The sequence below is a fragment of the Indicator indicator genome, chromosome 13 (assembly GCF_027791375.1).
Source record: "Indicator indicator isolate 239-I01 chromosome 13, UM_Iind_1.1, whole genome shotgun sequence".
Classification (NCBI taxonomy): domain Eukaryota; kingdom Metazoa; phylum Chordata; class Aves; order Piciformes; family Indicatoridae; genus Indicator; species Indicator indicator.
This window is the reverse complement of record NC_072022.1, coordinates 15730550-15874728: the sequence shown is the minus strand read 5'-3', so window position 1 is coordinate 15874728 and position 144179 is coordinate 15730550. Positions and strand designations below refer to the sequence as shown.

The following is a 144179-nucleotide window of genomic DNA, read 5'->3' as shown; positions in this document are numbered from 1 at the left end:
GGAAGAAAAACATAAGGGGCCTGGAAAACATAAGTGAAACAAGCACAAAACCTCTGTATTTTTGATCCAGATTTTGGTTCCAAGCCCTAGAATGGCAACAGTCTTTCCCCCAAAATCCATAAAAGTCCTAAAAAGTTCGCTGGAGTATGCCTTGCTTTGTTCAGGTTCACTCCCAGCTGCAAGCTGGTCTCATGTAGATAACAGTGGCAAGGAGGGGTATTTGCACCAGCATATTTTGTGTAATGACAAGAGCACTGGGTAAAACATGTCTATCATCTTCTCTGACCCCCTCTCCAAAGCTCCTTCTTTGCTCTAGCCACCACAGCTTTGCAGACAGAATTTCCTTTTGCGGGTTCCTCATGCTGAGCATAGCTTGTGGCTCTCTCTCTCATGCATGGTATATGCTGCATCTGACTTACATTGCCGTAATGTACTACATGTTGTTGGCATTTCTCAGGCAGGGTTGTGGTCTGAAAGAGAAAGCTACATGCTTTCAGCAAGACATCATCACAGTTGGCAGCTTTGGGCTTTTTTTGGAATATAATTATATGAAATTGGGGTCATAAGATTGTTCTTGTTGGAACACATCTTGGGAGCAGGTTATTGCTATATCTGAGGAAAACAAAACAAAACCAAACCCAAAGCACTAGGCTTATTTACCACCATGAGTGGTACTGCAGTTACCAGTATTGCACCTGTCAATGGCAAAAAATCAGGGGAGAGAGGATAGGAACCCTGTGTGCCTCAAGTTATTGTCCAGCTGAAGATTATCAGGATACAGTTAATACAAGCTGTCCTGTCTGCGTGACAGTGATAAAAGACTGCAAAGCCAGTAAGGAGAACTGCAACACAAAGCATTCTTTCAGCTAACATCCTACAAGAGGCAGCTGCCAGCACTGTGTTAGCCATGAGAAACAACACCATGCAAGTTAGATAGGGATGTGCTGAGGCAATGAGCAGGCCTTTGCATAGCACAGTGCATTTGGGGTGTGTGTGCTGTAACTGGCATTTGCCATGGGTGCTGCAAACTCAGGAAATGCAATTTGCACCTCCTTGTACCAGAAATGGAATTACTCAGATCCATAAGCTTCAATTTTAGCTTTGCTTCTACCTCCTTATTGTTCTGACTAATAGGATGTTATCATACCTAGCAACGTGTGGTAAAAACCAGCTGCATAGCCTCTGGGTTGGAGCACAGGAAGGCTCACACTGGTGTAAAAGCTAAAACCCACCCAAATCCTTCAGTGGAGCAACTGGAGGCCGCTCCAGCTAACTGTAAGCAAAGAAATTATTAACTGCAGTAGGAAACACAGAAATCAAGATACATTTAATGGCACAACCCATTCTACTACTGTCAAGCACCAGATAACAATCACATCCTGGGCTGCATCAAAAGAAGCATGGCCAGCAGGTCAAAAGAGGTGATTTCACCTGGAATACTGTGTCATTATGTTGGGGCCCCCAACAAAAGATGGACACGGATCTGCTGGAGCGGGTCCAGGGGAGGGCCACAAAGATGATCAGAGGGCTGGAGCACCTTTCCTGCAAGGACAGGCTGAGAGAGTTGGGGCTGTTCAGCCTGGAAAGAGAAGGCTCTTGGAGAGACCTTATAGCAGCATTTCAATAGCTGAAGGGGACCTACAGGAAGGCTTGGGAGGGACTGTTTACAAGGCCATGTAGCAACAGGACAAGGAGCAATGGATTTAAACTGGAGCAGGGTAGATTTAGGTTGGACATTAGGAAGAAGTTCTTCACAATGAGAGTGGTGGAACACTAGAACAAGTTGCCCAGAGATGTGGTTGAGGCCCCATCCCTGGAGATATCTGAGGTCAAACTTGATGGAGCCCTGAGCAACTTGATCTAATTGGAGATGTCCCTGCTCACTGCAGGGGGGTTGGACAAGATGCTCTTTGAGGGTCCCTTCCAACCTGATGTACTCTGTTATTCTGTGAAGTCATTAGCATCTCAATTTTAAACTAAGCAGGCTTCTAAATATTAAAATAAATATATTTCTTAATTGTTATTTATGTAGTAAAGTTATTATAATATTTTAGAAACCTACTAACTGCACAAACCAAGAGACTCAAAATAGGCAGCAATTTGAAATGTAAATCCAGATCTCTAAACATAAGGGAAAAAGAAACCAGAAAAACATTATTTATTGTTTAGTCCCCAGATGTGCCTACTGCAGGGTTAGTGTCAAACATCTTAATTTGCAATGCACTTGGTCCTTGTGTAATAGGCAGTAATGAAAACTAAGCCTTTCATGAGACTCTCTATATATTGCCAGACTTGCTGGCAATTTTCACAGCCAGTGTACACATTTACAGATCCAAGCTCCTTTTCAAATTTACTTACCATAAACAAAGTATTTCAAGAAACACTTCTAAAATAAAGTATTTCAGAAAACATTTTTTATCAGTGGCTAGGAATGTTTTTCTTCTGCTTAGAAATGAACTTTTGATATGTGATGAATGAAACTGAGGGTGAAATTAGTTCAAATAGTGTAACATTTGAACACTTTTCTTTCCCTGTGCTCTCCCACTGAAGCCATGACCTGACAATCAGATGATGACTGCTCTCTCTCTGATCTTGTGTAAGTTAAAACCTTGGTCTGACAAATGATACTTGAGAACAATTATCCCAAGCTGCCTGGAGCTCTCTAGCAGAACCAAGCCAAGGCGCTTGATGCTAACTCCACAGAAGGAAATAAAGGTTTGCAGTTGGCTGTTGACAGAATAAGACTAGATTTGGTTCTGTAAAGCTGCTGTAACTACAGGAAATGAAGACCTCATCATTTAGTAGTCTTACTAGATAGTCTACACTTTTTTTTCCCCTCAAAAACTGAATATAAGGGCACTGGTGAGACCCAGAGGCTTCCTCACCTCCCCAGAAGAACTGTAAGGATAGAGATCTGTGATGGTTTGAAACTGTCTTTTTAATTTTTCCTTGCAAAGTTCAGAACAGAGAAAGTGAAAGAATGTAAATAAGTCACTATTGGGTGTAAGAAAGCAAAATAACGATTGTTCTAAACACTTCCATGGGATAGATAGAAATGTTTAAGAACTATTACCCAAAACAAAGTAGGCACTCTGCACATTCTGCGTTCGGCAGTGGGGGCAGTTGCTGGGCTGTCTGGCTGCTGTTTCTTCTTCTCTTCTGGCTGAAGATAACACAGTGACCTTGGCAGCTAAGTTAACAACTTTCTGATTAACTAACTCTGCTTCTCTGTCCAGGGGGGTCTGGGGGGAAGCTCCTGGGAGAGAGAGAGGCCCCTTTGGGAGGGTCCCCTTGGGGGGAAGCAAAGGGAGATCAGTTGATTGTATATATTTGTAAGTGTTGTGAATTTTGTATATTTGTACATATTCATTGCATTTCATTGTAGATTTTAGACTTTGCTTGTAAATACAGCCTTCATTTGCTTCCAGACTGAGCTAGCCTGGTTATTGTCGGTGGGGGGGGGAATTTCAGCTCACACCGACACAAGATCAGAGTAACTGAACTTTGAGACAAAGGTCAGACATATACCTTCTGTACTATATTCCATACTCTGGGAATACTGCATCTGACAGCAAGGAGCCCTCCTTTTCTAGCAGATGTCAGGGGTATTTCAATAGGTATTGAAACTCTTGGTAGTTTTTGAGCCTGCTATGAACACTAGAAATTCCAAGGGTTACTTCATGGAATTTGCAGCCTTCTTGGAGGCCCAGGATTATCAGCCTTACCCACCTATCAAGCACTACCTGCCTTTGGGGTCAAAGAGCCATCAAACAGGGCAGAGGATGAGCTCATTATCTTGTGTCTTCTTAGCAATCTGCTCCAAGTGTGGCTCTTGGCTTCTCTGTGACACAAGTGGCATTGTTTGTGAAAGAATATAATGTTTACAATGACATGCAGAATGTTTGTGCATTCTGTATGCTAAAGATACTCAACAAGCATTAAAAGCTGTGTTTACAATGACATGCAGAATGTTTGTGCATTCTGTATGCTAAAGATACTCAACAAGCATTAAAAGCTGTGTTTACAATGACATGCAGAATGTTTGTGCATTCTGTATGCTAAAGATACTCAACAAGCATTAAAAGCTGTTATTTAGTGCAACAAACTTTTATAAAATACCAGAGATATTGACCAATTGTTTTTTGAACGACAAACCTCCTTTTTTTTTGTAATGGCCTTACTCATCTATCAAAACATCAGTAAGTTGGCAACAATGTAAAATAAATTAATATAGGAATAAAAATATATTTTAAAACTAATTTGATACATCTGAAGTACATTTTCAGATGGATTTTGATTAAAATAAATATTTTAAAATAGTGTATCCTTACCAAATAACTCAGTGTTTTCAGAAAGCATCATGTGTCTGCTTCCAGTGTGGCTTGCTGTCACTTCACTGATTTAATTGTCATTATTCCTATTCACACCTCACCCACACGGTCTGATGTTCACATCTGCTCAAGCATCAAAACAGGCTGCCCAGTGAGGTGGTAGAGTCACCGTCCCTGGAGGTGTTCAAAAAATGTGTAGACATGGCACTTTGGGACATGGTTTAGTGGGCATGGTGAGTGGGACTCAGTGATCTTAGAGGTCTTTTCCCACCCTCATGATTCTACGATTCTGTCTGCATGAAATGTACCTTACTTTGCTGCTGCTTCTGCCCATGACAAAATAAGGTTAAAGGCATAGGAAATTCTAGCTTCTACAAAAAAAAGCAAGCACCTGTGAAGGTAAAATCCTCAAATTAAAAGACTGCAGAATGAGCTAAATGTGGTTCAGGCTTTGGGTTGGTGTCTGCTTGGTGCAGCAGGGCCTTTTGAGTTTGCCACAGAGGCTTGCAAGGCTGGACTGGCTAGGGACATGTTCTCCTCTGTGAGGTGTTGGGTTTGGAGGGCTCCTCAATGGCTGGAAGCAGCAGAGAAGCCATCTCTCAGTGCAGCTACAGTGAGGGGAAGCTTCTGTCTCCAGCCTTCCAGGGAGCAGTATCTCCACATGGATACTGGGGGGGAAGGAGTGACCAGGGGCACAGAAGCATTATTTTTAGGAATGGTAAAATTATGTGGTAACTGTTCATTCCAGGAAGCCTCATTAATAATAACTGTGCCTTCTCATTACAGCCTCATTACATTTCTGTTAAAAAATAAATTAAAAACTACCAACTCAGGGAACTGTCAGCTCAATAATGACATGAATAAAACACGTGCCTTTCTAAAGAAAATCTTGAGAAATGAATCTGCACTCCTTAATCTTGCAAAGCTAGTGCACCTGAAAATACTAGGAGGCTGAAATATTCATCTTCTCAAAGTTAGGAATATACTAATTGGTTGAGAAACCGAAAATGCTTAAAAAAGTGAAGCTTATAAAGGTTAACAATAATTTCCTAATACACACACAAAAAGGTATTAAAGTAATATTTTCATTCCCTATTAAAGCAACTTCACAGAAGATCAACTGATTTAAATTAGAAAGCATTTAATATTTTTTCTTTCTCTTTTTCTTGTTACTTTTCTGTATTTGGTGCTACTTCAGCTGTAGCCATCACAACAGTGGAAAGGGCATCTCCAATCATCTGTGATGTCCTTTGCAACTACTGACCATGAGAACTCGAGACTCCATTTTGAAACCAGGGAGAAGTTAACAACTAAGTCCAAATGCCTCAGGAGCCAATACTGTCTTTCAAATAATAATTTTTATTACAATCTTATTACACTAAAGGGAAATGAGCACAGCATTTGGGAAAATCCAGGCATTACTGCCTTATCCTGGTCAGCAATGATAGAACCATAGAATTGTTTTGATTGCAAAAGACCTCTAAGATCATCGAGTCCAGCCATCAACCTAACACCACCACAGCCATCAAACAATGTCCACACATTTCTTGAACACCTCCAGGGACAGTGACTCCACCAGGTGAACATCTCCAGGGACAGTGACTCCATCACCTCCCTGGGCATTCTGTTCCAATGCCTGACCACTCTTTCAGGAAAGAGATTTTACCTGATATCCAACCTAAACCTCTGCTGGCACAATTCCAGGCCATTTCCTCTACTTCTATCACCTAACACTAGGGAGAAGAGACTGGTCCCCACCTCACTCCAACCTCCTTTCAAGGGAGTTGTAGAGAGCAGTAAGGTCTCCCCTTAGTCTCCTCCAGACTAAATAATCCCAGTTGACTCAGCCACTCCTCACAAGAGTTGTTCTCCAGACCCTTCACTTTCTTCCTTCCATTTGATAAAACAAACAGTGAGTGGACAAATGTTTCTTTCACACTTAGCTTCTCTGCTTTTTGTTCCCTGTCAGCCACACTAGAACACTGCACAAACTGAGTCATCAATAGTCTGTCAAACTCCGGAGTGTGGAATGCATTTACGCCAGCCTCTTCTGGGAGCACACAGCTTATTACCTTATATTACCTCTTTTCATGCTGGAGGAGATTTTTCAAATAGAGATAGTCCAGAGGCCACACTGCCATTTCTGGAGGGCCTTCCACCACCTCTTCTGTATCACCCCCTAGTGCACTGTTTCTGCCCACTCTTTACATTTCTGTTTTACTCATAGAAGTTACAACTTGAGTGACTCATTGCACCACAGTCCTTCGAGTCACTCCCTATACAAGAAAATAAAAGCTTTTCCTCCTTGCTAAGAGATCCCCTTTCTGCTGGTATTTGAGTGAGACAGTGGCAATACAGAACTGTCACCCAGCACTTCATGTGTTACCATTTAGTAAGGACTAAGAACAACAAACACATGAACTCAAATTAATTTGAACTAAAATGCTCACAGTGACACGCTCAGTGCAAGGCAGGTGGAGAAAATCCCTCTCCCTAAAAGAGGAATACTGTGAGAATAACTGCATGTGCAATCATCTTCCAAATTCCCTTCAGCCAATGGCTTCTCCACTTACCTGTGTGAAATTTTGTACGACAACAAGGAAGGAAAAGAAAAATACCAATAAAGTGAGATAATAAAAACACCAAATAGAAAAATATGCAGCAGCAGAATAAGAAAAACTTTCCACTGAAAAAAACCCAGGAATCTAGCCAAGAAAAAAATGGCCTTATTAGAGTTTAGAAATTAGAAGCAAAGTAATTATAGACATAACTTTTTTTTAATTAGTAATACACAAGAAGTATTTTTTACTCCCTCAATTGTGGACTTATCTCTGACATAAGCAATTTGCACTTCTAATGAGCAGTAAGTGTGTGGAAGGTGTTTATCCTGCTCTTTAAAAATGAGGGGACTGAAACAAAACAGTAGATTTTATCAGATAGTTTTGAAGAAGGGATAGATATACATTGCACCCAGGCACTGTGGCAGTCTCCTCCTCTTAATGTGAGCTCTACAAATGCTGAAAAGACATCACAGATTGTAGAATGGTTTGTGTTGGAAAGGACCTTAAAGATCATGTAGATCCAATGCCCACATCATGGGCAGGGACACCTTTCACTAGACCAGGTTGCTCAAGGGCCTATCCAACCTGACCTTGAATACCTCCAAGGAGGGGGCATCCAAAACTTTCCTGGGCAACCTGTTCCAGTGTCTCACCACCCTCACTGTAAAGAATTTCTTCCTAATATCTAGTCTAAACCTACTCTCTTCCAGCTCAAGGCCATTTCCCTTGTCCTATCACTACAAGCCCTTGTGAACAGTCAGTCTGGATTGAAATAAAAAGGTTTGGATCTGGATTTTCAATTTGGATTGAAATAAAAAGTTTTTTCCTGTAGGCACATGCTTTTCAAACTGAGGTTCAATCTGGCAAATGCCAACATGCAAGCTGCTCCTGTGTTCAGTATTAAGCATGCTGTATTTTACTTTGGAGATTAGGAATTGTTTTTAATCTTAGCTGATGGACTTTTAGCCTTACTTTAAAATTTGTCTAGATATATGTAAATATTTACAGGTAAATATTTTACAATTCATATAATTAAGAATCACTTAAAAAGCAGTGTACTTGCAGGAAAAAAATTATTGATATGAAAATATATCTTCTTAAACCACTACTCAAAATATTTATGTTACATGTTACACACATGATTATATATTCTTGTTCAAAAAAGCTTTCAACCTCTGATAGTATTTGAGGGTTTACATATGCAGAAACTGAAAAAAAAACCTATTTTTCATTCTCCACCAGAGGGAGAGAGAGCATCTTTGGTTCCAAGGCAGATTTTGAAACAATTTAATTCCACGTCATTTAAAGCAGTAACAGCAAAATTGGCAGTGGGGAGAGAGGGGGGAGACAACAAAGAGATCAATTCTGTCCATTATGCTACCAACAATGAAGCATGCTGTCATCACTTAGAGCTCACTGGAGAAATGTACTGCAAGGAGGAAAAGAAGACATGATGTGGGAGAAGTTCATATGTAGACTGCTTAGTGATAAGAATGTAACACTGAAAGTTTAGGTGACCATGGAAAGTTGCAGTGAGGATGATCAGAGGGCTGGAGCACCTCCCCTGTGAGGAGAGACTGTGAGAGTTGGAGATCTGGAGAAGGCGCCATGGAGACCTTATAGCAGCCTTCCAGTACCTGAAGGGGACCTACAAGAAAGCTGGGGAGGGACTTTTTACAAGGACTTGTAATGATAGGATGAAGGGCAATGGTTTCGACCTGGAGGAGGGCAGATTTAGAGCTGGGTATTAGGAAGAGAGACACTAGAACAGGTTGCCCAGGGAAGTTGTGGATACCCTCTCCCTGAAAGTGTTCAAAGCCAGGCTGGATGAAGCCTTGAGCAACCTGGTCTAGTGAAAGGTGTCCCTGCCCATTGCAGAGAGGTTGGAATCAGATGACCTTTAAGGTCTCTTTGAACCCAAACCATTCTATGATTCTGTGATTTCTTTATATACTGAGATACAGACAAACATAAGCAGAAGGCAACAATTGTTTGGTTTGTGCTCTTACTTATTTCAAAGGAAGCCCTCTGTTTACTGCTCAAGAGCAAAAACTTAGCAAGGAATCGTAACCCAGGCCTTAGTATAGATGTCTGAATTTAATTTCAAAGTTTACAAAATGCTCATAAATAAAAGAAACATAAAATATATTTATTTTCTGTACTCCTGTCTATATTTATTTAAATTTTCTAAAGAACTTGAGTTCTCTGTTTAGGCAAAACTGTGGCCATTGAAAATCTGAGTGCTACATAGACACTGAATAAAACCCAACCAACAAAACAAGCAACACAGGAACGATTACTAGGAAGGAATTACTCTATCTTGGACATGTAATGTCAGCTTTTGTACAAATAGTTGTGGCTGAACTCTCCCAGCAATCTCTGTTGGAGGATCTCTGCAGATTCTAATGCAAATCAGTCACATTCTGGCCCTCTAAAATGGCCTGTAAAGCTTTGGAGAGTGAGACAGCAGCAAAGTTCCAGGAACTGTGAGAACACCCTGGCAGCTTCCCGCAACCTGAAAATGTCTGGTTGAAGTACTGATGGAGAAGATCTTATGAGATTTGAACCACACAATACAGTTCAACTATGAACTGAATAAGTTGCCTACTGTAACCTGGCTAAAATATTTACATCTTTCATTACAGTGGACAACAGCAGATTTCTCTCCTCCTCTGTCTAATCATTGTTTACTTGCTCTTTTCTCATGAATCAAAATATTGTTGCAGTTCTTTTCTGAAAAGATATTTCTTTGGGATTTTGTACACATCAAATTATTAAAATGTTGATGTTAATATTTCATAAAACCCACAATATTTTTTGAATCACTCATGTAAAGAATGCAATACTTGGCAGTAGTGCTACAGAGAATAAAAAGAGAAACAGAAAAAGAAAATCATACAGTTGAAATCCATCTTAGATGAACTCAGAGGTTACAAGCACAAATATGTGATCAAATATTTTCAAAATGATTATTGATCAGGAGATTCTTTTCATCTAAGTGACTGTCAAGACAAGCAGAAAGCAAATTACAGAACAAAGCTAGCAAGAGATTTAAACCACTATGCTCAGTCTGCAGTAACCCCCTATTTATTGGTTTGGACCAGACATATGTAAAACATTGATTCCATGATACTATGATTCTATGATTCTGTTCTATGCTTTACTTTATACTTGCTGGAGTGAAATATTTCAAGAGTGAAAATTTAGAAAGCTACAGCACACCGATTAATGCTGTGATTTGAATGCCACAGGCTGAAGGACTAAACACTAAATCAATGTTTTAATTTATATTAACTAGTTCAGTGCTAATTTCACTGGAATTTGCTGTTAATTTCTTCTATTTGCAATAGGTGCAACTCACGACCAAGTCATCTATCTCTAACTGAATGCTCTAAGATTACAGGTTTGAGCAAGAGGAGGAAGTGTCTGCAGTACAGCTCTGAGTCCTACTGGAAGGCCCCTGATTTCTCTCTCCTAGCATTGTGCTTCTGATGTTTAACCAGCTGCAACCCCACCCATACGTTCACATGTTTTAAACCAGAAAAACCAGATATTGCCATCTGCAAAGCATGGAAGTGTTACAATAGCACTTACAAATAATAGTGGTTTTCTGATAAGATGGTTTGTTTTACCTTCTCAGTATCAACTGGGATTGCTAGTGTACAAGGCTGAGATTAAATATCACTGTGGGGGAAAAAAAAGTGTTTTTTTAATCACATCTTCCTTTGTTTTGTGAGCAAGTGCTATTTTTCCTGTGCTGAGACTTTCTGAAGCTGGGAAATAACAGCAAAGAATCAACAGGACATCCATTTTTCTGTTGGCTTCTTCATCTGCAACCTGGAAACCCATGTCTGCTGCTGCCCCTGAATGACTTTATAAGTGGAAACAGTTCAGTTCAGAAGCAGAAGCACATGCTGAAATACATGCTTCTACCCATCCAATGATCCCTATCAGCTCTCTAGGCTTCTCCAGCTCAGTGTCCTTTTCCCACTCACTTTCCTTCTTTATTCGTACTGCAATTCTTGTGGAAGGACCTGGCCCAAACTCCTCATGTGTGGAATGGTAGTATTGCATTTTGCTGAGGGAGGCTAATGTGAATCTTGGCAAGGCACTGATGAAATAGCCATGCCACCCTTGAGGCAGGATTATTAACATCTTCAGCATCCCTATCTGCTGAGGATGATACTTTCATCCTTTTAATACACCCCAGGAAACTTTCATTTCTCTCACAGGATACACGTAGTAGTTTTTTGGACATGGTGGCCCCAGATCTAAGAAAATTGGACAGTATTTCCTGATGCCTCACATATCCGGAGCTGCTATAATAGATCAGCTCTTGGAGAGGAGAGAAAGAGAAAAGACAAATAGTTATTGTCAAGATGGAAATCTCTGTGCCAGCAATGATAAAAATGTTGCTTTTTCATCCACTTTGGAATTCCATTCTCGTGGTCTATCCTCAGTCTTCAGTGAATATGAAGATAGTAAGCTAGTTCATTCTTTCCCATTTGCAAAAGACTCTGCAGCTATCATGGGAGGAAGTGAGGCTGTTGCTGAGAATGTTAATACTTGCTTGGGGTATTCTCTGATGATACTGTTTTGTGGTATTCCATCAAAGACACCAAGGATTTTCTTCAGAAAGGCAGTGGGAAAACCAACAAAATACTAATTATTTCCGTTTGGTAGTCTGGAATTGCCAAAATGAAGAGAAACCACAGAAAGCTGTGAAATAGGGTGCCAACTTAAAGAGAGCTTTAAGGAGGACAATAATCAGCACTGCAGGCTAAACATTCCCAGTTTCCTCATCCCACTTCTCATAAGAAGTGCTCTCAAAACCCCCCACTAGCTTTGTTGCCATTCTCTGGATACTCTCCAACACCTCAATGTCTTTGTTATACTGCAGTCCCCAGAACTGAACCTGGTATTTGAGTACAGTGCCAAGTACAGAGGCATGATCACTTCCCTACTCCTGCTGGTCACATTATTCCTGATCCAGGCCAGGATGCTCTTGGCCTTCCTGGCCACCTGGGCACATACTGGTTCAGCTGGCTGTCAACCTACACCTTTTTCTGCCAGGCAGCTTTCCAACCACTCTGCCCCAAGCAAGGAGCCTTTATGGAGGAGTTGTGACAAAAGTGCAGGACCCAGCACTTGGACTTATTGCAACTGATCCCAGCCCATTGATCTAACCTATCTAGATCCCTCTGTAGGGCCTTCCTACCCTCATGCAGATCAACATGTCTGCTTAATTTCATGTCATCTGCAAACTTACTGAGGGGACACTCAATCACCTTGTCTAAATCATTGATAAAGATGTTTAACAGGACTGGCCTGAGCACATAGCCATCCTCAGCAGAGTGCTGTGGGAGACGGTGTCAAATGCTTTGCTAAAGTTCAGGTATCCACAGCCTTTCTCTACTAGGCAGGTCACCTGGAGCTCAGGTTGGTCAAACAGGACCTGCCCTTCATGAACCCATGCTGACTGTGCCTGATTCCCTGGTTGTCCTGTTCTTGCTGTGTTTAGCACACCCAAGATGAACCACTCCATAATCTTCCCTGAGGTAATAGGGGGGAAGTGCTGAGAAACTAAATCAGCACTTTATGTTTTCATCAATATAAATTTTCAGAGGGCTGACCAGTCAGTAAGCTCTTCAGTGCAGCTGCCATTTTGAGCAACAGGGATTGGGCAAGTCATGAAAGTACAAGGTGAGGAAAACGTTAAGGACTGTGTTCTGGATGAATGAGCTGCTAGATGGGTTGAATCTGGATGGACTGCTGGGCTTGAAATGTAGTAATCAATGAGTTCATGTTTAGTTGGTGGTGGCAAGTAGCAAGCAGAACACTCTAGGTTCAGTACTGAAGCCAGTATTATTCATTGTCTTCACAGTAACTTGGCTGATGACACAGGTTGCACCTGTGGCAGATTTTCAGACAATACTAATGTAGGAGGGGTTGTTCTCAAACCAAACAGTGGGGCTTCAGTTGAGAGTACTTTGAGAAACTTAAAAATGGGTCAACAGAAACCTCATGAAGTTTATCAAGGAATGCAAATTTGTGCATATGGGGTTGAATAGTGCCAGGCACCAGTGCAGGCTGCCTGAGCAGCAGCCCAGCTGAAAACCATGTGGCTGTCACAGTGGACTATTAGTTGAATATGAGCCAACAGGATGCTTTCATTGTGAATAAAGTGAACCATAGACTGAGTTACATGGACTGAGAGCATGGACAGCAGATGAATAGAAATTATTCGCCCTGCTTGTTCAGTCTAGTGAATCCACACCTGGGATAATGTGTCCTGTTGTCAAGAAACAAGATGTCAAGAAACAAGAGAAAGGCGTGCAGAGTGCTGATGAGATGGTAAGTGGCCTACACCATATGACTTGTGAAGAGATGTTGAAGAAGCTGAGCTTGGTTAGCCTGGCAAAGAAGAAAATAAAGGGAGATCTGAGAAGAGTCTAAAACTACCTGAAGGAGAGTGGCAAAGATCACTGAACTGAAGTCTTAGTAGTAGCAAATGGCGAAACAAGGAGCAAAGGCCACAAACTGAGTCACTGGAGCTGTGATTGTGCAAGGGTGGTGCTACACAGGAACATACTGCCTGGAAAGTCTCTCAAGTCTCTATTATGGAAGGCTCTCAAGAGCAGATTAGGCAAAGCCATGGCTAACCTGAAATACCACAGGTCACAGTCCTGTTTCCAGTGGAAGGCTGAACTGGGTGGGTCCCCAGAGATCTCTGCCAACCGCCACTTCTATGAATGTAAAGGTCTAAGTCACTGTAGTGTCCCCCAGATAGTAAACAAAATTAAGTTACCAATTCCTCTACTCCTGCCTTCCTTCCTCCTGGTCTTCCTCTGCTCCTGCCTTCCTTTATGTTACATTATGGCATATAATTACCATGTTTAAGGGACTAGTAAAAAGTCCTTCCTTTTCAGCTGGGGTTGCTCTGCTTGCCATCTAACCATTTTATACAGTTATGATTTCTAAGGCATCAGGGTCTGACAGACTTTGTTGACACCTAATTTTACTGGATCAGGCACATTACACATCTTTGTTAAAACTGCAACCTTTTTCTAATACTATAGAATTGTCCTTCCCATTCTTACAGAACAGACTATTTTCCCTACTGAACATCCTTTGTACACTTTCTGCTAGACCTGTGCAATTTAATAGTTAAAATTCAAGTAAATCCTTAGATACTGATCTTCCCAAGAGACAACATAAATCCAGAACCACAATGACATATGAACCAAAACTGCTGAGGCACTGACACAGCTAAATGAATTCTGTACCAGATCAAGCTGTAAAAAGAGAATCTCTGCTAGCACAAGGATTTAAGCATCTCAGGTACTAGAAGGAACATGGGTTAATAGCCAATCAAACAAATATTTTTGTGACTAGCTGGCCTTCTGGTCTGCAAGCACACATTGCCAGCTCATGTTGAGTTTTTCACCAACTGACACTCTCAAGTCCTTCTCCTCAATACTGCTCTTGAGCCACTCTTTACCCAGCATATATTTGTGGTCCAAGCTATTCTCTCTCAAGCTGCTTCTTACACCTTCTTGAACAGTACTTATTTATGCTACTCAGTGCAGTGCTGCAGGACACCAGGATCCCCTGATGATGAAAGTGTTTTACAGTGGCATACAATCATGATAGCCTGGGTAAATACACTGCAAATAGACAAAGCAATGCATTGCAGAATGTATACTTCACTAATGTCAGGTGATTCAGGAAGGTACAACTGAGGTCCAGATACTGCTTTGAAAAAGTAGGAATATGTTTCTGCTGCTTGTTTCTTCTTCAAAGGAAGGAATATTATTGAAGTTTACTTATTGCACAAATAAGGTATTACACTATGGTGATCTTAGGCTGATGGTTGGACTTGATGATTTTGGAGGTCTTTTCCAACTCAAACAATTCTATGATTCTATGTTGTCCAAAAAATGTGTTCTTTCCCCTGATGTGCAATGAGCCAATCTCACACACTGAGAGTAGCTATGGATTTACTACAAAACTGCACAAGTTTGAGTGCTGGACAGGTATTCCCACAAAACCAGCAACCCAGTTTATTTGGGGAAGGGGCTTTCTAGCTAGGAGGTGTGATTTTTAACATTATAATGAGGGTAGACAGTTTGTTTTACTTTGATGGGAGCTCCCATCAATCTTTTGGCCTTCCTGCAGGGATTAGTCCCTAGTAAGGCATGCATTGGTTAGACAAAGTGACCACTTTTACACCATCAAGCCCTGATCAGTGGTCCTCCTTAGAAGACCAAGTGCAATGTATTCAACTCTCAGACAGCATACCCAGTTTCAGTTGGATAACACAAAGAAGCTTTCAAGCTTCATTCTCAGGGTGGTTTGGCTGCATAGATTCAACCAGACACTCTTAAGTAAACACAGTCCAACGGCCACGGAAATCTTGCTACCAGATGTTTTTATAGGATGATCTCCTTTAACTCTCAGCTTTGCATGTGGGCGATAACCTGTGCGGCACGGAACTCACTTCAGCCAGCAGAGTGTGCCTGTGAGAGAGCTGCAAAGCTCTGCCAAACCAGAATCAGCCGGTATCGGAGGAATGAGGGAGCGTGGAGAACCGAAATCGCGGAGAATGGAGAAAAGGCGGTGCCGAAGACGAGCTGTCTCGCTTGGGAGAGGCTCAAGACCGGTGCCAGACTGCAAAAGAAAATAAGTTCCGCGGCGGCGAGCAGGGCCGGGGCTGAGTGGGGCGAGGGAGAGGGGCGCAGGTGGACAGCGGAGCCCGCAGTTGCACCTGGTGCGCGTAGCGGCTCCGCCGCTTCGGCTGGCAGCAGGGACGCGGCGCCTGGCGGGGTCCGGCGCGGTGAGTACCTCGGAAGAAGCCTCACGGCACTTGCAGCGGCAGCAGCGGCATCGGCATGGGCGTGCTGAGGGCAAAGCGACAGCTGCATCGCCTGCGGCAGAAGCGGGCTGGGCTGGCCCGGCGCGATGCCGGTACGCGTTTGGCTGCCTGGGGGGCGGCGGCTGGAGGCGGCGGTCCCGCCGTGCCACGTTGGGTGACCAGGGCCATCCTTTGTGCTCGGACGGGCGGCGCCCGCAGCTGCGCGCAGCTTCTACCCGCCGCCCTCGCGGCCCTTGCAGGCTGCACCGGCCCCGGCCAGCGCGCCGGTACGGCGGGCTCGGTCACAAGCGCTGGCCCCGGGGCAACCCTGCCCATGGAATCCCAGAAAGCCAGTATGGTGGGGGTTGAAAGGGACCTCCAGAGGTCATCTAGTCCAACCATCCTGCTAAAGCAGGTATTCCTAGAGCAAGTTGCCCAGGATCACAATATCGAGGCGGGTTTTGAAAGTCGCCCGAGGAGACCACAACCTCTCTCGGCAGCTGGCTCCAGGGCTCCAGCACTCTCAGAGTAAAGAAATGTTTCCTTCCTTATATTTATGTGGAACCTGACCTGCTTTAGTTTGTACCCACTGCCCCTTGTCCTGTCACTGGGCACCACTGAAGAACGCCCGGCCGCATCCTCTTGACTCCCACCCTGTAGAAAACTGATCAGCATTGTGAAAATCCCCCCTCAATCCACTCTTTTTCCAGACTGAAGAGCCCCACATCTCTCAGCCTGTCCTTTTCAGGGAGGTGCTTCAGTCCTTTAAGCATCTGCTTGGCCCTCTGTTAGACTCTCTCCAGTAGTTCCCTGTTTCAAACTGGGGAGCCCAGAACTGGGCACAGTACTTAAGATGCAGCCTCAGCAGTGCAGAGTGGAATGGGAGGAGCATCCCTCTGAACCTGCTGGCCACACTCTTCTTGATGCACCCCAGGATACCATCTGAGCAGTGCTTTACATAGGTGAGCTTAGCTTGAATGCTGGGGAAAGCATGATATGCCAAGCTCCAGAAGTTATTATCTTGAGGGTGCACCACCCTTGTGCATTCGGGTGGTCCTGTAACAGCCTGTAACTATTTACAAAAATAAAGGTACAGCACCTGATACAAGATGTGCTTGGCACCAGGGTGATGAGAATGGTTGCTATCTGATCATCTTTCTGCTGTCCATGGGGACATGAGACCACTCACGCTGAGGCATAACAGCACCAAGGGGTCTCCTGGAAAGGTTTTATAAGCAAAATTTGGGAAACAACACTCAGGAGCAGAAAACAGCAGCCCAGGTCTGGAAATTGAACTGCTCCTGACTTCATGCAAACTGGTGACTCTGGCAATTAGCACAGTCCTTTAAGCATGTAATTGCCTTGGTTTGGTTTTCCTTGCTGGGTGTGCAGTTTTGCACCATGGTGCTGGTCTGCAGAAATGGCTGGTGTCCACATCTCCAGTGAAGTCATCAACAACTGGAGTGCTAAATGTATCAGGAAGCTGAGGTTAGACTACCAAAACTTCTGGTGCCCCAAATAATGTTTTTAACAATGTTTTTTTCTGTGTGTCTGCAAAAGACAAATAATAACACATGCAGCATGCCTACTGTGAATACTGTGAAGCAGAAATAATTTTTTATGAGTTATCCATTGGAAGTGCTATACTTTTTAATGCTGAGACAAATCAGATACTGGACAAGGATACTCAAATATTCATAAATTATTCATCATATGGACTTTTTATAGCAAGATCAGAATTTTTTTTGATGATCCAGCTGAATGACAATCTAGAAAACTGTAGCTCCACTGATGGTGCAGTGAACTTGGGTGTTTTGCTGCTAACTTTGGTTTTATTACGGCACCTGCATTCGTCTCTAAAATAGCTCATGAGTCAGATTTTCAAAAAAGCTCAGCATGTTTCTGGGCACTACTGTTTGGGCCAGTTTTTTTTTAAAAGCCCTGCATAACATATAAACATATAATTTTAAAAAAACTTTTTTTTGATTAAAAAAATCTAGGTCTTCCCCAGATAACCAAACAAGAGTCCAGATTCTCTTCCTTAAATGCAATCCCTGTGGGGGGCCGTATTCAACTACGGGTGCTGTGAGTGGGTCTTCACTACCTCATTCATTGGGAAGGTATGGCTTCCTTCACAAACCAGCTGCTGTCCTTTTCCTTGTAGTTTCTCTGCAAGGATTGCTCAATGGCAAAGAGCCTCTTGGGCTTCTCTGACTTCTGTAATGCTGTGTTCTTAGCAATTCCCCTTGGTGAGGGAAGAAGGCTGAGAGCAGATAAGTGCATTTCTTCTGGTGTGATAGAGGTGATGAGTCAGTAGTGGAGAGAGGATCCAGACATCCAGTGCTTCATTTATCCAGAGCCTGAGAGTTTGTGCAACTATTGGAGAGGACCTGCTCTGTTTTCAACTATACTCACTCTGAACTTGTGGCCATAGTGGGAAGTTAATAGTCTAAAAATTATAATAAGTAAGAATCCGGTCCAAAGAGAAAAATATATGCATTTTCTGAAGATTTGCAGAGATTGATGCATGCATGACATTAATTTGCATCTACTCAATCTAAACCCATTTTGTCAGTCCAACTGCAAAGATCAGTGTCGTCTCTTTGCATCTCAATGATTTTTGCTTTAAATAGCAGAATAAGAGATAGATCTATTCCCTGTCCAAAGAAGAAATTTTTTGTATCTACTACCAGCACTCAGGTGCATACAAAACCAGTCAAAACCATGAAACAGAAAGGTGAGGCTCCACATTTAATCCTAGCTCTGAATCTTCAGTTATGTAACTTTATATTCCATTATCTAAGATACACTGCAATATCCAGTAGTTTTCATTAATTTTGAACTGGGTGCATTTAACAGCTTGCAATTGTGCTTCCTCTGCTACTTCTTCCTCATTTTGCTGCTTGTTGTTATTTCCTGTTAGCATGATTATTCACAATCTTTATTACCTTTATGCAGTTAGTATTTCTCTTGTATGTGGGCTGAATCCTCCATAGGTAGTTACATAAACTACATTGGCAGGAGACCTAGCTTCAAGTATGTTAATAGGAAAAATCTGAGATGTCATCTTTAAGATCTAGCCTTGGTAGAGAAAGGATGAAGTGTAATTTTAGCTAAGACTATCCCAGGCTGTCTTCTTATGTTAGGAAGAAGAAAAAGACTGTGCCACTGCATAGCTCTGACTTCCTGCTCTGGTACCCTTCCTGCCTCAAACACTCTGCAGGACCTCTAGAAAGACCTGTTCATTATCTCTGCCTCTTGATTTAGAAAAAAAAAATATCCAGAAAGTCTTTTCAGTAAATGTTTCCACTGTCACCCGGGTGTGGACTTGTCAGTTGGCCCCAGCTTCTAAGCTCCTCTGGCAAGTGTTAAATGTGCCCAACTCTTGTTCTTCTTTACTGTGTCGCAAATACCTTCCACGGCCAAGTTAGGAGTAATGGCAACTTAGTCCATAAAGAAGTATCCATCTATGAAAAGTTTGATACCAGGAATTTTAGCTCTGATTGACTGTATGAGACAAATCAGCGTGCTCTTGGAGGAACCTGCTGTTAAAGCTGCTCTTAGTTACACATAATTCCCAGCACTGCAAAGGTAAATGACTGACCAGGCAGTCAGGCAGATTTTCACTGGTGTCTGTGCAAGAAGCAGTAAGTAGCTTTAACTGGTCAGCTCTCATTACATATTGGTGTGAAATATCTCAAGGCCTCTGTATGTTTATCTAGCTATAAGAAAAAAAGTAAAATAGTTTGGAAAGGTAGTAATTTGATAAGCAAAAATATATTCATGTGTAAAGACAAGTTTAAAGACAGGAGCTCAAATTTTCAGTTAGTACAGAATCTGAGTTACTCACTGGCAGTTTTCAGTAGTGAGAGGCTAACAGGCACATCTTCTGAAAGCTCGTAGAGTACATAAGGAAGTTTTTAAAACAATTGTTGATCATTTTCTTCTCTCTTTTGACTGTTGTGTAGCTGATGGCTCTTTCTGTTTCTCAAAAGAAAAAAAAAGAAAAAAAATACTCTTTCTGGGAATTTGTGTCATCAAATTTCTAGTCTCCATGGAAACCTAGGTAGTGCTTCACAGTTGGCTAATGTTTCAATATACTGCAGCAAAAATCAGAGGGAGATTGTGCACCTTGCATGTTAATCAGTTAAAAAGGATGTTGAAATTATTTTCACATTCACTTAGAGTAACATTCACCTAGGTTTTAGCACTATTATATGGATTAATACTATGGAAACCAAAAGCATAATCGCAAACTGTCAATTTGGCTAATAAAAATCTTGCCAGAGAGGTAGAGACAATCTCCTTATTGTAATTTACATAAGCAAAGTAAGAACCTTAAATCTTTTTCTCTGTCTTTCCTCTTGTTATTTTGCTACTAAGATTTATAGAATCATAGAATCATAGAATGTGGGGGGTTGAACAGACCTCTAGATACCATCAGGTCCAACGCCCCTGCCAATGCAGGATCACCTAGGACAGGACACACAGGAACACATCCAGATGGGTTTTGAAAGTCTCCAGAGAAGGAGAGTCCACAAGATCTCTGGGCAGCATGTTCCTCACCATAAAAAAGTTTCTCCTCATATTGAGATGGAACCTTCTGTGTTCCAGCTTGTATCCATTGTTCCTTGTCCAGTTACCAGACACCACCTTCATCTTGACACCCACCCCTCAGATATTTATGGATATTAATTAGATCCTCTCTCAGCCTTCTCTTCTCCAGACTAAACAGGTGTCTCAGTCTTTCCTCATAGGAGAGATGTTCAAGTCCTTCAATCATCCTCATAGCTTTCCATTGGACTCTCTTCAGTAGATCCCTTTCTTTCTTGAACTGGGGAGCCAAAAACTGAACACAGTATTCCAGTTGTGGTCTCACCATGGCAGAGTGGAGGGGTAAGAAAACCTTTCTAGACATGTTGGGCACACTGGATGCACCCCAGGAAACCATTTGCCCTCTTAGCCACAAGGGTACATTGCTGTCCCATGGATAACTTACTTTTCTCAAAACTGGTTTCCTCTGAAAAAATGTAGTAACTTCATCTATATACCTCTTACAGGTTTCCTTTCTTTATTCCAAGTTTTATCAGCTTGGACACAAAAGCACATGATCTTACTGGGACACTAGAAAGTGATACAGAGAAAGAATACATAGAGTGCGACCTGTCTATTTTTGTGACCTCAGTCAGCACATGAAGAGTGAGTGCTTGAAGCCACCTACAAGTAAGTAAAGTATAGAGTGGAAATAATGCAGCCTACTGTGTTAACTTGTAAATATTCCTGCATAGAAAACCATGAAAATAAGCTACATTAAAAGTTTATTAGAGAATTTTCTAAGCATTTTATGGCTTAGCAATAAAACCCCAGTGTTCACTTTACAGTGGCACTAAAGCACAGTGGTGAAATACGGTAGTGATGTATGATGTATGCTACTTACTGCATACTGCATACTGCAGTAAGTACACAAGTACACACTGCACAACCTGATCTTTTTGTACGTATTTTGAAGGTATGTACTGGTATTTACTTTATTTCAGAATACTGTGGAGAAGATGTATGCTAGTCGAGAGGATGTTGGATATGATTTTGGAGATGACTCAAAAGTTGGACGTAAACCAGTTAAGCCTAATCCAAACATTGATGGAGGATGGGCTTGGATGATTGTATTTTCCTCTTTCCTTGTGCACATACTTATCATGGGGTCCCAAATGGCCCTTGGAATACTCAACATAGAGTGGCTTGAAGAGTTTAATCAAGGTCGTGGCTTAACAGCATGGGTTAGCTCCCTCAGCATGGGCATTACACTTATTGTAGGTATGTTCCTGCATAATTTATTTGAAAACTATGTAGATTATCAGAGTATGTTTGCTACTCATCCCTCAAGTATTTTTTTAGTTTTTCCACTTTCTTGATAGAGCTGCCCAAGTTCTCCTGAGCTGCCTTTTTAAAGTCACCGGGATAAATTTTCAAGTTAGAGGGAGAAAGGAAACCACAGCAAAGATGACAGAGAAAACAGTGACTCCAGGAGACAGCATCAGTAGGAAGGGACTTCAAGGTCTCACTAAAATTAAGAAAACATATGATATGTTAAGTTTGTGGTCCTCCCTATATTCTATCTGGGAGAAGAGAATGTTGAATTTCAGGAGTTTATATCTCAGTTTGGCAGCTGAACTAAAATTTACTTTTTAAGTTGTGGTTGGTTCAATCCAAAAATATACCTGGAGGGATACATTTGTGTACATATGTATGTAAACACTTCTATATCCCTAACTGAAGATGGAAAAACTTGTGTTTGTCTAAAATATTCCATTGGAAATTAAATAAAATCTTTAATTTCTAGCTACCTCTTGAAAAAGGTACCACTTCTGGTGTCCCCATCATAAAAAGGACATAGAACTGTTGGAGTGAATCCAGAGGAGGGCCACAAAGGTGATCCAAGGGCTGGAGCACCTCTCCTATGAAAATAGGCTGAGGGAGCTGACGTTGTTCAGCCTGGAGAAGAAAAGTCCCCAGGGACAGACCTTATAGCTACCTTCCAATACTTGAAAGACACCTACAGGAAGGTTGGAGAGGGACTTTTCATGAGGGTGTCTAGCAACAGGTCTAGGGGGGCTTGTTTTAAGCTGAGGGAGCATAGGCTTAGACTGGATCTTAGGGAGAAGTTCTTCAATATGAGGGTGGTGAAACTCTGGGATAGGTTGCCCAGAGGGGTTGTGGATGCCCCCTCCCTGGAGGTGTTCAAGGCCAGGCTGGACGAGTCCTTGAGCAACCAGTCTAGTTGAGAGGCTTCACTGCCCATGGCAGGGAGATTGGAGTAGATGGTCTCTAGTGTCCCTAAGCTATTCTATTTTTCTATGAGCTATGATTCTTCCTCAGTTTGAACTGTCCTTTCTTTATGGGGGATCGTTGAGTTTAGGTCCTATGGGTATTTGCTAAGTATTTGTTCAGTTGGTTTAATTTTTCTTTCCGAATTGCATGAATAGTTTGATGTTAAGCAATTTCTTTAAAATATTAATAATCTTCATGTGAAAAATTGCTAAAAAGTGCAGAGAATTTAATAAATAAAGTAACATTTTTTTAATTTCTTTTTTTTTTTAAACAGGTCCTTTCATTGGTTTGTTCATTGGCATGTGTGGGTGCCGCAAGACAGCGATAATGGGAGGGATGTTGAATGCCCTAGGGTGGATACTGAGTGCCTATGCCTCAGGTGTGCACTACCTCTTCCTTACATTTGGAGTAACAGCCGGTAAGAGCTGTACTGACACTTGGAAATTCTTCCTATTGTTTTTGATTCCTTTGAAGGTGATCTGGATGAGGAAAGAGACTGTAAAGTTATTCCATCTTTTCTCTCACACTTTACAATCTGTTATGTTTACAGAAAACTTAATTATTTACTCAGTGGACTGGGCCCAGTGGCTTCTGTTGACATTTAAATCGGCCATGTGAAGATGGTTTCTCCCAACTGAATTTATTAGAGGATATTTTAAACTAGAATAATTATGTAACCCACACTCTAACAAGTGGAATATGATGATGTTGTGCCACTGTTAAATTACATATCTAACTAACTCCTCTCTTTGTCACAGGAAGAAACAGCAAATGTTTTCTACAGGAGTTGCTCCATGTTAATAAAATACCATGTTATGACAATTAAGTAATGCTTCAAAATCCATTTTAAAGGGTGTGGTGTGTTACTGCTGGTAGGCAGCTAAGCTTCACACAACTGCTCACTCACTCTTTTGGAGAGGGATGGGGAAAGAATCAGAAAGGTAGAAGTGAAATAAAAACAGTTTAATAGGTAAAACAAAAACTGCATGCAGAAGCACAGCAAAATAAGGAATTCTTTCACTACTTCTCATGGACAGGCAGATGTTCAGCTATTTCCAATAAAGAGGGGCTTCATCACATGTAACTATTACTTGGGAAGGCAAATACCACAACTCCCAATGTCCTCCCTTCCTCCTTCTTTCCCCCAGTTCTACTGATGAGCATGACATCATATGGTATGGTATGTCCCTTCGGTCAGTTGGGGTCACCTGTGTTCCCTCCCAGCTTCTTGTGCACACTCAGCACATTCACTGGCATAAGAAACAGAAAAAGGCTTGATACTAAAACATGCCTGTGCTATCAACAGTGCTTGGGTCACAAATCTACAACATGGCACTACATGAAATACTATAAATAAAATGAACTCTGTCCCAGCCTCAGGTAGAACAATGCATGGGGCCGTATTTCATACACAGTTTCTTATAAAAGACATTCAGATTACATCAACAGCCACTAATTAATAGCAACTAATTTTGCTGCCTTTTTGGCAATCAGAATCATTGAAAGAAGTAATATTTTGTTATTTTTATAGGAATTAGGTCTCCAGAATACCTTTTGACATATAAGAGCTCAATCAAAATATTAAAAGCATGCGTGTTTAGGCACCTTTCTTGAAATCAACAGATCCATAGTGCTTAAACGCTCAGTTTCTAGCAAAATATGGGCCCTTGTGAAAAAAAATTAGTTACTTTAAGAAAATTAGGTAGAAGACAGGTGAGAGTCCAATGGAGACCCACGCAGATGGTTAGGTGACTGGAGCAGATCTATGATGAGGAGAGGTTGAGAAGTCTGGGGCTCTTTAGCCTGGAAAGGAAAACTCTGAGGGAGGATCTTCTTAGTCCATGTAAATATCCAAAGGTGAGAGGTCATAAGGATGAGGCTGGGCTCTTTGCAGTGGTGCCCAATGAAATGAAAAGGGGCAATGGCTACAAACGAGACCACAGGAGATTCCACATAACCATAAGGGTAAGCTTCTTTACTTTGAGGGTGCCAGAGCTCTGGAGCAGGCTGCCCAGAGAGATTGTGGAGTCTTCTCTGGAGACTTTAAAAACCCATCTGGCCACATTCTTAGGCAACCTGATCTAGGTGATCCTGCTCTAGCAGGGTGATTGGGCTAATCAATCTCTGGAGGCCCTTTCCAACCCCTGCTGTGGGATTCTGTGGTTCTGTGAATCCAGTATTATCTACTTAAAGCACTACTCCATTTTATTCACTGTTCATTTCTGGAAAGAGATACTGTTAATAAATATGAAACAAAAATGTGAAAGTGATCCAAGTAAGAAATTAAAAATTTGGTCTTTAATTATTGTCTGAGTAACACAGAGCAATACAGCTGGCTTTGAAATATTACTCACTCCATGGATAACGTGGCCAGTTATGTTTGCAGATGAAGTGTGGCATCTATGTTATATGTTACAGAGAGAAGTGATGTGAAAAAAAAGAATTGTGCACAATACAATTAATAGCTTCAGTACCCTTCATTCCCTCAAATGACTCTTTCACAGAATGTCATAAAAATCTGCAGAATTTCTAGACATAAGTTTTTCTTCTAGCTTTGTGGATGGAAAAATTGGAAACTATCAAGGATCACTGTGTTGATTTGTTATACCACTATACCATAGATTTCTGTAATGTCATACATTCCTGAACAAAGAACAATAATTACAGGCAAGATTGTGCCCTTTTTGGAATGTCTGTTTCCATTTGTATTGAATATAATTAAGCAGACAGTAATCTACAGTTTTTTTCAACCCTTCTTGCTTTTCAGAAGGAGCATACACACAAGCGATCAGACAAAAAAGCAGAGACTGTACAGAGAATTTAAAGAAGGGTGAAAAACATTTTAAGACAAAATATGAAGCAAATTTTTACAAGAGGTGGAGAAGTGAGATATTGTTGCAGGAGTAATTCTGGCTGAAAAAATGGTGTATGCATGTGATGTTTCATCCCATTCCACATCCCTTTTCGCCTCACTTGCCATCCCCTCACCACCAACTCACTCTCCCCTCACTCATGGTCCCTTCTCCATCTCCCCACTTGCGGGCCCTGCATTCAGGATCTCACTGAGCCATCACCTCAAACCCTCTTCACTTACTCCCATCCCATTGCTGTTCACTTACCATGGCTGCTTCTGGCTTTGATCACTTCTGGGTGGCTCCTGTTCTCCACGTTGGTGACCTGCTGTGCCAGGTGCCCTCACACAGTGCATCCCTATGATCCTGCTGCCTCAGCTCCCAGTCCCAAAGTGCCTCTCCCGTCAGTGTGGTTCCCCTCTCTCAGCTCCTCACAGCCTTGTCCCCTAACCTGATTGACAGCTTCATTATAGATTAATGAGTTCTCCTCCCTGTGGGGACAGAGGAGTCTTGTCCCCCCTCACCCATCCTGGGGAGCCCCAGTGTGTGTGCCTGGAGCTCCTGGCAGCAGAGTCCCTGTGGGCTGGGGACCAGGGCAAGCCTGTGCCATGCCTGTGGAGAGGGGCAAGCAGGGCTGGCCCTGCCGCTGGGTTGAGCCTCGGATGAGAAAACTGTGAGGGAAAGGTGTGGGGAGGCCTGTGGCCCTGGGCTGCCCCGAGAAGGTAGCACACCTTTTGATGGGATTAGACTATGTTCTGCTGTGCAGCTCACAGAATCAAAAGACAAAGCAATTCAGGAAAAAAATTGTCCTTTCTAAGGATGCAGAGGGGAGTGCAGTAACTGAGGCTGTGCTGTCTGCTCGCAGTAGTGAAGGATAGGCTGGGCTGAGCAGGCAGGCAGAGAGATTTCCTTAGAGTTTCTGGATGGGTATAGGGAGGGAGACCTTTTGCAATACGAAAACCTAATCATGTATTTGCATAGCAAATACATATAGATACTTCCAACATGCAAAACGGTTCAGCTCTGACCACAGTACACTGCCATGATTATTAAGGCTTTGCTGGAATAATCCCCTTTTCTCTGGTTCAGCTATAGCTGGATCACACTGTAGCTGCATGTGGCTGCATTATCTACCATTTAGGAAAACTTTTAAGCCCAGAACAGTCTTCTAAATTACGATCACAGTGAATTTGGAAGCATATTCTGCATATACCTTTTCCTGTCCAAATCCTTACGGTTATGAATTTGCTGTGAGAAAAACTAGGCAACTGTTAACATCAGTGGTGTGTTTGCACAACCCTCAACACTTTCTGATTGAAAAAGGTACCATTAATAGGCTGGCTTACAACTAGAAGTGAGAGATTTTGTACAAAATTACAGATCTACCTTTTAAGAATATGCCTGTGCAGCTACTCTGTGGTCCTCCACTGGACTTTCCAAATTGAAACCTGGAAGCCACACAAGGCCTCACCACCAGGCTAAGCCCCCATACTCACTCTTGAAACTTATCTCATGGTCATTGTGTCTCCACAGTTATAAGGCAAGGACAAAAACTCTGCCTGCATCATCATTGCTGGTGAACTTAGGCAAGAGCAACAAGATGTGCCCCTTAAGCCATTTCTGGTTGCTAATACAATCACATGCAAGTATAACAAATGCAGATATTTCAAAACAGTGTTTGTTTATGTTTGTCCCCACATTAAGTGTCACTGTTTTATTGTGGGATGTTTGGGAGTTTGCAGCTGTGTCATGCTCAGCTGAGGTAAAAGATTTGTTTTCTATGTGTTTCAGTGTCTCCAGCAGTTTGCTAGTAGTACTGTATTCTCACTGGAATGAATAGTGCAAATTTTGGAAAATCCTACAGGACAGAAGTGAAATCTAAAATGAGAATTGAATATTTATTCTTGGTTTTACTACTCTTCTTGCAAAAGCACTTTTTATCTCTTTGTCAAAAAGTTCAGATTGATTTTGGCTTCTATTTTCATAGGCATTGGAAGTGGCATGGTTTATCTGCCTGCAGTGGTCATGGTGGGGCAGTATTTCCAGAAGAGAAAAGCACTTGCACAAGGACTCAGCACCACAGGAACTGGGTTTGGAGCTTTCTTAATGACTGCCTTAATGAAGTACCTCTGTATTGAATTTGGGTGGAGGAATGCTATGTTCATCCAGGGTGCCATCTCTTTGAATCTTTGTGTCTGCGGGGCACTTATGAGACCACTCTCTCCCAAAGACATTGTTAGTGAAAAACATGTTTTGAGAAGTAATAGTGAAGGTAATCATGCAAAAGCTTTGTCCCATTCTGCGGAGACTATAAAATCCAGCGGAGTCCTTAGCGAAGAACTGGAAAAAAAAGAAACAGCAAAGGAAGAAGTTCTTGACAGTGTCCAGCACATAGAGACTGGAAGTAAATCTCAAAGTGAGAGGAGTGTGTATGGACTGTGCATTCTTAAGACAGTGAGCCAAGTGATGGTTACAGTCAGGAAGGGCTTTGCCATATGGTACTCCAGCTACTTCGGAGCTTCATCACTGTTTACCAATAGAGTATTTGTGGCCTTTATAATTTGGGCTTTGTTTGCCTATAGCAGTTTTGTCATCCCCTTCATTCATCTTCCAGAAATAGTCAAGCAGTACAATCTACCTAGTCAGAATAATATATTTCCTTTGACATCCATTATAGCCATTGTTCATATTTTTGGTAAAGTGATCCTTGGAATAATCTCTGATCTCCCGTGCATCAGTACGTGGAATGTCTTCCTTATGGCTAATTTTACCCTGGTCACTTGCATTCTTACTTTGCCACTAATGCAAACATATGTTAGCTTGGCTGTGGTTTGTGCTCTGATTGGATTTTCTAGTGGCTATTTTTCACTAATGCCTGTTGTGACTGAAGATTTAGTTGGAACTAAACACCTTGCAAATGCCTATGGCATCATCATTTGTGCCAATGGAATATCTGCATTGTTTGGACCACCCTTTGCAGGTAAAAAGCTCAAATTGCTAACCAACAGTATAATAACCGTGTGACTTGTTATATTATGAAGCTTTCTTATGTGCTATCAGCATGTGTAATTAACAAAATTAGAGCTGCTCCAGAATGGGCATCCAGCTTTATATTGTACAAATCCACAGATCACCTCCACTGGATTCCTGTCCACTGTTCACACACTACAAATTACAATCCTTGCAAATAATCCCAAATCTATCACAATCTATCCTTTCAGTGGTATGTTTCCTTAAAATGTTATCACACACTTTTAAAATGAGAAAAGTTTAACCTGTTTTTATGTATTTTGTGTAGTATATTCACTACATATACTCATGCCTCTAGATGAACAAATGAATAGTTTTCAGGGAAGGCAGGGGTTATTACTACAGTATTGCTTCCAAGAACTCTCAAGTGTGTTTGGATGTCACCACTCTGAGCTGTCAAAGGATGTGTTGATTTAACTAACCTAGTTTTACCTTCCTTCAGCCAGAAATACCGACTCTGGGGACTGCACTGTTCATAATCTCTTTACTGCCATCCACAGCAGAAGGTAGAAGTGTATGTATGTTATCCATACAGTTACTTAGATTTAAACAAACATTCATAGATTTTTTCATAGAAAGAGGTGGAGAAGTACAGAAGAGATATAGGTGCTGATTGTCAGTACTATAGCCAGAGTACAGCTGTCATCTACAGAGATGGACATCAGAAGAATGCAGCAAGAAACCTTGTGAATAACGGCCACAGTCAGCCACGGATGGCATGAGGCTGAAGCTTTTAGCTGCACAAGCAACCCAGAAAAGTGAGAACACTCTCACCTTCTTTCCCCATCACCGAGTGAGCCAACATAATGTAGAAGAAAGCTCATTCAGTGCAGTGGTGGTTTAATTCTTTCAGCACCTCAGTCTGTGCTGAACATGTCTTTGGTCATCAGTAACAAAGCTTCTGATCTTGAGGTTACATTGCAATGCAATGAGGGAATTTTGCTATTTTGAGTTCTGAAACGTTTCTGAAGCAACTTTAATGTATTTTTGCAAAGGAATTAAGATAGGAACAAGAGTCATTGTAGTATGGAGTATTGACTTGAAAAGTCTTTTATTGTTATGTGACTCTTTGAGAAAGCTATTGGCAATGTGTTTGCTTGCAGAAGGCACAGCATTTGAGCTAGCCTGCAATATCAGGCATTTTACAAAGTCAGTAGCAGGACGGAAGAATTAATTTGGTTTGAATTCCGAAATGTCTCTTTTAAAGGCAGACCTGTGATAACTTGTTTGAAACTTGTACAGTTTTAGAGTGAAGATTGCTTGTCTTGTTTGGATGACACATAGCTGGAGTTCTATTTTAAGACCTCCATGATACTTAAATGAGGAGTTTTGGTGAATGAACAAGAGATTTTGTTAATACATTTCTAGTTGTAGCATCTAGAGGAGGAGACAGTCACCACCCTTTTTTCTCATAATATGTTTATGGGTTTGACTGAAATGTCTTGAGAGAAATGTGCAGTGCTTATCATGTTGTCAAGCTTTGTTACCAACATGTCTTGTCTTTGTTTTTCAGGTTGGATCTATGACATCACACATAAATATGATTTTTCTTTTTACATATCTGGCTTGCTATACATGGTGGGAATAATACTTTTACTTATACAACCTTGTATTCAAAAGAAACAAACAAGAGAAAAACCTGCAGAAGGAGCAGAAGTATAGAACAAATTCCAGAAGTCTTTTTACAGAATGTTTTGGTTTCATGTTTCTGTTGTATAACAGTATGAAGCTGTTTTTCTTATGGAACCAACCACATTGAGCTGTACTTAAGTGAAGAGCAAATGTGCTCCAAATTGCCAATAAATTATTAGAAATATGGTTTTAAATTGAGTTAAGATCTTTTACTTTAGAGCTAGCAAATACAATGATTAAAAGCACCCTGATAGTCTTTTTAAACTGGAATGATGCTAGGAGCTTTTACCCTTACTTCTCTTTTCAACACTATCCATTAGTGCAACTCCACTGACTGCAGTACAGTTACTCCTGATTTACACTAGTCTTACAAAAGAATTTGATCTGTATATGAATGATTTATATAAGTGTTTCCTACTGTGTATTCTGTCTAATAAAAGATAAGTTACTGACTATGAGGAAATGATGCTATTTATTACCTGGCCAGTCAATTACTGTTGAAATGCTAGTACAACTACTCAATTACTTGTATTAAAATTACTATTTCTGTGATGCAGAACTGAAGAAAAGTTCTTTTTTTTTTTTTTCTGAAATGACTCTCTACTTGAAGGATTTTTTTTTTATCAGCTGCAGAAGTCATCTTCAATATGCAGATGGCATTATAAATGTTGCAGCACTTCATGCACCTGAAGTAAAACAAACATAAAAGCAAAACCAGGCAATGTATGGACAATATTATTGTTTTTCACAAACTCAAAAAATGTTTCCAGAAATAGCCTGAAGTTTGTGGTTGCTTTACCTAGTTAGAAGTACTGCAGAACTTTGTAATATTGCCATTGACTCCTTCACTGGCTTGTTTGCCTAGTAAACAGCACTAAAGAAACTAAGTTGGGCAAAACTGGCCAAACATACTTTTATAAAGAACAGAACAACAAATTTAATAACAAAACCTATTGCATTAAACTATTGCATTATGAGCAGTTGTGTTGCTCCTTATAATCCACACCATGAACTGTCTGAATCATGTTTGTTTTCCCCAGAAAAATCAGATAATGCAGAGCATAGAAGAGCTATAGATCATTTGAAATATTCAAATTAATTTTCTTAAACTACACTAAGTGCCTGGTAATCAATGTAGAATGTTTTATGTAGTGGGACAGGACATACTTTTTTCAGCTTCGAGAGGTGAGCTATTAATTTTCCTATCAAATAAAATTCACTGTAGGTTTTTGTTCCTGCTAGCTTTATGAATCCATAACAAATCAAGTTCTTAATTTAATACTAATACGTGCTGTTGGAGTTCTTTAAAAATTGAATAATATCAATTATATTGAACAAAAATAGGAAATAGTTCAGTACAAAACACTACCATTGTACAGGCATTTTGGATGGTTAAGAAACTGTTCTGAACCACAACCTATATTGTTCTGTATTACAATTCACCAGCTTCTCAGTTTTGCACCTCTACAACAAGGATATGTTTTAAAATAGGTCACTGAGCCAAGCTAGAAAAGAAACCTGTAAGACATCCACCTGGTTCATTCATATAGGATAGTTATGTATGGCCTTTAATATGAATGAAGTAACAGTGAACTGCGACGTGGTATGAATACGCAGTTGGTAATTTCTTAAAATCAGCTTTTTTGTTGGAGAAAATGTTCATGTAAACTTAAAGATCATCTAGTTCCTGGTTTTTAATGTCATGTATTTAGAAAAATACAAGTCATTATTGGACTTTGCTTGCAATGGCTCCTGAAATTTATAACAACAATTAGATCTTCGCTTCTGTAAATCACAATAATCTGCACAGTGGCCAACGCAGAATTCCTCCGCTCTTGCATTGGGAACCTAGCTCCCTCTAGTGGGAATAGCTTCCTTGAGCTCACTGAAAGATTTCTTTTTGCACTTTAATTTTGCCTGTTTTGCTTATCTAAAGAACTAGTACAAAATAAACTCAAATACAGCACTTTGCTGAAAAGATATTTGGAAAACTCACAGAATGCTTGAAGGGTGGTGTCCACATGAGGACTTCTTTTTCACAGAATCATAGAATCATAGAAGGCTAGGGGTTGGAAAGACACTCCAGAGATCAAGTCCAACACCTTTGCCAAAGCAGGATCACCTAGAGCTGGTCACACAGGAATACATCCAGATTGGTCTCCAGAGAAGGACACTCCACAATATCTCTGGGCACTCTGGTCTGGTGCTCTGGCACCTTCACAGTAAAGAAGTTTCTCCTTGTGTTGAAGTGGAACTTTCTGAGGTCCGATTTATATCCATTGCCACTTGTTCTATCACAGGACACCATTGAAAAGAGATTGGCCCCTTCTTCTTGACACCCACCCTTCAAATACTTATAAACATTAATAAGATCTCTCAGTCTTCACTTTTCCAGACTAAAGAGCCTTTCCTCATAACACAATACTTGGTCTCTTTTGAGATGGAGCTTCTTTTACAATACTTAAAAATAGTACGTAATGAAAATCTAAAATGCTCTGAAATGCATACTGAAAGCATCTGAATATTCTGGAGAACAAGATTTGTGCTCAAAACTACACAGAGGAATGCTGTGGTTTAGGTAACAAATGGAGACACCTGCTTAGTTCAGCCTGTGAGGATACATTGCACAGGATGGAAGTACAGAGCCTTTCAGGTTCCACTTTTCAGTCATGAGTGCAGAAACTAATTTTTTTTTTCCTATTTGAAAATCTGAAAAGGCTATTCTATAATTCCATGCAAAACAGTATTCCAGACTATACCTAAATTAGTCTGGAAATGAAAACTCATAGTATTGGGATAAATATTTAGTTTCTTAAAAATACTGCTGAAACGAAAGCTTTCCTATTTGTGGTAAATTATTTCATTGTGTCAAAACCTTATCTTTATTATTATGCAATTTAATTATTTCTAGGATTTCCTTAAATTCCAGAATATCCAAGGCTTTGTGTTAAACTAATGAAAAGTTTACTGCCCTCCCACAGTCCCTCCTCCTACTTCACTCACACTTTGCAAATGACAGATGCATTACAAATATACAAAGAAACAATTTCCTGCCCTCCTTTCTACCCATTTTCTTCCTCTCTTTTCGTTGTTTCTATTCTGACATTCTCTACTGGTTGTTTCCCAGTCACTGTATCAACTGTTTTATCTTCAAAGTGAAATAAAGCCCTGAAGTCAGCAAGCTTATGCGCTTCTATGTGCCCTGCCTCTCTAAATTAATGACATGCTCTATTTTGCTATCTCACTATTTTCTCCTGTGCTTTCTTCACACCCTGATGTGTCTCAGAGCCCCAGGACACTTACTGGAACTGTTTGACAGAATGAATATTTGCCCCTTTTCCAGTCCCCAATAGGGCTTACACTAAAACAGGTTCAGAAAGTTAAAATAAAAGATAGGTTTCATATACTGTATCTGAATTTAATTATGTAATGTTTTGTAAATTATATTAAATATATTTTATATGTACATAAGCTACCTGTCCAATCAGCTGTTACATGCACCTGGTGGATCAACATGCAGTTTAGCATAGACTTACTACTAGATAATAAAGCACAAAACATGATAATGATGACAACTATTAGTACAGATTGCAGCAAACTTTGTAATCAGTCTGTTAATGAAAAAGCTAAACAATGCAAAAGTTTATTTAGCCACCCCAGCTCCAGACTTCTCCTTAGCTCTTTACTGACCATGGCAGCATGTTTCATATGATATAGTTGTTTGTTAAGATCTTGGGTTACGTTTGGTATCTGAACACAAGTACAATAGTGAATACTCAAACATCCACATACTCCTTTCACATGCATCAGCAAAGATTTAACATCACTCAGTTTTGTAGTGCCATCTTCCATATTGCTTGTAGCTGCATATGCAGTTCTTCCACACAAGACCAGAAAGAAGGGGTGAGAAGTTTGTTTTCTCCAAAGAGGACAAAGAGTCATTATTCTCAATGGCCTCCTACCAGATTGGTGGCCCAGGTGCCACCATTACTGACCCATGCAGTGTGTTCCATAGAGGGTATGCCAACTTCAGAACATTTTATATCACACTGGGTGTTATAATTGGTTAAATGAGACCAGGTATCATTAAGACACGTGGTATAATTACAATAGACACATCCTATCCTAATAGCCTGTGCTACTGGACTCATTCTCTGGATCTCCTTGTCAGTGGCATTGTCATGTGTACACTTTGGTATAGTTCTAGTTGTGATATTTTGCCATATTCAAACAGGAAGCATTAAAAATTACATATCAAATTCTCGTTCAAGGTACCATGTTGCTGGCTGCATAAAACGCCGATTACCCTTTTGTGGTGTTCCCCATATGTGGTAACTGGGATACTCCATGCCCAACAATGCCTGTAGCTTTTGTCTGCCATGTCACAGTTTAGGTCTCAAACACCATAAATCTAACAAGTTCTTACTGGAGAAAAAATAAAGACATGGACTAGAAATATCTAGTGTACACTCTAAGGCAGAATATAGAGGTAAAATATAATCATAGCCATCTGAGCAAGCCTATACTGCATGTCAGGGTGCAGGTAATAATTTTGATGAACAGGTTCTGAAAATGGGACCCATATGGGATGACTCATAACTATAAAGAATTTGTGGAGTATGACAAAGATTCGCCATCTGTCATGTGAAGTTGTCAGTTGCCTTTACCCATTCAGGACAAGCTGTCCTCTTCTATGGCCCACTGCAAGATAGGTGACATATTGTAAGCATGTAGCTGTGCGGGTAGGGGTGTTCTTGGGATGTGGCACAAACACAGCCTTCATAAAGCATCACACACTGAAGGGAGAGACAAGCTGCTTGCAACATTTTAAATGCAACATTCCCCTTATTTAATCTAGTCTGTTATGCCTGAGGGTTTCAACAGAGACACAGAAATTGTGATAATCATGATCCCAAACAATATTAGTTTTGTTAAAAATACTCAGTCAATGAAAATCAACAGTCCTTGTGGACACTCAAGATTGGAATAGGGGTGTCTGTGATTCCGGGTGCAATTTTCTGGCCTTCACAGTACCTTTGAACAAAAAGAAAAGGTACTTGGTCACTATCCAACTGGCAGACATTAGGTGGGTGGTGTTGGTTACTACATTGACCGTTGTAGGCATCTTAACCAACAGCAGCTGGCGTGCATAGAATCACAGGATGCTGAGGGTTTGAAGTGAGATCATCTCCTCCAACACCCTTCCTAAAGCAGAATCGTCCAGATGAGGTTGCACAGGATCAATGCACAATGTCCAAGTGGATTTTGAAAGTCTCCACAACCTCTCTGGGCTCAGGTACTCTCAAAATAAAGTTTTCCCTTATGTTCAAGAGAAACCTCCGGTGTTCTAGTTTGTACCCTTTGCCCCTCCCATTGAGAAGATCTCCAAACAATCACACACTGTCCTTTTCAATTCTATTCTGCAATGTTTGCCACAATGGTGGTTAAAGGTACAGTGCTGCTGTTCAATCACCTATAATTAGTTGTAAGCCACCACTGTCCATTTCGCTTTTTCACCAGCCAGACTGAAGAATCACAGGGGAAATGTGTGTGAATAAGAACATCTCTTTTTTCCAAGTCTTTTACCAACCCACCTCTGTCCAAGTGCACAGCTGCAGGCACATTCATAATTCTGGGCTGGAGCAAGGGTGTAGACAACTCTAATAGATTTAGAGCTTTAGGTTCATCCAGGGGGTCATGGATAAGGGGAGTTAGCTGTGCAGGGTCAACAAGAGTTAACACTGGAGACCTCCTTAGTGCATCCCTCTCATATCTTGTTTGGGGCAGGCTGCTTTTTGCACAGACACTGCAAAATCTAAGAAAATCTCCATTTCCTTTGGGTCTGTGCTGCTGGCCCAGTGGACACCCTATGCAGTTAAAGAGCAGTTATGACAGCCTGGATCAGTGGTTAGAAGTAATCCAAGACCCCAACAGCCTCCTGTTTCCTTCTTACTTAATAGGATTCGCTTCCCGTCAAGGGAAATTCAACACACGTATTCCATCTCTGATTCCTCCAGGCACCTGGAATGCTGTGCCTGCAACTGTGCTCACTCAGCTGGTGACCATAGAAGGGAGTGCTACTGTCCCCCTCACTTGCAACTTTGGTTTCAATCAATGGTTGTGTATGTGTGGGTTCTGGTAATCTTTGCCCCCAGAGAGATGTTCCTCTTGTAGTTTTTTTATACCATAACCCCAGCTGTCCCTGCCATGTAGATGACATTTAGCATGATTTGGGTGGAGAGTTGAGTAACAGAGTCATATTTGTTCAGCATGTGCTGCGTTTGGCTCCCCACATTGAGTAGTGCCAACTTTAATACTAAAACTGCAGTTAATTAGGCAAAGGTCTTTGCTTGGGCACCACAGCCTTCAAAATCTGTTTTGAAGCCATGTGTTTTGCTGTTTTAGCCTTGCTTTACTAGTTCTAGCCCAAACAGGGCTGGCATTTTCACAAGGCTCCTTCCTTCAGCTGTTTGGCAGGCCAGCCCCACAGATCTTCATTGCCAGAAGTAATATAAACATCTCTGGTTTGCCAGCACCTCGACCTTGCTCCTGAAGCACAGTAAATTATCTTGCAATCCAGCCCCATAGTAAGCTGGGCAGTTATCTCACAACACGACTTCCAATTTCTTGTGCTCCCTTGAATTCATTCTCACTAAGGCCTTTATACCCACACCATAAGAACAGCAGTACACCCATAGCTTCTTGAACTGTCAGCATTTTTCTATGGAACTTTTCTTGAAATGTTGGGCCACGTAGCCTCAACATAATACAGACCCTGTGAGAAGTCTCATCCTGGTACAATTTGGAGATGCACTCTGCACCAGAGTCATGTCCTGTTCTCCCAACAACAAAGTTACTACATCTCTTTGAGGTGTTTCAGAGAATATCTAGCTATCACACCAGACGAGTTACATCTGTTTTCATCTTCCTCCTAAGGTCTCACTATTACTTCTGTTTTCAGTAACCATACAACTTCACAGGCTTCATTCTAGGCTCCTATGGCACTCCCGGGGATAAGAATCAAATTATTTTCTCTGTAATATGTTTCTCTTCCTTTTTTTATCCCCCCCCCAATATTCTAAACCCCTTTTCTTCCTCTGGCTTACTGCAGCAGCCTTTTCTCAGGCTCTGACTGGGACAGAATATGTGCTTTTAAGGTATCCAGACCCACAAAAGTAAGCTTTCTAGATCACAGCTCTGAACATACTATCTTCCATCCCTCCAATTACCTGACACTACACAGACCAGGAAAGTTGGAAAAGATGACCTCTCAAAAGTCTTTCCAACTCTGCCTAAGTTATCCTATGACTTTTATCTTTTAATCCTAAAGACTTTTATCTTTATCATTCATCACTGAGAAGCTACCCTTAGCTCTCATCAGTCAATAAGGGCAACCTCTGTTATTCACTCTTCAAAGTTTCAGTTCAACATGTTCATGCTGTTTCTCATACTCTCCTGATAGATGGAAAGAGCTTCCCAGCAAGCAAACATAGTATCTCTCCTGTGTTTCTCACAGTTCCTTGCTGTGAGGTCTACAAAATCTTGGAAAAAAAAAAATTCTCTTTCCTTGTGCTCTTATCTCTTGCCAAAGCCTTATGCTGGCAATGATTTTTTCGGTTTGTTAATGAATGTAGCATAAGGGGATCTTGGCCCAAGGTTCAAGTTTCTAGACATTCCAATAATGTAAATCATAATGCAAAGCAGAGAGTTTAGATTTCAAATACTTAATCCTGGAAGTAGTATGTAACACTCAACTGTGGTTACAATGGAATAATCTGCATCATTGTGGTTATTATATGCAACAAAAGTTTGCAGGATAAGCACAGCCTCTCTAACAGACTTTCTAAGATTATTTTTTATTGCACCTATTCAGTTGTTTGGATTCAGTTGATTAATTTATTGTCTCAAACTTTAATTAAAGCAGACACATCGATGATTATATTAAACAGGAGATGAATCAAAATAAAAAAAATGATGCACAGCAAATCTAATAATTTTCAAAATAATTTCTAATATTTATTTATTTACTATTTCAAAACTGCATAAAACTTGAGAAAGCCTAGCAATATCTTCAAGCTCCAGAAAGGAAATGATGTACAGGAGCAATGAGACAGGAAGGTGTTTCAGGAAGTCATAGTTACCTTGGCAGAGATGGAGGACATGTTCCAGAACTTTGGCACCAAACACTAGAGCAATCTGAAGTGTCATAAAAAACCCCAATGACCCAAAACGAAGAGACTTGTAAAAGTCTGAAATTTCTCCCCAACAATCCCACGTTATTCAGATACATCCTAAAAGAGAAATCAATTACAAAAGTCAGCTCAATCTTTTGATGTTTTTTAGAGAAAATAACACATCATATCTTATATTGAACATTAGATAAAATATTACAGTTTACCAGTCTTAAGAATTGCTAATGACATCCAGCAAACCAGCCCAGTAATACAAGACTTTAGTTAAAAAACTGTACATTATCTAGCACACAGCAACTTCTTATCTCAGCTGAGGAACACTGAAACAGTAGCAATGCTGAACTGAAACTTGTCTACATCCATTTGGTCCACTTTTCCACGTAGATAAATACTTACTTACCTAAAGAATGTGCTATTTACTCGAGAGTAGAGTCAGTAAAACAATTGGGAAAAGTACTTCAGTTTTATGCTTTGGGGAAAATAATAGCATCTCTGACATTAGGGCCCCAAAGAAGATCAGAGAGCTGGAGCACCTCTCCTAGGAAGACAGGCTGAAGGAATTGGGGCTGTTCAGCCTGAAGAAAAGGCGGCTCAGGGGAGACCTTGAAACTGTATTTCAATATCTGGAGGGGACCTACAGGAAGGCTGAGGAAGGACTGTTTAGAAGGGCTTCTAGTAGTTCTATTGGTATATCCTGTGGCAAGAGCAAATAGTTTGCTGTTGGTTCTTATTTGCTTTTTTGCTTTCCAAGCATCTCAGTTCTGTATAGTTGGTAATTTCTTATGCAAGTACAAGAATTATCTACACAGTCAGCTAAAAATTGTCTGGCTGATCAAACTCAGGCTGATATGTAAGAATGATTCAAATCTTTGCTTACTGGGAATGGTGATGATGTTTGTACCAAGCACCTGTCTGATACCGGATGATTAAGCAAGCTACTGCATGACTACATCAGTGGAGAAGGGAAAGGCAATGGATGTCATCTATTTGGACTTCTGCAAGGCCTTTGACACTGTCATCCACAACATCCTTCTCCCCATGTTGGAAAGATATAGATTTGATGGGTGGACTGTTCAGTGGATAAGAAATTAGCTGGATGGTTCCATCCAGAGGGTAGTGGTCAATGGGTCATTGTCCAGATTGGGTGGCAAGTGGGGTCCCTCAGGAGTCTGTAGGGGGACCAGTGCTGTTCAGTATCTTCATCAATAATATAGACAGTGCGATTGAGTGCATCCTCAGCAAGCTTGCAGATGACACTAAGCTGAGTGGTGCAGCTGATATGACAGAGGCACAGGATGTCATCCAGAGGGACCTGGACAAGCTGGAGAAGTGGGCTCAGGTGAACCTCATGAGTTTCAACAAGGCCGAGTACAAGGTTCTAAACCTAGGTCAGGAGAATTCTCATTACCAATACAGGCTAAGAGATGATGAGATTAAGAACAGAAAACGACTTGGAGGTACTGGTGGACAAGAAGCTGGATATGGGCCAGCAATGTGCACTTGCATCCTAGAGGACAAATTGCATCCTGCACCAAAAGAAGTGTGGTCAGCAGGTCAAGAGAGGTGATTCTGACATCCTGCTCTGCTCTGGTGAAACTTCATCTGGAGTGCTTTGTCCAGATGTGGGGCCCTTAATGTAGTGGGTCTAGAGCAGGGCTACAGAGGGCTGGAGTAACTCTCCTACAAACACAGGCTGAAAGAGTTGAGGCTGTTCAGCCTGGAGAAGAGAAGGCTCTGAGAAGACCTTATAGGAGCCTTCCAGTACCGGAAGGGGACCTACAGGAAGGGTGGGGACGGACTTTTTACAAGGCAATAATATAGCAATAGTGCAAGGGGCAATGGTTTGAAACTAGAGCAGGGTAGATTTAGGTTGGACATGAAGAAGGAAGTTCTTTACTACCAGAGTGGTGGAACAGGTTTCCCAGAGAGGTGGTAGAGGCCCCATCCCTGGAGATTTTGGAGGCTTGACAGGGCCCTGAGCAACCTGATGTAGTGGAGGATGGCTCTGCTTACTGCAGTGGGGGTTGGACTAGATGACCTTTGAGTGTCCCTTCCAATCCAATGCATTCTATGATTCTATGAGTATTTGCTGATCTTTCAGTTTAACAATGTGACCTTGTTTGTCCACATATCCAGCCACTTGAGCTCAGAATGTGCAGTCTTTCTGTCAATGGAGCACCAATAGCAGGCACTTGCAGTCTTCCTGCTCAACTGCCTAAGGGAGTGTTACTTCAGTCAAATTCACTTGAAATTAGTCAGTTGCAAAAGTGACAATGGGGGTCAGAAACATAAGCCTAATCATAGAAATGCAGACCACATTCACTCTCCAGGGCTAAACATCTCTTGATTATGCTGTAGGAAGTGTTAGATTTTTAAAAAACGGAGAATAGAAAATGTGTTTTATGTCAGACCCTAAATGAAGATACACTCAAGTTTATTCTTGAAGACAGGTATATTCTCTTGAGGAAAGGTTTACCCTCTCCCGTACTACCTGAGATTCATACAGAATCACAGAATTGTGCCACCTGGAAAAGACCTCTAAAATCAGCGGGTCCAGCCATCAACCTAATACCACCATGGACATTAAAGAATGTCCCAAAGTGCCATGTCCACACATTTCTTGAACATCTCCAGGGATGGTGACTCCACCAACTCCTTAGGCAGCCTGTTCCAATGCCTGAGCACTCTTGCAGGAAAGAATTTTTTCCTAATAGCCAACTTAAACCTCCCCTGCATAATTCCAGGACATTTATTCTTGTTCTGTTACCTGATACTAGGGAGAATTAAATAAGATTGGGAAGGTAGCTCATGACGAGGCCATAAAAATGTATCCTGGCACAGAGTGTTTTAAGGTCTGAGTTATTTGCAATAAAAATATTGCTTTCTGGCCTATTTTTGTAGCTAATAACTCTTAGTCATTATCTTATGCTGAAACTATCAATGTTACTGGGATTTATCCTGTATTTACATTTATTCTCATGCCTTTTTGGCTTTCCAGTATTCATACATTAGTTCATATTAATAAATTAATAAAAAAGCTTATTAGTCAAAGCAATCACATCTTTCATGAAATTTATTACAGATCAATATTGCTAGATTAATTCAGTTACATACTACAGCACATTTGCAATCATTATTGTCATCTTACAATGAAGTGATGAATCATCAAAAAAATCCTCCTGAGATTCTTTAATTTCTTCAGGTCTTGATTCATGAAATTCATTCCTAAGTGAGATTTTTCCATCATCTGAAAATTATCTACAATATTGGAAGAAAAAAAAAAAAGAAGAAAAAGAAAAGAAAAAAAGAGGAAAAAAAAAGTAAAAAGGAGAAGAAGAAAAGAAAAAGGAAGAAGAAATTAATATGAAGGACCGTGAGATTAAATACACTGCTAATATTCTGGACTCTAGTTGTGTAAATATTACTACATTCCTAAAACAGAGTTATTGTAAGAGATCAGACCATGGTTACACCACCAGCAGCCCTACAACATGCTTCAAAGGACAATAAACTTCCCATAATGCATCTAAACAAGTGTGAAATATTTTAACATACAAAGAAAAAGTTTCCAACTCCTGTGTGCAAATTTTTCTTAGAAAGTAAAACATTTGTAATGACCTCTCAACTTACAAATGATACATATTCTCTCTTTGGTTTTCATTTAGGTGCAGAAACATAGTTCATCAGGCATTAAGTACGTGGCTAAATGTGCTCAAGCATCCAAAAGTGACACTATTAGAAGTTAAACTGTCATTTTAACAGTTTTGTTCAAAGCCTAGCACTTTGTCTGAAAACACTGGAGGAAGCTCTCCAGAAGTACACATTCAACTCACATTTTCATTCAGGGGAAGAAAGTCTGCATTAGGAAGTATGCAACTGGGAGAAAAGTTGAATATGAGTAGTTAATCATGTAGCTATAAAATAAAAGGGAACGAGTTGCCCTGGCTATCAGTAATACTCCCAGAATTCTCTTAAAACATTACATTTGTGCTTTAACAGTGTCTTACCTTTTAATACTGACTTTTGCTTTGTTGCTTTCCCAGCTAAATCTACAGGAGAGGAAAGGCATAATCATACCTCTTCCTTCACACAAGTTGTTAGCAAAGATCATACTCCAAGCCAAAAGCAGGATTCAGGTGCTGTTGTAGGCAAGATTAAAAACACAGATGCATAGAATAGTACACTCTATAAAGTTTACATTTTTATACTGGCATGTAGAAAAGGAAAATTAAAAGCAGGCTTTGACTTAGCTCTCACTGAGCTACAGAAGACTGCTCCCATAGAGTGATTAAGAACAATCACTATTACAAATCCCTTCAGATACTAATCAGCATTACTGAGATCCCCCTCAGTCTGCTCATCTCTAGGTTAATCAGCTCCATCTCTCTCAGCCTTTCCTTGTAAGGTAGATATTCCAGTCCTGTACTCATCTTAGTGGCTCTCCCCTGGACTCTCTCCAGTTTTTCCCTGCCCTTTTTGAACTGGAGCCCTAAAATTGGATGCAATATTCCAAACGAGATCTCGCCAAGGCAGAGTAGAGGGGTAGGAGAACCTCCCTCAACCTGCTGGCCACACTCTTCTTAATGTACATACACGGTATAGACCACCACATTGCTAAATAACGCACTGAGTATACTAGTGGTAATATGGAGAATCATTGCAAAAGAGGTTACAAACCACTTGCCATTTCATTTCAGTGAGGTAGTGACCTCACTACCTGGGAAGGCTTTAGAAAGAGTAAGTTTGTAGCCCACCACTGGGATAATAGGACAGTGAATGCTGTGCTGTACTTCTAAAAGCTCTTTTTATCTCTAGCAATGTAGGGAGAATTAGCACATAAGGGTACTTCCATTCCCATTTGTGAAATACGAGGTGAGAATAAGGTGAGAACAAAGCTGATGCACAAATGGAGAAGAAAAGACATCTTTGTACATGTTCATAGAATCATAGAATCAAGAAGGCTGGAAGAGACCTCAAAGATCATCGAGTCCAACCTGTCACCCTAACCCTCATGACTATCTAAACCATGGCACCAAGTGCCACGTCCAATCCCCTCTTGAACACCTCCAGGGATGGTGACTCCACCACCTCCCTGGGCAGCACATTCCAATGGCCAACCACTCTCTCTGTGAAGAACTTTCTCCTCACCTCCAGCCTAAACCTCCCCTGGCGCAGCTTGAGACTGTGTCCTCTTGTTCTGGTGCTGGTTGCCTGGGAGAAGAGCCCTCCTGGCTACAACCTCCCTTCAGGTAGCTGTAGACAGCAATGAGGTCACCCCTGAGCCTCCTCTTCTCCAGGCTAAACAGTCCCAGCTCCCTCAGCCTCTCCTCACAGGGCTTGTGCTCAAGGCCTCTCACCAGCCTTGTTGCCCTTCTCTGGACATGCTCCAGCAATTCAACATCTTTCCTAAACTGAGGGGCCCAGAACTCGACACAGTACTCAAGGTGTGGCCTAACCAGTGCTGTGTACAGGGGTACAATGACCTCCCTGCTCCTGCTGGCCACACTATTCCTGATGCAGGCCAGGATGCCATTGGCTCTCTTGGCCACCTGGGCACACTGCTGGCTCACGTTCAGCCAGCTGTCAACCAGTACCCCCAGGTCCCTTTCCACCTGGCTGCTCTCCAGCCACTGTGACCCCAGCCTGTAGCTCTGCATGGGGTTGTTGTGGCCAAAGTGGAGCACCCAGCACTTGGATTTGTTGAATGCCATCATGTTGGACTCTGCTCATCTGTCCAGCCTGTCAAGGTCCCTCTGCAGAGCCCCTTCTACCTTCTAACAGATCAACACCTGCTCCCAGCTTGGTGTCATCTGCAAATTTACTGATGATGGACTCAATCCCCTCATCCAGATCATCAGTAAAGATATTGAACAGGATGGGGCCCAGCACTGATCCCTGGGGGACACCACCAGTGACAGGCTGCCAGCTGGATGTGGCACCATTCACCACCACTCTCTGGGCTCGGCCCTCCAGCCAGTTCCTAACCCAGCACAGAGTGCTGCTGTCCAAGCCACAGGCTGACAGCTTGGCCAGGAGTTTGCTGTGGGGGATGGTGTCAAAGGCCTTGCTGAAGTCCAGGTAGACTACATCCACAGCCTTTCCTACGTCCACCAGGCTGGTCACCTGATCATAGAAGGAGATCAGGTTGGTGAGGCAGGACCTGCCCTTCCTAAATCCATGTTGGCTGGGCCTGATTCCTTGGCCATCCTTCAGGTGCGCAGTGATTGCTCCCAAGACAATCTGCTCCATGATTTTCCCTGGCACTGAGGTCAGGCTGACAGGCCTGTAGTTCCCAGGTTCTTCTGTCCGTCCCTTCTTGTGGATGGGCGTCACATTGGCCAGTTTCCAGTCTTCTGGGACCTCTCCAGTGAGCCAGGACTGGTGGAAAATGATGGAGAGAGGCTTGGCCAGCTCATCTGCCAGCTCTTTCAGCACCCTAGGATGAATCCCATCAGGTCCCATGGACTTGTGAATATCCAAGTGACTCAACAAGTCTCGAACTAATTCCACATGGATTTCAGGAGTACAACACTGCTCCTTGACCCCATCAACCAGCTCAGGAGGCCAGTTATCCTGAAGTCCTCCTGCCTTACTGTTGAAAATGGAGGCAAAGAAGCTATATAGAATCTCAGCCTTCTCCTCATCCTTAGTTACAATGTTACCCTCCATGTCCAATAAAGAGTGGAGGCTCCTCTTGCCTCTCTTTTTAGCATTAATATATTTATAAAAATGCTTTTTGTTGTCTTTCACGGAAGCAGCCAGTTTAATTTCTAACTGTGCTTTTGCCTAATTTTTCTTCTACATGATCTAACAACATCCTTAAACATATCACTAGTTGCCTCCCCCCCTTTCCAAAGGCGATAAACCCTCTTTTTTTCTCTTAAATCCTTCAGGAGCTGCTTGCTCATCCAGGCCGGTCGTCTTCCCCGCCAGCTCGTCTTACAGCATGTGGGAACTGCCAGTTCCTGTGCCTTTAGGAGCTCCTGTTTGAAGTAGGTCCAACCATCCTGGACCCCTTTCTTCTTAAGGGTTGTTACCCAGGGAACTTTCCGAATAAGTTGCCTGAAGAACCTGAAGTTTGCCCTCCGAAAGTCCAAAGTGAGGGTTCTGTTACTGCTCCTCCCTATTTCCCTGCATATTGAAAACTCCACTGTCTCATGGTCGCTGCACTCTAGACAGCCTCTGACCATCAGATCTCCCACCAGCCCTTCTCTATTTGAGAACAGCAGATCAAGCAGAGCCTTGCCCCTGGTAGGTTCACCTAAGAGCTGCATCAGGAAGTTGTCATCCATGCACTCTAGGAACCTTCTGGACTGTCTCCTCTCTGCTGAATTAAGTTCCCAGCAGATGTCTGGTAGGTTAAAGTCCCCCACAAGGACAAGGTCTGATGATCTTGGGACAGCTTCCATCTGCTTATAGAATATCTCATCGGCCTCCTCGTCCTGGTTGGGTGGTCTATAACAGACTCCAACCAGGATGTCAGTTTTGTGCGGCCTCCCTCTGATTTTAACCCACAAGCATTCAACCCTTTCATCTGCAACCTCAAGTTCTGAGGCATCAAAGGATTCCCTACTATACAGGGCCACCCCTCCTCCTCTTCTCCCTTGCCTGTCTCTCCTAAAGAGCTTATAACCCCCCAGTGCGGTACTCCAATTGTGAGAATCGTCCCACCATGTTTCTGTGATGGCAACTACATCATAGTTCTCCTGGTGAACCAAGAGTTCCAGTTCATCTTGTTTGTTGCCCATACTGCGTGCATTGGTTCATGCAGCTTGCACAGCCTTCAAAATGGTATGGAAGAATACAGCATGTTATTGGAAAAAAATCATTGTTAGAGGGAAAAAGAAACCTGGTTAATATGCTTTCTCTTGGCCTTCTCACATTACTGTTGGAAGTGACATTCCTTACAAAACCCATCCCAGCAACAACAAATTCTTGGCATGGAAGTGCCAAGTGTAACTGAAGAAGAAAACAGTCACCTGCTCCCAAAACCACTTACCAAAAATTCTTACTTCTCAATTTTTGAATGTTAATACCTGAAAAAATTCTTAAGATTAATTTTCTGTAAAACCTATGTATGTAACTATACACACATTTAGAAGTCTACTTCTTAAAAAACCAGAACTCTGCTGCACAACAGATTGCTATGTGTTATGTGTTATGTGTTATGTGTTACGATTTGTGATTAAATACATTAATAAACATTTTTCAGCCTGGAATGTATAGTACAGGAAAATTAAGTGTATACAGATAGTAGATACTTGCCTAAATTCTACACTGCTATATGCAAGACAAACTTTTCAAAGTAAGCATTCTTTATATTTTTTTGTTTAGTATTTTGTGGGTATAAGTGCATTTATCCATAAGGTAAGTTTAGGTATACACAGATGTACAAGAATATATTTTGTCCAAGCACTAGCATGTGCCTATGTATGTACAGACTTTATTGCATAAAGATATTATCTTTCTACAATCCAGCCAACCCTACAACACAGCACTAAGTCAACACTCTACAAATTAAATACCTCTATCTTACTTTTAAAGCAATTACAGAAGATGTTTTAATATGGTTATAAAAATTTACTTTCTCGTAGTACCTTTGTAAAATTACAAATTCCACAGCATTTTTTTTTAATACCAACTTAAAAAAACCCGAAACCCCCAAAATACATATTCCCATAAACTCTCCTGTTCTAAATTGTTATATGAAGAAGCATGCTGCAACAGAACTGTCTGCCAGAATGGGAAGACCAGGCCAACATGCAGAGGCACAGGCAAAGTAAAATATTCGTTATATTAAACACCACTGTGTATTTTCTTTGATTTACAGTGGAACAAACTGTCAATAGTACTATTCCATTTAAAAACCTCCTTAGGCACAAATACCCAGGACAAATTACAGTTACCTTGGTAACTAAGAAGTCATATGTATTTTTAATCAAACAAAAGAACTAAAATATTTAAGTGAAAATTAACAACAAAGAAACTATTTAGGACTTGTTTATTGTAAAAAATAATCTGGACTGTAGATTACCACAGGCATAGTACTGTTGACTGTGTATGAGAAAATATTTAAACTTTGTCATATTGTGAGCCATCTTTTAAGGATGCTGGGTTCAAGCTTCCCTTAATCCATTTCAGAAGTTATAGAACTAGAGACAAGGCTTGCATGCCAGATTCATAATGCATAATGAGAAACCTCTGGGTGAAGCTGAAGAAAGTCTGTGTGACTTGTGAAGCTCTCTTATAAAGGCACGTTTCCTTCTCTGGTGTATATTTTTAGTGTTGCAGACTTCTCCAGATTCAGCTTTCTGCTTTGCTTAAACTAGTAACTCAAAATACACTTCCTCATATTACAGGTTATTTAGAGATTATTTTCCCCTGTTTTGCTTTTAAAATGTTCAACTTTAAATAGTTAAACATTCATTGGAAGAGGAAGATAACTCCAGAATCTAGAAAATTGTGCTTGCTGAGATTTAGGAGACCTAGATTCAAATATTTTCCTCTGTCCCAGGTGAACAGCCTAAATCCCTAGTCTTTCTTTTTGGCCTTGGATTTTGTCACTGCAGTCCAAGCGCTCATTCTCCTGTGCAGTGAAGGAGCCATTGTGTCTTCTACTGGAAAAAGCAAAAGCAGTCACATTCTCAGTTAGTATCTTTACTAAATCCCTTCTCTCAGCCCATTTTATCCCATACTCTATCTCTACAGATTAAAAAAAAAACAAAACAAAAAAACACAATCACTGTTCTTGGCTGGGTTTGGTGGATTGGAGGAGACTATAACAATTTATGTTGCCTTACTATTTGGTTTCAAAATTGGAGTATTGAAATGCTTCTGTTCCTTATTTCACCTCATTTTCTCTTGCAGAATATCATTGCACTTTTGCTACAATTTCAAATAAATCTATAATTTTTAAAGCATTCAAATTTCATGCACTTTAGTACAGAAATCATCCATTTCACCTTGACATAAATCTTGACAAAATGAAAGTGGAATAAATGTCAACATTACTGAAACATCTTCAAGGAGGTAACTATAAAATTCAGTTAATTGATTGCTTGAAGCCAGTATCAGCTAGTCAGTTGCCTAAGTTTGTAAACCTAATTTCCAAGACATGAAGTAAAATACCTTCGCTAGATATTTTAAAAAAATTCTGAAATTAGCACAGTTAAACCTACGATCTTACCTGCTTCATTCACCTTCCTGGTCCCTGATAGTGTGGATGCAATGCTACTTATGAAAAGGCACTCCTCCTGTCACAGCTTTTTCTACTCTAACTAAAAAGGCTGCATCTGAAAAGCTGAAACTACAGTACTGTAAAGTTTTCCACGAAGTTGCAGCTACATTCATACTACAGGTTTGAGCACATAACTAATAAAAGACAAGCTGAATAGGACAATAGAAATCTTTAGATTTATACACAGCTATGCTCATTTTACAAGTGAATGAAGTTCAGGATTCTAGGTCACTTTACAAAACACAAAATAGGTACCTTAAAATTTCATTCCCTTTTCACCCTGAAGAAGCAATCACATATTATATCTGAACTATGGAACAACGTAGTACCAATGCTGCAAAGGGTTTTGAAAAAGAATTTTTAAAAAGTTCCATAACTTTATAAAGAGTGAGGCTATCCTTATGCATTGACACAGATTCAGTTAAAGGAAAGGCTATTTTCATCCCTGTGGGATAATCTGGTGAAGAATCACATGGGCAATTGTTTCATATAAGGCTACTAATAGCATATCATGATTAACTTACAAGCAAGAATGCAGATCTTGTGGAACTGAAGACTCCTGCCTCCAAAACCAGTTAGATTCTTGGCAATGAAAAGATATCCCTTGTTTAAATAAATATTCCCACTGTGACTTCATGCAGTATGTTACAGTTTGAAGGGGGAACTTTAGCCTAGTCCCTGACTGCAAAGACTGAAAGTAAAAAAAATTACCATTGGATACAAAAGAAAAACAATGATAAGGTCTATATAATTAATTGGCTTGCTAATGGGGATATAGAATAGGGGCATAAACAGTTCTTTTTCTCTTCTTCTTCTGTCGCTTCTGCTTGCAATTTCTCTTCTGTGGCCTTGCCAGGGGTGTCTCTGTTTTGACTACTGTGTGAGTTAACAGGAAGGAGGGATGGAGGGGGAGGAGGAGGTGAACAGGTCCCCTGGAGCCTTCTATAGGAGTCTGAGGAGTTTCTGTATTGTTTATAAATTGTATATATGCATATATAGTACATATAGTGTATATTTTGTACATACTAATTGCATTTCATATTTCTAGATTGTAGTTTGCTTATAAATACAGCTTCATTTGCTTCCATCCCAAACTGAGCTAAGTCTGGCAATTTATTTTGGGGATAGTTCTCCAAATTAGTTGTCAGGGTAATTTCAACCCACTACACAGTATAACAAGCAACATACAGGTGTCTCACAGGCTGTTGTGAAACAGTTAAAGAAATCAATAGTTACAGAGATGTTGAACAAATACTACCAAATATTCACACCACAATCTTGGCAGTTACACAACAAATTTTTTTCTAATAATTCGTCCACTCTCTCTACACAAAATAAAATTGCAGTCACTCTCACATGCAAGTTAGTTAATGATGGCTACACAAAAATCTTGCAAAAATTAAGCAGCTCTTTACTGCTTGCAGTAAGGTTTGTTTTGCAGCAGGACCCAAGTCCTGCACTCAGATATCTCTTACCAGTTTTATGAAATTCTATCAGCACCTCAATCTGTGAACACTGAGGCTCTTCTTTTGTGGACAACTCGATTTTTCAGAGCCTTATGATTATGTTTCATGAAGCTTTTTGGCAAGTATGATTACCTGAGGACACTTAACCTGTAAAGAAATACTTTTGCTTCTACAGTATGTAGGGATATAAGGCAAATGCTCAGCTGGGTATTTCAATCCTTTGTAAATACCAGAATATGGAGAAGAGCCAGCAGAGGATGAGGATGGGTGGCCTACTGTACACCATCATCACCTCACAGCATTTAGCTTGATGTGGAGAAAAGAATTCACAAGGAATTTACCATCCATCAAGAAAAAGTTATTTCCAACATCCTCATTCCATTTAAGAGTGAGATTTAAAGAAAAATACAAGCACAAAAAAAGACAAACAAAACCCTTAATATATATTTTTAAGTCTGCTCTGTTTTGAAGATTTTGCATTGCTGTAATGAACATCAGGGCTGGAAAGCAGTCGTAATCACTCACTGCCATTGGAGATGGCTATCTTCCACCTTTATATTCTAAGCAACAACAGAATCATATAATCACAGAATGGTTTGGGTTGGAAGGAACCTTCAAATCATCCAGTTCCAATCCTCTGCCATGGACAGGGCTACCTTTGACTAGACCATGTTGGCCTCAAGCATCCTGGCCTTGAACACCTCCAGGGAGCAGGCATCCACAACCTCCCTGAGCAACCTGTTCCAGTGTCTGCCCAACCTCACTGTAAAGAATTTCTTCCTAACATCAAGTCTAAACCTCCCTTCTTCCAGCTTAAAGCCATTGTCCCTCGTCCTGTCACTAAAAGCCTTTAATTTTATAATTGGGTTTTAAGATCATACACATGAATAGCTTAATAGAAGTCAAAATGCTCTGAAACTACTGCTAACATATTTATAAATGCTTGACAAACCAAAAAATACTATTTGCACTGAACTATTAGCTCCACATCATGCACCTTCACCAGTACTATCCTGAAAGTGATTATCACTCATATCTGATTAAATGATTTGTTCATTTGCCAATGAAAAACAGAATAATACAAGACTTCTTATAACACATTGTGGCTTTAGATTCATCTCCATTCCACTGTTTCAGAGTTTAAAAAAAATTTATTATGTTTAATTGGACATACTGGTAATTCTTGTAGGATATGTGGTGGAAAAAAAAAGTACTGTAAGAGATGGGTAGAAAGACTGAGAAAAAGCAAAGCAGACTTCCCTATGTATTTTAGGCTTAACAAACATTCTCCTAATAATAATTTCTTAGTACTGTGTGATCCATTATCAAGTGTTCAATTGTTTTGGAAATACATTTTTTTGGCATAACAGAGCATTTCCTAGAACAAAATGGCTTCCTTCTCTGAAGTCATCAAACTATTCTTGAAACAATTCTTCCTTAAGAGAACAACAATAAAAAGTTTCTAGTCTTACGCAATTAAAGTCCTCTATATAAACAGCTCATCACAAAACTATAGTTTTTTAATCTATTTTTGCACTGTTCTGTTAAGAACTCAAATTCTCCATTTGAAAAGTCAGGAGAATTGGTCCAGCTTGTCAATAACTGAGACTGCATCCTTCAGATCCGTCAGATTTCAAATGCACATAAAATACTATGACTTTGAAAAAGGTTCACCTCCTACAGATCTTTACTTAAAATCAGATTATCTTACCAAAAAAAAAAATCATTTGTATAATATGAAATTTATTTCAGCTTAATTACTGGCATAACATCTGTTAATTTTTTTTCCCCTATCCATCTGTCGTAAGCACTTCAAATGGCATCCTCTGTCAATCAAATCGGTTATATATATATCAAGTGTCATCATTAAGACGTAAAAACAAGGCCAAGATACAAAGGCAACATTTAGTTAACTTCATAGTACCATCTTTCAAAATGGAGGCACTATCCTTGCAGGTTTCAATAGAGCCGGAAGGTACACGCAACTGGAAAATGATCAGTTCACAACCAGTAATCAGACACTTATTAATGTATCCTAAAATGGAAATTTTATTGAAAATGCTAAGTTATTGGTTTATTTATTTTTGTTTTGCCTTTGGTTTTTTTTTTGTGTGTGTGGGGTTTGTTCGTTTGCGTGGGATTTTGTTGTTTTTTAAATCAGAGTCTATATGGAATCAGGTTGTTTATTGAAAAAGGAATTTCTGTTAAAGCATTCTTTTTAGGATTTAAGTGCTGTAGAATTTTTACTTACAAATAAAAAAGCCAGAAAATAACTTTAATTTGTAAATGAAAAAAAATTAATTACAGAATATTAAAGAGAAACTGATTGAAGATGTACAAGTAAACACTAAACAACAGGAGCAAAGATGGGTAAAGTACAAGAACAGCCACTGGAACGGTTTGCGCAGCTGCTTACACTATTTGCTTATCTAGATGTTAAGAGAATCTACCTGATGATCTCTCACCAAGCATACAATTCTCCAGCTACATATGATAAAATTCAGTTATCCTCACTGCTGTATGAGCAGATCAGATGTGGAATACTGCATAAAACATTAGTTTTATGTGAGATGCCTGCCTTTTACGGGTAAGTGGTTCAACATTTTACTAACACGACAAAATTAATGCAGCATTTATTAAATAGTGACAGATGCTAGTATTAATTACATGTTGAGTGGATCATTTCCCCATTATGTTTCTTTTGTTACCAACCTGATCGTTCTAGTTATCAGCCTGTCCTCTATTATGTAGCTGGATGAAAGAGCAGGGACTAGGACTTGATGACTAAAAGTATCCTCAGTCTTACATTTCTGTAGTGGAATAAGGAGATGCCCACAGAGGGGAAACAGGTGGCATAGCTTCCCTGAATTTGTAAAGTTATGATTGCAGCCTTAAAATGGCTGCTTGAAAAATCTTATTTTCTCTGGTTGTTCAGAAGGTCTCTCATTCTACACAGGCCGACTGGTTGACCTGTATTCCATAAATACACACTTATGACCCTGCACCTCATACAGTCTGCTGTTAGAAGAGTTATTTGCAAGAAGTTACGTCTCTCAGCTTCCTACACTTCCTCCTTGAAGTACCTTATGCAAAAACTAGTTGGCAATTTTCCCTTCCTAATTCTCAATGGAAGTGCATGCTCACCACTGAGTAGTCAATAACTTTCTTTATAATGTCTTCATCAATGGTTCTAATTTTGAAATATAGCTGAAACCGAATGTTTATCTGGGATGGGAGTTGTTTCTTGCTGCAACACAAAAAATTGCCATCATGATCTCCTTGTTGATATGCCAGAGGACAAGATGGATTCTGCACCTGGACAGAACAATCCTGGCTATCAGTACAGACTGAGGGATGAGGTGATACAAAGCAGCCCTGTGGAAAAGGACCTGGGGGTGACGATGGATGAGAAGCCAGACATGAGCAGACAGTGTGCTTGCAGTGCAGAAGGCAAATTGCATCCTGGGCTGCACCAAGAAAAGTGTGACCAGTAGATCGAGAGAGGTGATTCTGCCACTTTACTCTGCCCTGGTGAGACCTCACCTGGAGTACTGTGTCCAGGTCTTGAGCCCTCAATACGGGAAGGACATGGACCTGATGGAGTGGGTCCAGAGGAGGGCCATGAAAATGATCAGGGGTTTGGAGCACCTCTGTTATGAGGACATGCTGATGGAGCTGGGGTTGTTCAGCCTGGAGAAGGCTCTGGGGAGATCTAATAGCAGCCGCTCAGTACCCAAAGGGGGCCTACAAGAAGGATGGAGAGGGACTGTTTACAAAGGCCTGTAGTGATAGGATGAGGGACAATAGCTTCAAACTGAAGAAGAGTAGCTTTAGATTGGATGTTAGGAACAAGTTCTTTACCATGGGGGTAGTGGAGCACTGCAATAGGTTGCCCAGGGAGGTGGTTGGGGCCCCATCCCTAGAGATATTCAAGGTAAGGCTCAACAATGCTCTGGGCAACCTGATCTAGTTGAAGATGCCCCTGCTTACTGCAGAGGGGATTTGACCTTAGGATTGGACCTTCCAAACCAAACGATTCTGTTGATTCTGTGATTTTGGACACAAATACATCCACACAGGAAAGTGAGTATTTCTAGCTGTAATTTTTCCCCCACTACTGTTGCATTTGATGGGTTAGAAGAGTTCAAACCAGCCTTTGCTTTTGTCTGCCTCCAACACATTGTTTACCTGCAGCAGACCCTGCTTCCCTTTTTCCAGCTGTTCCAGTTTCTCTATATTTGAGTTAAACACAAACAAGCACGCTGAAGGTCGTCTTGTTATTACTACAATTTATAATACTGAAAGTAGAAGAGGAACCATCTCAGGGGACGCCTAAAGCAAATCAGTCCCCACCAATCATCAGGACCAGTTCCATAAAGAAAAAGAGGAGGTTAATTGTTGTTGGTGACTTTCTCCTGAGGGGAACAGACGGTCCTATATGTCGTCCTGACCCATCCCACAGGGAAGTCTGCTGCCTTCCTGGGGCCTGGGTTAGGGACATCATCAGGAGACTACCAAAGCTAATCCAGCCCTCTGACTATTACCCATTGCTGGTAATCCAAGCTGGAAGCAATGAGATTGATAAAAAGGGCACCAGGACAATCAAAAAGGAATTCAAGGCCCTCGGACAATTGATTGATGGGGAAGGAGCTCAAGTGGTGTTCTGCTCAGTTCCCTCAGTGGCAAGGGCGTGCACTGAAAGGAACAGGAGAACCCATGCCATCAACAGATGGCTCAAGGGATGGTGCCAGCAGCAGCATTTTGGGTTCTTTGATCAAGGGGCAACTTTTACCACACCTGACCTGCTGGACCTACATGGGGTGAATCTATCTAGAAAGGGCAAGAGGACTCTAGCACAAGGGTTGGCAGGGCTCATTGGGAGGGCTCTAAACTAAAGGGGTTTGAAGGGGGTGGGTGATGAAACCAGTCTCTCTGGAGAGGAGAGGGACATAAACTAGAGTTAGTGGAGAAATCAGCAGCCCAGCTGAAGTGCATGTACACCAATGTATGCAGTATGGGTAGCAAACAAGAGGAATCTGAAGTCTTGGTTTGCCAGCAAAACTGTGATGTAGTTGCCATTACAGAAACATGGTGGGAAGATTCACACAATTGGAATACTGCAATGGATGGCTACAAGCACTTTAGGTGAGACGGGCGAGGGAAAAGAGGAGGAGGGGTGGCCCTGTATATTAGGGAATCTCTTGATGCCACAGAACTTGAGGTAGAGGATGAAAGGATTGAGTGCCTACCAGGGGTCAGGCCCTGCCTGACCTGATGTTCTCAAATAGAGAAGGGCTGGTGGGAGATGTGATGGTAGGAGGCTTTCTGGGGTGCTACCATGAGGTAGTGGAGTTTTCAATATGCAGGGAAATAAGGAGGAACAATAACAGGACCCTTATTTTGGACTTCCAGAAGGCAAACTTCACCTTATTTAAGCAACTAATTTGGAGAGTACCCTTGGTAGCAGCCCTTAAAAACAAAGGGGTTCAGGACAGTTGGACCTACTTCAAACAGGAATTCTTGAAGGCACAGGAACAGGTTGTGCCCATGTGCCGAAAGATGAGCAGCCGGGGAAGGCGACCGGCCTGGATGGGCAAGCATCTCTTGAAGGAATTAAGGGAAAAAAGAGGGTTTATCACCTTTGGAAAGGCGGGGAGGCAACTCGAGATACATTTAAAGATGTTGTTAGATCATGTAGGAGAAAAATTAGAGAGGCAAAAGCCAAGTTAGAACTCAAACTGGCCACTTCCGTGAAAGACAATAAAAAGCATTTTTATAAATATATTAATGCCAAAAAGAGGGGCAAGAAAAACCTCCACTCTTTATTGGACTTAGAGGGGAATATTGTAACCAAAGATGAAGAAAACACTGAGGTACTAAATACCTTTTTTGGCTCCATTTTCAACAGCAAGGCAGGATGACTTCGGGATAACTGGCCTCCTGAACTAGTAGATGGGGTCAGGAAGCAGTATAATCCCCCTGAAATCCAGGAGGAAGTAGTTCGGGACTTGCTGAGCCACTTGGATATTCACAAGTCCATGGGACCAGATGGGATCCATCCAAGGGTACTGAGAGAGCTGGCAGATGAGCTGGCCAAGCCTCTCTCCATCATTTTCCACCAGTCCTGGCTCACTGGAGAGATCCCAGATGACTGGAAGCTGGCCAATGTGATGCTCATCCACAAGAAGGGCTGGATGGAGGAACCTGGAAACTACAGGCCTGTCAGCCTGACCTCAGTGCCAGGCAAGATTATGGAGCAGATCATCTTGGGAGCAATCACAGCGCACCTACAGGATGGCCAAGAGATCAGGTCCAGCCAACATGGATTTAGGAAGGGCAGGTCTTGCCTCACCAACCTCATCTCCTTCTATGATCAGGTGACCAGCCTGGTGGATGTGGGGCAGGCTGTGGATGTAGTCTACCTGGACTTCAGCAAGGCCTTTGACACCATCCCCCACAGCAAACTCCTGGCCAAGCTGTCAGCCTGTGGCTTGGACAGCAGCACTCTGCGCTGGGTTAGGAACTGGCTGGAGGGCGGAGCCCAGAGAGTGGTGGTGAATGGTGCCACATCCAGCTGGCAGCCTGTCACTAGTGGTGTCCTCCAGGGATCAGTGCTGGGCCCCATCCTGTTCAATATCTTTATTGATGATCTGGATGAGGGGATTGAGTCCACCATTAGTAAGTTTGGAGACGACACCAAGCTGGGAGCAGGTGTTGATCAGTTAGAGGGTAGAAGGGCTCTCCAGAGGGACCTTGACAGACTGGACATGTGGGCGGAGTCCAACATGATGGCATTTAACAAGTCTGAGTGCTGGGTGCTGCACTTTGGCCACAACAACCCCATGCAGCGCTACAGGCTGGGGTAGAGTGGCTGGAGAGCAGCCAGGCAGAAAGGGACCTGGGGGTACTGGTTGACAGCTGGCTGAAGATGAGCCAGCAGTGTGCCCAGGTGGCCAAGAAGGCCAATGGCATCCTGGCCTGTATCAGAAATAGCGTGGCCAGCAGGAGCAGGGAAGTCATTCTGCCCCTGTACTCAGCTCTGATTAGGCCACACCTTAAGTACTGTGTCCAGTTCTGGGCTCCTCAATTTAAGAAGGACATTGAGACTCTTGAACATGTCCAGAGAAGGGCAACAAGGCTGGTGAGAGGTCTCGAGCACAAACCCTATGAGGAGAGGCTGAGGGAGCTGGGGTTGTTTAGCCTGGAGGGGTTGGTCTGGAGGGGAGGTGGGGTTTGGTCTCTTCTCCCAGGCAACCAGCACCAGAACAAGAGGACACAGTCTCAAGCTGCACCAGGGGAAGTTTAGGCTCGAGGTGAGGAGAAAATTCTTCACAGAAAGAGAGATTGGCCATTGGAATGTGCTGCCCAGGGAGGTGGTGGAGTCACCATCCCTGGAGGTGTTCAAAAAAGGATTGGACGTGGCACTTGAAGCCATGGTTTAGTTAGTCATGAGCTGCTGGGTGATAGGTTGGACTTGATGATCTCTGAGGTCTTTTCCAACGTTGTTGATTCTATGAAGTAATGAATAAATGTTTTCCAATTTGTTTTTGCAATAAAATAAAATAGACTAAGATAACAAGATAATGCACATGTTTACAGCTGAGAATGTGTGGCCCTATAGTATCAGACTCTGTCACTATTTTTGTCTTGTCCTCTTTGACTACTGTCCTATACTTAGTCTCAGCAAACTTCTTAGTATATACACCTTACTCTCAGTGATGTTCTTTCTTTTAATTTACATCAATTCTAGGTCATTTTTAGCTATACAATATAGAATAGTTTGGGCCTACTGTACTGATCCTGAGGCAGTAGCAGACTTCAGAAATACCTTCTGGAGAATGCCTCTAACATATCATGTTGCATGATTGAAGAAAGATGTCAGTTCCCTAGAAAGTGAAGGAAATCACTAAACAAAAGCCACAGATATTTCACATGACTTGTCTGAACACAGAGGACTTGCTTTCCCTCCCAGCCCATTATGGCCTGCCTCTCCAACGAAATTTCTTGCCTTAACACATTCTTAAGACTTTCTTTATTTGTACAGGATTTGATTTGGTAGTCAGATGATACTTGGAAATCCTAGCCCTGACCAGAGGAACACACACTTTGGAGCTGTATAAGGCATGCCTGGTGAATTAACGACTTCATCCTGAAAGACTTGAATTTTGCTCATGTCAAGCCCAAGTAGACCATTCAAAGTAGGGCAACATGCACAGAAATATGGGAGCCTTTATACAAAGTCACCATGCAGCCACAAACTCTCCTTTTTTCTTTTAAAGGAAAACAATGGACTGTTTTGAAATGACTGACTTTGAAGAACAGTACTATTCAAAGTAGCAAACTTCAGCATTCGTGTCAAATATGTGCAAGGCTTAGACTGCAAGGTCCTTCAGGCAATGACTATTACTTATAAGAAGACTGCATACTGGGAACATGAACCAACAATTAGGCCTTCTAGGTTCTAACACAGGATAGCTAACTATACTTGACATGATAGATTACTTGGCCTGTCAGTGGTGCATACATCTGCAATTATTATTTTGACATGGGTGTATGTCCGGTCTTGTGCCTGTTGATGTTATGGTGACAGGAATGTATGGCTTGTAGTAAATTTCCATGACCTACATATAACAGATTTAAAATGACTCAGTGAACCTGCCCCTGAGGTAGTGAATGTGTTGTGGAATACTGTCACGTGACAAGTTCTTAGTTTTTGTGGCTTCAGCCTTACTCTGGCATTAACTTTCTGGTACTCATCCTGTGCTTTATTTGTTTATTTATTTAATTTTATCAGCTGAATAATTCCTTTATTCTTTGCTGAGCAATACCCTCACAAAGAAATAAGTTAATCCTCTGTGACCAGCTTCTTAGACAATGAAGTTGTTAGATAATGGCTGGGCATGATGATCTTAAACGTCTTTTCCAACCAAAACAATGTCATGATTCTATAATTACTCAGAGTGCAGCTAAACTTGTGTTTCCTGAGGAGAAATACTGTGAGGTTACTTAAGGATTTGTTATTTAAATCACAGAATCATAGAATAGTCTGGGTTGGAAGGGACCTCTGAAGGTGATCTAGTCCAGCGCCCTCTGCAGTAAGCAGGGACATCCTCAACTAGATCAGGTTGCCCAGAGCCCTGTCAAGCCTCACTTTGAGTATCTCCAGGGATGGGGCCCCTACTACCTCCCCGGGCTAATATCTCATTTATCTATGAGGTATTTCTAGAAGTAAACTCATACCTGTTTTAAGATTACAAAATCACAGAGGTGTACATACTCCTTACTCCTTTGCAAGGTTTCTAACTCACCGGTTTGAAGGATCTTCCCCCTCCCACCGCCGGAGCTCCTTTCCACAGGCTTCAGATATAGAATTTCCCCCACAAAAAGACTTTCACCTATGCTAGGAAGTAACCCTTTTTGGAAGAAAACTCTTACCTGCTCCTCGGCTACTTACCGACACCACATCCCGAGGCTGCAGTAAGACCTTTCCAGCCCTTAAGACGTCACATCACTAGCACTAACTGTGACGCCTCCCGGGTCGCTACCTGGCGGCAGTAACAGGCGACACTCGACCTTCCCCGCCATGGCGCTGCGAGCCCCTCCGCTCCTCACCAGCCGTTCCTCAAGGACAGGCCTGCACTAAAGCCGCTGCTGCCTCAGCAGCCAGGGCAGGCCCCAAATGCTCTGTCTTCCCGGGCGGAGGAAGAAGCGGCGACCACGAGGTGAGCGGAAGAGAAGGAAGGAGCAGATGCCGCTCCCGCGGGTGCCGGGCAGCCAGCAGGAGACCTCGGTAGGGCCTGGCGCGGGTCCCAAACACCTCCTCCCACAGCAGCAGCGCCATTTTGGGACGCTAGAAGGCGGTGTCTATGGCAACCAGGAAGAGGCGGACACAAAGCGGGGTCACCGGGAGCCCATCCCCCTCTTAAAGGAGTAGGGCCAGTAGTAACTCGGTGGCCGGGCAGGGTCTTCGTCCCTGCCGCTGCGGAAACCCCGTTTCCGTCCCGTGGCTCCAGCTCCTTTCTGTACCCCATTCTTTCCATTAATCTCCCATCCGGGGGGAGATCCTCGCGCGGACCTAGGGGTGACGACCCCGGCGGAGGGATACTGACCGTCGAGCGCCGACGGCGCCGAGCGCAGGCAGCGGAGCGCCCATACGGCAGGGGCGGGGGCAGCGTGGGAGGCGGCAGCCGGGGCAAGGGCTGCCCGTCGTCCCAGGGGGCGCGTAGGCCCCGGCGGAGCCCGGGCGCCGGCAGAAAGTAGTCCACCAGCTTCCTCTTCTCGCCGCTGGAAGGGGTTCGGCGGCGGAGGCGGCGCTGGTCGGTGCTGCGGCTTCAGCTGATAATTGAAGGGAAGAGAGGAGGCTGCTGTTGGGAGGAGGGGAGATACGGAGCGTCTGCGGAGGCCGCATCGGGACAAACTAGGTACTCGGGGCCCCCTCCGCTCTTTTAGGGGGCGCCGGGGAGGCGGGCGCGGGGCAGTGTGGCGCTGGGCCCCTCGGCAGCTTCTGGGCCAGGTGGCTGGGCCTGTTGTGTCATCCCCGGCGTTTAGCTGAGCTGCCCTTCCCGGCGGCCCAGGGAAGGGGAGCAGCGCCATCCCGGAGCATTGTTGCAGATGAGGGGGGGAGACGGGGACGACATGACGCCGCGTTGGTGAGTGTGTGTGTGTGTGTGGGCCCGGAGGTGTGTAATGGGCCCTCGCTGAGGAGGGAAGGGGTGGAAACGGAGCTGACAAAATGGCCAGGCAGTCACCGGAGTCCGCTCTAGGAGTATTCCCTCTCCTCTTGGCACCGGGCACGACTGCTGCCCGTCGTGTTGCCTCGCCCGGGCTGCCTTACGTGTGGGGGCAACGAGGCCTCCCCTCTCCGGGCCCTATGTAGCTGCTGATACAAAAAGGCAGTGTCAGTGTTGACACTGCCGTCTGTAGCGATTTGTATGCCCTTCCCTATCTTCTCCCTCCCCCACTCCCGTTGTCCCCCTTTTCCCTAATAGTTGCCCCCCTGCCCCCCCCTTTTTTTTCTTCCTTTTTTTTCCCTTCCCTTTTTTCCCCTCTCCTTCTCTTTTCTGAAGGAGCTATCGAATATCTTAAAGGAAAAAATAGCAGCTCTGTCCTTCCCCCCTGCCCGGCTCGACAGAAATGCTAAATAATCGGCCGACGTCCATATTTCACAAGCTTTTGATGGGGGAGGAAGAAGGAAGAGAATGGAGGCGCCTGTAGGGTCGGAGTTGCAGTGCCGGCTACCCCAAAGAGGGGTTATTTTTGTAGTTAGTATTTTAGAGCTGATGTTTTTGTTGCTTTCAGTCGAGAAGCAAGTTGCTTGGTCCTCGCGTTTGCTTGCATAATGCGTCGTTCTTGGAGGCTGATCAAACGCTGGGTTCTGCCTTTCCTGCCTGGCTCTTCCTCCTTCTCCTTCCCCTTCCCTGGCGGGCTGGGGTTGCTGGGGAGTGGGAGAAGTTTGGAGGTGCTGCTAGTACTGACGCCAGTCGCCTTTTGGCTCCTGCTCTGCTTGTCCTGAGGCTGGGAAAACCAACTGATACCAGGGCTTTCGCCAGACCTACAGGCCCATCTTCCTGCTGTTCAACTTTTTATTGTTCCCCCTTCCCCCCCTTCCTAGTGGAGTGGCTTTCTCGGCAGCCAGGGTTTTTCACAGAACGGGAGTCTGAAAGTCTAGACTGTGAACCGGAAAATAATAGGGGAAAGAATGGAAAGTTATGTCAAGGGCTTTAAGGGAAAAACATCGACGTATGGAACAAAGGTCCTGCCTGTATTGGAGAGAGAGGCCTGCATGTGAGGCCTGATTGTGTCGCATTTATACACAGGGAAGAAATGAGTGCTTGGTACTGGCCTAAATTTATTGTTTAAGTCTGGCATGCAACTTGGGGGCATTTTTAGAGTGTGTGCAGTTTGTTTTGAGGATGGTTTTATTATGTATAGCAATCAAAAAATATTTTAATCTGATTTCTCCCCCCTTTCCCCCCCCCCAAAGATTGTTGAGGGTTTTTTCTTTTTCTTCCTGCTCTGTTCAGCAGAAATAATATTGATCTAGAGGTTCTAACATCATAACAAAACTTTACTTTGGTAAAGGGTATCTTCCACAGTTTATATATTGTGTGTATTATGAATATTTGGCTTCCTGGTGCTTAAAAGGTTATGGGAAAGAGTTGAGTAGTTGCCACCTGACAAATATGAAGTATGTCTGTCATAACGAGAAAGAGAAGAAATTCTCATGACTTAAATTTAAATTAATTTTACAAGCTTTTCTTAGGAAAGCTACCACTATGGGTGTATTGGTGTGATTACTTACATTTATGTCTGGTGTGTTCTCTTTCTTTTCTCTCCAACTCCCAAGACTAGACTTCTCATTTTACAGGGGTGGTTTTTGGTACTTGATTTCTGCTCAAATCGGTAAGATTTTGAAGTTTTTACTTATGCTGAAAGTTTTAAAATTTAATTCATATATAAAAAATGTGCATAGTAAACATGAAAGCAGTGCTTGAAAAATAACTGCATACCTTTTTACTGCTTGGCAGCCAATTTAATAAACATAGGAATGAAATGGATAAAAAGATTAGTACTTCAAGTTCTGTAACTACTACTTTAACAATTAGTATTATATTTGAGCTGAGAAGTTTAAAAGCAGTACTCTGGTGAGTAAATACTGTAAATAATGCTTAAGTTTTCAGAAACAGACATTTTAAGACTTGTAATAGTTTCAATATTTGTAAAATGTAGGTGATTGTGAATGACTGTTTTGTAGATGCATATAATTTTAAAATTACAGGATATTTTTATTTTTTTGTGTATCCTGTTGTTTTGTTAGAAATACAGGCAACTGATATTACCCCTCTCTCCCTAGTCCTAGGGTCTGTTTGAAAAAAATGTGGAGTAGTAAGCTTGAATTGACAACTTAGTCTAAATGTTCTTCTGTCTCCAGATGTTTCCAGAGACAGGGGCCTAAACAGATATTAGATGTTAATAGAAAAATTGCAGGTCATCCATAGTGTGTCATTACTCTTTATTAATATAGCAGATCTGTTTCAGCTGGAGTGCTGACCTGTTGCATAAGAGGCTTATGAAAATGTAGCCTTTTGATGTCTTGCAAAAGTTCTTCAGGTCAAGGTGACCATTAGGGAAACAGCCTGTATCTTCTCAGTAAACGAATAATCAGAACTGTCAATCAGAAATCATGCACAAGCTGTTACATTTGTTGTTGTTTCTTCTTAATTTTCATTTTTTATATTGCATTTTGACCATCTTCAAACCCAGTAAATGTTGTAGGAAAAAAATTGTAATTAAAATTTGTTCTTAGAAAATCATTCCTGAATTTGATGCCCAAAGCTATAGGCCACTAAGACACTGTATTCCTTCTGCAACAGTTTATCAAAAATGTAATGCAGTTGACTTTAATGTCATGAATGAAGACATGGAAAAATTTCTGTGTAGGTCCTTACATCACTGATAAGTACAGTTACTTTGAGACAGTCCAGGTAGATAACCTGACTAAATTCCTTTTGTTTCTAAGCAATGAAGCTGAAGCATGAATAGGAAAGTTATTCTTTGACTAAACTGTGTACTTAATTTACAGCATAAGTGAATCTTGCAAGTATCTGTGTTAATCTTGTATTTATAGGCCATGCTGTATTTTCTAATAAACTAATTAGTAAGCATCGCATAGAACGCATCTCATCACAGGTCTGTCTTCTGTCACATGGAGACTAAATTATTGTAAGTATAATCAAATCTCTAAGCTGCACAACATGGTGTACTATCACATTGTCAAAAACTTAACCTGGGATGTTTCTGAGATCTCCCATTGGTCTGTTGGATGATATGTATCCTGTTCATCACCTGTCAAATTAGTAAGACTAATTAGTAAAGCACTTTGTGTACTCTGTGATATTCTTAATGGTGAAAACACTTCTTGCTGTCACTGCCCCATTCAGTACTGACTCTGAAGTCAGTAGTACATCTGAATTCTTTGGCTGATTACCTTTGGGTCAGTGGGTTTATTTTTCTGAAGAAGTAATGGTTTGAATTTGATCATAATATTTTAAGCTCTATATGGTGTCATAGTGGATTTATGCCATGATATGAACCAACTTCTTGTTGAATGTTTCCTAGTTATGTTTTAGTCTGGGACATGAGGCTGGTAACTGGAAAACAAAGCCACGCGAACTTTTTTTTTTCTTCTTCCCCCCCCCCAATTTACATGAAATAATGTTTCTTAAGGAGCAAAACTATTTTCACACTTCTTTGTGGTGATAAAGCATGGCAAAATGCAGGTATATAGCTTCAGGATGTGTTTTTGAACAAAAGGGCAAACTTAAAAATTAGTTCAGCAGTCTTCTGTTAAGAAAAAAAAATAACTAAAAAAAATGCATACCTATACATGATATCAAGTCAGTGTGAAAGACAGTGCTAAGTCAACTAGCTTTTCTTCTGTGTGCTTTCAAATGCCAGTGATGATTAGTTTTGAGGGGTAGTTGTTCTCCTGATCCTGCCATGTGATAATTTTTCTTTGCAAGTTAGTAGAATGTAAGTGTAAATATGCAGTCATATTCTCTTTCAATTCTGTCTGACAGCCAGTTTGAGCACACAACCAATCTGTTTACTCTCACTGTCTATAATAAGGCTTGTCTTGCAGCGTATTGACTGTTACCAGTCTTACTTGACTCGTGAACATACTCAATACAAATATGGCAGAAAACTGCCATGTATAAGAGCAATAGCTTTTGAAGTTAATGCTTCTGTATAGGAAAAACTGGCAAAGTTGGGTGTGTATCAGTTAATCACAATGATCTAATACTGTATTTCTGTACTAAAGACACTGGAGAAGTACTAGTTGTGATGTTCACGCTGTGGTTGCCCTCAGTTGTTCCAGAAGGGATCTTTTGTCATGATTCATAGAGTAAGCCAGTTTGGAGAGGACCTCTAGAGGTCACTTAGCCCTGCTCACCAGTTGCCTTTATCTGCTCTTAAATAGTTTGTATCAGCAGTTTGATGACTGCTGATAAAATAGTTCTTGAGTGATAAGGCAGGAAAAAAAATCCAACAAACCTATGAAGGTGTGTGTAGAGAGGAAACTGGAAGGATTCTCCACTATATAGCAGCACAATGCTGTCTCATGGAGTAGCAGGGAGATGGCAGCTTCTGTGTTTTCTGAATGTGTTGTTCTGCTCTGTGATGATGTCCACAATAAAGTATGTGTTGAACTGCAAAGATTTGACCTCCTTAAAAAGTATGAAAGGGTCTGAGTCATCTTTTCGAATGAGAACCTTTAGTTGTAGGGAGCAATTTGGTTTTTCAAAATGGAAGCTGAGGTCTCTGGTACTTGAAACAAGAAAGCTTTTTTAAGATGTGAAAGGCAGGGTATATTTCATGCTTATTCTGCTTTCAAAGTAACTGGTTACTGAAAACCCCTTTTTTACTGCATAGCATCCAAATAAGTAAACTTAGTGTAAAGAAAGGTAACTACTTGATAGATTTTTGTAATGGTGGAAATGAAAGAAAAACGTTCTTTGTTTTCTGATGTGCATGTGTTACTTGGGGATGAAGGTGTTAAAACTTGCAGAAGACGCTCGAGATAGGCTTTAGATTCAGTATTAGCAATGTGCATCATCTTTAGATTTGTGGATGACTATTCTTGTGTTTTTAAAGCATGGTTAATACCAGTTTTTACTAATGCAGAACAGTAACTCCATTGAAGATTTCTGACTTAATTTTTAGGGTTAGTTCCTAAAGATAAAACCAATAGGAAAAATAGGCCTGGGACATAAGTTATCTTGTAGATACTTGTACTCCAACATAACTATGTCCTATCTTATGCTATTTTTGCTTTCAGAAAGTGTACATGCTGTTTCATTCTCCCTCATCATTCTCTAACTTAGTCTTACTTGCCTTGCTATGATCTTTTTTTAAATTTGTGTTATCTATTCCATGTAGGAGAAATGATCTCTCTGTACTGTAGGTTTTTATGTGCTTGAAGTCTGTCCTGTAGCTCTTCTCTAAGTCCAAGGCTGTAAAGATTTAAAGGTGGAAGTACAGATAAACAAATGTGGCAATCAGAAATACTCTTGTATGTTGTATTTTCTAAGATAAAAATGTGTTTTTTTTTTTTTTTTATAGGAGCAATATAAATGAGATGAGGCACCAAAGAATGAAATATGTGAACAATGATTAAGTAACACTAATGATGCTGGACTTCAGCATCCCCATGCACACCTGCCTCCCCACCTGAAAGAAAAGGAAAACTATACACAAATTCACCCCCACACCCTCTACCCTCCCCTAGTCAAGGGACTTGTATTAAATGTTCCTTGGTGCTGGTGTAATGATTAGATGCTTACTTCAGCTCCTGGAGTTAGTGAGGAGAAGCTATTTTTTACATGGTATATTTGTGTAATATGAATTTGTGGTACATGCCTGGTTTTGGACAAGAAATCCTGTAAGATGTGTTTAACATCAGGCATAGAAGATGGCATCTTATCCATGTTAGTGATGTTCTGTGCCTGTTAATATCTAATCCCTTACGTAATTGGCTTATTCAGTATAGAAAGTGTCCCTTCCTGGAAGGTGTGCAATGTAACTGAATCTTCTGATCACAGTTGAGATAATGGCTTTGCATTTAAAGAGGCTAAATGCTGAATACAGAAATGGAACCCTACATTTTTTTAGAGTGAATCTGCTCTTCCTCTTTATTTTGAAATTATACTCCATCACGATGAAGTTACTGACTGGGAACTGTTGTTTCTCTTTAAAACTTCATTTATTTTAACCTTTGCAGTTGTTGTGGGTATAATAACTTGGTGAACTCATCCACCATAAAGGAATGAGAGGATGGTGGGAAATCACTAACTTGAAGAGGGGCACAGAGGCAGGTTTGATAGCACCTGAGAAGAAGCTGAATAGCTAAGTAGTTTGGTTTCAGACCTTTAAATAATGCTAGTAATGTATCCAAATAAAGGAAGGGGCAGGAATACAATTAGTATGCATGAAAATGCAACTTGAAGTTAATTAAAAGATTTCTGGAGAAAACACTATTTCAGCTGAATCTCATTTAAAGAAAGTGATGCAAGCTGCATAACTCTGGCAGACTTTAAGCCAGGATTCCAAGTGTTAAAAGTTGTGCTTTAAAGATCTGCTATACTGATCCACAACATTTTTTCATGTCCATGCTGCTGTATCTTACTCTGGTAGTAGTCTGCCTGATTTACTTGGCACGCCACCTTATAACATTCAAACACTGGTAATAAAATTGAAGACCTGCTTTATACTAGAAGATTATGGATTAAAGGAGTTAGTTTCATTCCCTTACTGAGTACAAAAAGCTTCACAGGATAACAAACATATTTCTTTGCTAAAAATAAGATAGCAAATATCCTTTCTACTGATTTCTTATAGGACAACTTAAGTTGATACAGTTCTGCTTACTTCCTATTTCTCATTTACCTCAAGTGTTTGTAGAATTGCGGTTTAAAGCAGCCACGTTTGATGCTAGACTCTTGACAGCAGGACTCCAGCTTAAAACTTTTATCAGCATTTTGTAACTAAAGTTGGAAGGAGCAGTTTTAAGAGAAATGCCGTTGCGCACTTCAACCTGCAAACGCAAGTACTTTATGGAGAGAGTGGAAACTGAGTGCTCTTCAGGTTGAAGAGGAAAGAAGAATTTTGTGGAATGGAATGATACTGCTTAAATGCCTCCCATTAATATTTGAATACTTGAGCACTACGGGCATAGGAGTGAGGATGTGTTTTGTTTTTTGTTTTTTTTTTTTTTTTTTAAATAGCTGTGGGATTCTTAACATACTGCTGAAACCAAACTGGAGTTGCAGCAGAATGAGCACTGGAGATTCTGTCTTACCTGCCTATGCAGGTAAACTCAAGTAAGCTAGAACCTCAAAACTGTATATTTGGAAACTTGAGGTCAATGCAAATGTAATAATGAGTTAATTTCTGAGAGCACACGTAAGCTAAATGCATAGTTAACGATGAGACTCTGCTGAAGCAGCAAAATAATCTCAATCTGTGACTTTCAAAATACAATGCTATGAACACATTTCCTGGTTATCTTTGCATTCCGTGTATGCATTAGGCTTTTTCTTCTATCAAGAACTTAGTCAAAAGCTGTTAAAACTGTTCTTGTAGTTTTAAATAAAGTACAATCCTCTTAGGTAACTTAAGTCAATGGATAAATGTAACAGAGTTGTATCATCTAGTTTCCAAAACACTTGATGCATTTTGTCCAAGACTTCATGAGGGTTTCTATTAGATGGATATCTTACACTTAAAATCTAACTATACTTCCTGCTGGCCAAACCTGTAGTGTTACCAGAAACACTTTTTCAAGTCCCTCAACCTGTTTTTAACAGTCTGACTGTTCTAAACTGGCATTGCTTCTGTCTGCAATAGCTGTTTTGTTCCTGCAGTCTCACAACCACTTGAAATTGCTGGAAACCCTATTAGATCTTACTTGTGCTATTAATGCACTTAATTTCAGTCTTTAGCTGGAGCATTAAAAAGAGCTTCATCAGAGTTAAGGCAAGTATGTGCATTGTATGTTGCAAAATTGTTTAACGTGTTTTCATCTAAAAGCTGTTCCTCTTAAACTGTTTTCTTCCTTACAGATTTTTAGATTTTCAGTATTGTGCTCCTTCAACTAAGTTATGATAGGCTAGTTGCAAAGTCAGATCAGTAAGCTGGCAAATCTAAACTAGATAGCAGGTAATTTTTGATACAAGACCAGTGTTAAATGAGTGTTCTGGCTTCCTCCGTTCTGTATCACATTCTGAACTGTCTGTTGTCTTGATTGCTGTTAATAACTTGGTTACAAAATAGAGTTTTCCTATGTGTTTTTAATTAGTTCTACATGGATATCTTAAAATAACTGGTTTGATTTTTCTGAATATATTAATTGTGGCATATCTCTTCCCCCCCCCCCCCCCCCCCCCCCAATTCATGAGATATCAAATGCGAACATATGGGCACAGAGTGACACAGCAGTAGACACAGCTGGATAAACAACCTCTGTCTGCATAGACTAACCCTATCAAAGTGTAGTGTATGGTTTGAGGTTTCCCTGGTATTTTTAAATCCTAGACCTCATGGCTTACTGCAATAAGTTGCTTTGTGGAGATCTTTCTCTTCTGCCTTCTGCTTTGTCTTCTTCCCAGGAGAAGGTATGGGGATGAGTTTTCTTTCTTTAGTCAGAACAGAAGAGTGGTAGGTACCATGGGATGGGAAGCTTCCCAAAATTTAGATTATACTGGTTTGCTTCTTTGAGGTGTCTTGGATTTTTTTACCTTCTGAAAAAGAATGGGTGTTATGATAACAAGAATGGTGTTCCAGTTACTCCATTAGCAAAAAGATCAAAGTGGGTGTACTAGTCTTTTCTAAGAACTGAGCTTTGAAAGTACGTTTTGTACTTGAGTGTCTCAGTCAGCCTTGAGCAACATGAGCATCTTATCTCTCTGCTGGTTGGCTTTGTAGAACAACAAAACTTGCTTGTCAGTAGTTTAAGGACAGTGAAATACTACTGTTCAGGAGTAAGCTTAGTAAGAGACCTCATGGTGTTAGAAGCATAATCTGGTAATACTTTTGGTATGTCACTTAAATCTCTACCTTGCAGCCATCTAAAATGCACCTAAAATGGATTAGGGGGAATGGAGCAAAATTAGAAGTGGGTAGATTCAGACTGCATGTTAGGAAGTAGTTTTACACCATGAGGGTGGTGGGACACTGGAATGGGCTGCTCAGGGAGGTGATGGAAGCCCCCTCCCTGGGAGTTTTTAAGGCTGGGCTGTATGTGGCTCTAAGCAACCTGATCTAGTGTGAGGTGTCCCTGCCCATGGTGTGGGGGGGTGGAACTAGATGATCCTTGTGGTCCCTTCCAACCCTCACAATTCTATGATTCTAAATGCATGTGTTGGTTTTGTTTTCGTATTTGTTGTTTTAATTCTTCAGTCCTCCTGGGAGATTATTTCAGTATGTTGTTTCTTGACATTTAGGATCATTTGATTTCCAGCCTGAAAGTTTCTCATAACAGTTTTGCCTGCTATCTGTATTGATGTTATCTTCTCATTTTAAGTAGTTATCATATTGTGGTGATTTGCACTTTGCCCTTACAGAAAGCATTTATAATCTTGTTGCCAGGCTATATAATACAGTCTTTATCAGTCACCTTCTATAGGAACACTTTTCTTTCAACTGGAATTCATCTCTCTTGACTAAGGCCAACTGTGATGGCATAGAGTATTCCAGATAAATACTTTCTGTACAAAAACACTGGAGATTTTTCAATTGCTATGTGATGGTATGTGTATATATACCTAAGCATTCCTGTTCTACACCCCGCTCTCCAGTATCACTCTGAGTAACTGGAACACGTAGTTACTAATACTTGTAAGAACCAACAAGTCTTACAGCAAAACTTCCTGGTTTTAGTACTGAGGTACAGGATAGTCCACACGGCTTGCTATTCTTTGTAGCATTGCAGGTGTCTCACTAGAATAAATTAGTGATCAAATTTTTGATGCGTATTTACTATTTTGGTAGAGGGAAGGAGAAGAGGAAAGTGTCGCAAAGGGAACCTTTGTTTTGATAGTTTTGGGAGAAAATGGGAGTTTTGAGGGAGCAGCTCTGTCTTTGGATAACCGTATCACCTGGATAGTTCCATTGAAGTAAGCAAGTCTGTAAGAATAAGAAGGCTTTTATCTTGTTTCAGAGTTTCCTTCTATGGATATCAGTATTTTCATAATTTCAAATAGATTCTACTAAACTCACAAGATGATGTGTTCCATTTGGATGTTACTTAACAGCAGCTGGTTGTTTAAATAGTTCTGAATTTAACAAAACAAATAATGAGTTATCTCTTCTATGAGCGTGGAAATGGTAGCACCTGTCCTGAGTTCTGTCAAAAAAACCTTTCACTTCTGGATCTACTGATGTCCTGTCATTACTGAATTAGAGTTTCGAGATTTTATTGTCTGCCCTCAAGTGTTACAAATATTTAAGTATCCGTAGCTTACAGAAAATATTTCCATCTGTTTTATCAACATTTGAAGTCTGCACGTTTGCAGTAACTGAATATTTTAAGTCCAGGTATGTCTAAAAGATGGAAGTACTTTAGACAAAAATATTATTGCTCTAGTGTGTTTGTTGTAACAGCTTTGAAACTGTCAGAAGTGGAAAGCTGAAGTTTAATAATATGAACCAGTCTAAAAGCTTCTTAGAGAAGGAGTGAGCATATTCCTGGGAATACTGTCAACACTGAGGGGATCTCCTTATAAATAGTAGTTTGTTTTATTTGTCTTTCAAAGGAAGTGGACACTTCTTCCTTACTATGTGTTTGGATTACACTAACTTGGAATACTTTAAATGCCTGAATTTTAGCCTAGAATTATCTAGATGCTAGCTAAAGGCTAACAGGAGGAGAAAAATTGAAGTGCAAAAATATGCAGAAGCGTTCAGTGTTTATACCACTGTCTCCAGCAGTATTGTCATAAACCTGAAAGCTTGTGCTCCCACAGGGTACTCTATGCTTAGTTGCCTTAGGGAAGATGTTCTGAAGATGTTAACCCACCAGTGCTTAAATTTTCAACAGCTGAGGCAAGGAATTCAAGACCCAGAGTTGAGTGTCCATTGATCATTCATGAATGTTGCTCAGAGATTGCTGAGCATCAACTGTGTATCCTCTGGTACACAGCTTGTGAGAAACATAGCTGAGTTGGGCCTTGCAAGCCCTTATCTTTGCTCTGTGTATGTTATGCAGCTTGTTACAGCCTACTTGAGAAGGGTTTGGTCTTTCTGTTGACAATACCAAAATAGAAGTCGGCTAGTTCAAGTCCAGACCTGTAGCAGCTAGAAGCAGAAGATCAGCTTATAGTAGAATGTAGTGATTTAAATGCCTAAGTTTAGTTAACATCAAGGTGCATCCAATTTCAAGATAATTTGTTACTACTATTCCAGGTAATGGCAACACACTGACGTTGCATCTATTCTTGGTATGTGTTTTCTGTGTCATTGGAGGATGGGAATGTTGGTGGCTCAGCTTTGAGGTGGGATTAATTTAAAAATGTGTGTTTGTGACTGCCTATCATGTAAGCTGCTTTGTTATTTATATTTGCATAGACTGAAGTAGCACTTGTGGTGGGAGAGTGGAGGGAGAAGCTGATGTAATTTCACACAGATGCAGAATCACACAATACATATCTGGTTGGAAGAGACCTCAGAGATCCCACTCTTGACCCAGCACTTGAAGGGTCAACACTAAACGATGTCCCTATGCTGCCTGAACACTGCTGCTGCTGCCTCCACCACTGCCCTGGGCAGTTTAATAACCTTGGTGCAGCTTGTAGCCATTTCCTCTAGTCCTCTAGCTTGTCATGAAGAAGAGGCTGGCCCCCTCCTCACCCTAACCTCCTTTCAGGTAGTTGTTGAGAGTGATGAGGCCTCCCCTCAGTCTCCTGTTTCCAGACTGAACAACCCCAGCTCCCTCAGATGCTCCTTGTAGGTCATGTGCTTCAGGCCCTTCAGGAGCTGTGTTGCCCTTCTCTGGAAGCACTCCAGCACCTTGATATCCTTGCTATAGTGAGAGGCCCAGAAGTGAACATGATACTTGAGGTGTGGCCTCCCCAGTGCTGAGAACAGGGGGGTGATCACTTCCCTGTTCCTGCTGGCCACACTGTTTCTAATACAAGCCAGGATGCCATTGGCTTTCTTGGCCATGTAGGCATTCTGCCGACTCATGTTAAGTTGACAATCAACCAATACCCCCAGGTCCCTCTTCCAAGTTGCAGCTTTCCAACCACACATCCACAAGTCTGTAGCTTCCAATAGGGTGGTTGTGACCCAGGTGCAGGACCTGGCACTTGGCCTGGTTAAACTTGATACAATTAGCCTCGTCCCATTCTTCTGACAATCACAGAATCACAATCACAAAATGTTAGAGGTTGGAAGGGACTTCCAGAGTTTGAGTCCAACCCCCTTGCCAAAAGTAGGATTGCCTAGGACAGGCCACGCAGGAATGCATCCAGGCAGTTTTTGAAAGTCTTCAGAGAAGGAGACTCCACAACCCACCTGGACAGCCTGTTCCAGTGTTCCATCACTCCCACTGTAGAGAAGTTTCTTCTCATGCTGGGGTGAAATCTTCTATGTTCAACTTCATATTAATCGTTCCTTGTCTTGCTACTGTGCATCACTGAAAAGAGATTAGCCCACTCCACTTCACACCCACCCCTCAGATATTTGTAGACATTGAGATCTTCTCTGTCTTGTCTTTTCTTCTGAAGTCTAAACAGCCTCAGGTCTCTCAGTCTCTGTTCATATGGAAAATGCTCAGGTCCCCTACCTGTACCTCTAAGCTGTAAAGCAGCAGGTCGACACAGTCACCCAGCTTGGTGTCATCTACAAACTTCCTGAGGGTGTACTTAATCCCCTCATCCAGATCATTGATAAATGTAGGATACTAAACAGGACAGGCCCTGCTACTGAACCCTGGGTATACCACTAGTGGCTGGCTGCCAGCCTGATTTAACTCCCTTTACCACCACTATTTTGGCCTGGCCAAAGGTTGCTCCAGCACAATTTGAAAACTTACTGGTGATTACTTGTGATAGTCTGAAGTACTAGGTTTCACATTGTCTGTATAAAATTGTGCAGGTGAAACAGTCTGTCTTTTTGGCCACCTCCTGAAGTTTCATGTGCTGAACTCTAACATGAAAACAGTCTGGACAAGCATTAGAGTAAAACTACTAATTGTACTCTATCCCTGTGTCTTCTGAGATATTTGTGTAAGTTTTAAGGTTTTGTAAATCTGAAGTTGAAGATTTGAAATATTGATGTACTCAAAGCTAGGAACTTTGGATAATTTATGTTGTAGTTGTAAACTGCCTTCTACCAAGTATGTTTACTTAAATTAGTTCCTCAAATAAAAAAATGTTCTTTTTAATTTGTTTAGATGACCACACTCACTAGGATGACTACCAAGAAACTTAGCTGGATTTTTAACTTCCACCAGTATTGTGTACTCTTTGGAAGATACAGCAGAGTTCAGCTGAAACTGCATAGTTCAGACTGATAGTTGTAAGGCCCTAAAGTCTAGCTTGTTTAGTTGGTTTTGCCCTTAGTCTGTTCTGTAACTTTCATAGAAAGTTTAATCTTGTATGAAGAGTAGAAGGAGGTATTAAAACGATAGAGCTTTTCTTGAAAATGGGCAAAGCACCTCTGAAACTTTCAGGTCTTTTTCATTTGTTTAATGTAATTTATGTTGACATATTAGTATATACTATTGATGTGTACTGTCCTTGATATTTGAAACCATAACACAAGACTACTGATCCAAAAAATTCAGTGCTAGAAGCTTTTGGCCCTCCACTTTCTAATTAGTCAAAATAGACATTTAATAGGAAATGGTCAAAATAATTCACTGCCCATTAATCGTATGTGGGATGGGGATGTACATGCTCGTAGCTGAATGTCTTTGATTAGCAAAACAGAGATGGGATTGACAGGCAGCAGCCTTTATGAAATACCTAAATTTTGCATTTGATACTACAAGATACTGTGCAGAGCGAAAGAGAGGAAGGAATTGTACTTGCTTTTGCACCTACAGGTATTTTCTCTCATCTGTCATAAGCCTATCTTAATTCATATTCCTTAAATCTTTCCCTGAAGCTACTCTATTCCTTGTGTGTTTAGTCAAGTATTGTAAAGAGTTCTTCTGCCTTGCATCACGATGAAGCTGCTCCCCCCAGTTAAATACCCTTTTGTCTCCTTTACTAGTGCATTTTATTAAGTGGCTTAAAGAGGATGATGTGTGGAATAGTTCTAAAGCTGTGTGAATGTCTTGTGGATATTTTTAAAAGAAAAGAAAAAGCCACAACAAAAACTAAAAAGACAAATTTTGCTTGGGAGTTACGTGAAGTTTGCTTCCTTTTCAGTGTTGTCTTAATGCTATGGGATTATTCTCATGTTTGCAAAAATGTCTTTGAGCAGCATAGCAGGATAATGGCATACCTTTGCTCTGAAATACGCTACCATTGATGTGCACACAAAGTGCAAGAAACACTTCCTTTGCTCTCTTCCTCACCATGTTACCTTCCGATCCTAACAAGACCAGAATCTGGGTTGTTTGGGAGTGCTCACCTGCATAGGAGGCAGGCTCTTTTGAGTGTTCTAATTGAGTCACAGATCAAGTTGTAAGAGCTCTTGTAATACCTAGTTCTTAAATAATTTTTGGTCCTAAGCTCAAGCTATAGAAATCTTACAGCTCTGCTTTAAGTATCTTGGAGTTGTGAAGAAACTGTGGTGTCCTGATGTGTGTTCTATAATACTGGTAGTCTGTCAGTCCTTCTGATATATTAGGGAGTAACAATTTAGCTAGGAGGTTAAAAAAAAGTGTTGAACAGATATAGGCAGCATCTATTGGAACATCTTATTGCCAGGAAGTAAGCAGTTTTTTTCCGACTTTGAAGTGATGGGTATTGGTAGGGAATTCAGGCTTTGGCAGACCTGGCTGTGCTATGATCCTGAGGAAAAATACCATATTAGTGTCAACTTGTTGATCTAGTGAACTATAAAATATGAGCATAGTTAACTTGTTGGTTGTATGTGGAAAGTATGCAGGTAGCCTAGGAGAGAGGAGGTAAAAATCATGCGAGAGGTAAAGCAGAAAAGCATGTATATGATGCAAAGAATTTGTAGCAGACTTTTTTTATCTATATTAGTTTGGTGATGGTGAGTTGTCTAGCTTAAAGCTGAGACTAAAAAGCGTCCTGCTAAAAAGTGTTTGAAAGGGTTCTAGTATATATATTTCCTCAATTTCAGCATCTTAACGCTTTGTATTCAGGTTCTTGGGACACTGGCTTGCCATTCCCACGTTCTCTAGTCCCTATGTCCCCATACAATGCCTCGTTGGACAAACTTGTTTATTTGTTGAGTGTATATGTGTGGAGTAGACAGTCTTGTCAAAGTGTGCCCTGAAGTTACTTAATTTTTCCATAAAGCTTGGTACTTTGGCTTTTGACATCTTTTGCCACAGCTGTAAAGGTTGGAACTTTCCTAAAATGGAAGCTAATACTGTATCTTCTTTGTAGTTCCCATGAAAGAATAGCTCTGAGCACCGTGAACTCCCAATCATTGATAGGATCAGCTTAAAGACAGCTTAATCCATGGTGATTAACAGGTGTTTCTTTGTGTGACTTCTTGTTCAGCTTCTGTTCCCCTCTACACATTTGGTAGGTAGTTTTGTTTGTGGTTTCATACAAGGTAAAGGTCTTCAACTGTGCCTGTCAGTAATTTGTTGTGTATGAGAGCTGAAGTACATCACTGTGACTTAGTGTCAATGTGGAATTTGGTTTTCCTTGAGAAGATACACCTGTGGCCTGTAATACCAAGGTGCCACTGATTTCAAGCGCTATCCAGTTTAGAAATGTTAAATGTATTTGAATATTTTTATCGAAATGTCCTTGCGACAGCGAAAGATCTGGTGCTGGGGAAGCAGGAAACCTAACCTGTTTGGATTTCCTCCTCAACAGCTACAATTAAACTATTACTCAGATTGTATCATGTGGCATAGGAATCTTGCATTAGGCCTGTGACCTTTTATATGTAGGAGTTGGATAGAAGTCTTTGTTCAGGATGATAGTGTAACCTGCCCAAAACACTCCATCAGCTTGAGTCAGTGCATCAGTATTAGAAAAACAAAAGGAAGACTCCTGAGATCCCCTTGATTTTTTTCAGAACTTTTCTATGTGATATTTTTAACTAGCAAACAGATGAGAGTACTGCCCCTTTCTCTGGAAACAGATTATTTATTTTTTTTGTTTTGTTTTTGATCTGTAAAGTGCTTCTCTTTAAGACAAGCTGGTATGAGGGAGCAGGGTTCTAAACTTCTGGCATTTCTGTATGTAAACTAGTGTCAAGATAAAACTGAATATTATTGTGGTGGTTTGAAACTGTCTTTTTAATTTTTCCTTGCAAAGTTCAGAACAGAGAAAGTGAAAGAATGTAAATAAGTCACTATTGGGTGTAAGAAAGCAAAATAACAATTGTTCTAAACACTTCCATTGGATAGATAGAAATGTTTAAGAACTATTACCCAAAACAAAGTAGGCACTCTGCACATTCTGCGTTCGGCAGTGGGGGCAGTTGCTGGGCTGTCTGGCTGCTGTTTCTTCTTCTCTTCTGGCTGAAGATAACACAGTGACCTTGGCAGCTAAGTTAACAACTTTCTGCTTAACTAACTCTGCTTCTCTGTCCAGGGGGGTCTGGGAGGGAAGCTCCTGGGAGAGAGAGGCCCCTTTGGGAGGGTCCCCTTGGGGGGAAGCAAAGGGAGATCGATTGTGCTTTTTCTGTTGATTGTATATATTTGTGAATGTTGTGAATTTTGTATATTTGTACATATTCATTGCATTTCATTGTGGATTTTAGACTCTGCTTGTAAATACAGCTTTTCATTTGCTTCCAGACTGAGCTAGCCTGGTTATTGTCGGTGGGGGGGGGGAATTTCAGCTCACACCAACACAATTATCAAAGCAAAGACCCAGTCTCCTCCCATTTTTACTGTGTTTTCAAGGTAGATCTGGGTAAAGCCCTTAGATCTGTAACCTTGGGTTTAGCTGCGGCACTTGTCTGATCTGCATGGACAAGTCAATTGGTTTTTGTGTCGCTTTTTCCAGCAGTAAAGTCTGTTAAGATACAGTCTCTGAATTTCTTCATTCTAGTGACTAATTAAAGTTTGGGGTTGTGGGTTTTGTTTTGGTTTGTTTTTTTTTTTTTTTTTTTTTTTTTTTTTTTTTTTTTGTTTTTTTTTTTTTTGTCTCTTCACTTCTACTTGTCCAGAAATACTATATTATAGTAATTTTAGGCTTTGTGGGGCCAGCCATGTTTTAGTAGTCACTGAACTCACTAGGTCATTGTAATTTAAGACAATGCAGCAAAAGTTGGTGATGAATTTGGCAGGGCTGAGGCAACCTGCTGTGCTACAACTTGTGACATGTATTGTCTAACAGGCTCTGCAGGTAGGACATGGATATCGATGATACCAGCATTTGTCTTGTGCTCTTGCACTTGATTTTACTGAAGGGCAGTATGTGCCAGGTGCAAGTGAATGGCAATCTGTAAATAAGCACCATCTGGTCTATGGGGTGAATAGGGAGGCTGAAATCAAGCTTCTTCATTGAAATTTGCACTAATTGCTCAGATGACTTTATTCTTCACTAGCAATAAATGTCCCGTCTTCCAGCTTTGCCATGCCTGTTTACTTGATCTGATCTTGACCACTTGTCTTCTAGCTTGTCTGGCAGTGTTACTGATCAGTGTACTTCATGAAGGATTCTGTGCTTTTATGTTGTCTCACAGAAAGTAAAAGCTTTTTCAAACTCATTCCTCTCTTACGAAGAAAATGTTCCCTCCCAGGCTTGCCAGGCAACCTGTATGTTTTTATTATTTAATTAAAAAAAAAAGTTTATATTTTTTAATTTTATTTTTTATTTAATTTTTTGTTTATATACTAGTGAAAGCTTGAGCTACTGCACAATGAATTATGACACTTACCACACAAAGTTTTTTAGAGAACCTGATAATGAAGGATACGATATTTTACTTCCTTTGCTTGTATTGGCACCAGGTAGCAAAACTGCATACCAAGACTCTTGTAGCATGAAGTTCTCTGTCTAGCATCTTGCCAGTAAGTAATAGTAATTTCAAAGTTTCTGTAAAGGTGAAGTCAAGCTCCTCCTGTAAGATCTGATTTAGCAGAGTAATTTTGCTATGACATAACTGTACAGAGGAATAAACGTTGAACACACCTGTTTCTTAATTTTCCCTTCTTTCCCGTTGTTTTGCTAAGAGGGAGAAAAATCTGTCAAGAAAGATACAGTTCAGTATTCTGCAGCTAAGGTTTCCGGTTTTATACATCTCTGTTCTCCATGTGGTAAAACAAATCTTTCATGTTACTGAGACTCTTCAATATCTCCTTTGGGCTTCTTAAGCTGAGCTGTCATTGGATGACTTGCAGCTACCTAGATGAGACTTTTTTTTTTAATCAGAACTTTCTGGGTTTTTATGCTTTTGATACTTCTTTGTATTTGTATGTGGAAAAAAAATTAACTGCTGCAGAATTGATTGAATTACACCACAGAACTTAATTTTTTTAGCTGGTTAAAAAAAAACAATCAGGCAAGCCAAAATAGAGTACTGAAGACCTAGAAACTAGAGGTGGTGTAAACATGAAAATACTTTCTTGAAGTGTTGAGTCCTGGCATTCTGCCATGGAGCATTCACTTCCATTAATGAACTGAAGTCCAATAGTTCACTGTTGGAAAACTTATATTGAAGTAGTTTGGACTTACTGTAAATGGTGACATAGGTAGCAAACTTGGTTTATTTGGGGAACAACTTAATTATTTGAATTTTGAATTTTTTTTTTTTACAAGGGTGCATTTTTTGAATTAAGATGTGATCTATCCTTGTACATAATGATTGTTTCCGTTAATAAACTGTTGGTAATGCTCTTAAAACCAAGAGGTATAGTTGCTGCTGCTGATACTTCTTTATAAATTAAAGATGCAGAATGCTAGACTGTAGAAAAGCAAGGGAAAAACATGAAATGCTTTCTGTTTTTCTTAAATCCTCTTTTGGATGGGGATCTAAGATCTGAATGATGCTTTTGTACTTTTGTGGCTCAAAATCTAGTCCAAAGAGGAGTGATAATTTGCAATACTTTTGTCCTTGATGAGCATAAGAGAACCAAAACAGTGAGGTGGCAGAACTGAAAAGGCATGCCCTCAAAACAGCATTATGTTTGTTCTGTGCAACTCCTTTTACTTTTTTTTCCTCAGACTGCAGCTTCTGGTATTGCAGAGGAAAGGAGTTTAGAAGACAAAGGCATTTACAGGCTTAACATTAGGTAGACCCCTTAAGGAGCTCACAAGAATCCAGTTAAGATTTAATCCTGGTTTAATTTCTTAGGATGCTGGTATGGTGATTCTTTCATCAGTAGTGAAATAAAGCTATGGACTTCTCTGTACCACGAACTGGGGACTCTTACCTGACACACCTGAGGTCACCTTAGTATTCTGTACAGCCACATACAGAATAGAACATGAGTAGCTTTTTGAGCTGTCAGTTGAACAAGAATATTTTACTGTAACTTCTGCAGGTGCAATTTCTTATTTTTATTTTTTAGCTGATTCATGGCCCTCTCCTACTCTTGGTTCCATTTAAGTTCTTGAACAGTCAAGTGCACTGTTGACTGCTTATAAAGCCATCTGCCAGCAGTACCTGTACTTCTCGATATTTTTGAGTAGTGCCACATGTGCTATTTCAGCTTGACTTTTCCACAGCCCGGAGTGATTTTTACTAAGGTTTTGGCTGTGGTGTATAGGGGAAGAGGTGGCTGAGGGGAGACCTTCTCATTCTCTATAACTCCCTTAAGGGAGGTTATAGCAAGGTTGAGGCCAGCCTTGTTCTATCACTTGTTACTTGGAAGATAAGAGGAAATGGCCTCAAGTTGCACCATGGGAGGTTTAGGTTGGATATTAGGAAAAAAAATTTTCACCAGAAGGGTCTCTGAACAGGCTACCCAGGGAAGTGATAGAGTCACCATCCCCAGAGGTGTTTAAAAGACATTTGGGTGGGGAGCTTAGTGACATGGTCCAACAGTTGTGTACAGGCAGATGTTAGTTTGTTTGCACTCAATGACTTTAAGGTCTTTCCCAGCCAGACAATTCTGTAATTTCCAAACCAATAATATGTGCCAGGTCTCAGTAATCTTAAAAGAAGCTTAAAAACCTTGTTCCATAAGGTCCCTGAAGACATTTTCAGTTTGGTGGTTGTGGTGTTTGATGTGTGTTTTTGTGGTTTTTTTTTCTTTCTTTTTCTTTATTTTTTTATTATTGTGTTGAACAATAATTGGCCTTTGACTTCCTCAGACTGTGTTCTAAAGCTTGTGGTATCTTTTGCACAAATGGTTTCCAGTCCTTTCACCAGGTGGAAGTCAGCAGATAACGGTGCCACTTTATTGGCTTGGGTTCATGGCATGTATAATCCGTTGGATCACACTGTCCTAACAGCCTGGGCATTCCTCTAGTGAGCAGTGTTGTGCACCTTTCAGAGGTATTTTCAGTGTTCTTCTCTCTTGAAGAAACTTGTAAACCTTCGGTTTAAGGCAATGAATATCCTAACCACCAATTAGCAATATAGTTACCCCTAATTCTAAACTCAAAAATCAAGATATTTTTAGTTCTTTTCTTCATGCAAAGAATTTCTCTTCCTGGTCTTTGTTTATACGCCATTATAGACACGTATGCTCAGATACAGTTTAGAGAATCTTATCATGGTGGTTACATCCTTTAAAGTTCAGAACAAGTTTTGCTTATATTGTGGAGGTGGCCTTTTGCATTGCCACTGTCTCAGCTAGAAGGCTAGGCAGGGTTGAGGCTCTTGAATGGCTGTTAGGGAAAGCTGACTTTTTCCTAACATAGCAAAGCCCAGAAGTTGCCATAATCTTTTGATGACTGTATTGTGAAGTCGTTGAGACAGGGATAACTTTTTTTTCTTTTAACCTCTTGTGGGGTTCGTGTTGAATGTATTTGTGGCATAGTGGTATTTGAGAAGTTTTCTGCAATACCTCTTTCAATATATAGAGTATTTTTCATATGTTTAAGAAATGCTTCCATCTAATAATTTCAGAATAGTTTAATTAAACTCTTGTTTTTTACAGAAGCGTTCTTTGTCAGGAGTTTGGGGGAAAAAAAAGTCTCTAACAGTGTTGTCTGAAGTTACCCAGTGTAGCAATGGACACGTGAACCAGCACTGGCTAGTCATCAGTGACTGGATTGCTTTGATACTTGTTGCTTACATTCCCATTTTGCTTACTTCTTTACTTTAGTCCAGATTACTGGATTCTGTTTTTGAGGAACTTAAAGGGAATGCTTTGAGCTGTATGTAATTGCAGTGAGGAACAAAGCCAGAGTTGTTTCTTTTCCTCACAGAGAGGCCCTTGGGAAGGATGGGGGAATGTGTCCTTGCATACCTGTATATCTACACTGATCTGAAATCTTGAGTTACTTGAACTGACATCTGCTGCATACCTTTGTATTATATGCTTCTGCTGAAAGTAGTATTTTCAGGTAGTCTGTTAGTATCTGCTCATCGTGCCTTTATAAATGGCATAGTATTTTGATACCTTACTTAATTTGTGATCAGGATCTCTCATGATTCACCTATTGCCTTTCCGCTCTTTCTGGAAACTCATCTATTTTGTTATTGTGGTTGGAAATTGTCACTTCTCAGCAGAATGAGAGATTTCTAATGTAAGCTAATGTCCTACTTTTCAACAGGTGGTTGAACCATATTCTTTCAAGACATCTTCTCTAGCCAACACTTTCTTAACGATTTTGACTGAACTCTTGTACTCCATTTGAACTCTAAGTCAAAAAAGGCAGCTGGTCTGAAGAGGAGACTGCCTCTGTACACTGTTCAACTCCACTTGTCTTCCCATCAGTGTCTTACTAATGTCTCCAGGAGACTGACAAAATTGATGGAACAAAATGTGTAGAAATTCTGTGCCACCTAACTTGCTTGTTTTAAGAAGAAACTTCCATGCATTTATTTTGGGTGTGCCCAGGTTGTTTGTGGGGTTTTTTTGTTCTCTTGTTTTTTTCCTTTCGGCATTGTAGGGGTGGAATACAGAAAGAAGACAGTCCAACCCTATGTATGATTCAGTGCAGTCTTGCGTGGTTTCTTCATCAAAAGAAGTTAGTGTAAGTCACCATGTGGATTTGGTTACATACAGTACAACAGGTAAGTCTTAGTCTACTCTAGCATATTTCAGCCATATATAGCCAGTTTGTCTCTTGATGGGGAGAAGGTAGAAATGGATGCAGATAAAGAAAATGTATGATAGCAAAGCTTGCCATTCCTTAAGGTGCAAAGTGTTCGCATAGCTGAATAACACAGGATTTGCAGCTAATGTCCCTACACTGTGCTGCACCTTACAGCATCTTGCAGTTCATGGGGCAATATCTTTTTTCCCTTGTTAGTGTATAGAAATTTGCTATCAAGACGAAGGCAGTGATGATGAGGATTTGGGAGATGTTACAGGAAAGAATTCTAGGAAATGTTCAGTATGTTGCTATCCCCACTCCCTAAATTATTCTATGAGGTACTTCTATAACCATAAGGGACAAGAGGCTGCTAAACCGGAAATACAACCTTCTGCCTGCTTGGAGCTTTGACATGAAATTACTGTTTGTCATTGAAGACTACAGGGTAAAAACTGGGCAGAATTGATAACTATTGATTTTAGAGGGCATAGTGAGAAAAAATACTGTGTCAAAATCAGCTTCCCAAGACTCAGTTTAAAGCCACTAACTGGACTTAAAATTCTTAATTTCAGTCATCTGATGAATCAGTAGTAATGAAATGAGTGCTTGCTTTCTTACAAAGCAAAGTGAGAAAATAGGTGTGTATGTTTGCAGGTAAACAAGGAGAACCTTGAGCAAAAACGAGGTGCAACTATGAGATGGGTTTAAAACAAAGTAACATAGGTCCAAATAAGTCAGCAGTTACTAAATCATGTGCAGTAAGTTCTCCAGTTTAGTTGCAATTAACACCTCAATTCCTTGATGTGTTGTATGCTTTTATTTTTAATCTGTTGCTTCTACCGTAGAGAATACTAAGTTTTAACATTTTCTGATAAGTAGGCTGACCTCTGGGTTCTGGCTGGCAAGATGTGCAATTTGCTGGAAGAAAATGTTCTGAACTTGCAAAGCATATAAACATCCTCCAGTGTCTTCCTCCCCCTCCTTTTGCCTAATACTGACTTCAGGGCAGTATATCTTTGTGATTTTGAGAAACTGGATTGCTGCAGCAGCATAGAGTAAGGCACCTTTTTTGGGCCAAGGTACAGAAGAGAAAGTATGCTGAACAGTGTAATAAATCCAAGAAGGGACGAACTATTATAATAGGATATTATTGGTAGAGGTGCTGGGCACATCCGTAAATATTCAGGAAACTGTAGTGCAAGAGCCTGAAAAATTCTTTTGCTACCAAGGTTCTTGCAGAGAATTTAAAGGAAAAAAGAAAAAAACTAAAAAAAAAACCTAAAAAAAAAAAAAAAAACAACAAAAAAAACAACCCACAAAAAACCCCAAACCAACCCACAAAAACCCCAAAACAACCAAACAAGTTCTAGAGCTCATCCAAATAGATTAAGGAAGCACTTTTCTTGAGAAAGGGTTCAGTTCCATTTTTAAAGGGGTTGTTACCTGTTTGCTTTGCTACATTATTAGTGGACCTAGAGCCTATGGAAGTAGTGTTTACTGCAGCTCAAGAATATCATGCAAGAGAGCAACAGTTAGGTGCCAGTGCCATTAGATGTCTTCAGAAGATATATTGTGGTTTCATTTGAAATGGTGATTTTTAGAATGGGTTTGCTTGTGAGGGAAAGCATCTGCAGGCCAGTGGTTTGACATCATTAGAGCTAGGAATAAGGACTCATGAAACATTAACTAAACTGCTTTGTTTACAGAGAACTTTATGGTAGAAAGGGACATTCTCAAATTACGAAGCCTGTCAGCTGAAGGGTGGAGGTCTGATGTACAGATGTAGCTATTTTGTATTGTGGATGTGTGGAGAATGTTTAATGTAGTTGAGGAAAGTCTTAAAATATGACAAGACTGCACTGGCAAATTGAACCGATCTACTGGGTTACACATCTTCAGTTTTAGGTACCCAAAGATGGGGAAGAAGCCAAGTGATGGCAGTGAGGTTTATAGGTGAAGGGATAAGTCTGAATAAGAAGAGTTCAGATTTAGGAACCTCAGGGCTCTGCTCTAGCATGTGGAAGACAAAATTGCAACCCTCTGGAAAGATCACTACTGAAGTAACTGGGCACATGGTGTTAAAGGTCACAGACGAATCATGAAGCAGCATTATATTTAAAGGCAAATGGGGAGTTGTATGGTAACACACTATGCAATAAGAAACAGTTAAGTTCAGATGTTTCAATATAGACGGTAGCTGTGGACGTTATTTTGACTCGACAGATTCCTTCCAGGGTAAAACAGCTGCCATTTCATTCTTCCACACAGCTGAAAATATATGTATGACAACACACTGTGCTGTGTAACTTTTGAGCAAAGGCTACTTGAAGTGGCTGGCTGACCCAGAGAAATGAACATGACAGTATTGCCTAGAGAGCACTGGGATTGCATGTGTGAAGCTTTCTTCAGCTAAACCTTGTGGTGTTTTGTGGAGGGGGACCATATACTGGCCCTGGGTGGAAAAGTTTATGACTGGACCTAGCAGAGCTATAGAGTGAGCACTGCTTCTTGCAGAATGAAACCTACTGGAATACACCTTCACGCAGTCAGTAGAAGGACATACAATAGATGTGACAATCAAAGTAGGACAAGATTTTAGGATTGGTAACCACTTTCAACCTCAGTTGATCCCTGTACAGACAGTGACACCACACCCTCATTTCAGAAAGGGCACAAAATGTGCCTCTTTGCTGCTCATGAAAAGTTTTGGTCAGTGATAGACTTGTGTTGCATCTGTGTAGTGTACTCTGAAGAGAATGCTACAACTTAAGCTTTTCTCAGCCTGGCTAATCAGCTGCGCCAGCAAGCTGACATGATTTCCAGTTATAGCAGGATTTTTATGTTGCATTGTAGATTGCTTTTTGTGCTCTAAAGTATAAACGTTTGTATACTGAAGGTGTTGTGGATTGTTTGAAAGCTTTAAACCATTCTGTTAGTGGGAATATTTGCTCTGATTAAGGAGTTAGGATAAGAGAAATAACCATTAAGAGGGAATTCTCTGCTTCTGATGAATAGTGTTTATGGCTTTTTCAACTTTCCAGTCACCATGACTTCTAGCTACAAGGTTCATTGTATTTTTTGTGATTGTGTATTTTGTGCTTTCTTTATATCTTTCAAGTTCCAAAGAATAAGGTAAAACCATGTAACAACAATGATTTACTATTTAAACCTACTTTCTGCTTTTGCTATCTGCTGCTGTTTTGGAGCTCTTAGTGAGAAGAACACAAAAAACTTTTAAAAGATTCTTCTGACTCCTCTGATGCAGGGATTAGGATAGAGAGCAAGTCTTCTGCATAACTTGTATTCTTGATTGATGGAACTTTAGTTAAAATACTTCTGGCATGCTAACAGGAAGGTGTACTGGGTTGTATCATTGAAGTGCCAAAGGTCTGAATCTCTGTTAGCAGAATCCTCATCACTAATTCCTTGTGCTGTGTAGGTGTCTTGCTCATATAGATATTTCTCTTAGTGTTGTCCTACTAGGCATGTGAGGGAGTGGTTTGCATAATACCAGTTTATGTGCCTGGTTTCTTAGGCCTGCAGTAAACCAGGATCATTTAGGACTGATTTGTTTTGTGGTGTCTTGTGTTTTGTTCTGTGGTTGGTTATGTCTTGTGGGTTTTTGTTTTGGTTGTTTTTTTTTCCCTCTTCCTGCTTGTATTTTAGGCTCTTTCAGGGTAACAGACAATTCTAGTCAAGTATTGTCTGGCTTTACTGACAACTATAGATCTTGAGAGTTACTTTATTGGAAGCATTCCAATTTGAACTGAGCCTTTGTTATCTGCAGCTGAAATGTTTTAAACTTTTTTCCTGGCAAAATTCTTGCTTACTGTGCTACAGATATAATAGATACTGAATCAAGATACAGACTATCGTGTTCTTAAACTTGGTTATTTTCCTTCTTGTGGCTTTTTTTTTTTCTCCTGCAAATGGTTGGTGGTTGTTTGTTTTAAAACCATATTCCACTCAATTAGAAACAGAGAAACTGGATTTGCTGGTTGTAGTCCTGTTGCTATGCTCTCTGTATAGAAATACCAATGCAGCACAGGATACAAAAGTTACTGCTCTTCAATGAGGAGCTAAGTCAGACTTGATCTTGAAATACTTCTGATTCTGAAGACTACAGCTGGGTGTTATGGGTAGTCTCCTGTAAATAACTACCAAAAGAATTTGTAAACCACAAACAGTCACAAAGCAATTCCAAAAGTGGTAATACAAAGCCATCATTGTTTTTATGCGTGTTTTTTTTTAATGATTGCGTACATGTTAATTTTTCTGTCTCAAATTCTTTTCCCCACTAAGTACTCATGAGCAAGAACTTTTTGCTTATATAACTAGATCTCTTTTACTGATTGACTATGTATCTTCTTTTATGCAGATGGAAGTTGTATAAATCAGACTAGAGAAGGAATAAAGATGTTTTCACAGCAGTTATGTTTCTTCTGTAATCATGTAGATACTGTGGTTTATTCCTCAAACTGGAATCTCCCACAATTAAAATACTTAAATGCTTTTGCTCCCTGTCAGGTGTTGACCTTCACTAGTGTGTTTTCTTCTTAATGTTGACAAATACAGATTCTCCTAAACTGCATTTGTCCTGTCTCCTTAACATTTTAGAAGACTGCCAGAAAAGAACTGTGCCATCATAGCTAAGAGGTGGAAGGGGTCATGTAGTCCAATGGGTCATCTGTATGCTATATATGCTGAAAAGTGATGGCTTTCTATTCAGGATCTAAATGTTGTTGAAGAATCTTGGTCTGTATCTTTTAACTAAAATTCATGCAAAGGTTTTTTTTCCTCAAGTTTTTGCTTAAACCACTAGCATTTTGCATATGCCTCTTGATCCATGGCTATGAGTCTTCCTGCCAAATGTCTTCTGACTATCTCTTTTTTTTTTTTTTTTTGTCTTTCAGTGAATGATAGTGTCTAGAAAGGGTATGTCCCTTCAGGAGAGAGGTGCCAATGTCCAACCGGCCTAATAACAATCCAGGGGGGTCACTGCGACGTTCACAGAGGAACACTGCTGGGGCCCAGCCACAAGACGACGCAGTAGGAGGAAGGTATGACTGTTACAGATGTGTGAGTGTATTTTACTGTATACGAGCAAAGCTAATGTGATTCAGTTAGAGAATAGTTCTCCACCCTGCAATTCCAGCACTGAATCCTCCATAAAATTTTTTGCCCCAGAAGTGCAATTTGTCCTGTTACTGCATGGGATGAAAATATGATTAATTTACTATTATGTATGTTCAGCTGGAATAACAGTAGTAGATCTATGAGGGAAAAAGTGTAATTGTAGTTCAGTTATATTCCAGAAATCGCAGGGAGTAATAAATGTCTTCTCCCTCTTTCTTCCCTGATAACAAAAAATATAGATGTCAGTGATAAGGGAGACTGATGTTTGAAAATCTATCTCCTTGTTATAGAGGATTGAATAATTGGCACCTCTCAGTTATGTTGCTCTGGATATTCATCCTGTTCAGCTTTTGAGTAGTTCAAAAACAAAAGGCTTGCTATCACAGATGGACCAGGTTGTATTTATTCTGTAAGTGATTGCTTCTACGATGCAGAACAAAGAAGATCCTTGAAACTTTTCTGTGGATACTGACTCTTGCGATGTCCTTTAAGAAATTAAGAGTCTCTGAGTGAGTGAAGCCTGCAAAACACAGCTTTTTTTTCTGAACCACTACTTACTGTGCAAATGGAAGTGGCTTCTGTCCTGGGCCTCTAGCATAAGGAAGGAGAAGTTGCTGCCTTTATGTAGCTGATTGTTTTGCAAGTGGGTTTGGAGAATACTCCTTCTTTAACTGGTGCATGGTGAATCCTTCATTCCATTCTGTGTTATCTCCATCTGAATGGATATTGAAGTTAGATACTGCCCTGCCAGCTCTTTCCTGTTATACTGAACTTGACCTGGGTAAATTATCGTGTGTCTGGAATACAGAATTACAGGAAAGCTATTTGGGCATGAGGTGGAGGATTCTTCTACAGATATCTGCTGCTTATTCAGGTTTTATAGCAGAATACCAGGAAGAAGCTCTACAGTGAGACAGAATTTTAGGGGAAGCACTATTTTCTTGTAAGAAAGTTACTTGTCCAGTGTTTTTGTGCATTGTGATCATGTTACTTATGCTGTCACACATGGGTTCACAATGCAACTTGTCCTAACTGCCAGGAGCTCTTCTATCCCTCACCAAACCTGTCAGTCTTGCTTACATGAGCAGCAAGTGTCTGTTGCACTCCTGAACTATGTTTGCTTTGGTTCCAATAAAGTAAAAAGAATGGAAACTTAACTAGCATGTGAAAACATGGGCTCTGTAGAACAAGACCTGCCCTGCCTTTCTATCTCTGAACAAGTATTTTGAGCTGGCAAAGCATATGAAAAGACCTGGATGAAACATGCTGGTTAATATAAACTTTACAATCAGTATTTTCTTTTGTATCCTGTATCTTGTCTTCAGTGAGCTGCTAGGCAGAAATGTCAATGATACGAGAAACAATGTAAGACAGGTCTATCAGGTCCTTGAAAAATTGGTACATGAAATGGAGACAGGGTCTCGGAGAATTCATGTTTTCTCTGACTGTCTTAGGACACAAACCTTGGAACTCGTGCTTCAATGCATCTAGCATGTACTTGGGATAGTATGCTCTAGTTCTGCTGCTGTGAACAGTGCATAAGATGGTCAGGAGTTCACAGCTTGATGTACCTTCTTTGTTATGCCTTACTGTGTTGTGGTAATACATGCTGCCTTGGCTGCTACAATATATGAAAAGAAAAAAAACAACCAAACAACATAAACCCCTGAGATTAAACAAAATTACAAACTAAAACCAAAACAGGAAACAAAGGCAAACAAACTGCTTACAACCTTTTCTTACATAAGTGTTTTTGGGACACTTGAGATGCTAATTTACTTCTAGTCTTTTGCATTTTTATCTGTAAAATCAAACTCCTCAATTTCAGCTGTAAAATCATTTAACTGGAAAGAACAAACTATGGAAACACCAGTTCAATAATGCTCACGTTGTACAAATAACTGAATTTAGGATGCAGTGTATGTTAGTGTCTTATTTGGAGTGGGGAATGTGCTTTTGAGGCGCATCTGTGATCCTCACCTGCTGGCTTTGGCTAATAGCCTTGGAGCAATACAACTGGAATATTTTTTTTTTTTGGGTGAAGCAACTCAAGTTGTGCTCTAGAAGAGCAGTTCATGCATCTGAGTCACTTGTGGTTGTAATCTGCTCTACTTTGAAGTACAAATCATTGAACTGTATACATGATGGGTGTTGGTCCTCAACTGCAACTGCCTCGGTCTACAGATTTTTTTTCTGTTGATCTTCCCTACTTGAGATAGTTTTACAGCCAGTATGAAATTTTGAGCCTCTTTTAGATGTACGTATTTCTTTAAAAAGAACCCAAACAAACCAGTACACAAACAATCCAAACCTCACAACAAAAGAACTACTGTTGTGGAGGGAGTTTAGTAGTAATGCGAGTCTGCAGGGAATTATTGCTTTGCAGCTAAGTTTAGCCATAAAGTTCATAAGCAAGTATAAGAACCACACCTTCTAAAGGGTTGTAGAAGGTTACTTTACTTTGGTCATAGATATACAATCATAACTTTTTGAGCAAGGAAAAGTTTTGATACTGTTGAAACTTGAGTACTTGTACTTCTGCTCTGTATAAATAACCTTCTGAATGAGAGAAATGCAACAGCTTTTTTCTTAAACCTTTCTTGTGGCCCAGGTGCATGCATTTTCAAAATCTAAATTAAATGAAAGTTAAGTTAAACTTCTAGAGTTTTTGTAGCCTGTGATCTGAGGCTTTGTGAAGTCTAATGTAAACAAGTGATCATCTAGTCTTTGGTAGTACTAGCTTTGTGATAGCCTTAGCTTTGCCTTGGTCTCACACTCTAATTGGAGTGAATGCTATTGTAGGGTTCAGTTGAGGAAGGTGTTTAAAAGAGAGGCTGGAGCATGATACCCCTTCCAAGAGGAAATGCTAATAAATGTCCTTCTATAGCCTTTGACCCCTTTGCAGCTTAACAGTCTTTTGTTAAGCCATCACTTAACTTGGTGAGTCTCTACTGTTCACTTCCATGAAGGCTTTGAAAATTCCCAACTCTTTGCTGGTCTATTATGTAAGACAAACACAGAATCCTCTTGCTATGACATCTAATGCTGGCAGGTGTGGCTTAACCTGGAAGTAGCAACACAAACCACCCATTTTTCTCTAAACTGGGCTTGTCTGATGTTATCTAAGTAGCCATCAGTACTTGGCAATATGATTGGGGGAGCCTGTGATGTATGTTCTGCTGAAGCTTTACTAGGTATTTTGCATGCACAGTAATTTGATAGGTAGTTTAAGTTTCAGTTACTATTTTTTTTTGTTTTGTTAGAAAAGAAACTAACGCGAGACTTACAGCTAGAAAGATTGTTGCAGCAATCTTGGAAGTAAATCTCTCTGATCTCTTGCATCACTTTCCATTGAAGGGTGACTGCAGGTTTGTAAGGAAGCAACAAGAAGTAAAATGTCCCTTTGCAGCAGTGAACCAAAGGGGTGTGAGAAGCAGATGTATTAATGACAGCACTCTTTTCATAGGGGCAGGAGGGGTTGGAAGATATGGTCACTTTCTTAACTCTGTATCTATATTGTTACCATCAGTGCTGAAGAATCATGTCCTTGTGGCTTGAGCTCCCAGTGATGCTGTATTATTTGCTTGGAATGGGAGCAATTTGGAAATGATACTGAGGCACACAATAAGATCTTTTCTGAAAGTTGGTGCAGCTGGCTGTTCCTTTCAGTTACAAGCAATTTTTCAGCATATTAGTATGGAGTAATGGAAGTGGTTTTATGTACTAAATCTATTTACTACTGCTGCAAAATTTTCTTTTGCAGTGGCATGAAATGACAGTGGTGCTTATCTTCTGCATATTGTCCCTTTTCTGAAGTCTTTAGGAACCGCAGTATCATTTTGACATAAATGACTACTACTGTTGTTGCAGTTGTGCGTGGTATTAAAAAAGAAAAAGCGAGTTTTCTAATTGTACCATCCATTATGCATTTGGCATTGAAGGATAAGTGAAAAATAGGAGATCTTTGTTAGGTGCACATTGGTGTAAGCAGAATCCGGAAAACACTTTGGACTGACCTTTTCCAAATGCTAAAGCCCAAGCATTGTTAGACTACTTTTTGTTCCGAACAGGATGTATTCTGATCATATATTCTGGTGATACTAGCTATTAATGTTAATAATTTAATACTATTAAAATCACTATAATGTAATAGTGTTTTATTAAATGTAATTATTAATATTCAGGTATTTTTAATATATTCTGTTTATATGTTAACTGTGAACACCTTACCTGAGATGCCTGTAAACTAAATTTAATGTTTGAGTCAGTAGGGAAAATAAGTAGAATATTAGAATATTTCTGAGAGTTGTGTGGTGTGGAGGGGTGTTTTTTTTTTTTTCCTTTAATGTACACAACTTACTTCATCTGTACTTTTGACAGAAGTAAAAAGTCTGTCTAGTTTTGTAAACTTTGTTTGGAAGTGATTAATTCCTCAGCAGCTGAGTGAGGTATATGACTTAGACAAAACACTGTTTATTAACTACAAAAAGGTATGGATTTTTAAAATATGCATGGTGTAACTTTGAGGACAAGTTTGAGTTGGTTCTGTGTTATGGTTTTGCTAAGAAAGTGTAAGGGCTGGCAGTTTATGTGAGATTGTTCTGAGAAATACTGCAAACTACATGGTGGGTCACTTGTCAACTTGTGTTACTCTAAAACTGAGGCTGTTGATTTAAATGTGTTAGCATACAGCCTTGCCCAGCTGAGAAGCCTTGGAGTGGGTTATGAAACTGGCTTTAAGTTACTTGTTTTTTTCCTTTTTTTTTCTTGCATCAGCAGCAACAACAACCAACCAAACAAAAAAACACCAAACAAAATAAAACTCCATAAAACACCAAAAAACCCCAAATGCAACCCCATGAAAGCTGCCAAAACCCACTTGAGGGTGCAGCAAATGCTCAGTTTTCTCAGACCTGCTCCTATGAATGGAAATGGACAAATACAAGATCATAAATACTTGCCTTTGTTCTTTTTCATCATTGAGGATATTAGCCTCTCAAAATACCTGTTGTTAGAATATATTTTAAAAATTAAGCTTCTGAATGAATGATACATTAATGGAATACAATAAAGAGTTTGTGACTGGGTAAGTTACAACTTGAAAACCTTGAGTCATCGCCAAAAGTACCAGGTAGCTTACAACCTTGAACAAGAATGAATCTTCCAGCTGCCCTTGTACCTTTCATGGCACTCAATTCACTTCTAGCTCATCAGTCTATTCTATTAGCCTGTGTATGTAAGTTAACTTTTCCTGTGCCATTAAGCAAACTGTCATACTTATGTGAACTGGGACATTTCTTGTTCATTGCTGTATTGTTAAAGTTCTTTTAACTCAATCCTGCACTCTCTCCACATTGTCAGTCTACTTGCCATCATACAAGTTTAGAGCAGGAGGGTTAATGTCATGCTCCTTTTTGACATGCTACTGCATGTACAGTTGCTATCGTCTTATGTACCTTCTCTTTGCAGCACATGCAAGGTGAATGATTAAACTCAATAAGAAGTGAGAGCACAGTAGGTCTTCAAAAGTGAAATCCCCATTGGTTTTGACTCCTTGTTTGTTACACTTCTAGTATAATTTTCTGTTCTGGCTGTGTTATTGCTACTGATAGTTTCATGAATAAAGAAAAGAAAGCAAATACAAATAGTCTGCATAATACACTATTCGCAGTTCCCAGGATATAATTGTAGCTTTATTAGTCTATATAAATTGGATATTGGTAGAAATTGTTTTTAAAGCTTGTGAGAACCTGAAGGGTTTAAAGGTGAAAGGAAGCCTGGAGCAAGTGAAAGTGCTTGAGTGCATGATTTAAGTAGATGATGTTGTGATGTATTGCTTCAGCTGTGTTTTAGTTGAAAAGATTTATTACTTGTGTTTTATGAATACCTAAAGCACTAAGTTGTGTCCATTTCTAATGAAGGCAAAACAAAAATATTTGAGGGGAAACAACTTCTAAAAATGTACTTCAAAAGAAATGAACCCTAATCAGTTAGCTTATATAAGTGAGATTGTTGCCAAGTATAAATTATGTAATAACTTCTATTACTTCCATTATAAAAACATTTCAAAGGAAAAATTATACGTCATGCCTTAATCTGTTTGGAAAATCCAGACTCAGGATTAGGTAAAACAAGCCTGAGTTAACTTTGGAGTTTGCTATTGTGAGCTAAAGAGCTACATTTTACTTACTTTTGATAGTAGAACTAATTTCTTCTAATATGAGAAATGAAATCAAATTACTGGAGTATGGAAAAGATGCTATTAAATTAGTCTTTTAAAACTGCTATGCTCTTAGAAAATGAGACAGAAGATTTTTTAATATGTGCTAAGTGCTTTTGTCTATTTGACTAAATGTGAATACTGTTGAAGAAAACAGATAGGAAAGTTTTCAAGAAAAACAGTTGTACTACTGAGGTTTTGCCAGTGTGACTGTAAGCAAAATGTCATGTGATTATCACTTATGTGGTTAGACTTGGTATTTCTTCTAAGGTTTATATTTAAATTTTTGTTGAAATCCTGAAGTGTCTGGTGAAATGTCTTGGTCAATACCAGGCTTTGCTCTGCCTTTAGTGTGAGAATTCTGGATTTGGTTGGAAGAAGTTATTTGAAAGCTTTAGTGGCTAGCACAGAAATGTGGTGGAATATCTTGTATGACTTGAGTGCCACAATCAATAGCTCCAAACTCTTAAGAAGGAATAGGCAAGGAAGGAGAGGCAGTGGTGTGGCCTGGTATGTCAAGGAGATTTTGATTGTGTTGAGGTTATTGGTGATGATGATAGTTTTATAGGTAAGAACTGGGGGGGAAGGCCAAGAAGGCAGACATCCGAGTGGGAGTGCATTATAGACCATCTAATCAGGATGAAGAGACAGATAAAATATTCTGCCCATGGTGGTGTTGGTCTCAATTCTAAGATGTCTTTTCCAACTGAAACAATTCTACGATTCTAAGATTTTATCTGTAGTATACTATTATCTTTGTCTTCTAGTCAGAGCTCATAAAATAAACCATTTCTTGTGTGCATCTGAAAGCTGCTGGGAAGACCTATTGTATCTTACCCATGTGAACACAGACACATACACACACACGCACAATGCAGAAAAACTGGAATTCATTGGGACAGCTCAGGTGTGAGAAGATGTATTATTCATTTAAAAGTAATAAGTATTTGCATGCCTTATGGGAAGTTAGACTGGTAGTGATTTGTGACCGCAACGGGTGATCCTTTTAAAGAATGCTCTAATTTTGTGTGTTGATATGGGGAAGTTGGAAGCTGTAAACTAATATCTGTAAATGGTAAAAAAAAAAAAAAAAAAAATTCCACCTACAGGTTTGTATCCTTATCTTGGAATCCTGATAGCTTTCTGTTTTGACTTTCTGCTGACAGGTCACATTTAGGGCAGGCAAAACATAAGGCACATAGCCCTCCTGAGAGTAGAAAATCTATTTCAAAGACACCCAAAGTGCAGTCTAATACTACTTCTGAGCAGTCCAAGGGACACTTTTCTAAAAGGTAATTGCGCTTCATATCCATATATTAACCAGTGTTATCTGTGCTCACAAATGTGTGTAATATATCTAGTTATACGGAATTTTTATAAGAATGCATGACTAAATAGAGTTGTGTGGGTTGTTTCGTTTTTCTAATCAGGCATTGCATTCAGTGGATATATTTCAGTGTTTCACATTGTTTTGTTTTTCTAATTCACCAAGAGCATTCCATCAGTGATGATGAGGAAATGATTTCTGCATAACTAGTCCTGGAACACTTGCAAGGTTTTTCTCCCCTTTTTCTACTTTGTGTTGGGAGAAGATTACCCAAACAGTCCTGAGCAATGTCCAGTATTAAGTGAAAAGTGAAATATGCCTGTGTTCAGGGTAATCATCACAGTTATGTCTGTTCTTCATACACTGCTGCTATATATACACACACCAAGGCAGTTTTCTATAATGTACAAGAATGTTTTGCCATATTTCTGATTCTTTACCTTGTTTTCAAGATTCATGAGAAACTGTCCTTTCATTAAGAGCCTTTTTTGAACTAGAATCCAGTTATGACTAGTTATGCATTACTGAACATTCCTTACTCTTGCAGAACTTACATTCTAAAACATTCATGGCTTGAATTTTAATTTTTTAAAACGTTTTGACATGTCTGTTGAAACTGGTTAGTAAAATCTATCCAAGTATCCTCATATCTTGCTCCTTACAAAACAATGCACTGTACTTCAGTTTTGCAATTTATTTTACTTTTCTTGATAGTAAAGAATTGCAATGTGACTGTTCCCATAAGCATGTTATTTTTTTCCTCTTAGCATAAACTTAATCAACAGTGTTTCTACCTGCCCTTTCCAGACAATGCTAACATTTACCTTGCAAAACTGTTGAAACTGTGAGATTTTTGAGAGTTCAACACTAATGCTGTTTCTGCTTACTTCTACAGAGCCTGTAGTTCATCTGCTGTTTCAATACCAGAACAAGAAGATCCAGAGAGAGTCAGTACTTCAGAGAAGCAAAAAACGGGGCAAGTGCCTAAGAAAGACAATTCCCGAGGAGTTAAACGCAGTGCTAGTCCAGATTACAGGAGGACCAATTCTCCTAGCTCTGCTAAAAAACCCAAAGCACTTCAACACACTGAGACTTCCTTGGAAACTAACAAGCCACATACTAAATCTAAGAGAAGACACTTAGACCAAGAACAGCCGAAGTCTACACAATTGCCATCAACAAGCAAGGCTCACACCGGAAAGGGTGGAGCTGCTGGTAGCTCCCGAAGTCAGAAAAGGAAAAGGACAGAGAATCTGTCTTGTATAAAGAGTAGTTCAGTAGTTGAATCAACTGGCACTGAAGAGAAGTCAGCAAAACTCTCCAAGCTGGCTTCAAAATCGGTGACCTCAGCCAAAGCTGGGTGTAGCACCATCACTGATTCTTCTTCTTCAGCTTCCACATCTTCCTCATCTTCTGCTGTTGCCTCTGCTTCTTCTGCTGTTGCCTCTGCTTCTGCTGTTCCTCAGGGTGCCAGAGTGAAACAGGGAAAGGACCAGAATAAGGCTAGACGTTCTCGTTCTGCATCCAGCCCCAGTCCAAGAAGGAGTAGCAGGGACAAAGAAACGAATAAAACAGGTGGCTCTTCAAAGTTTGACTGGGCTGCTCGATTCAGCCCGAAAGTCAGTCTCCCTAAAACAAAACTGTCTCTGCCAGGCTCCTCCAAGTCAGAGACATCAAAACCTGGACCTTCAGGATTGCAGGCTAAGCTAGCAAGTAAGTTGTTCTTTTCTGGAAAAATAAGCATTTTTGGTCTTCTAAAGAAATAATTCTATTGTTTTCAGGCTTTTGGGGATCTACTTTAGAGAAATTGCATTAAGTGTGTTCTGCTGAGCTTTTAAGTAAAGCTTTGATGGGAATTATCTGCAGCTGAAGCAAATGATACAATCAGTGTTCTGGAAGTTTTAAGTTGCTTCTCTGCCTTGCAAATCAGTTTAAAAAATAACATGTATGAAATAGTTGGATGTTGTGATGGGGATGTATGTGCTACAAAATTATTTCTCCTGTCAGATTTTTCTTAAGCTTTCTGTCCCAAAGCAGGAATTAAAAATACTGGAAAACAAGTAGATGACATGTGATTTCTTGTTTAAACTTCACTTATAAAATTTTTCCTTACTGTGGGGCTCTCTGTTACTGTAAGAACCTAGTATACTTAGTAGTCGAGATGTTAGTCACTTATCTGTTTAACTGTGCCTAAAAAAAAAAAAAGTTCTTTCTGTGGTGCTGGATTTTGAAGGGCAGGTACTGTTCCTTGAACATTGTCACTTAGAAAGGTAGGCTGTCTCTAAGCAGAGCACTTGCTTTCTAGCTTGCAGATAGCTTTGTTGCCTTGAACAAAATGTTTGGGAAAAGATCTATGCAGATTTTATGTACTGTATGATTTGCTTATAGCATGTATTCTGTGAAATTTAAGAAATTGGATTTCTAAGCTTGCTTAGAGTTGTTGCTTTATCTAGACATGATCAAGTGCAGCCTGTCACAACTGGGACATATCTGTAACATACTAATGCAGGAGATGTGTGAAATAAACAAGAGGAACGGGATGTCTTACTTTGTAAACAAAATAGATTTAGTTGACTTAACAGGCTTGTTTTGGATAACTTGTGTGACTGGAATATTGATTTTGGAATGACCAAACTTAATTGACAAAGAGTGGCATTGGGGAAGTAGAGAGGTGTTAGGTTCTTTATATTAATGTTTCATCTACCTGCTCTATGGTTCAGAACTTAATGGGTGATGAATTCCCAGAACAAAAACTCTGAATTTGCAAAAGGTGTAGAGTGAAGGGGAAGTAGGTAGGAATCTGGTAGAAATGGGACTGGCCAAGGGGTTCTTAGGTAAGTCTGTCTTCAATACTAGCAACTTTTTAACAATGAAGAAAATTAACAAGAAGGAGAAAGAATGTATCTTCCACAACTGAACAGTGAGAATGTAAAAGCAGAGAATAATTTGTGCCAGGTTACAAAACTGTAAGGAATGAGAAGAGAATGGGATAGCACAATAAGGGAGAATGGGATAGCACAATAAGGGATGTATTGAGTAGCTTGAAAAGCAGCATTGAGAATATGAACCTAAGCTGTCTCCACAAAGAATGTACTGAGAAAGCCAGCTTGACTAGCTTTAGCTCTTCCATGATCTGAAATTCATCTTTTGCAAAACCAAAAACTTAGATTATACTTAGATGTTCATGTCACGAAACCAAGTTCTAAAAACTATAGGCATGTGTATGTATATATAAAAAGTCACTGGCAAGGGGCACAAAGATGAGAGGATGAGAGATGTTTCTATCCTTAATAGACGTTACAATTGCTTTTTCTAGATGACATCTGAGTTTGAGGGGAGCAAGTACGAACAGATGATTTCAGAAGTCTAAATATCTAATGCCTTATTATTTTACTGTAGATGACAGCAAAACTTGCTCTTAGTGACACTATATAATAACCAGTAGGGTAAGAACTCAACATTGAAGTGTTAAACTGTGCTTATTTTCAATATTCTCAGCCTCTCAAATAGAGCATTAGTGCTCTTGGACAACAGATTGAAATGATCTTGTAATCAGTAACTTTAGCCCCTTTAAAAAAAAAAGAAAGTTTTCTGTCACACAGCTTCACTAACTTGAAAATACTGTAAAAAATTTGAAATATTTTAACAAAATACACATTTTTTGGGGTAATGCTGAGAAGCGTCAAGAAAATATTAAGGAAAGAAACCTTCAGGGTAGGTTTTTAAGGAAGAATGGGAACATTTTCTGTAGCACACTAGTAGTCTTAGAGGATAAGGGAGCAGAAGCAGATGATTTTTCACACAAGTATTGACATTTCTAATGCTTTCTAAAGCAGTAAAGCAAGTGGTGATCTAGATTAAATTATGGAGATGTACACACCATAGCCTGGAAACATTCCAGTTACAGTAGTTACAGTAATCCTGTGTAGAAAGAGAAAGCTAAAACTCAATAGGCTTGTATGGCGGTGTGATATGAAGTAGATGTTTGAAGTTTGAAATAGGGCTTGTAGAACTGATGGGAGGTAAACAAATAGCAAACATAACTGTGTAAGGAACTGCAAAACTTCAGAAATAACAGCACTGGGAGTGTTTCTAGGAAGAAAGTGGGAGGGTAAATTATTCTGGCTCACATGGTTAGTCATGTCTGTATAAATGCAGTGCTGTTCACTACTGGGTACTGCAGTTGTGGGGTACCAGAAGAGTAATTCGTTATCTTTGAAGGAAAAATTGTAAAAGCTGTGCTGGCATTCTTAGAGTGGAGTGGAATGAGAGCTGTGGTTGCAATCTTTGCAGAAGCTTTTTACATGTTGGAGGGCAATACCCCAAGGTTTCTTGTCCACTCCTTACTGAATAATTAAGAGGTGCTAATTGAAACCAAAATTACTTTTAGAGTCTTCATCTACACGAGTTTGTGTAACTGAGCAGTGGCATCACAGAATAACAGCAGGTGAATTTGTTTGAAGAGTAAAATCAGGCTAGGCTAAAGCTTTTCATCATTTTTTGTAGCTATGTTTTGGGAGGGGGGAGGAGAAGTAAATGTATTGTTGACTGTTTTCACATCCCTTTCAAGCCCTATATTTTGTAGGGACTTTTAAAATGTTGCAAATGAGGTCATCTCAGTGATTATGTAACAACATAAAAGCAAGCTTAATTATGTCTCCATTATTAGTGAAAAATCTTTACTGCCCTATGTATGTTGTCTTGTATGGTCCTGAAGTAGGAAGAAGCTGGCAGTGGTGGTGGCTGTGAGAGTGCCAACAACAGGGTAACTAGGGTAGCTGTCTCTGGCTGAAAAGCCTCTACTTATTCCTTTTAAGATTTTGGAGACTGGAGAGATTATTGGGATATACTGGAAGGCCCCAGAAGGTGAATACAGAGCTGGAATGGTGTGTTAACTTGTGGCTTTGAGAGGTGAGGGAGCAAAGAAACTGAAGTCAGAGCTGTTTTCAGGTTATCTGGATTCTAGGTGACAGTGCTGTCTGTGTCTTTGGAAATACTAGGTTGAACTGTGATGGTGGAGTTGTAATCAAGAGCTGAAAATACCTGGGTTGGTGCTGAGGGAGGGGGGAGTATTAGAATGACAGGAAGTTGTCTTGCCTTTCCTGCCACAGCTATTTTCACTTATCTTTATTGCATGAGATGGAGAGCAGCCCAACACAGGAGCCAATTTTTAAGTCTAAACTTTCAGTCCTAGCAAATAATTCTCTGCTGATTAGCTTTCTGTACTGCAAATTAAGGGCAAGTTTGACTAGCTTTGTTTTGGCATGGCTATGACTTAGTCTTCAAGTAGGTGAATGCCAGACAGCTACACCCAGAACTTTTCTTTCATGCAATAAAAAAATGCCTTTTAAAAGAGAAATGCTGACTAGTTTTCCAGTTTAAGTGCTTGTGTTCTCGTGTGTTTGTGGGACTGGTTTTTTTGTTTGTTTGTGTGTGTGTGTGTGGGGGTTGTTTGTTTTTTGTCTTGATTTCTGGTAGTCTGCTGTTTCAAGTTTAGTCTATTTAGGTTTATTGTCTGAGTCATTAACATGCATATTTGGCATGTAAATAAGACTATGTTAGAGCATGAGCATATATGTTTGCTATAAGAAAACCTATGCATCTGCTTGAATTCTGAAGTCTATAAACTGCTAAAACCTAATTTTCTTTTGGTTTATTGAAAGTTCATCTCTGTTAATAACTTTTATTAGCTATTTGAAAGAGATCTCTTCATGATAGATCTGTGTATTACAGCTCTCAAGATGAGCATCAAACCAGTCACTCTGTAAGCCCTTGCTGTATGTCTGTGGCAGCATGACTGGTGTGTTTCTTCATCAGGCAGTCACAAGGCAACTCTAATTCTATCTTGTGGAATGCTGATTGTGCTTTACCATTGAAGGCTTGGGGCTGTTAGCTTCCTGTAGCTCCTCCAGATCCAGAACTAGTGCTGTTAGGACGCTGTGCTCACTGTGTGTTAAGGGAGAGGAACACATTTTCATGTCACTGACAGTGAAAGGAAGAGGGTTCAGTCCTATGCTGTAGAAATCAGCAGCCCTGAGTTTAAGGTATTTGGAAGGCTCAACGGATTTGCAAAAGGTGGTGATAAGATAGACTTAAGAAGCCTTCTTAAAGAGCAAACTTTATAGAGAGTAACACTGAACAGCAGGAAGGGAACAAGCTGTGAGAAGTTTTTCTTTGCTTCTTTTTTAGCCTTTGAAATTAGAAGGAGGTGGAAGCTTATATGTGCCCTGGTAGGCAAATTTGACAGGTAGAGTATTCTTGCTGAGTGGCAGGACAAAATGAGCTAAACTGTCCTGGGTGCTCAGGCTGTGATGTGTTCCACAGTTCATCTACAGAGCAGTAACTGGGTGACTCCATATTCTCTAATACCTTCTTACTGAGGTAATTCAGTTTAAAGAGATAGCTCAATTAATTTAATGCCCCTTATGGAAAAGGACAACCTGTTTCACAGCTTCATTACCTTATTGCTTCATGGTGTCTGCTCCTCTGATCCCATGTTTAGTAAGCTCAGTTCTCCAAACTGACAGAATGCTGACAGAAAGAGTGTGTGTATAAGGTATGCACCTTTTGTGTCCTGGGATTGGTTTGGGGATAGTAAGACGTGAGTGAGTGTACTATACTGTTAAACAACTGTAAGCTGTCAAGCTAGTCCTATTTTCTAAAACCTGTGTCCCTAGCAGAAATCTTTTAATGCAAGTCAGTCTTATTTCACTTAACAGTTGTGGCTTGTTGATAGACTTTTACTCAGCAGATGCAAAGTTACTTAATGTTTAGATCTACCTACTTGAAAACTAATTTGATGAAATAGTAAATGGTGTGCTGACATGCACATTTCAATTCTTTATTTTTCCAGTGAACTCTACTGTAACAGGGAGATGCATTTATTCTCCTAAATATAAAGTGAAAGTATATCTCACTTAAAATATCACCATACTGTTACAGGTACTGAGTAGCCTACTTTTCCATATATGTAATATGAACTCAGAATGGTAAACAGATTTTGTCTATGGATTAATACAGTGCCAGTTAAAGCATGCATTTTCTCTTGTAAAATATAACCAGTTACGAGGAGAGTTTTGTATCTGTGCACTTCTAGTACTTGAGAAGCTTAGATAGCTATGGCATGGGGTCCTGCTTGACTACTTTAAACTGATTTTGTCTTGTACCTGTATAATGCTCCTCATTGACTCCCCCCCACCCTGGAACTTAATGCATGTAAATTGGATGGAGGTCTTTGTGTATTTCAATTCTAGCAAATTTGACTTAGATTTTTTTGTGTATTTGAAAGCATATGCAGTAAAAGCCACTGTGTTTTTTAATATTTGAGAAAACAAGTATTTTTCTTCTGCATGTATAGACCAGAAAATTCAAATGGCTGGTCTGCTTCAGTTCAGTGCTTGGTGGCCGTTAAATAAAGAACCTTGTTCTTAAGGTTACTATGTTTCTTGAGTTAGTAGGCAAAGTGTATGGTAAATACACAAATATCAGGTTAACCTTCATATACATGGAACTTAACTGCATGCAGCATTATTTCTGGGTCAAATATAATGTAGTGCTTGAAAGAGCAGACTCTTGACCCAGGCCCAGATGATTTTTGCTTTTCTGTTAAATACACAGTCAGAGGCTGCACAGTTATTTAATCTCTTAGTACCTTAATGCAGTGTTCCTGGGATGTTTTGGCATTAAGGTGATAGATGCCAATTTGGTAGGTACTGTGCTCAAAATCATAGCATACTTAAATGTATTTTATATCTGCTTTGTTGCCAGAAGAGGGAGTAGTAATCTATCTCATCTTCTCAAAATTATTTGCATTTCTTCTAATAAGAGTGTGTCTGAGTTGAACGTTACAGAATTCTGTATTTATTGTAAAGGCAGAGGGGACCAAAGTGTAAAGCTGGGCCTGATAAATATTTTGAGTTTTCATCGCTTTGATTACCAGACTTCGGGTTTGGAAGCTGTTACGAGATCGTTCAGCCTGGGATAGTAAACTTGATCATCATCTGAGAATGTTGCATTGCATGAGTTCTTTTGTGTGTTTGAGATGTACCTGGTTCTTCAGGGGGCGGTATCATCAGAACAATGGCTTTGTAACCTATAGCATATGAATATCACTTGGGTCAGTCTTCAATAGTATAAATATTTCTAAATTGAAAACTTGAACTCCTGTTCTAAAGTTGTAAAGATACACTTGGTTATTTGCTGTAAGGGAGACCTTAATGACAGTGAAAGGGGTTGAAGTGATCTAAATAGGAACTTTAAATAATACGTGCGACACTGGCAGTGCAAGCTCTTCTAAACTACAGTTTGCAGGTTAGGAAAAGATGTCTAGGTAACACCTTGGAGTTTTGTATTACTTAAAAGTAAATACCTGTACCTTTCTGTTACTGATACAGCAGGTAACTAAAAGTTGGTGTGTAGAAACTGTTCTAGATGGAAAATTCTTGGACAAGGTTTCATTTCTTTGTAGAGTTGCTGTGTATCTTTAAACACTGATTTGTGCTTGGCTCTTTACATAGGTCTAAGAAAATCAACAAAAAAGCGCAGTGAATCACCTCCTGCTGAGCTCCCCAGTTTGCGGCGGAGCACACGGCAAAAGACCACGGGCTCCTGTGCTAGCACCAGGTAAGACTTAAGATAATGAAAGACAATTACTGCAGTGGCTTCATATTAGTATAATTTTCATGCATGAAAACTGGCCTTGTCCATCTATTAGTTTGCTATTGTAGAAGTAAGCTGTAACTTTTAGGGCCTGCTGGGTCATTCTGTGCATGGGTATCAAGGACGACATAGTTTGGAACCATCAGACCTTTGAGTCCCTCAGCTGTGGAGGGGGTAAAGGAACACCCAAAGCTTATATCACAAGTTCAAGTAATACCTTTTTTAGAGGGGATGTTGTTTAAAAAGATACTAAACACAGGGAGAATGCTAACCTACTATCTGTTATAATACTATTTTGCGAAATAAGATTTCATGGAACCACAAAATCTGTTTTAATAGTGTAAGTTGTGAAGCTGGCCGTCATCTCCATCTGAGCAATACCACAAATATCTAAGTACTTGGTATGCTTTCAGATGAAGGGGAGAAGTACTCCTGAATTAGTAATTGCAATTAGCTGCTAGATTAAATGAGAGGGAAGACTAAATATGTCCTGTGATGCAAAAAAATTTTGTACTTGTGTATATTCTGAAGCCAGACTTAAGCCTTACTGAACTTTAGTTTCTTATACCTAAATGGCATTTAGCAGTTCTAGCAAAACTTATTTTCCCTCTTCCATGCCATTAAACAAAAACCCTTCTGAAATCTGATTCTCTTGTCAAGCACGCATTCGAATTTGACTGTTTACTTTGTAGACATATATATCTATATCAACACTATATCTTCATAGTGTTGATGACTGACAGTATTATTTTAAAAAGCAAATTTTAAAAGGTTTGTGCACTCAGATTTGTTCCATCACTAAAAACCAAGCTGAACATCAAGAGTTTTTCATGCTTTCAGTAGTTAAGAACATAATTTAAAGATAGTTACTCAGTCATCAAACTTCTTAAATGTCTCTCTTGTTTGTAACTAACTAGTCATTTTGACTATTACCCCTTAAGTAGACTGGCTTGTTTGAAGGATTTAATGTAAGAACCTAGCTGTAATGCACGAGTATAAACAAATTGCCACCATGGTGCGGCATAAGGAGGGTAAAGAAGAGCAGGTAATTTTGTGAAGGTTGATTCTTGCATGGGTCTGTTAGTTTGTGTAACTTGGGGTAGTGATCTACCCATTTTTAAAAAGGGTAGAAAGGAGGACCCTGGGAACTTACCAGGCTGTTAGCCTCATCTCTGTGCCTGGGAAGATCATGGAACAGATCCTCCTAGATGCCATGCTGAGGCACATGGAGGAGAAGGGAGGTGATTCAAGGCAGCCTGCATGGCTTTACTAGAGGCAGCTTCCGCTGGACTTAACCGTGTGGCTTTCTATGACAGTGACTATGTCAGTAGATAAGGGATGACCTATGGATGTGATCTATCTGGACTTCCCTAAGGCCTTTGACACAGTCCCCCATAGCATCCTGCTCACCAAGTTGGAGAGAGATGGATTTGATAGGTGGTCTGTTCTGTGGATAAGGAATTGGCTGGATGGTTGCATCCAGAGGGTGGTGCTCAATGGCTTGAAGTCCATATGGAGAGCAGTGACAAGTGGTGTCCCACAGGGGTCTGTACTGGGACCCTGTACTATTTAATATTTTTATCATTGACATAGACAGTAGGATTGAGTGCACCATGAGCAAGTTTGCAGATGGCACCAAGTTGTGTGGTGTTGTCGATACACTAGAGGGATGGGTTGTCATCCAGAGGGACCTGGAGAAGTGGGCCCAGGTGAATCTCATAAGGTTCAACAAGAGCAAGTGCACCAGGGCTAGAACAATCCTCACTATCAATGCAAACTGGAGGATGAGGGAAGCAACCCTGGAAAAGGATTTGGGGGTGCTGATGGATGAGAAGCTGGACCAGAAGGCAAATCACATCCTGGGCTGCATCAAAAGATGCATTGCCAGCAGATCCATAGAGGTGATTCTACTACTTTGCTCTGGTGAGACCTCACCTGTACTGTGTACAGGTCTGGAGCCCTCAATATAGGAAGGACATGGATCTGATGGAGCGGGTCCAGAGGAGGGCCACGAAATGATTAGGAGGTTGCAGCACCTCTGCTATGAGGACAGGCTGAGGGAGCTGTGGTTGTTCAGCCTGGAGAAGAGAAGGCTCTGGAGAGACCTGATAACAGCCTTCCAGTACCTGAAGGGTATCTACAGGAAGGATGGAGAGAGACTACAAAGGGCCTGCAGTGAAAGAACAAGGGGCAGTGGCTTCAAACTGGAGAAGGGCAGATTGAGATTGGATATCAGGAACAAGCTCTTTACTATGAGGGTGCTGGAACACTGGAACAGGTTGCCCAGGGAGGTGGCTGAAGCCCCTTCTCTGGAGATATTTAAAGGTAAGGCTTGGGCAGCCTAGTCTAGTTGAAGATGTCTGACTGCGGGCAGGTCAGACTAGTTGACCTTGGGAGGTCCCTTCTGGCCTGCACCATTCTATGATCTACTGAAATGTGATGTGGTTTTGAGTAGTCTCACGTGAATAACTAAGACACTTTCGGTTTTTGAATCTTTAGTCGGCGAGGCTCTGGCCTGGGCAAAAGAGGAGCAGCTGAAGCTCGCCGACAGGAGAAAATGGCTGATCCTGACAATAACCAGGATGGAGTTAACTCCTCAGCTGCACGTACAGATGAGGCTCCCCAAGGAGCTGCAGGTAAAGTAGGAAGAAATTCCAAACAAGGTGTTTTTAGTGTACACACCAAACTGCTCAGAATACACAAGACGTGCATTAGCTCTTCTGTACCTACTCATAAATAATTCAACAAGTTTTCTGAAATTGCAAATTTGTTTGTACTGGAGAAATTTGTAAGCAAGTTAAATATTCTCACTTGCACAGTCCTGTTGAAAGGTGAATTTTTATTATCTTGTCTTAATCAGTAGTGAGTTCAAAGGAGCTTTCCAGCAATTGTGCTGGTCTTAAACATTCTCTGCTTGAAGCTAGTTACATTACCAGGAAAGTCAGAATTAACAGAAACTAAGTGCAGCATAATACTCAAAAGTGTAAATTTACTAGAGATGCAGGTAGATCTGTCTGAAAGGTAATTTGCTGATCTAGCTTTCTTTCAATTGTTTTTTTTGTTATTTTGTGTTAATATAGCTTCTCTTTAGCTTTTGGAAGTTAAACTGGTCTGTTTAAAATGATAATTTTACAGAAATATCATGGTGGCAATGTTAAATCTAGAGCACTCTTCTGAGAGTGTGGATACTTGACAGTGGATTTGATGGAAATTTTGTGGCTTTATAGGCACTGTAACTTGTGTCAATCTCTTTTTTTTATTTCTTTAGCTTCTAGTTCTGTTGCTGGGGCTGTAGGTATGACAACCTCTGGAGAAAGTGAGTCAGATGACTCTGAGATGGGAAGACTACAAGGTATAAAAGTTAATAATTACATTTTTTGTTTGTTTCCAGTGTATAAATATCCATCCTTACCCAAATACTACATTATACATAGTGGGAAGGCTGTCTTTTGTTTCTCTGTGTTGCTTTGCTCAGTTCTGAAGCATGGAGTTGCAAGCCTTAATTTACTAAAGATGCAGTGTCTGGAGGGGTGGCATAGCACCCGGCCTAATTTACACAGTGTATAATAAGTACTACTGATTTTTCAGGAGGAGGGGGGGAGAGAATTGAGAACTTGGTCCTATTAATTACGTAAGCGCAAATCTGAAAATGTCTTTGCAAGAATACTTTCAGTTGACAGGCCAGGTTTGGTCTACAGTTACTCTGCCTGCTTCTGGGTAACTTTTTTTTTTTTCTGTGCTTGTTGATATTTGCATTGCTGTAAGTTTTGACCAAACAAAAGTCGAATATTCTTAAAATACTTGCTTTTGTGCTTGGGCTAAAGCATTCAGGTCTGAGTGTACAGACAGCTGTAAATTCAGTTTGTATCTCCTGTTTTAATGATTTTTGCCACTACATTGCAAGCAGTCCTGAGATCAGGGTCTTAGCTGCAAATGACAGGTTTTGGTTAATGTGAATATTTAATGTGGAAATGAGTGCTGTATCACTACCAGTTCACTTGCATACTTGTACTTACTATAAGCATTAGGAATGTTGAGAAATTACTTGACTGTTAACTACTGCTGATCAATACGATAATGATTATGATTGCTACCATAAAAATCAGAATTACCCACTTGGTCTAGCTTAAATATCCCTACTGACAAGTGTTTAAAACAAAGCCTAAGAAAAAAAATCCTGATATCTAACATAGGTCTTCTCTCTTCTGCTCATAAGCAAATTAAGGTCAGTGTCTTTTTTTGGCTTGGTAGTACAATTCAGCTCCTGTAAATTTTTTTTTTTTTTATATAGTTTGAGTTCAGATTTGAAATTAGTCTGATGTATCTGCTATTGTGGATCTACACTTAAAACAAGTTAGTAGGCTGGATTTCTTCTGTGTAATATAACTCTAGAATCTCAGTGGGTGACTTCTTCAAGGGTTTTAATGCTCTAATGCATACAAAAAATGAGCAATTTGTTCCCTTAGGGCAATTTGGGTGTTTTGGTGGTGGTATTTTGGTTTTGGTGTTTTGGTTGTGTGTTGTTTGTTTGTTTTGGGTTTTTTTGCCCCCCTCCCTTTTTTTTTTTTTTTTTTTTTCTTTCCTCATTGAGGTAGCTGCAGTCATCTAATCCTAACTTTTCTTTCTTAAAGTATCAAAATTCTGGTAGTCTTAACTTGTAGCATCATGGAATTTTAAGATTTTAAAAATATATGTAGAAGCTTTGACAATGGCTGTTATCCTCTGTTTGCTTTTAGCTCTATTAGAGGCTAGGGGTCTTCCTCCTCACCTGTTTGGCCCTCTTGGTCCTCGGATGTCGCAGCTCTTCCACAGGACAATTGGAAGTGGAGCTAGTAAGCAAAGTTTGTCTAATTTGACTTAATTCTTTCCACTTCCAGACTAGTAGAATTCAGCCACTAGTATATTCTACTATTTGTATTAGCTTCGCAGTTTAATATGTTATTTTACATGTTGGAGATTTGTATGTCCTATAGTGCAAGACCACTGGTCAACAATATTAATTTCCTTGCCGTCCTATAAGGAAGAGAAAATTGCTTTAGCTATATTTTCTTTTCTTTTTATGTGGGTATCTTAATGTTCCCTTCTAGATGGGGAAGGGAGGGTTCTTTCCTTTTTACCCCTTCCTTTTTGTTTTGCATGATAGGCTGCTTAACAAAACCCTTGGGGTTTTTGCTACCATTAAAAAATGCTTGAGCTACTTTAAAACTATTAGTAGATGTCAGTTCTGAGGTATGTTCTTCATAGTTTCAAAGGTATTTTACGTTTTGGACAAATAATTTCCTTCAGACAGTGTGTCAGTGAGAACATGAGTCCTTAGTCTTGTTTCAACACGTCTGCATTATGCAGCTGAATATGCTTGGTACCTTCTACTCTGAGTCTGTTTGGCTTCCCTGGAGAGCCAAGGGCAGCCTTTACGCTGCCTGCCAAGAAGAGGATGGGGTCTCATGGATACACTGCATGTGCTCTATCCAGGGTGTGTTGAAAAGTCTTTTGCTTTATAAAGATGGAGTGGTGTGGGCTTTGGCACCTGCTGTAGGTTGGCAAGAAGGCTATGGTGACCAGTGTGGTGGATTTCCTACGCTGACCAGTGTGCACTGGGAAGATAGCCACGAGTGAGATCTTTGTTTTCCTTTCCTATCCTCCCCTTTTTATGACAGGGAAAGGAAGTGAAACTACAATTGCAGAGGAAAACAAGCTATCTCTGATCTTCCACTCTGGCAGAAGTATAGCATAACAGTTTCCTTTAACACTTAGGTTTTCTAATACCTTCTTTCCTAATTTTTTTTGTTCCTTCTGGTTATCTAGGTTCTAAAGCCCAACAGCTGTTACAAGGTCTCCAAGCCACTGATGAAAGTCAACAATTACAGGCAGTGATAGAGATGTGCCAACTCCTGGTTATGGGAAATGAAGAAACATTAGGAGGATTTCCAGTTAAGAGTGTTGTACCAGCTTTGGTAAAGATTAAATCTTTTATTTCTATTGGAGGATATAATTTCACTCAATAGCTTGCTTAAATGAAATATTTTTTTATTTAAATGATATATTCTTAATTACATCTGTGTATCTATTCATCTCATTATTTGGTGTTTGAGTGCATGTTTTACCAAATGTTGATAGTTTTGTTAAATCTTGAATAGCTCATGGATAGGTAGTGGCTCTTCAGAAACTTTTACCAAAATTGAAAGTTCCAAGTTAAAAAGAAAGTTCCATCAGTACCGTACTGATGTGTCCTCTTTAGTGCTGATATCTAGATTTTTTTTTTTTTACGAAACTAACAATACAATACTTTTCTTCAAACAGATAACGCTGCTGCAGATGGAGCACAACTTTGACATTGTAAGTGATTTTTGTATTTCAAATGCCTCTTAAATAGTACAGTGTCATCTGAGCTTTAAATAAATAGGTATTTGGTTTTATAGATGAACCATGCTTGTCGGGCTTTAACATATATGATGGAAGCACTTCCCAGATCGTCTGCTGTGGTGGTAGATGCAATTCCTGTCTTCTTGGAAAAGGTAAAATGAAATCAAAACAATGTTAAATTAATCTGAGGGAATTTTATCTTTCGTTTTGACTTGAGGATATGCTATGAAGATAGACTTCCTTTCATAGCTTACTAGATAATACATAATGTTTGAGAAGCTTCTAAAATCAGATTTACACTTGTTCACACTCTTACTGAAAAAAAAAGTCTCTGATTTCACTGAGACTTTTTAGTCTGATTGGTGTTGCAACGATACTGTAGCTGATCTAGCTTGATTACAGCTTACAGTGCTGCTGTATTGGCGTATGTTTAATACAGGATAACTGTTCAATTGTTAATGAAGATGATTATTTTTACAAACTGGTTTAGAAATTGATCTGCAAGCTTTCTTGTTTTCTAGCTGCAAGTTATTCAGTGCATTGACGTGGCAGAGCAGGCGCTTACAGCCCTGGAGATGTTATCACGCAGGCATAGTAAAGCCATTCTGCAAGCAGTAAGTGGGAAAAAAAGGCACTCTGCCAGTGCTACATCTTTGTGATCTTTCATGAAGGTGAAACAAGAACAAGTTTGTAATTTTTAGTGAGAGTGTGAAAATATTTGTTTCTTTTATTATAGGGTGGGTTGGCAGACTGCTTGCTGTATCTGGAGTTCTTCAGTATAAATGCACAGAGGAATGCACTAGCTATTGCAGCCAACTGCTGCCAGAGTATAACACCTGATGAGTTTCACTTTGTGGCAGACTCTTTGCCACTGCTTACACAAAGGTTGACCCATCAGGTAAGAAGCTATTATAAAATGAAAAGTGTTACTTTTGGCCTGAAAGTAGTGTAAAGATACCTCCAGATACCTAGTTCTTTACTGTGTATTTTTTGCCTTTGCAATGTGATAATTGCCTTAAAGTTTCTATGCTTTCAGGTTTTGTTTTTTATAAATGTTCTTGAGGATTCATGATGGTCTTTTTTTTTTTTTTTATCATAGAATTATTTTGGTTGGAAAAGGCCTTTTAAGATCATCAAGTCCAACCACTGTCTAAGTCTGGTGCTAAGCCATGACCCTCAGCACCGCATCTTTGTCTTTTGAATATCTCCAGGAATGGGGTTTCAACCACTTCCCTGGGCAGCCTATTCCAGTCCTTGAGAACTTTTTCAGGGAATAAATTTCTTCTAATGTCCAACATAAACATCCCCTGATGCAACTGGACGTCGTTTCGTCTTGTCCTATCATTTCTTAGTAGGGGGAAGATACTCAACACCCATCTCGCTCCAACCTCCTTTCATGTAGTTGTAGAGAGCAATAAGGTCTCTGGTCATTTTTCTTTACTCCAGGCTAAACAACCCCTTCAGCTGTTCCTCGTAAGACCTGTTCTCAAGAGCCTTTACCAGATCCAATCTGTCAAGGTCCCTCTGTAGAACCTTCATATTCTTGGGCAGGTCAATGCTCTCACCCATTTTGGTGTCATCTGCAAACTTACCAAGGGTGCATAGATCCCTGCAGCCAGTTCACTGATAAAGACGTTAAAGAAAAATGGCCCCCTGGGGAACACCACTTGTGATGGTCACCAAATGGATGTAACTCCTTTTACCACTGTTCTTTGGGCTTGGCCATCCAGCCAGTTCTTTTACCTAGGAAAGTGTCCATCTCCTCTTGGACTATGGGAGCTTCATTTTGTTCCCTATCCCTACCTTTGAGTTCAGGGCTGGGTATCTGGCAAACAACTGGTCTGACTAGTAAAACTGGGTCAGAGAAGGTGCCGAGTCCCTCATCCTTGACCGCTGTGCTCTCCCCTGCATCCAACCAAGGAGAGAGATTCTCCTTAGTCCTCCCTTTGTTGCTGATAATTTGTAGAAACATTTCCAGTTCTCTTTAACAGCTGAAGCCAAATTAGTTTCCAGTTGGGCTTTGGCCCTTGTAATGTTCTCCCTGTACAGCCTTATGGAAACTTTGTAGTCCTCCAGAATGGCCTGGCCCTTCTTGCAAGGACCACAAACTCTTTTTCTTCCTAAGCAGCAGCCAGATCTCTTTGTTCAGCCAGGTCCCTTCTTCTCCACCAAGTTGGCTTTTGGCCCATCTGTTCCTGTGCCTTTAGGACTTCCTTCTTGAAGGTCTTAAGTTTGAGGCATGAACATTAGTGGTTTTATAGTCTTTGTTGCCCATCAGTAGGAGGTAGCATTACTGTTCTTTTTTCCAAATGAATGTTTTTGCAAGGTTCCTTCCTGCTTCAAATCAGAAAACTTTCAGTTTTTGTGATAGACTTCTGCCCCCTGACTCCCCCATCTGACTTTTTGGGAAGGCTTGCAACTTTTTTAAAAAAAGACAATTTCTACTCCTGCACAGTTGATCAATATGATGAAACCTAAATCATGGGTTTTCTAATTTCTGCCTGTCCTATGGTGCTGCTATGATCATCAATAAGTGCTTGCAATGACTATTGCACCAAAATTGGTTTTTGACTTACTGCTTGGTTGGTAGATGCATGTTAAAAAGGGGAAAAAATTGTTCTTTAACACAACTAAATGGAAGTTACTAGGTAATGTTTTTGCGTATTCTTGTGCTATTCTTAATTTTGTCAACATCATCTTGCTGAGAGACTACTTGAATCTTTGAGGCAACTTCACAGAAGTCAAATGTCAGCCTTAGATGGTGGTTTTGAGGCAGGAAGCACGATTCACAGCAGTAGCAGGGACAAATGTTGACTTGTGCATTCTGAATAGAAGCCCACAAAAGTAAGAATTCAAGAAATTTTGAATTTGTGTAGAAAAAAAAAATCCTAACCCACAGTTTAAGCAAGGTCAGCTAGAGCAGGTTGTCCAGGACCATGTCCAGCTGGTTCATTGTAGTTTGTGTTCTTTTCTGTGGTAATTGTGGTGTGTTTTGTTTTGGTGTGTGGTTTCTTGTTTGTTTGTTTTCCCCTCTTAGTTTTCTTGTTTGTTTGTGTTTCAGGTTTTTGTTTGGTGGGGGGATGTGTTTTGTTGTGTGGTTGTTTTATTTTTTTTAAAATATCTCCAAATGTGAACACTTAATCTCTCTGGTCAACCTCTTCCAGTGTTCAACCTCTGTGACAGTGTTGTATTTAGATGAACTTCAAGTGTTTCAAAGAACTTTTAACTAGAGCTATTTTTGGAACAGTCGTTACTGTTTCGTTGTCTTTGGATTTGCTGTCTTGGCTGCGCTGCATAATACTGAAAAAAAAATCAGACTTAATGTAGTCTGTAGAACAGTAGCCCTCGCTCCTGCTTATTATCTGTATCTTCTGTTGCTTTGGCTTTGTAGCTCTCTTGCCTTTTGTTTCCTCCTTGTAGAATCCAAAAAGGATATTATAGATCCATTTATTCACCTTTAAAAGTCCGTAGAGGTATTTGTGTTGCAAGTGTGAGGTGTTTCCCAGGGAATATGCAGGAGCACAGCCATATCAGGAGGTCAGTTTAGACTGTATCAATGCATTTAACATTTAGAGATGTAATATTCTGTAAAATGTGATTTGACTGTCCTCTTTGGAGACATTTTTCTAAAGGGTCAAAATGACAGGGTAATCTAATGCAACGTAAAATACCTTAATTTAAACAAGTACTTTTTTTTATAATAGGACAAAAAGTCTGTTGAAAGCACTTGTCTCTGTTTTGCACGGCTAGTAGACAACTTCCAGCATGAGGAGGTAAGGGTGTGGGGTTTTTGGGGATGAATTTTTATTTCCTTCTTCCCTCCTTCAGTTTATCCTAAGAGCTTACAGTTTGAAGTCAGACTAATGTTTTGAATTTTGTTGTTCCCTCCTGAAGAACTTGCTCCAGCAGGTTGCTTCCAAGGACTTGTTAACAAATATCCAGCAGCTTTTGGTAGTGACGCCTCCAATCCTGAGCTCAGGAATGTTCATCATGGTGGTGCGCATGTTTTCCTTAATGTGCTCCAATTGCCCTACTCTTGCAGTCCAACTAATGAAGCAAAGTGAGTTCGTACTCTTCATGTTCTGGGGGGCTTAGTAATGCCAACAGTCTGTGTGGAATTCTGTGCACTTGGTTATAAATCTTGTGGGTTTTATTTTTCTTTCTTACTACTGCTTCCTGTGGGATGCAAAGTTCAGTTAGTGTTTTTTATTTTTGCTGTTCTTTTGGTTGTGTGTGGGATTTTTTTTTTTTTTTTTTTTTTGTTTGTTTTCTGAGGGTTTTTTTCCCCCATCCTTTCTGTAGCTGGCGTCACTGGACTGCTTGCCTAATTTTAAGTCTGTATTAGTGGCACAAACTACTTTCATTCCAACACAAGTTGAATAATTCTTTCGTAGCCTTTGCCAGGTGGGGGAAACATGGTTTTCTAAGAGAAAACATTAAGAAATGTAACTTCTGTGCAGCTCTCTTAGTTCTTGCTAATTAATTTTGACTTGTCGTTTTAACTGCCCTATATACTCCTTTGTGTTCTTCTGTGCCCTGTATAGAGTGATCTTTCTCCCCTGGGTGTTTCCTAAAGGTAAAGACCCCCCAGAGTCAAAAAACCCATGAAGCTTTTGTGTGTACTGTCTATTCTCTGTTTGCTTTGGACAACTATCTTCATGCATAGCGTCCAAGACAAAATGGAGTCTGTACTCTGATAGTGGCAATTTCATGATTTTCTTTTTCTATAGACATTGCAGAAACGCTTCATTTCCTCCTTTGTGGAGCCTCAAATGGGAGTTGTCAGGAACAAATTGACCTTGTTCCACGAAGTCCTCAAGAACTTTATGAGCTTACTTCTCTTATCTGGTAAGTTATGCATCCTGAAGTTACGGGTATGGTGTTGGTATATTAAAATCCCTAACTTCTGTAAAATGAAGGTGCATGGTTTTCAGTTTAGATGGGACTATAACGTATATATTTGTAGTAAGATACTGTTTTTTGTCTCCTTTACAGTGAACTGATGCCGTGCCTGCCAAAAGAAGGAATCTTTGCTGTTGATACTATGCTGAAAAAAGGAAATGCACAAAACACGGATGGTGCAATATGGCAGTGGCGAGATGACAGGGGGCTTTGGCATCCCTATAACAGGATTGACAGTCGAATAATAGAGGTAGTAATGCCACATCCTTGTGTGGTGTGTTTGAAATGTATTTGGTTGTACAGGGAATCGAGTGCTTTACAGCGTTGAAGATACACCCTTTACTAAGCGAAACACATGAGTTTTCTCAACCCTTCAACTGTAGTTTTGCACTACTTCGGTGTCATGGGTGAACTGCTGAAACACTATTCTTCTATTTCTGTCACTTGTTTGGTTTTCCTACTGTTGCTCCTATCCTCACCTTTCATGTAGTTTCCTGTTTTTTAAACTTCAGGCTCTTTCTTGTTTCTAGGCAGCTCATCAGGTTGGTGAGGATGAGATCAGCCTGTCTACACTTGGGCGTGTCTATACTATTGATTTTAACTCTATGCAGCAAATCAATGAGGATACTGGAACAGCACGTGCCATTCAGCGAAAACCAAACCCTCTAGCCAATACAAACACTAGTGAGTACCTCCTGGCTCCAGCTATGCCTGGTGTATCATAGAGCGTTTGAGTTGGAAGGGACCTTTGAAAGGTTGCCTAGTCCAACCCAATTCTGGGTTATGCAGCAGTTGTAGATCATGCTTTTTTGTGTGTGTGTTTTCTGTGGAACATCTGTGTAGTCTGATTTCTGTGAATGAAGTCAGTTTTGCCACAAAACTCAAACTGCTGAAATGTATTGTTTTTAATATGTGGACTCTTTTCCTGGGAACAGAAAATGCATTAAATTGTGAGGGATATGGCGATGTTCCTGGCCTGGAATTTTCTGAAAGAGTTTTCTTCATATAGCTCTTTATTTAATGAAGACTGTGCAAGGACTACTTATTATTCTACTGTAATATATATGAAAACTGATGTAAACAACTTTTACTACTTGAGGAGAATTTGTGCCTACATTCTTGCCATCAGTTTGACTTCTGCTTTTTAAATATCTTTTCAAGAGCTAAACTAATTTAGCCTTATTGAAAGTAATCATCAGAGTAGAGATGCAAAGTACTGTGTAGTGATTTGTTGCACAATTTCTCACAGGTGGACATTCAGAATTGAAGAAGGATGATGCTCGAGCACAACTAATGAAAGAGGACCCGGAACTGGCAAAATCCTTTATCAAAACATTGTTTGGTGTTCTTTATGAAGTATATAGTTCTTCAGCTGGACCTGCAGTTAGACACAAGTGCCTTAGAGCAATTCTTAGGATAATTTATTTTGCTGATGCTGAACTTTTGAAGGATGTACTAAAAAACCATGCTGTTTCAAGGTGGGTTCATTAACCCTTGTGAATGAACCTAATTTTGAGCTTACAACTCAAAACTTTTTTTGAGTCATATCTTTCAGGGGATAGTTGTACTTTTCAATTCTCAGTAACTTATTTTTCAAAAGCTGAGGCTGTCAGCTCCTCAGGAATTTTTTGCATCTCAGATTTTTGCAGTAAGTGCCAATTTTAGATATTAGAGAGTGTATCTGTATGGCTATGTTTTCATTTTTTCTGAAACTTGCCTATAAACTTTTGTTATGGCAAGATTACTTTTGAGGTAATACAATGTGAAAAATAACACTTGCATGACCTTCAGCTGGTAAATTCTATTAGTGAAACCTCTCCCACTTGTTGTACCATAAAGTTAGGATCTAGATCAAAAGATGCAATTGCAGTGTAAACTGACTGCATTTTCAAAGGCAGTATCTGGTTCCTTTAAAGACCATGGTGATGTGGAAGAAGATTCTCTAATGTCATTTGTTAACACTTCGTAAAAGTTATTTAAATGGGAAGAGGTCTTTTTTTCCGTTCCTTTTATTGATAGATTTTACAAAAGCTCACTGAAATACATTTTCTTTCTGTCTCCAGTACTTCAGTATGCAAGATAAATTAGCTTATTTCATAATACAAAAAAATGAAAAGGTAAACCTAATTCTAATAAATTCTCTGTTTTAGTCATATTGCTTCCATGCTGTCAAGTCAAGACCTTAAGATAGTAGTTGGAGCCCTGCAAATGGCAGAGATTTTAATGCAGAAATTACCTGACATCTTTAGTGTTTACTTCAGAAGAGAAGGTAAGTCATGCTTCTTTTTCCACCCCCTCAAACTCCATACTTAGTATTTTAAAAGCATATCCTCTACCCTCTGCTTGATTTCCACCCCCCCCTTCTTTCCCCAAGATATAAAATGTTAATAATGCTTTTGAATATTAAAGGCCATTCCATGCAAGCTATCCTCATATGACTAGGTGAGAGACACACTCTGGAGGAGACAGATTATTTGGAATCTGAAACAAGTTTGTACTAGGTGCTAGTGAGCTTACATTTAGGTTGAAGATAGCTTGCTGAAGTCACATGGGTAGTCTTACTGGACAAAACTGATGAACCTTTGGCAGAAGGTGTTTGTTCTAGTCCCCTGGGAATTTGGGGGTTCTTTAGGTACTGCTAGTGCTGTTGTCCTTTTATTTTTAAAAACAAATTACTTTGTAGGTTAATTCTTTCTTTGAAGAAAGATTGAACTTTTACTTAGTATAGATGGGTGGGATGAGCCAGTACTGCCATAGTCAAAACAGGTTCAAATTACACACTTCTACCTTTTCAAGCCTTTGTCCCTGCTGCCCCCACCAAAAATCCCCCACAACCAAACCAAAAGATGTCTTCTTTTGCAAAGGGGTGATGCACCAAGTGAAGAACTTAGCAGAGTCTGAGGCTTTGCTGACAAGCCCACCAAAAGTATGCACTAATGGATCAGGAATACTTGGTACCACTACAACTATAAGTACTGGGACAGCCACTGCTGCCAGCAATGCAGCTGCGGATTTGGGCTCTCCCAGCTTGCAGCACAGCCGGGAGGATTCTTTGGATCTAAGCCCACAGGGGTAGGTGTGCTTTTTGTGGTGAAAATGCCAGTCTGTTGGGGTGGTGGCTTTGTTTGATTGGGGTTTTGTGTGTGTGGTTTTGGCGTTGTGGGATTTTTGGTGTGTGTTTGTTTTGGTGGTGGTTGTTTTCTAAAGTCTTCACTGACATGGGCTGCTACAGCATCATCTGTATTTTGCTGTGGTATTTCTCTCTAAGGGAACTAAATGGAGGGTGGTGTTGAAGCTGCCAATGGGTAGTTCGGGTTTATATTCAGTACTTAAAGTAAGTCTAGTGACTTGATAGTTATGATGTAATAGTATGAAACAGTCTGTTGTTTGGGGGTACACTGGAGAATGCAAAGAGCAACAGCTGTAGTCTCATGTAGCTGTTGAGGACAGAGATTGAGAAAAATGATAGTTGTGGTGCATAGTTCCTTTCTGCTGAAGACCTGGAGATAAAAAGTCAAGTTATTTTGTTGGAATGCAAACATTTTTAGCGCTTGTAAAATTAAAAACACTTCTAGGAATAAGTTTAGTGTTTAAGCAGTTTGCCTTTATTTTAAAGGTGAAATGTATGTGTTTAATGTATTGGCCTAGTAAGGAAATTAATTTTAACCAGAATTGGAATGTAAACTTGGGAAGTGCAGGGCTTGGTAAGTAGAAGTTCCATGAATTACTAAAGAATTGTTTTCTGTGCTTTAATAGGGGAGGCAGATCCAAATATTCAGTGCCTTTTGATGTTTAGTTAGGATTTGGTTTGGGTTTTTTTTTTTTCTGTTTTCCTTTTAAGTGTATTAAAATTAAAGTATAACCGGATGTTTACACAAATTTAAACATGCAAATTATGAGAAACCTTTATTCAGTGGCACTTCTGGCTGTCTTTGGCTGCCCATGTTACAAAGGTGTCAGCAAGGAAAACCCTTTCTCTCTGGGTAGTCACTTTGTCCTTCCAATTAGGATAGAGTTAAGGCCTTTTCTCCCAGGACTCATTCTTCCTTTGTACCCACCTTGTTACGGGGTGAAACCTTTTTTTAATTCTTGAGGAAATACCTGGCAGATGCATCTTAAACTGAGCGGTGGGTATGCATGTGAATATGGTGGATGGAAACATGTTACTTTTAAATTTGGACAGACGACTGAGTGATGTTCTAAAGAGAAAAAGACTGCCAAAACGAGGGCCAAGGAGACCAAAGTACTCTCCTCCAAGAGATGATGACAAAGTAGACAATCAAGGTAAATAATTCTTAAAATGTAATACTCTATCTCCTGTTAAAAATAAGCTTAATCTGTCAGTGCTAGCTGAAATAAACCTGTGGATTCTCTAAATTTTGTCCTTACTTCCACCAGCTAAAAGTCCTACAGCCACTCAGTCTCCTAAGTCGTCTTTCTTGGCGAGTTTAAATCCTAAAACATGGGGAAGATTAAGCACACAGTCCAACAGTAATAACATTGAACCAGCACGAACTGCAGGAGTAAGTGGTCTTGCAAGGGCTGCTTCCAAGGATACCATTTCCAATAACAGGTACACACAAAACAAAATCAAAATACTTGTAATATGGTGATGACATGGAGGTGCAGCTGCCTTTTTAGGGTAAGCCATCAGTAGCACCTATCAAAGAAGTTTGAGTTTAACTCTTGTTAAAATAACTCTAAAAGAAAAATCAGGAAATTAAGGTAGAGAAAATAACTTCTTAATAGTTTAAAGTAGCATGCTTGGGAAAAATCAGAGACTTGGGGAAAAAAGATGCAGGAAATAATCTGTAGAGAGTAAGAGGGAAGGGGTTTTGTCTTTGCTATTAAATAAGGGGAAAATAATACTCTGGCTGTGTTTACTTGTAATATTGGCCTATGCAAATGTTAAGTATGGCCAAATGTCTTGTGTGCTTCTTTACAGAGAAAAAATTAAGGGCTGGATTAAGGAGCAAGCCCATAAATTTGTAGAACGTTATTTTAGTTCTGAAAACATGGATGGAAGCAATCCAGCACTAAATGTATTGCAGAGACTTTGCACTGCAACTGAACAACTCAACCTCCAGGTTTGAAATACTGAACTTCCTTGGGGCTTAGGTGGTAATGGAAGCAGTAGAAGTATTTAAAAGGAAGCGAGAGGAAAGCTGACCATTTTAGACAGCGTGGCCAATACTTAAAGCACAGTTTTTGTTATCTCAAATGATGGTTTCTGAATTTGCGATGCTTTGCTTGGTGTGTTGTTTGGTTTGGGATTTTGAAGAAGTTATACGTACACTGGCAAGACTGATGATAAATGACTAGTATTAACAAGGGTATTCTTGATTCCTAGTAACATATCACTAACAGCGTTTTATTTAAAATTTAAGAATTCTACAATTAAGTGTTAGGGGTTGACTTTATACCTAAAGAAGAATACAGTTTGTAATAAGAACTTTCGGGGTGGGAGGACAAGAGGGAAGTAGTGTTTTTTTTGAAAGAATAGAAGAAATACAGAACGGGCCAAATTTACAGCATCTTGAAATTTGAGACTGGTGTCTAAGGCAGTTGTGGTTCTTAATAGATTGTTTAAACCTGTAAATTTTAAAAGTAGTTAGAGAACCAAGTTTTGTTCTGTGCTTTGATCTAAGCAATCATTAAACATAAAACTTTCTCTCCTCTTTCCCATCAATGTCACATAAAATATATATCAATCTGAGTTGAGTGGGGATTTCTGTGTGGTGGTTTGATTTATTTATTTTAAATTTTCTGTTTGGAGCTCATCTTTACATTGCATGAAATAGAAGTGTAACTTTCTATTTCTCTTACAACAGAGAAAATGTAGGTGTTGCCTGTAATGCCTCCCCTTCAACAGAGAAATCGCTTATCCTCAGATTATTCACCCTGTCGTTGCTTGCATCGAGTTACTGTACAGTCCAGGCTTTCTGGGTTTTTTCTGTCCCCCACCCACCCCCTCCTTATAGCTGTTCCATGCAATGGGAAGAAAAACAATATTTCTTAATCCCTTACTACCTGCACAGTACAGTACTGCTTTCATATTTTTCAGGTGGATGGTGGAACAGAGTGCCTTGTAGAAATCCGTAGCATTGTCTCGGAGTCTGACGTCTCGTCATTTGAAATCCAGCATAGTGGGTTTGTTAAACAACTTCTACTTTACTTGACATCTAAAAGTGAGAAAGATGCTGTAAGCAGGGATATCAGATTGAAGAGATTTCTTCATGTATTTTTTTCTTCTCCAGTAAGTTTTCTTTATTATTGTTTTGTCACTCTTAGTTGTATATCTCTCAGATGGTACTTACAAGACTGACAGGTTCAGCAATGACCTTGACTTAAAAACGGAGTATGGAAGGAATGTTGGTTTTATGCCTAAGATCTGTAACACTACATCTTTAGATTGGTTCTATATCTTTACAGGTCATAAATTCTTTAAAATGTCCTGTAATTCTGTAAAATTCCACACAACAGTGGGAAAAAAAAATTCCAAAGTGGCCCATTGTTTGAGTCTTAAACAACTTAAAAGTTATTTCTGACTTTTAAGAAGTTGATGTAGAAAGAGTTTGGATAATAATCTTACAACTTGCTCTTTGGTCCCAAATACTGCAAGAAACTTGACTGTGCTGTTCTTAAAGGAAGGAATTTCAAGTGGAAGAGAAGAAGGTAGATAATACATCATCCATGAAGCTTACTGCTCATCTTTAAGGATGAGTACTTAAAATCTGTAGGGCTGTTCAGTTGAAACCAGCAGAGACAAGCCTTTCATGAACTTGTCGTGTGTCATCAGGTTATCCTAATACTACTGTTATGTTAAGAGCAGTGATGCTTAATTTCCTTTTCTTTCAGTGTATTATTTTTTTAAGTTTTAAAGTTGGGGGGGGGGGTTGTTTCAACAAATGGAAACCACCCTGTGGTATAAGTTGTGTGAAATGGAATAATTCAGACACATAACTAAAACACTACCATGTATTTCAGCTTCCTGGAGAAGAACCACTTGGAAGATTAGAGCCATTAGAAAATGCACCTTTGTTGGCATTAGTCCATAAAATGAACAATTGCCTCAGTCAAATGGAACAGTTTCCTGTCAAAGTGCATGACTTCCCTAGTGGAAATGGAACAGGGAGCAGGTAAGGATTAATGCTCAGATAACAGTTTTATTGCAAGTATTTGTTTTCCAAAACATGTTTTCGGTGCTGAAGGTTCCAGGAGGTAGTGGAAACTTCTTACCCTATTAAAGACAAAAGCATCTACACAGTTTAACAATATACAAATAAATACAACTGTTTAACCAAACATTTGCTTACCATCTTGAAATGTCTCTCATGTAGACTGAGGGTAGACAGCTTCAAAAGTCCAAGCCTCAAAAATTCACGTGTTCTGTGTCCTTATGTAAACACTGGGAAGAAATAATTATTGCTGAAACACTGATATTTTTATAGTGAGGTAATTAAACTGCTGAGAGTTTGTATTGCTGTGCTGAACTTTGTTACTCCAATGGGTTCTGTTCTTTAGGATGGTAATGGATTGAGTGATAACTGTTGGCCATCAGCATAGTTTAGAGTAACTGTAGACCTGGCCTTTGTCTTAACAAATTGGATTCCAAATTTAATCTGTTTTATTTACTTTTTAAGTAACAAACTTAAGTGACTGAAGATCTACTTCTACAATTTTTTCAGTACTTTCAATCAACATTTTTTGTTACCAGTGAGTAGCAGTTAGTAAGTCTGTTTCAATGTAAGTTGCATTTATGTTTTGAAAGTATTTTGTGGTGCTTGCTAAAAGCTCAATTGTAGACATTCTTGTGACTACATAGGCATGAAGAGGGGAGGAGCACTGAAAATGAATTTTTGAAAGCTATTCTTTAAATTACGAAATGCCAAAAGTCTTCTCTTTCTCAGGTAGTAAGATAGGGTGGATTTTTTTTTTCCACCAATTGTGAGACAACATCTGTTATGGTAGATGTATTAGAGCCTCATGCTATAGCGTTAATCTAACTTATGATAAAATTCAGTAGCTGTTTTTTGTGAAACTGTTAAAATGCACAGGAATTAATGCAATACACAGATTCCTAGTACTTGAAGGACTTAATTGTCTTGATACTGGCTTTTGCAAAAAGTGTATACTGTGTAATGTTACAATGCTTCCTATTATGTGCTCTATCTGTAAAAAGTGAGATAACAGAAGTTCTAAAGCTGCTAACCATAGAAGCAAAATTGTACTATTCTTTTTGATAGAAAACAGAACATGAAAAGTCAGACTGCTGCAGTATTATTTGACTGCTGATCTTACTGTGGATCATGTCAGTGAGGATTTTGAGGCATTAGTATTTGATGTCTTTCACTGGAAATAGAAGCAGCTCAATATAGCAAGCTTCTGTATAAGAATGGATAGTATAGTGAGATGGAGCATGTGTGTAAACTATGCTTGGAAAAAAGAACAGAACAGCTTTCAGGCTGTTCAGATCGTTATTAAAACTAAGTGAATGGACACTTGTATTTTCCATCCCCAATTCTGATCCTTATGCAGGTAAGCACAGCTCTAAATCTCACATGGCATCAACTGGCCACTGAACTTCAGACCTCAGTGGTGGTCAGTATAGGCCATATTGTAATTGGACCTTAGAGTAGACTTTCTCATAATCTCTTGGAAAGCAGATTTTGTCCAACTTAAATTCTGATGTTTTTGTAGAATAAAATTTTCCATCTCCTTATCCAAGCCTTTTTTGTTTTTTTAGATAAATGATACTCTGAACACATGAATTTGTAAATGCATGTATGGGCCTGTTTTAATGCCTTTTTTAAAATTGTAACCATCTATTAGATTCTTTGTGTAGCAACTTTTTTCACAAATTATTTTGAGTTTTTCTCTTAACAGAGGATCCCAAGCTTTAAAATTCTTCAATACACATCAGTTGAAATGTCAGCTGCAAAGACATCCAGACTGTGCTAATGTGAAGCAGTGGAAAGGTGGTCCTGTGAAGATTGATCCTCTGGCTTTGGTACAAGCCATTGAAAGATACCTTGTAGTTAGAGGTATGTATATCAATCACCTGTAAGGATTATACTGAAGACAAATGGGAGGTACCTGTAAATTATCTTGTTCACAGGGGAAGAGACTGAGGCTGTGGAGAGCCTTCCTTTTCTGAACCTTTTTATAACTGATGTATTTTGGAACTATTTTAATCAGTGGAGTTTGTAACAGTCAGTACAAAAGCATTGTTATGTTTTGTGTAGAAACAAAGGAGGATGTCTTTTTCTCTTGCCTCAGGCTATGGAAGAGTTAGAGAAGATGATGAAGATAGTGATGATGATGGGTCAGATGAAGAAATAGATGAATCTTTGGTAAGCCTTTGCTCAGGGGATAAGGAGAGGGAGAGAAGAAGGGCTAGTAACAAGTTTCCTAACTTGTGTGATGGTGTGTTTTTGTTATTGTTCAGGCTGCTCAATTCTTAAATTCGGGGAATGTGAGACATAGACTACAATTTTACATTGGAGATCACTTGCTGCCATACAATATGACTGTGTATCAAGCAGTTAGGCAGTACAGTTTGCAAGCTGAGGAAGAGAGGGAATCTACAGATGATGAAAGCAACCCGCTGGGAAGAGCTGGGATTTGGACAAAAACACATACCATTTGGTAAGTTGGCTAGAGAAATCAGGGGATAGTATTTCCAGTTTCCTCGATCTATACGCGTAAAGAAAATTCAACAACAGCTATTCTCTGGTCATGGGTGGTGTTCTTCTCCAAAACTGTGAAGCTTTGCATTTCTAAATCTGCTTGAGGTACTTAAATCTTAAGAGGAATTAATTTTTAGCTACCGACGTTATTTTTAGCTCATGAGTGAAGCTGATGGACAAGAAATGGGGGATCTTAAATATTTGCTTGCTCAAAGGAAGGAAATCATTCTTACTATTAGGTAACTAGCCACAAACAGTAGAGAATGTATTTGCAGTCTACGAATAATCAGCTTCATACTGGTTTCCAGTTTCTGTGCAGGTATGTGTACTCTAGCCATACCTTGCAAAGAGCAGTATTGATCTATGACTATACCAAACATTTTAACATTCATCAGTCTTTCTTTGTAATACTGAAATGTGTTACTCAAATGTGAAAAAAAACCCCAAACCCAACTGTATGAAACACCCAAACAAACAAAAAAACCTCAAACCACTTCAGGTATTTTGTTTATTTACCTTTGGCTTCTTTTCCAGTTCACGGAGCCAGAGGGTCTCCATTTTTTCTCCCCTATATGACATTTTGGTTCTGAGAGCCTAGTAGCAAAGGATGAATCACATCCAAATGCATTGTTATTGTCTTTACCTTTAACTGCTAAAATTCTGGTAATCCAACCCTTCTATTAACTACTTTTGTTTCCATGTAAGTTAATATTTCACAAACATGTTTTTAACTTTTAATTCCTATTTTAGGTATAAACCTGTAAGAGAGGATGAAGATGGCAATAAAGACTGTGTTGGTGGTAAAAGAGGAAGGGCACAAACTGCTCCTACAAAAACATCTCCTAGAAATTCTAAAAAGCATGACGAATTGTGGCATGGTGAGTGTGTTTCCTTGCTAATGTTAGATTTATGAAATTTCTGAAAGGGTGAAAATTTCTGGAAGGGTGTTTAAAGACACCATAGTGTTTCTTTTAAAGCAAGCATTGTATAAGAAAAGTAAACATATGTTAATGTATTAAAGCTCAAAATAAGATACTTACTGAATTGTTTAAACTGTTGTAGTTAAGTGAGTGCTATGACTTAATACTGCCTAGGCTTCTAATTAAATCTTGTGAGGACTTCTAGTTGATAACCTTTTTTTTTCCTCAACTAGATGGTGTATGCCCTTCGGTATTAAATCCTCTAGAAGTTTACCTCATCTCTACTCCACCTGAAAACATAACATTTGAAGATCCCTCATTAGATGTTATACTTCTTTTGAGGGTTTTACATGCTATCAGTCGATACTGGTATTACTTGTATGATGTGAGTAGTGCTCTTTTAAAATCACTTTCATACTTGATACAGGCAACTCTATCCTTAAAGTAGCCTTCTTCCCCTGTCCACCCCTCATTGAGACAGAATAATACGAATACTATCATCTTCCCCTTATATTCAAAGAGAAATACTATTCCTGAAAAGAAAATTAATGTTAAAAATCTACTTGGTCTTTCTTCATGGCTTAGAGTCTCTATGACCAAAGTAGTATTGGAAGTTTGGGGTCTTTTTCTTGTTACAGTAAGCAAATTGGATGCATAAAAAAGCCCCCTTAACAAAGGCTTGGTATTTCTTCCAGAATTTCTTTAACTAGAAGTATGTTGTTTTTATTTAATGCACAGAATGCAATCTGCAAGGAGATAATTCCAACCTCAGAATTTATCAACAGTAAATTGACAGCAAAAGCAAACAGGCAGCTTCAGGATCCTTTGGTGATTATGACAGGAAACATACCGACTTGGCTGACAGAACTTGGAAAAACATGGTATGAATGACTTACTATATAGCTTTTCTAATTGCTTGGCTAGGCAGCTCAGGTGCATCGTATGTTAGAAGGCATTTGGAAATGCTGATGGAGAGTTAAAGGTAGTCACAGAAGTCTTGTTAGTTTAGTGACACTTGGATGAATGTTTACACCTCTGCATAGTTTAAACCAGATATGGAGAAACAGACTAGCTGCAAAGCTTCGATCACTTCAAATAGGTCAAACTCTTGTATGAAGTTTTCTTACTGAAATAATAATAATACTTGTTTTTTTCAGGTAATTTTTTCTCCTGTTAAACTGCTTAATGGTATTTTTGTCATACCATTACATTTATCTTGGCATATTCAATGCGGTACAAAGGAAAATATTTTTATCATTTATAACAATGTTATTAATTTTTATAAAGTTATATATAGAGTACTTTGCAGTATCTTGGTACAGAGTATAAGCTGTAAAACTGTTACGCTTAAAAGAATAGGATGTCAGAGTTGATACTCTTTTCCAAATGTATTAATTGAAACAACATTGGTAGCAATTGACTGGAAATAGGTACTCTATAGAACATATTCGTGTTTTTTAAAGTAAGATCTTTAAATTTCCATCATAAATGTCTAGACAACAAATGATGAGTATGAATGTGTATCGTACAAACCTCTGGAGCTGAATTGTTCTGTAAGTCACTTAAATGCCAGTGGAGGACTGTGCTGTTAATGTTCACATGCTTTTCAGAATAGTAGAGCTGATAAAGAGAAGAAGAAATTTCTTCGATAGTCTTTCGCAGATGATTTAAAGCATTATTTTAGAATCCTGGAAGGTAGAATGTTGATGCTATTTTGGGCAGCTTCTCTCTTTTGTCTCCCAAATATGTGATATTGAGCCACCTTCTTCACACCTCTTTTACCATTAGTAAATAACTTAGATTGAAGGTTTTGACAAGTAAAAGATTATTTGTTTTCTGATATAATCTTTGCATAGCCAAGGCTTCTTGAGTTATTTTTCTGGAAATGTTAGAAATTTCTGGAATTTTTTTTTTCCCATCTTATGTTAAATTCCAGACTCTTGCTGGTAAGCATAGTGACTAGAAGGGAAGTGTTGGGACACAGCTAACTAATCCAATGCTTTTTACAGCCCATTTTTCTTTCCGTTTGATACCCGTCAAATGCTGTTTTATGTAACTGCTTTTGATCGTGATCGAGCCATGCAAAGACTATTGGATACTAATCCAGAAATCAATCAGTCAGATTCTCAGGATAGCAGAGTGGCACCACGACTGGACAGGAAAAAAGTAGGTATATCTTGTATAAGGGATCGTTCATTCCTTTTTTAATCTTTATATTGTCTTTAAGAATACCACTGTTAGCAAGACTGATTTGTAAAACTTGAAGATTTTTCTAGTATACCTATGAAGGGGAGGTTTATTTTTTATTCATTTAGAAGCCCTGGAGTAGAAAGCACAATGTCTTCTAGGTGTTTGTCAGTAGATGGCAGAAGGGTCTAGGTTATGCTACACTATCTCAAATCCTGCTTGATTTTTGGGAGTCTCTATATAATTTCTGAAACAATAGTCTAAGAGTGAACTTCAAGTTTTAGTTCCATTAGTGATATTTCCATGTATTAGCTTGTAAATTTCTAATTTTCTTCATGTGGAATTTCAGAAGAATTCGAGTAATAGGATTTAGTGTTACCCAAATGAACAAAAACATTGTCCTCGTGTTTTGGGAGAGCATTAGACATCCTTTCACAACATGATAAAACTAAGGTGCAACTGTTTAAAAGTGTCTGGCTTGAGACTGTAGAGCTGCTATTTTAATTAACAGCAGATGTACACTGCTGTACAGTGTAAATCTGTTGTAAGGTCTTGAATATCTCTGGGGAAAGAAAAAAAAAAAAAAGAAATCTCAGAATCTAGTTCAACTAGAATATAGATTTTAATGTGCAGGAATCCCAGTGCTGTTGTGGGGTTTTTTTGGTGTGTTGTTTCTGTGGTTTGTTTTTTTTGGTTGAATGTTTGATTTCTTTTGTTCTTTGAAACCTGCAACTTTCCCTGCTAGGGAATCCTCAGTGGGAGGGTATAAGAATATTCCTTTAGGTTGCTGGATTTTGGTATCCTTATTCTGTGTTTTCCTCTGCTATTAGTTTAAGGTATGTAACATCCCATAACAACACTTCTTTGCTATGTTTTAGTCCTCCTGCTGTATTCTTGGCAAGAGTATAGTACCTGTTAGTTACTGATTGTATAAGCTTTGATAGTAAGGCATTGGTTTTTCATTTCATATCTAACACTTTAATGCTAGTTAGTTTTCACATAGAAGTAAGAATTGTTTTATCAAAGTATAAGCTTTACAAGCTATTGAACTGTGGAACTACTAGTATGGGGTGGAAAAACTTGTTGAACTGATTATTTTTTTTCCTGTTGTAACTGCCTTGGGAGTTGGGACTTACAGACTTAATTTCACTACTTAAAACTTCTCTAATGTGTAGCGCACTGTGAACAGAGATGAGCTGTTGAAACAGGCAGAATCTGTGATGCAGGATCTAGGCAGTTCAAGAGCCATGTTGGAAATCCAGTATGAGAATGAAGTAAGTAATATCAATGCAGTCTAATTTAACCCTTTTTTACTGAAGATAAATAAAAGAAAGCTATGAATTTCCTAAAATGACTTGTCAGACTCTTGGACCTTCCTATTGCTGGTGCCACAATTTTGTCTATTAATTATCCCTAGCCCACTTGGTTGTGATTTTTAGTTTCTAGGAGTAACTTTCTATTTACTAAACTTCATAATCAGTCTTGTTTTGCAGAGCACAATTTTTTTTTCTAAGTCCAAGCAAACAGCTTTGTGCATTTCGTCTATCATTAGGTGGTTAATACTTTTGTTCCACCATTATTCCCTTCAATGTGTGGTTTTTCTAAGTTCTGTCATGTAAATGTTGCATTTAGATTCTCTAGATGCTTTTTGCAATGTGTCTTTGTAACCAATAGTATACTGTATTTCTTAGACCAAGTAAAGATTTTGATACTCGGACTGACCTAATGGACTCACTCATTTATCTCATTCCCTCTCCACTCCCCATGCCCGCCCTCCCTCCCTCCCTGAAGGTTGGCACAGGCCTAGGCCCCACGCTAGAGTTCTATGCACTTGTATCTCAGGAACTACAGAGAGCAGACTTAGGCCTTTGGAGAGGAGAAGAAGTGACTTTAGCCAATCCAAAAGGTAAATGTTTTATTACCTAAAGTGTTAATATTGATCTACGGTTAAATCGATGCTAAGCTGACTTGAATTACATGAATAGCTTTGATTGAAAGAGCACCTCAGTCTGTGGGCAGAAAATGTGCTTCATGATAGTGTGCAATTATCTTTGTGGGGTTTACCAATGTTATAAGAAGCTTTAGGTTAGGGTTACGGATAGCTGCTTTCAACCCTGCATAAACTTGCATCTGTAATTAAACTATCAGTGTGTGCTGGACATGGGGTTTTGATTTTTATTTTTGTGGTGGTTTTTTTTCCTTCCTCAACAGGAAGCCAGGAAGGTACCAAGTACATCCATAACCTCCAAGGCCTTTTTGCACTTCCTTTTGGTAGAACAGCCAAGCCAGCTCACATTGCAAAAGTTAAAATGAAGTTCCGCTTTCTGGGGAAACTAATGGCCAAGGCAATCATGGATTTTAGACTGGTGAGAATAAAATGGAAAATGTGGTTCTGGAGGGTTAAATGAAAATTCAAGTTCTGGCTATTTGGGTTAAAAATAGCATTAAGAGTTGCACAGAATTATTTTCAGCTTTAGCATTTGGGTGAGGATGGGAGAGAAGGAAGCAGCAGAATTTTTCGTGGGAGAAAGATAGTGTACATTGAAGATCTTTACAGTGGCTGTTGAGACCATAGTGGAAAAAGGAAAACCTTATTGCCTGCTATGTGTTGCAATCTCTGTCCAGTCTTCTCTCAAGATCAGTTTGGACCTATGATTCCAGCTGCTAGCTGCTGCTAGTTCCAGTGTATATGCACTAAATAGACAGTTACATGTTCTTGACTGTAAATTTCTTGGGTGAAAACAGTCACACACAGTACTTTAATTCATAGTTCTGGAACATAGTAAATAGTATTCTAGATCTAATCAAGTAAAATAGCAAAAGATGCAATTTTGAAAGACAATTAATGCTAAACGTTTTGATTTCCAGGTGGACCTTCCTCTTGGACTTCCTTTTTATAAATGGATGCTACGACAGGAAACTTCCTTGACATCACATGACTTGTTCAGTATTGATCCAGTAGTAGCCAAATCAATATATCACCTTGAAGATATTGTAAGACAAAAGAAAAGACTTGAACAGGACAAAACACAGGTGGGAAAGTAACCCTAAGAATAGAAGAGTGCATCTTCACATGGTTGGATTTTGTGAAGTAGCTGTAATTGAGTGTCTGATAATGCTTAATAGGGATGGTAATAGCGATGATGACTTAATTCTAATAAAAGGAATAGTTATGTTATTAAATCAGTGGCTAGTAATTATAACATGGTCTTTTTGTAACGTAGACTCTAGCGTTAGAAATTTTATTACGGGATGGCTAAAGCTGCCAGATGCTTGCCCAGAACTAGCCTCTCTTTTTGGTTCACTTTGGAAACACTAACCAACCTTAGTATCAGAGGGAAAAGAAATCTGACTGATTTCTGAATGTTCAAAAGACTTTGCTTTTTTCCTAATTGGTGTTGTCAAATACTCAGATTTTCATAGAAGTGCCTTTAGTGGGCACTAATGAGCTATATGCAGAACTGGTGTGAGCTGGTTCTTTAGGAGATAGAGAGGAGTCTGAATTTTTCAAGGCTGTCCACTCTTCAGTGTTGCAGAGTAGTGATAAAGGGTCTTTGGCATGCAAGCTTTCTAGCATCCAATGTTAATAGATGGTAGGTGGTAATAACCTAATTTATACTCTTAATGCATCTGCTTTGTTACTAGCCAAGTTATTGCAAGCTTGTGGACCTTTGTTCCTCTTCACCTCACTGTCTCACTCTCTCTCCTTGATCACCGCTTTTAATTTTCCAACAAGAGTTTGAAAAACCTGAAACCTGGTGGATGAAAGCTGAAAAATGTCAGTATGCATGCAAATATGAATGCCATTAAGTATTCTAAGGAAAAAATGTAGCCTAAGAGTATTAGAGTAATATATGTCTCCTTGTCTTGCAGTAATGTTTTCTGAATATGCAAGAAGTTAAAGTAATTCCAAAATTGCTAGAAAAAAAAATAGTGTATTGTTACTATCTTTCAAGTTTATCCTTTAAGAAAGTTAATTTGGTTTGTCTTGGTTTACTGTTATTTATGAAAAATACGGAAGGAAAACAAGGAGTACCGTAATAGTATTAATAGTAATATTCTTATAGACATTTGCTGAGTCAAAACTGCTTTAGAAGTCCTAATTATTGGATAAGTTAACATGAATGAATTGTTTTTGCTTCCAATTTTTTAGACCAAAGAAAGTCTACAGTATGCATTGGAGGCTCTGACTATGAATGGCTGCTCAGTGGAAGATCTAGGGCTAGACTTCACGCTTCCTGGTTTTCCTAACATAGAACTGAAAAAAGGGGGAAAAGATACACCAGTCACCATCCACAACTTAGAGGAGTACCTCAGAGTACGTAAAAGCAAAGTTAGGACTAAAAATGTCTTTGTTCTTCCTTGCCTGGTTCCCAAGTAGTTTGCTTCCATATATATTGTGCTTCATTCTTGTGAACTGGTGCACAGCAATAATTTTCCTACTGATTGCTTCTCTTATGTACTAGTTTATTACTCCAGAAAAACTATTTGAAATCCTAGTCAGCACACCTGACTGGAAGTTTTTCATAGTACAAAAAAGATTGGTTTATACATTACGATGTCATCCGAAGTGCTTTGCAGGGCTTTTTGGTTTTGTATTTTGGAGTTGGTTTGGATAGAAGGTATAAGTGATTTGAGCTGTGGACTTTCAGACTCTTAAGTTCCCATACCTGGGGATGATAATGAATTTGTTTGCAATAGTGGTTTGGCACCTTCTTCCCCTATTTCAGTGGAATTTGAACTGCTGTAATAATAGTAATTTTTTGGAGTTAGAATTCGAAGCAAGCAGCTCTGCTGCTATGGTTTCTTTTTTCAGTTTTACAACCTGTTGTGTGAAAGTATAGGGGTATGTATCTTGCCTGAAGTTCAATGTCTGACTCTTGTAGGAAGGCCTACCACCAGATGTTAATAGGCTTTCTGAGAGCTTTCTAGAACAGGTTACTGGGAAAGGGTTAAATACTTGCCTCAGGAGTCCAGCAGTATCAGTGAGGTGGTGATTCAGTGATACAGTTCATAGAATGGTTTGGTCTGGAAGGGACCTGGAAGTTCATCTAGTTCTAAGCCCTCTGCCATGAGCAGGAACGCCTTCTACTAGGCAGGGTTGCTCAAGGCCTTGACCAACCTGGTCTTGAACACTATAGAACTATGTTCCACAGGGGCTGTGCTCCACAACATCCCTTGGCAACCTGTTCCAGTGTCTCACCACCCTCCCTGTAAAGAATTTCTTCCTAATACCCTGTCTTTATCTACCCTCTTCCAGCTTTGATCAATTCCCTCTCACCCTACACTACAAGCCCTTGTAAAAATTCCTTCCCCAGCTTTCTTGTAGGCCCCCTTCATGTACTGGAAGGCTGCTATACAGTTTCCCCAGAGTCTTCTCTTCTCCTGGAAGAACAACCCTAACTCTTGGCAGCCTGTCCCCACAGGGGAGGTGCTCCAGCCCTCTAATCATCTTTGTGATGCATCTGTAAATGTCTTTCAAGTTTATCCCCCCATTCCAGGTCAGAACTTCTAACACGTTAAAAAAAAACCCAGTAGCTGTCTTTTATAACCAGTCTTTGTTCCCTGCTAGAGGTTTGAGGGAAGTGTAATCATCTAACTGACAAAAGAAGCTGAACTTGGCAGTCTGCCATCTATGACATATTTCTTAATTTAGTGGAGAAATACTTGGCTACAGGAGATATATAAGAAATTTAGTCATTTGTGTCATGTCTCCTTCGTCTCCCCACAGTGATTATTGTTTCAGGCATGTGCTTTCCACTTTGGAAGGTGAAAACTGCAAATTAAATTAAAACAAAACAACCAACAAACCCACACAAAAATAATAATAAGAAAAGACAAACAGAACCCTGAAACTAAAACAACCCTCTCTCCCTCCCCCCAAAAAAACCACAATGAAACAAACAAACCAAAAAAAGACCTACACACAAAAATTTAAGAAAACCCTCAAACAACAAAAAAGAAACAAACCAAAAGAACTGCACACAAAAAGCCCCAGCTACTGTCTGACTGCCTTTTGCCTTATGATTCTTGACCAAGTCTCAGTAACATGAAATGAAACTAAGATTTGTTTTAAAATATTTTAAGTAGATTTATTTTAACCATATATTCTGAATTCCTTGTATTTAACCTTGTTCTATGAAAAAAGGGGCAAATAAGTTGTTTAAATTCTGCATGGCTTCTATACTTACGGTGTTCTGAATCTGTGGTTGTTTGAACTCCAGATTACTTTTACTAATATGCATTGAGCAGACCACAGGAGAAAGCTGTCAAGAAAAAAAAAAAAACAAGCAGTGAATTCCGCATGTGTTGTATTGCCGCAGCACTACACTTATATGCTGTAGGGTGAGCTTATTGATTAAAGCAGTGCTAGAGAGCATCTCTGTGAGTCAGTAAAACTCTGCCATAACTACAGTAAGTGTATAGCTAGGCTTCTGGAAAGGTTATTCCTGCAGCTGTAGTCTCTTGTATGGTAGTGATCATTCTATGCTTCCTTTTGTTCACATGACTTTTTTTTCTTTCTTTCTTTCTTGCAGTTGGTTATATTCTGGGCACTGAATGAAGGTGTTGCCAGACAGTTTGACTCATTCAGAGATGGATTTGAATCAGTGTTCCCCCTCAGTCATCTTCAATACTTCTATCCTGAGGAGGTTGGTAAATGGGTTTGTGCTGATACTTTTGTGACCTTATGTATGGTCCTTTTTCAATGTGGTGAGCATTGCTTGGAGTGGCTGAGGTTGTTCTGTAGCAAGGCATTCCAGAAAGAAGTCTATCATAGCCATTAGCATGGGCAGTACTTGTTCTGCCTCAATTGCTGAAGAGGAAAACTTACTTTTTTTTTTTTTTTTTTTTAACTTTTATAGTTGGAGCAGCTCTTGTGTGGCAGTAAAACAGATACTTGGGATGCAAAGACTTTAATGGAATGTTGCAGGCCAGATCACGGTTATACACATGACAGGTAATGTGGTGGTGGTCTTGTTAAAAACATAGCAATGGTAGCATTAGAAAATATATATTTTTTTGATATACTGTTATTCAAGATAAAGGAATTAGATTACATTTATCTGAAAATACTTACATTACACTGAATACAGATCTGGTGCAATTATTTTAACTATAAACAAAATGCTAATAACTTCTACTTTTCCCTCCTTAGTCGAGCAGTGAAGTATCTGTTTGAGATCCTCAGTAGCTTTGATAGCGAGCAGCAAAGACTATTTCTGCAGTTTGTGACAGGTAGCCCCAGACTGCCTGTAGGAGGTAGGTTTTGTTTGTTACATATTGCTATATATGAGGTCAATGTTATTAATGCATTTCAGAAGAAATTGATTATTTCAGTATAGCAAAAAAAATTACTTTGCTCTGTATTTTAGAGGTACATTCCTGTTTGACGTTTCAGAAGTGACTGGGTAGGTTTCAGGTAGAATTCTCAAACTTCAGTGTCATGACAATAGACAATTCCATTGACGCTCTACAGGCTTCATTTCTGTTACAAGATAACCTGTTCGAGGGCAAAAAACGGTTCAAACTTCAAGCAAAACTGAGAATGTAATACTGTATTTCTCAGCTAGAGGTGCATTAAGTTTGACAACAAAAAAATGATGCATTGCTATCTGGAAACAATAACCTCTTTTCTAGAAAGCAGACAATACTAGTGTAGTAGCAAGCTTTAATTTCTTCCCCTTTTGAATTTCAGAATTTAGGTGAGATGCAGTGAGGAAAACTGAGGAATTTGCTGTCTTTTGCTAGGGATCATTGTAGAATACCCATTTTATCATACTGTCAGCTGAAGATTTTGCAAGTCAAAATAAAAAGTATGCATCTGTTCCATCATAGAATTTCTTTGGGGCTTGTGGGGAAGAGTTGATATTTTTAAAAATTTAAAAAAACACCCAACTTTTTAGAGCTCTTTAGGGGAGAGATGGTGCAGACAGGATTGAGGATTAGCAGTGTAAAAACTACTCAGTAACAGTGAGAAAAAAGATACCACAGTCAGAAAATTTCTGAGTATCTTAGAAAATGTGTATGAAATCAAGAAGTGGAGTAGGCGTTTTACACATACAGATCACAGAATTAAAAGTAGGCTCACTACATGGTCTCAAAGTCATATTCTAAGGTTCTTTTTAAATGAAGATGAGATAGTTGGGAGGCATGCTTCTGTCACTTAAATGTCTAAGGTGTTAACTAGGTTGTCAAGAGAACAACCTTATTCTGTATATAATTTTTTTTCTTCACTGATAGGCTTTCGAAGTCTGAATCCTCCGCTGACAATTGTACGCAAGACATTTGAGTCTACAGAGAACCCAGACGATTTCTTACCCTCAGTCATGACCTGTGTGAACTATCTCAAACTGCCAGACTATTCAACTATTGAGATAATGCGTGAAAAACTCTTGATAGCTGCGAGAGAAGGGCAGCAGTCATTCCATCTTTCCTGATCACAACGAAAAATGCAGTGTCTGCCTGTTACAGCAAGAGAGAAACTCATGATTCTTTTCTAAATATATCACCTGAGTCAAGGAAACGTGTTACGCCTTCTTGTTGTAGAAAAACGGCTTGCAGATTATAAGCAAAGACACTTGGTTGGTATTCATTAAAGGCCCTTATGGACTTAAAGTGATCAGGTCCTAAAAGTTGTTGTGACAAGGTTTCTTTAGCAAGTTCTTGTTTAAATTATCATTTATTTGATGAGTGAAGTTTTTAACTTGCTTTGCTGTGTGAAATTTAAAAAGGGATGTTTTTCCAGGCTGGAACAATAAATGTCGCTGTGCAGTTTAATACTGGGCTGTGTGTATCCATCTAGCTAAGTCTGAAGTTTTTCCTCCAAAGACAACTTTTGTACATAAGTACAGAAATTAAAATACACCATGTATTTGACAAACTTAGTTTAGTAGACTAGTTCTGTGTACTCTCACCTGCCTCTAATTTTACCCATCCTCATGTATTGTCTGATGTGCAATTCACCTTGGTTCTTTTTGTGTGCAACATTCAACAATTGTTATGTTTTGGTTAGCATGGGCATTTAACTGCTCCATGCCTCTTTCTCTGATTAAGATAATTTAAATTTTACTGAAATAAAATATATATTGTCAATATAATTCAGCCTTTGTAACTAGGTAGAACCTTTCTTATAGCATAGTTTTACTGTAGTGGTAGGATATAATGGCGACAGTCGACGCTCTAGAGCTGTTTACACAGTCATTCAGGCAGCAAGAAGCCTCTTGCTAGAGGCTAGGAAGAATTCTTTCTTTCATGTAGTTGAAGTCCAACAGCTTGGGCTGGCCATTGTGTATTGTGGTAAGGCCAGAGCATTTTGAATCGATGTAAAGTTTTTTAAAAGACAAATTAGTTGTTTCATTCCCTGTTTAAGTAAACAGTTCCTGGTTACTTTTGTAGTTTTTCTCTTCCTCCCTCCCTGCCCTTAGTGCTAGCTTTGAACAAAAAACAATTCAGCCTTTGTCTTTTGACACAGATAAAGCACCTGTAAGCAATGCTCTGTCCAACTGTTTCATGTGCTGATTTCTCAAATCTGCAATAATTTACTTCATCAGGTTAATGTTTTTACCTGAATATAAATAAAAAACTTTGCTTCACCTTTTTGTTCATAGTTTTGTACTGTATGCATAAAGTTCAATTGTGTAAATTACTGTAATGCAAGTAAATCATCCTGTATCTACTTGGCTAACAGCCTGCAACTTGCGGATGATTTACTACTAAAACAAGACCTTTTAAGACCTCCATTGCAGAGGGAAATTTTTTCCTTTCTATGGGTTCAAAAACCAGGCAATTACAAATATTCCTGAGATGTTCCTGATATATAGTTCATCTCTATGAAAATGTGATAGTTCCTTATTTTTATTCAACTTTGAGAAATCAAAATTCATTTCAGTGCGTAGAAATTGTTGCATTCTGGCTAATCAGGCTAGTATTTCCCCTTAACTAACAAGTTTTCTTTTATCCAGCAGAAGAATTTGTACTTCCAGAATATGTAATGGACATTCTTCCAGTGAACATTCACAGAATTACACGTGGTCGCTCATACCAGCACCACTGGAATGTAATGCAAATCTGTTATGAGCATGAGTAGAATGTGAAATCCTTGCACAAAGAACTTGGTAACAGAACAGTTTCTACTACAGTATTAGAACTGAAAGAAGATCCTTCACACTGTACATACAATAAGGGTAGTGCACAGTGCGGCATAGTTTTCATAAAACTTCAAGGCAGTATTTAAACTATGGACTGGTGTTTAAATTGTTCTGATAACTTGATCAAACAGCACAAAAAAGTGTTTATAGTGTGTGGATAGCAATTTGTTCATTTTTTAAGGTTCTATATTTTCAAAAAACTGACTTGTAAAAAAAAAAGCTAATATTTTGTATTAAAATAACGTGTATTGATATTTTTTTTTACCCATGTTGTCTCCCTCTAGAATCTGGCTTTCGACTTTGAAATTTTGAGGAGCTTTTAAATTTGATATTACAGCTATTATGTAACTGTTTTAGTGGGAAAATCAGTTGTTGGTTGCCTTTTTTAAAAAGGAGGGGATGAAAAGGAGTACCTGTGGTGACAATTTTTGTTGTACTGGCTGTTTATTCAGCACAGGCGAAGGATGTAGTTGGCCTGAAAAGTGAGTTTTTTGGGTAGCACTTCCCCCCGCCCCCCACTACCAGGGCAATTTTCAGTGTATTAGAAGAGAGCAGTCTGCCTTAAGAGGTAAAGATAGTAAATTGTAAGAATAAACTGAAGAATCAAAGTTGCCATGAGTGCAGTATTTTCCTACAAACAGAAATGTAGTATCTGAGAGGAGCTGAGGACAAGTGAAGGGCTGGGGAAAAAGATGTCAGGGATTCTTCCTTCTCAAGAACTTTGGATTAAGGGAAAAGCTCACTAAAATCAATCATATGTGTGTGCAGATGTTGAGGACTATGTAGCCCTCAGAAGAATGTGTAGTTGTCCTAGTACTGAACTGCTTTATAATATACCTATTATAAAGATATGAGTTTAACTTTTGAAATTTTTTTTTAACATGGTAAGTTCAACTGATTTTTGGAGAACACCTGCCATCAGTTATTATTTTGGATGAGGTTTGTGTCCTAAATGAACAGGAGCAGCAGAAAATCATTTGTGGAAAAAAGTATCACTCTGGCATTGACAGCTGCTTCTGAACTTACGCAGTGGTTTGGGGGGTTATTATTTATTTATTTTGTTGTTGTTCAGATGTTTGCTTCATACAGAAGCCTTCAATTGTGTAGGGAATGTTTAGTGTCATATCTGACATGAATTACTAAGCTGTGGTGCTTCTTCATTCTGTAAGATGATGTACAAGAATTAATTCTAAGTATGTGTAAAATCCCCATGCCCATTGCCAAACTTCATCCAATTTTCACATGCAGACTTCTTGCTTAAGTGAATTGCCTGGATTCTTCCTTCTTTCAGCAATATTTCCATTTTGTATCTTTTCCCTTACTGAGCTGCCCTCTAAGAAGGTGGTCCCCAGGGGCAGAGACTGGTGAAATTCCAAGTGACTGCATCACTTGTGCCCTCTTTTTCTGACCACTGCTGGAGACAGATCTGTTACCTGTGGTTTCTGGGCCTGTTTTCAGCAGTCTGTCTTCAACTGAGTGATACCAGTTCCCATAATCTGAGAAGCCTGTGCCTTTGGAGAGGGCTCTTTTAGCAGGAAATGAAGGTCTTCCTGACCTCTGGGATGATGCCTTGTTTTAATGTGAATATTCCTCCCCAAGCCAAAATGGCTTTCCCATAGCTAAATATGTTGACAGAATGGAGAAAAGTGTGGACTGAGCACAGGCAGGGTCTCTTAGCTTCCATCCCTAGTGTCAGGGCAAGGTGCTGTACAAAACACCTGCTGTGTAACAGTGCAGCGTCAAGTCTACATCTGGTCTTTGGTCTTCACCATTCTCTTTTCAATGTGGTGCAGCTAATACCATGGCATGATTCAGGGAAGGTGAATGGAAAGGCAAGGGAAGAGATGGGAGGCAAAGTAAAGGAAGGAAAGGTGAAAGGAAGGGGAAGCACCCTAGCCAGGTATCCCACTCCTGTTAAGTGTCAGGATGGGAAGTTCCACCTGCTCTAGTATTTCCCACCTACTACCCTGCTGGGCCCTTTGTTCATCCGAAGGGCTACTCCTGCGCTGTTCTGCCACCTTGTGCTCTCCAGCTGCCCACATTCTGCTGCATGAAATGACTCTGCAAGGAACACAAACATTAAAAATCTCTCTGGCTTCAACTTCTGGCAGCCATATTAGCATACTATTCAGTCTCTGCCAGGGGACACAGGTAAAACAGGGCCCATAGGTCCTGAAATGCTTTACTATCCCATTCTTTCTTCTTGGGAAGGCTACGATCGATTGTTCACCAACGCTTTCAGATTTCTGACTATAGACAGAGCCTGGAGTTCCTGGCAATTCAGATTGTCACCCAATCTCACTTCTTGCAACTGGACCTGTGGACATTACTGCTGCTACTGGAGCTGTTGTATTGTGTTCTGTCCTTGTTTTCTGGGCTGTCCAGAAGTATGTCCTGGGGCCCAGAGTAGGGGACACGAACTAAGAACTTCCTTATCCTGTTATCAACTCGTGTTGACAAATACTATTCTGAACAAGGAAATCACCTCCCTGAGTCTTTTACTGACCTTGCTGTAAACTGGAGATGACATTTATTTCACTGGGGTGAATAAAAAAAACCAGCAGGGGTTTTGGTGTGATTTTTCACAGCAGAGGGGACTTTAGAAGTCTGCAAACTGTATTATTTCACAAGCTGACAGAAACACCTCTCTGAAGACAGGACCCACACTGGGAGTTTAGTGGAGTACATTCAACAGAGGAGTGCCACAGGGGCCAAGCAGCTCACGAAGGCTTTGCACTCAGTAGCTTTTTGTATCATTTTCCTGGGCACATGCTAAACCTCTTTGCTTTTTTTAGGGACTGCCAAAATTTGGGTGATGTGGGAATTTTCAGGTGTCAAAACTCCTTCTTGGCAAGCATCCTGAATGACTTGGGGCATGACAATGAAACTGTGCTTGTTAGCAAAACGTCTTAGGAATGGCACAGCTTGAAACTCAACCTGATCAATTTCTCACTGCAGTTGAGCTGGCCTCGACTCGGGGCCAGCCATGCAAACACATCTTACCTCAGATACTGCAGCAAGGACCTGCTGCCTGAGGCTGCTACAGCAGAGCCCTATGGTGGCTCTACGCACAGGGCCTGGAAGCCACAAGGTGTCTGAGTTCCAGTGGCAGTCCCATCGCCTCTTCTCCTGCTGGGAATCCTGCACCACCACCCTGGGAACTGGGCACGCACCAGCAGCTTCCAGACTGTGCTGCACAATGGTAGAGGGGGCAAACTAGTTCATCTGTGTCTTTAACCATGGAAAAACAGCCTCAGATCAGGGAAAACAAACTGTAGTAAGCCTATGAATAGCACAAATTCCTGTGCTGGCCTGACAAATGCTGCTGCAGTGCTTGTTTTGGGGATTCTTGAAGGATTAAGTCTCCTCCCTGCTTGGAAAGCATGCCTGGGTCAGGGAGCAGCCAGGAATCAGCTTTTCCCAGCCACTCCACCCAGCACAGATGGGACCATTTAAGCTACTGTCTAGGGAAACTGACAGACTGGTTGTGTACAGTAAGAATAACCACTGAAGTACCAAAGGAATACAGTGGTGTCTTTCAGTTATAAAAATGGAAATGTAAATAAAGGTAGGAAGATGGCAAGAAGTGTTTTTTACTGAAGTCAGTCATCTATAAGCACATTTGAAGACTTTTCTTGTTTCTGCTGTGGCTGTTGAATTTCTAAGCTTTGTGGCACATTCTTTTTGAAGAGCTTGCACTGAGCACATGTCAAGAGTAAGCTCCTGCTGATGCAGAGGTGACTTTGATGAAGATGTGCCCTTGCAGGGATGCCCTGGCCTGATCACACTATACAGTGCCCTCCTCTGCCTGGCTAGTCACATTTCTGTCACCCCCTCCTCACAATGGGCAGAAATTCAGAATGGGGCAATAGTGATACTCTGAATTACCAAGAGCTCTTAAGTTTCTACACATCAGAGAGGTCCCTCCCATCTGATCTGAGATTACTGCTTTGAGAAGTGCCATTTTAAGAAGGAAAGTTCTGGCCTCTCTGAAAAATTAGTCCTGCTTAACAAAAGCTCATTCCTCCCTTTTATGACATGCTTTATAAATTAGCTGGTCAACTCCTGGAAGAAAGTATTAATTGCCAGGCACATCTTGATGTATCTCACCTTTATAAGTCTTAACTATCTGAAGAAACAACAAAAGTAAGTTAATGGTTAAATCTCCATAAGAGAGCACAGACTAGAGTTTGAAGCTGAGGGCCCCAGGGCACTGAGCTGCCTTTCCCGCCCAGCCCCTGCGGGAGACTCAGCCCTGAGGCGGCAGTGCAGCTGAGCAGTTTGGCTCCCATCTCACAGAGCAGGGGCCAGAGTGGCCCGGCAGAAGTGGTGGTGGTGGGAGAGCACCAGGCTCTTCCAGGGGAGTGCAGTTCAGCCCCCAGCGCCCTCTGGGAGGCTGTGAGGAGACTCTTCAGGGAGGCAGATGAGGATTTTTCTGGAATGCTCAGTGAGGGGCACACTGCTGGGTTGAGGTAAGGCTCTCAGAGGGCAAGGGACATCTAGGGGGACACCTTTTTCAGGGATCCATAGGGCCCTGCTGGCATGCCCAGTGTTGGAGTATGCGGGCTGTGTGGTGCAGCTGGGAGGAGAGCAGGCTAGGGCACCCTGAGGTAAAATGGAGTGAAGCTGTTGGGCCTGGCAGTGGCAGCATGCGTGAAAGTCTGCTGGCTTTTCTTCTCATATATAGAAAAGATTTCAAGGCTCTCTGAAACAGAGAACAAAACATGTATTTACTGCCACTCCTCCTCACCAAATCCCAGGGCACTTCTCATAAGCCAGGACCAAGGGTGAATGCTCAAGCAGGTGGCCAGAGGTCTCCCAAAGAGGAGTAATGCTCACACGGGGTGTTTACATCCTACTAAGAACTGGAATAGTCTCTTTCATGCCAAACCGCAAGCTGCTGGTTGAAACCTGAGATGAACTTCCTTGATGGTCAGAGGAGCCTTTTAACTTTCAATACAGCCAGTTTTCATTTTCACACCTCTCCAAACTTGCTGGGACAAGAACCAGATGCAAGAGAACAAAGTGAACTCCAGTTCTTGGGACATTGCTGACTTGGTCCCAAGCAGTTTTCTCGCAAAGATTTCCTGCTTTGTTTTTTCTTTGAGGCTCATGTGGTCTCTGTGGTTCACATAAATGCTACATTTTTGGCCACCTACATTTAGCTGAACCAGTGTTCTGAATCCTTTCATATATCGGCCTCACATGAGAAAACCTTGTATTTTTCACGTGATCTACTTTCTTCCCTTAATGTGAGGCACAATGCTGCTTCAACATGCACAGAGGCTGCATATCACCCAGTATGTAGTGGGTAGAGATCTGCCTATCCTGGGTTTTCTCTCACTGCCATTAATGACATATCTCCATGCATCCTGGCTGCCATTTTAATTCCAAAGCCCTGTGGTGGTTTTGTACGGCCTTAGCTGCAGTCTGTAGCTTTACTGCTCTTGGCATGCCAGTGAGTTAACTAGCTTGGGCGCCTTTACCTGTTGCATAGTCACACCTTTGGCTCCAGTGCAGACATCTGTCTGCTGTTTATATCCCAGTGGAGGTTTTAATGGATGGCTATCCAGCAATTGCTAACTCAGTCAAGAAATGTCTCTTGATACTGCAGTGCATTTGTGGATACGTATGAAGAGCTGCAAAGCTCAGAGCAGTATGCTGGGAAACAGTCCAGCCAGATGGAAACATCTCATCAAATACCACAAAAAAACCCAGGAAGATGGGAAAATGCTGAATTAATCTCTGTGTACTAATGTAGGATTGCCAGCAGGCTCAAAACAATCAGAAAATTTACATGTCCTGATCTATTTTGGGAGATTGC

General features: G+C 40.0%; 2 protein-coding genes across 8 annotated transcripts; both read left to right on the top strand.

The window, feature by feature from the left end:
• The first annotated feature begins 21298 nt into the window (after positions 1-21298).
• Positions 21299-30118, top strand: SLC16A14 (solute carrier family 16 member 14). The gene is made up of 4 exons (XM_054386247.1): positions 21299-21560; positions 22849-22992; positions 27414-28406; positions 29970-30118. The coding sequence occupies exons 1-4, from the start codon at positions 21299-21301 to the stop codon at positions 30116-30118; spliced, it is 1548 nt and encodes a 515-aa protein (XP_054242222.1).
• A 30232-nt stretch (positions 30119-60350) lies between these two features.
• TRIP12 (thyroid hormone receptor interactor 12) lies at positions 60351-136785 on the top strand. 7 transcript variants are annotated; one of them, XM_054385870.1, is made up of 42 exons: positions 60351-60404; positions 87719-87865; positions 95328-95453; positions 96384-97201; positions 104005-104110; positions 106646-106782; positions 107415-107498; positions 108883-108978; positions 109952-110100; positions 110447-110482; positions 110566-110661; positions 111031-111123; positions 111246-111407; positions 114214-114282; positions 114404-114569; positions 115240-115357; positions 115505-115661; positions 115942-116095; positions 116661-116889; positions 117562-117680; positions 118276-118483; positions 119595-119695; positions 119810-119984; positions 120357-120498; positions 121476-121667; positions 122399-122550; positions 124283-124455; positions 124691-124764; positions 124860-125059; positions 125851-125978; positions 126254-126405; positions 126759-126901; positions 128030-128186; positions 129383-129481; positions 129999-130113; positions 130419-130573; positions 131076-131240; positions 132361-132525; positions 134744-134857; positions 135071-135165; positions 135364-135467; positions 136449-136785. In XM_054385870.1, exons 2-42 carry the CDS (start codon positions 87768-87770, stop codon positions 136643-136645), a joined length of 6219 nt encoding a protein of 2072 aa, XP_054241845.1. In that variant the 5' UTR covers positions 60351-60404; positions 87719-87767; the 3' UTR covers positions 136646-136785. The 7 variants fall into 7 exon arrangements, with proteins under 7 accessions (XP_054241845.1, XP_054241847.1, XP_054241848.1 ...); XM_054385872.1 differs by lacking the exon at positions 60351-60404 and adding an exon at positions 60601-60632; XM_054385873.1 differs by lacking the exon at positions 60351-60404 and adding an exon at positions 69044-69155 and having other exon boundaries at positions 124298-124455.
• The last annotated feature ends 7394 nt before the right edge of the window (positions 136786-144179 follow it).

Coding starts and splice junctions, on each gene's coding strand:
- SLC16A14 (XM_054386247.1), top strand. CDS start 21,299: ATGTATGCTAGTCGAGAGGATGTTGGATATGATTTTGGAGATGACTCA. Junction 21,561..22,848: donor GGGCATTACACTTATTGTAG/GTATGTTCCTGC, acceptor TTTTTTAAACAG/GTCCTTTCATTGGTTTGTTC. Junction 28,407..29,969: donor GTTTGGACCACCCTTTGCAG/GTAAAAAGCTCA, acceptor TTTGTTTTTCAG/GTTGGATCTATGACATCACA.
- TRIP12 (XM_054385870.1), top strand. CDS start 87,768: ATGTCCAACCGGCCTAATAACAATCCAGGGGGGTCACTGCGACGTTCA. Junction 111,408..114,213: donor CACAAAGGTTGACCCATCAG/GTAAGAAGCTAT, acceptor TTTTTATAATAG/GACAAAAAGTCTGTTGAAAG. Junction 128,187..129,382: donor CACGACTGGACAGGAAAAAA/GTAGGTATATCT, acceptor TCTAATGTGTAG/CGCACTGTGAACAGAGATGA.